The sequence below is a fragment of the Lissotriton helveticus genome, chromosome 11 (genome assembly GCF_964261635.1).
Source record: "Lissotriton helveticus chromosome 11, aLisHel1.1, whole genome shotgun sequence".
Classification (NCBI taxonomy): Eukaryota; Metazoa; Chordata; class Amphibia; order Caudata; family Salamandridae; genus Lissotriton; species Lissotriton helveticus.
In genome coordinates, this window is record NC_136072.1 from 259,151,436 (window position 1) to 259,295,614 (window position 144,179).

Sequence of the window (144,179 nt, forward strand, 5' to 3'; positions counted from 1 at the left end):
ATCCTCCTGGACCTCTCCGCGGCCTTCGACACTGTCTGCCACCGTACCCTAGTACAGCGCCTCAGCAACGTCGGAATCCAGGAGAAGGCACTTGAGTGGATCATCTCCTTCCTCGCCGGAAGGACACAGAGTCCGCCTCCCCCCGTTCAGATCGGAGGCCACCGAAGTCATCTGCGGCGTTCCTCAAGGATTCTCGCTCAGCCCAACACTCTTCAACGTATACATGAGTCCCCTCGCAGCCATCGCACGCCAGCACAACCTAATCTCCTACGCCGACGACACCCAGCTGATCCTCTCCCTCACCAACGACCCCGCCACCGCCAGAGCCAACCTGCACGAAGGGATGACAGACGTAGCCAAATGGATGTCGAACAGCCGCCTGAAACTGAATTCGGACAAGACTGAAGTCCTCATCCTGGGATCTTCACCCTCCGCCTGGGACGACTCCTGGTGGCCCCCCGCCCTGGGCAGCGCACCCAAACCAACAGACCACGCACGCAACCTGGGCTTCATCCTGGACTCCTCCCTCTCCATGACCAGACAAGTCAACGCCGTCTCCTCGTCATGCTTCAACATCCTGCGCATGCTTCGTAAGATCTTCCGATGGATCCCCACCGAGACCAGGAAGACGGTCACCCAGGCCCTCGTCACCAGCCGTCTGGACTACGGCAACTCCCTCTACGCCGGAACCACCGCCAAACTCCAGAAGAGACTCCAGCGGATCCAGAACACCTCAGCACGACTCATCCTGGACATCCCCCGCCGAAGCCACATCTCCGGACACCTAAGAGACCTGCACTGGCTCCCGGTCAACAAGAGAATCACCTTCCGGCTCCTCACCCACGCACACAAAGCCCTACACAACCAAGGCCCAGGATACCTTAACAGCCGCCTCAACTTCTACGCTCCCAAACGCCAGCTTCGATCGACCAGCCACGCCCTCGCCGCCGTCCCCCGCATCCGAAGAGCCACCACAGGAGGAAGGTCCTTCTCCTACCTGGCCGCCAAGACCTGGAACTCCCTTCCGACCCACCTCCGCCTGACCCAAGACCACCTCGCCTTCAGGAAGCTGCTCAAGACCTGGCTGTTCGAGCAGTAGCGCCCCCCCCCGTGCCTTGAGACCCTCCGGGTGAGTAGTGCGCTATATAAATACTTTGATTGATATACCAGGGTAATGTCCGATTTTGAACAACATAGCACCTAGTTTATATTAATTTGGAAATGGACTAACTGCTTTCCAATCGCCTATTGGCAGCACTGCGCTTGCTCACACATTGAAGCCAGAGAATAATCTGATTTCATCGAATGTAGATGACATTGTTTTAAGGGCATAATCGTTTCAGGACAGTTCACTGCATGCACCAGTTTCAGGGAAGGGAGACCAAGCAATAGAATTCACATTTGCATGAGCTTTGGCTAGAATGTCACGTGTGATCACTAACCAAATGGAAGCAACCACACTACCTCACCTGTCCTCGGATGGCCCAGAGTATCTGACACCCTTGATGACAAAGCCAATTGTGCAACTCACAAACTGAATCTGTAGGCCATCCAACCCCTCACTTCATTATGACGAAGGAATACAGAGCAGCGTAGGACACTGCATGGTTGATATTTTTGTGGGAGGCCAAAATGGCCTCCGCTCACCAGACATTCTGGGACATTTATTCCCCACAGTCTTCCTTTTTGCTGAATACTCATATATGTCACATCACTACAACCACCAAGGTTCTACCTCATTATAAAGGTCACAAAATCACACTGCTCACAGATGGCAGCAGCCAGCACTGGGGCTGCCTGATGATGGCACTGCAGGTGGCATGTGTTGCAGCTGACATCACAACTTCAAGACTTTGCATGTGGGGAACATTCAGTTTCAATCAGTGTAAAAATACTTCTCACCTGGTATATCTTGGCCATAGCAATACAGCAAATACTGAGCAAATGTGCATGATTTTGTGCAGAATATCCCAACTAACAGTACAATATAAAAACCTTAATTTCCACAAGACATTTTACATGCAAAGTTCAATAACCAATATATAATGCAAAAACTAGGAAAACTGTATCGACGGGTATTAGGAAAGCAAACTGTGCCTATTGAGATCGGTGGTATAAGCATGAGACTAAAAGTCAATGAAAGCTAGAAGAATAATTACACTTCTAAGAGAACGCTTAAAGTTGGCCATTGCACCCCCCCTCTACCTGATCTGAGTTCAGTCAGTGAACTATAAAGAGAAGGTTTATCCCATTGAAAATTGTTGTCTTCACTTTTAAAACAAATTGCAGAGTTAAATTGACTAGTGTTGTAGTTTTATACAGCCATGGTTCCTTGATGATAGAATGCTTCTTGTGGGACCCCGAAGTTCTTCGCTGCGATCTAGTCTGAAAAGCTCCAAGAGTCTCAAGGTTCTGTACCAACTTGCATGGTTGACTTGAAAATGCAAGTTTACCCCAGGCAGAAGTTTCCACTTTAGATATTAGAAGTTATTTTTAGCTCAGTTACTTGAGTCACAAGATGATACCTAATGACTTGGCACTGAAACACGACACCTTCACCTTGACAAATACCTAAACATCTGAAGGGTTTTAAGAACCTCAGACCTGTCCAAGGCCCTTTAAACAACCATGATTTTAAAGCAGCTTGAAAGCTACGAAGTTGTCACCTCCCAGGTGGAAATAGTGGTTTCTGATTCGAAACTCAACAACGGATTGTCAGTGCCAATAGGTCTGGCTTTAAAGGACGGTTATATGGTAATGTATAACCTTACAAGTCAATAGCATGGGAATGAATATGTATTTGTGTGAAAGCAAAGAACTGTATAATTCAATTTGCGTAGGTTAAAAGGTTAGGTGACGGTTGCACTGTCAAGCCAAACCTAAAAATCCATGGAGGTTAATGACGGCTCTCCTCCCATCTGTGCTGCTGCCAAACACTGACAAACCCAGTCCGTTATCTAGCTATCTAAGACCCACTTACAGCATTACATTGTCATGTGTGTGCCTCTGAAAGTTCAACCTCAGCCTGCTTCGAATAAATAAAACGATTACAGCTGCAGTGGATGGCAGGATAGTAGGGTATAGAATGCGCAATGTAACTGTAAATTGTAAGAGGCGACAATTATATAATCTCAAATGTGAAGGTGTTCCAAGGAAATTAAAACGACCACCCCGTTAAATGTGTGTGAATACTTGTCTACACACAATTAGTACAAGAGAAACCTATGTCCTGAGTGACCCTCATATAGTAACACAAAAAGTAAGTTTACATGGTAGTCTTTTCGACTGTTCTTCTTTGATGCTTTAGTTCCAGTCTTGTAAAATATGCTTCAGTTCTTCATCTCAAGAAACTGAGAGCCACAGCGCCAACATGTGTTTTGTTTTACAGAAATAACCCAAGACTTCATCAGGGCGCAATCAACAATATCTGTAGAAAAGGTATAGATGGAATCCTCTTTCAGTGGAAAAGACTGTATGGACTTACTTTTTGCATTACTATGTGAAGGTGACTCAGGACATTGGTTTTCCTCATCCCCAGGAACATGTGTGGGCATATAAATACAGTTTTCCAAAATGGCTTAATTTAAGTTGAAGGCGGAATGCGAAACGCGTCCAGAGAGACCGTTGTAGTGAGCTCACCCGAGCAATAACATCTTTGTGGAAAGCATTTGAGTGCCCTACCTTTGTTATTCTTCAGAAGGATTTGTATGCATGTATGTATGTATGTATGTATGTATGTATACATGTATATATGTATATATGTATATATGTGTATATATATATATATATATATATATATATATATATATATATGTATATGTGTGTGTATATATATATATATATATATATATATATATTATGCTCCAAGATCGCCCAGCTGGCGAAGGTGCACTCCGGGCTCAACAATTCCTCAAGATCCCTTCTCCGCACGCAGACAGCAGCCTGACGCGTTTCGCCATGATGGCTTTATCAAAGGCTGTATCCCTCAGTGTCACGGCAGCGTTCGCAGTACTTCATTAGTCAATATGCCGCCTTTTGATAGGTTAAGCTCGGAGGAGCCTCCCCCAGCATATTTATTTATACGTGGCAAGCCCTGCCACGGAAGGTGCACCGCTGCAAGGAAGTAGCAGAAAAGGACCAGCGCCGGCATTTCATTCCTCTCAGCGCGCTGAGCCCATCCAGGGCGTGCATCAGTAAACCTTGGTTTAACGACACCCATCCAGGGTAGATATGCTGTACTTCATTGACCACAATCCTGTAGGAGTATGCTGGGGGAGGCTCCTCCGAGCTTAACCTATCAAAAGGCGGCATATTGACTAATGAAGTACTGCGAACGCTGCCGTGACACTGAGGGATACAGCCTTTGATAAAGCCATCACGGCGAAACGCGTCAGGCTGCTGTCTGCGTGCGGAGAAGGGATCTTGAGGAATTGTTGAGCCCGGAGTGCACCTTCGCCAGCTGGGCGATCTTGGAGTATATATATATATATATATATATATATATATATATATATATATATTTACCTACTGGCGATAGCCAGTAGGTATGTATAGTTAGGATTGTTTTCCATAGGAAATCCGCAACATTCTATTGAGAATAACTTTGGCGTCGAATGAGGGATCTGCCTGTAATTTTCCTTAACTTTGCCTCGCTGCCCTCCGCTCCTTCCCTGAAAGTTTCTGGGGGAACCGTCAAGCGAGGGCCGAGATTAAAGGGGGGTCCCAAAACGTGTTTTCCCCATGTTAATTTCCATAGGGCGGTTGGACTCACTTTTTAGCCCGAACGGCTGAATGGATTTCCACCAAACTTGGCAAAATTGTAGGAACTCGTACCCCGATGTGCCTTTGCTATGTCTCAAGATATATGCTCCAGTGGTTTTTACGAAAATTAACTTTGAAAAAATATATATTGGGCTATATATATGTTAGAGCCCAAATGTAGCCCAATGTAGCCCAATGTAGCCCAAAGATGGCCACCAGAGACAAAAAAAAACAAATGTAGCCCAAATATCAGGCAGATGTAGCCCAACTATAGCCCAATGACAGAATGTCCCAGAGTGTTCTAAAGAACAACTAGAACGCTAACAGTCTTACTTATGACAAAAGTATGGCACACCTGAAGTCATCTTGATTGGAATAAAGTGGTAACACTTAATACATTTAATTTGAAAAGGAACAAAATGAGGGGTTTCATTTTGCCATAGAAATTTTTTATATATATTCACTGAAAAATCCATAGGTTACACACCAGTTATTGTTAGGAATTAGCATTTAAAAAACCTTTGAAATTCACTGAAAAAACCATAGGTTTCACACCAGTTATAGTTAGCTGGAAATTTTACTCGCATAAAACCATTGAAATTCCCACGTTATAGTTAGTTTGACTCACTATAACTTGCACGTCAGCAATGCACTGCTGATGACGTCACATATTACATCACTCATACATATATTTAAATATTTAAATATTACTCGCTAATATATGTATTCACTAAGATACACTTAATAAGCCAGTTAACCAATCAATTTTTTTTTTATAAATACTGTCATGAGTGATGTAATATGTGACGCCATCAGCAGTGCATTGCAGACGTGCACGTTCTAATGAGTCCAACTAACTAAAACGTGAGAATTTCAATGGTTTTATGCGAGTAAAATTTCCAGCTAACTATAACTGGTGTGAAACCTATGTTTTTTTTCAGTGAATATATATATATATATATATATATATATATATATATATATATATATATATATATATATATATATATATATATATATATATTCACTGAAAAAACCACTTTTGTTTTTCTGCTTTCTTGTGCCGAATTCCTAACTATATATGGCCTGAAACCTATGGTTTTTTTCAGTGAATTTGCAAGGTTTTTTAAATGCTAATTCCTAACTATATAAGGCCTGAAACGTATGGTTTTTTCAGTGAATTTGCAAGGTTTTTTAAATGCTAATTCTATTAGCGGATAACGTTTAAATATATTAATATCCTAGTGGGACCACCTGAGCACCCTAAGGGGTCAGGGTGTTTCTACCCTGCCCCCTTTTTGTGTTCTACACGTTTGTTTTTCTGCTTTTTTGTGCCTCAGTCTATTAAGACCCAAGATGGATGCCAACACTTCCTGGTTAGAAGTGTTGACAGCCAATGACCATGCAGCTTTCTCGGGAAGGTATGCTGATTGGCTGCCACTGTCTGTCAACACTCAAAACCTGGAAGTGTTGGCAGCCATCTTGTGCCTTGTTAGAACCAAGGCACAAGAAAGCAGTGAAACAAAGGTGTGAAACTCGCAAAGGGGCCAGAGTAGAATCACCCTGACCCCCTAGTCCTGCTCAGGGGGTCCCATAAAGACCCCAAAGGCAAAAAAAAAAAAAATTTTTTTGTAAATGTCGGGGTACGCGTACCGTGCGCATACGGTACGCGTACGGTACGCGTACCCCGCGATTTAAAAAAAATAAATAAAATACATTTTTTTGCCTTGGGGGTCCTTGTGGGACCCCCTGAGCAGGTCTAGGGGTCGGGGTGCTTCTACCCTGCCCCTTTTTTGAGTTCTACACATTTGTTTTTCTGCTTTCCTGTGCCTGTCTACCGAGGCACAAGATGGCTGCCAACAGTTTCTGTTTTGGAGTGTTGACGGACATTGGCAGCCAATCAGAATGCAGCTCGCGCTCTAGAGGTACGCGTACCGTACGCACGTGTACCGGTAAGCTCACGGGTAAGCTGCTATAGATATATAAATTTTTTTGAACCTAAATTACTCAAAATCCACTGGAGCACATATCTTGAGACATAGCAAAGGCACATCGGGATACCAGTCCCTACAATTTTGCCAAGTTTGGTGAAAATCCATTCAGCCGTTCGAGCTAAAAGTGCGACAGACCGCCCTATGGAAATTAACATGGGGAAAACACGTTTTGGGATCCCCCTTTTATCTCTGCCCCCGCTAGACGGATCACCCCAAACTTTCAGGGAAGGACGGGAGCGCCGCGAGGCAAAGTTGCTGAAATATTCAGGCTGATTCCTCAACCGGCGCCAAAGTTATTCCCAATAGAATGTTGCGATTTCCCTATGGAAAACAATCCTAACTGTACATACCTACTGGCTATCGCCAGTAGGTAATATAAATAAATATATATATATATATATATATATATATATATATATATATATATTCACAGAAAAACCATAGGTTAGAGACCATATATAGTTGGGAATTAGCATTTAAGAAACCTTTTTTTACTCACACAAAACCATTGAAATTCCATATACAGTTAGTTGTACTAACTATATATCACGCACCCGCAATCCACTGCTGATCATGTCACATATTACATCATTCATGACATGGTCAGTGACATCACTGATGACATCACTGATGACATCTCAAATGACATCACTGATGACATCACTGATGACATCACTGATGACATCTCTGATGACATCACTGATGACATCTCATTTGACATTACTGATCACATCACTGATGATATCATTCATGTGATAATACGATGAACCTCTTCAGACTCGAATATAACCTTAGATACACTCAGTGTAAACAGACACTCACAGACTGTCACTCATCCATGGAGTTACTCACACACCTAGTCACTCATGCAAAGAATCAATCACACCTCCATTTCCTCAACTATACAGTTATACACACCTTACTTATTCAAACATATACTTACATATATTTACTCTCTTATACAATCCGTGATACAAGTTCACAATGATCCATACAGCCACTCACACATTCACTGGCTGTTATGCACAGTTATTTATATATGTCAACTCTCACATGTACTGTGTTTTACATATGTACTTACTTTGACATGTAGCACTGATATATCCATTCACTCACCAATACACTCATGCACACAGTCAACCGCCCATACAGCTGTTTCCATATGCACTTGTGAACCCATACATCTAGTGAATCAACTGCTCTGCACAGAGTCATACACCTCCCAGCCACCCACCCACACACACACTCAGTCTCCCATACAAATACTTGGGCAAACAATCAATAATCCATATAGTTACTCATATAGCTAATGATCAACACATGCAGCAGATTACAGAACAACAGACACAATGATGCACAAATTAAGACAGTTTAGTCACTAACCCATGCACTCAGTAAGACACATTTAATCACTCACACAGTCAGTCATGCACCTACTAAATCCTTCATCCAGACACTTATAAATCCACTCATTATTCAATTTGTAAGACATATTTTAACTTTACAGAATTATACAGTCACTGGATGTTGTCATCAGTGATGTCATTTGAGATGTCATTTGAGATGTCATTTGAGATGTCATTTGAGATGTCATCAGTGATATCACTGACCATGTCATGAATGATGTAATATGTGAGATGATCAGCAGTGGATTGCGGGTGCGCGATATATAGTTAGTACAACTAACTATATATGGAATTTCAATGGTTTTGTGTGAGTAAAAAAAGGTTTCTTAAATGCTAATTCCTAACTATATATGGTCTCTAACCTATGGTTTTTTTCTGTGAATTTTCAAGGTTTTGTAAATGCTAATTCCTAACTATATATGGTGTATAACCTATGGTTTTTTCAGTGAATTTCAATGGTTTTTTAATAGCAAATATCAAAAGGTTTAAAATGTATTCTTCTTTAAATCAAAAAATATATTTTATATGTTTTTAATACAATTTTTTTATGTATATATATTTTTTTGTTATTTTTTTTTGTTTCGCTACCGGTCCGCGCACCGGGTAGCTTCCCGTTAGCTCAATTTGGTGCTGCGACCCGGTCCGCGAACCGTTGCGCAACTGCCGCGTTACAAAACAACATCGTGAGGAGTCGCATAAGCGTGACGTATCGCGTTGTCGCGTTAGCGTTCCCGGAAGTGAACCGGTACGCGAAGCGAGGCGCGAAGCGCAGCTTCCCGGAAGCGATCCGGACGCGGCGCGAAGCGCGTAACGTAAGCATAACCGGTCATGTGACTTGTTAATAACACTTTTCATTGGTTCATTTCACTTTTGGTTTCCTAATGATGTAAGGCTAGGTCATGTGACCTAAAAATAACACTTTTCATTGGTTTAGAACTATTGTTTTTCCCAAATGATGAAAACCCCTCCTTCTTTCCTCACTCTGACTTTCATCTTTGTGAGAGGAAGACCTTTTTTCTTCACTTAGCAATGGCAAGTGTTGTAGCTTCAGCTGGTGCATCCCCACCACCACCACCACCACCACCTCCTAGGAAGAGAGAACCACCTGCTGAAGTTATCATTCAGCAAGAGGAGGAAGAAGAGGAAGAAGAGGAAGAGCAGCAACAGGGAGTTTTTGCCTGAGGAGCCCAGGAGGTCTCATGTCAAAGAGAATTTTATTTGGCAATTTTTTAAATATCCCCGGGGCCAAAAAAAAGTGAATGCCCAGTATGTAACTTGCCTTATCTGTAAGAAAGATTTTTCCAGAGGGACAGATAAAAAATATAGTTATGGCAATTATACAATGCATCGCCATATGGAGAGGTGGCACCCTATCAACTACAGTGCTGCGCAGTTACGTGACCAGCAAGATAATCCCCCTTCTGTGGCCAGAAGATCAGTTGTAGAGGAAGTGACGGGACCAGAGGCGAGGGAGACGGTCCCAAATATACAGATGAGGTCCGGGGAAGTCAAACAAGTGTGCGTGCGTTGCGGTCAGTTGATTTGCTACAGAGAAAGTAGCATCAATTTAATCAACAGAGCTATCGACAATCATGATTGTCCAAAACGCCCCAGAAAATAAATTATCTTTTTTTTTTTTATGTTGCTCCTGTTGAGCCCTTTACAATGAATCGTTTTCATTTCCCCCCCCCAAAAAACCAAAAAAAATATAAAACCGTTCCAAAAATACAAAAAAAGTAAAAAATGTTCAGAAAAATAATTTTAAAAAAAGTTCTTTTCAGAACTATCTCCCCTTTATAAAAAAATTGCTAGAATGTTTGGCACTCTGGCAACCTCTATTTCTTTTGGTTCGCTTCCCGGTTCGCTCGCCGGTACGCGAACCGGGAGCGAACCAAAAAAAAAAAAAAGAAGAGTAAGTATAAGGGAAGGAAACAGAGTAATGTTAAAAGAAAGACAGCTATAGGGACTAAACCAAAGATACTGTTTAATAGATCTATTTACCGAAGAAAAGATGGAAGAGGGTATAATTGTGAAAAACAAAATAGATAAGGAAGTGAAAGAAAAAAAGGAGAGTAGAAGAATAACAAAGAAGAGTTTCTTAGAGAATGTGACTGAATGATCAAATTAAGATTAAAACATTAGAATAACAGAGAAAAAACAGAATGCAGGAAAGAAGAAGTAACAGAAAAGGAATGATTGAAACAGCAAAGAAATGTAAATAACATAGGGGCATATTATCAACATAGGCGATAAAAGTTTCGCTGCTTTTATCGGCAGAAAACTGCTGCTAAAGCCACTTTTGCGGCAGTTTTCTGCCGATAAAAGCAGCGATAATTTTATTGCCTGTGTTGATAATATGCCCCTTAGTGTGCTTGAACTACAGAGAGAAAGCATAATGAACAAGTAGTGAAAGAGTGAACAGTCAGAGACAGTGAGAGTAATCGAGACGGAGTGAGTGAACAAGAGTGAGGAAGTATGAGAAGAGAGGGACTGAGAAAAAGAGTGGAAGGAGTAGAGTAAGTAAGTAATAGAGAAAGGAATGAGGGAAGTAGCAAAGGCAGGAAAGTGAGGGTTAAAGAAATGAAGTAGTGGAACTAATAGAAGTTAAATGTGATAGAAATGTAACGAAAAGAGTACAAAACATTTACCTTATAATTGTCGTTAACTTAGTCACTTGTTATTTTTATACTTTCAATCTGTGAAAGAGAGAACAAACATTTGAAAAATATTAAAACATGTATTTAAAAATTAGAAAAGACAAGGGAAAAGATTGAAGAACAAACAGTTTTTCAACAACTTTGACACTTACAGAAGCCTCTGCTTCTCCATGCCCCCTACACAGTCCTAAAAATATACATTTTAAACTAACAGTATCTTGATGCAGATGAAGTGAGGCCTATCTTGCAACATGGTGCATCTTTTGCACTGCTGCTGTCTCACAAAAGTGACGCAACGGCAGCGCAAAAGAGGTGCACAGCCATCATAAAACTGTCCCTAACATTTTAAATGATTGTTTCAGGATGCCAATAAGGTGTGTCCTATCCAGAGGTTTGTTTGAGGCGAGGCCTACTCAGGGTTACAGATGAAATTTAGGCTTGTTGAAGAGTACAGAGGAGATAATACATGTGCAGGCCTACCAATGAAGTGAGTCATGTCCACTGCACTCTTGAACAAAGGCCAGACCTCCTCTGTTTCCCTGGACAGGCCTAAACTTGATCTGCACAATGTGATTCATAATATTAGGAAACACAGGTGATGTAATTGAAAAACGTGCAATTTCTTTTGCTCATTTCACAATCACATCACTTGTGTTTCCTTTGCTTAGGTATCTCATTGTGCAGATGTAGTCCAGCATATGAAAGAGTATGCAGAAGTGCAGCACTGCATGCAACAACTTTGACACTTACTGAAGCCTCAGCTTCTGCATGCCCCCTACACAGTCCTAATTATATACATTTTAAACTGATGGTATCTTGCTGGAGATGAACTGAGGCCTATCTTGCAACATGGTGCTTCTTTTACACTGTTGCTGCGTCACAAAAGTGACGGAACAGCGGCGCAAAAGAGGCGCACGGCCATCATAAATCTGCCCTTAACATTTTAAATGATTGTTTCTAGATGCTGATAAGGTGTGGCCTATCCACAGATTTGTTTCAGGTGAGTCCTACTCAGGGTTGCAGATGAAATTTAGGCTTGTTGAAGAGTACAGAGGAGAGAATACATGTGCAGGCCTACCAACGAAGTGAGTCATGTCCACTGCACTCTTGAACAAATGTCAGACCTCCTCTGTCTCCTGGAACAGGCCTAAACCTCATCTACACAATGTGATGTGTAATGTAAGGAAACACAGGTAATGTAATTGAAAAACTTGCAATTTTTTTTGCTCATTCCACAATCACATCACCTGTGTTTCCTTTGCTTAGGTATCTCATTGTGCAGATGTAGTCTATCATATGAAAGACTACGTAGAATGTGAGCACTGTATGCAACAACTTTGACACTTACAGAAGCCTCAGCTTCTCCATGCCTATTACACAGTTCTAAATGTATATCATAAGTACAAAAAGTACAGAATTAATTATACATGTTAAATGGTTTATTTTTGCTGTTCTCAGAATTTATCAAATTTCACTAAAAACAGTGACTTGAAGGTATTCATCATATAACAGCGGGGAAAAAAACACAATCAAAATGATTGTGTTTAAAAAAACCCATATAACATAACCAATCAGAACTCCTGAAAAGTATATTACTTTCCATGACGTCGAAGGATATCCTATGAACAGCTTATACTCTGTTGTGCTGTTATTATTTTCAGCCCGCCACTTTCTGAAAGAAAAGCTCCATCGTTTTGACAAATATGTTACATACAATAAATGACTTCTCGCTCTCTACCGCACTTTTCCACAAGGCCAAATCGTGTAAGAGCCATTTATAACTCTTGGAATTCTTCTAAGCAAATCCCGTCATTTTGTATTTCCGCAACTTTCAGAAAGAAAACGTTCAAGATCACTTTCACAATCCTGTACTAGTAATATCTCACCCTTCTTGCTCACTCATGTTCCACATTTCCTATGACACTGATACTGCTTACTATGAAGCAGACTTACACTACCTCTATGACTACTAAAATTATTTAATTCTCTACATCACTTTTAATCACAAAGCAATTTAAAACAGATAAAATTATATCAACCCCTAGAATCATTATAGGCCAGTTACCTACCCTAAATTCTCTTTTCTGAAAACAGAAAGTAAGAATATTTTTAAGTAAAAAGGCAACATTGTATCGTAGTCAAATGGGAATCATTTCCGAAACAGCAGCTTTTTTTACATTTTCAATAAGCTGTGTAATAAGCGGATCTTGTCAAAGGACCATCATGTCATATAATAGCTGCAGTTACAAATGTTCTTCCTAAAATCAACGACTGTGTAGCCACAACATTTGTAATTAAAGTTGAAGACTTACTTTCATCAGGTTTATATAGTTGGAATTTTAAAATGACATTATAACCAAAAGTTTGGTCAAATAATCTAGACAGCATTGCAGACTTACATTACCTCTACTCCATGTTTTGATTGGCTGCTTGAATTAGCTTATAAAAAGAAACAGTTTTTCTAAACTCATTCAAAGTGCAGTTATTTTTCCATGACGTCAAGTGTTATGGTAAGAACACCGTTTGCTTTGGGAAATACTCTGTTGTCCTTTAACTAATCCGTGCCCACCACTTTCTGTAAGAAAACCTTCTTTTTTTCCAGGAACTATTTAAAACTCAAAAATAACTTTTGACTCTGTACTACACTTATCCTCAAGGCCAAATAGTGTAGGAGCCATTAGAACCTCTTGAAATTCCTCAGAGCAAATCCCGAGATTCCTCCCCTAAAATTTTGGTTTTAAAAACACCAGGTAGGAATTTTTAAGGTCAAAAGGCAATTTTTTTTTTAAAGTTAAAACCGAATCATTGCAGAATGACCAGCCGTTTCTAGACTTTAAATAAGCTGTGTTATGTCCTGATGTTGTTGAAGGACCGTCATGATATATAATTGCTGCAGTTACAAAAGTCCTTCCTGATATTGACAACTGCGAAGCCACAACATTTTTAATTAAAGTTGTCAATTTTGTTCCATCAGGCCTACATCGTTGGAACATTAAAATGACATACTGGCCATATGTTCGTATAAATAATGTTGACAACATTTCAGACTTAGATTGGCTACACTCCATGTTGTGATCAGCTGCTTTTACTAGCTTATTAAAGGACACTGATTTACTGTCTGGCAAAGTTAAATATATAAATTTTTCTGAGTCTACACTAGTAGTACTTGATACCCTACAGTTCTCGCAGTCATGCTGCCATTGATAAGAAAGCCCAAACAGGTGATCTACATCTACACCTTCATCATGCAATACATCAAGCATATACATTAAAAACTCCTGACAATCTTGCTGAATATTTTGAGAGAATTGTGTTTGACCTGAACATCTGTCTAACAGATTTCGAATTTCAGACCCACTTTCTATTTTTGTTCTATCAGTGCTACATTTCTCTAACACAGAATTCAACAAACTGCAAAATCTTTGATCCGAATTGACCACAATCTCTTCTTTTACATTTTCTAGAGAAAACAAAACATTAACCACTACATTAGCATAGCAGTTGACACCAGAACTGTTTTCAAATTGAAAACCAACAACATCTTCAACAAAATCCTTTTTCTTTCTGCTTATAATTTCTGGTTCATCGACTTTTTGTCTTTTTGCTACAACCTCCCTACTATTGGTCACATTTCTTCGTTTCCGGCCTACCACACGTTTCTCAAACAAAGGATATTGAGGCAAATGTGGCGCATACTCTATTCTTAACCTATTGTATTCCTTAACACAATCTAGATCCGCACAAATGTTTGTGACATCACACTCAATCAAGTACAATCCCGATAAAGTTCTGACTCGTGACAATGCCACATATGACATACCCTCCTTGAACACATAACTGCCAATATTCACCAATGCACTGTCTACACTTAAACCTTGCGATTTATGGATTGTCACCGCATATGCCAAGCAAACAGGAAACTGCTTACGGCGAACATATAAGTCTTTCACAAGCAAAAACCTAGCAGAGCAACGACCAATTAGCTGTACTTCCTCAATGCCATCAAATTTAATTTTTAAAAATTCAATTCCATCTCTATTTCTGTATTTCACAAAATCAACAACATTACCCATTGATCCATTTACCAGACATCTTTCAACATGTAAATTCCTTCTTAAAATTATACGGCAATTTAAGCACACATTCAGAGTCTTTTCAAAACCTGCAGTTTTAGATATAGTCTTCTCTAATGAATCCAATTTTGATTTCAAATTCTCAGACAAAATAATTGTTGATCCCATATGCTCTACTCTGTCAATAGCTTCCAGTTTCACAATCTCTTGGTTTTCTAAATGCAACATTTTGTTGTTGAAGATGGCACATTCTGCAAGAGTTGGCATCAAACATATTCCAGATTTCTTCTCAGTAATTTTCTGAAAATTATTCTCAGGCACAACGTCTTGTTCTGGATACAAATTTGACAGTAATCGTGCATGTAAAGCTTCTTTGCCATGCTCGGTCACTTTTCCGATTCTAACATCTTGTAGAATATTCTTGTAATCTTCATCCTTCGCCTGACACATATTTTCACGCAGTTCAGCATAATTGAAGTTTAACCATATATTAACGTTGCCAATGCTCCCTAGGCACTTCCTGGTATCTTCATGCGTGAGCATTTTGAACACAGGTTGTCCTTTCACTGGTGTCAGCTGCAGAAGATCACCGAAAACAATGATGTGTTTGCCACCAAATAACACATCATACTCTGTTTTGAGAACTTCTTGCATTCTCAAATGCACAAAGGCAAGCAAGATATTGGAAACCATGCTTACTTCGTCAATGATAAGAAGTTTCATTTTCTTCAAGACTCTTGAAACTTCACAACAAGCATCTCCAGATAACTTGTGGTATTGTAATTTGTTATCATGCTCCACTGGCAGCATCAGTAGACGATGCAAAGTAATACCTTTAATGTTATGTGCTGCCAGTCCAGTTGGAGCGGTGACAACACAAGACAGCGATGACTCAGTCCTTTTCTGCAAATAACATGAAATTACTTTAATGAGGAAACTTTTTCCAGTTCCTGCTTCTCCACTCACGTACAGTCGGACAGGCTTCAACGACGTACATGAGCACTCTTTCTTCTCATGACTTAATCCACGATCAATTTGGTTGGTAACTTCGTCATATATTTTCCTCTGCTCAACGTTGAGTTGTCTTTCCAAGTCTTCTAAGTTAACCGCATCCTCCTGAGCATGTGCCATGGCTCTTTCCACTTCAATCATGGCAGTGGCAGCTTCATTTTCGATAACTGGTCCTCCTAGTGGATCCTGACTCAATGAAACAGAACTCTGACTGTCCTGAGAACTGTCTCTAGCAATCTCGGCTGCAATCGTTGCTTCCTGCTCGATTTCCGCATTCAACATTTCTAGATATTTGGGAAAAACAGGACATTCTATGGTCTCCTTGGCGGCATTGAAAGAGTTTTCGTAACAGAGGAAATCTCCAAGCAGTTCCTCTTCTGCACGCCAAGGCTTGAAAAGTTGCAAAAGTGCTAAATAGAAAAACTCTTTTTTTCTTCAGGAGATTCGCCACTCAATTTTCGATGGTTTACCAAGTGGCATTTTCTTTGCTTGACCAGACATCCCTCACTTCCAATTACAGCATACACCCCTTTATCAATATCTTCTTTGATGTTCCTCTTGAATATGTAATTTTGTAGAACCTCATACAGCCAAACATTCTCGAGGTGACTGCTTCTATTTGGATAATATGTATCCAACATGGTTGGTCTTCAAAATATCGGTACTGTTTGGCTCCTTTTCCGCCAAATACTCAATTTCCCGCACAGGTTTCAGAACTCGATTACGCGTTGCAGCAAGACCAAGACTCGCCCAAACGATACTCCTGGATTTGGCATAGAGACTTGCTGAAGACAACCGGTCAGAACATTCGTAAGCTCCGATTTCTCGATGTGTCAACATCTTCAGACTGAAACTGTACAACTTCTTACTGAGGCTCTTTTCATGGGAAATGTCCTCCCACATATCCTTCAATTCTGTCTTTTCTTTTTTGGTGATGTAAGATGTCACATACCGAGCCACAGCCATACAGTTATCAGCCACAAACTGTATATCCATGTTAGCATTCCACATGGACAAAATCACTGGGTTGTAGTCGTTGATGTACTTGGACTCTTCGTTCCTTTTCAAATTGTATGTATTTTTAGGTGATTTCTTCATCACATTATTTCGCAGTGAAGATATCAAACTGTTCACTCTTCCTTTAGAAATCACCGGTCGTGGAAAGGCGAAACGACATTTGGTGTAGAACTTGTCCTTGTTTCTGAATTTACGACGACAGTACTTTCCACAACGATGGCTTTGGAAGTGTAAAACTTGTTCTCTTAGGCTTTTGTCTTCCTTTGCGTTTGGAACAGCACATGTAGAATACTGTTCTATGAAACTCATCACTAAGTCTTCTGGATCTGTTCCAAATTTAGGTGCATCCTTGATCCACAGCAGCATATGTATCTGAGGAGCACCTCTTGCTTGGTACTCCTTTCTCCAGAAGAAATCCAACACCTCTCCAAGAGGTGGATTTTTCTTGTTCATGATGAAAGACATCATAGCTTCAAATCTATGATTGAAGTACCTGCATACATTCACTGGATCCAAAGAGCACAGTTCTCCGGGTGTCTTGAATTCGATATTTTCAATGTTTCCATTTGCCTCTCGTAGAAATTCAAGTAAGTCTTCCCAGCCATACTCTGCACAGCTGAGAGTGAGGAAACATGTGGGAGTACCTAAGTTTCTCAGCATACATTTTAAATCACCATGACGACGGTACCAGTACTCATTAGTACCACGCTGACACGCCATGAGATTAATCAGGTGAGAATCCAAAATACTGTCTTGCACATTGACTTTATCCATAAAGTCACTTGCCGAGATGTTTTGCATCTGTATACCACTTTTCAAGATGTGGTTCACTGCATATGACAGTCCAGACAGATCGCTTTCAAACAGGAGATGAAACAAATACGGAATGCATTGTCTAAACCTAGGATCTTCTGCATACAATCGTAAAGTCTGGTATTCAGAAGCAGGAATTTGATGAGGTCGCTCATCATATCTTCCTCTTTGACCTGTTGGAAATAGCTGTGGGAAACACCGAGCTTCCAAACTTTCCTTCCAAACACTAATGGGACTCCCTTTGGCTTGTTTCATTTGAAACAACTCAATAGCATTCCCCATGACCTCCTTGGAATGCAAAGGATGAACACTATAATGTTCATATATTTCTTCACTTTTAGAGGGTTCTACTTTCTCAATTTGACCAGCACACAAATCGCTATCCTCTTCTTCACTTACTTCCTCTTCTGCAACATATACATTCTTATAGTACTTATTGCTTTTTTTCAAATACAATGTTGCCTTTTTGACTTTCCTAACATCCACTAAATCTTGCCATATTTTCTTACTCTTTGTCGGAACCCCATTAACTAAGATAACCAGAGGTTACTCTTCCACTTTTTCTACTCCAATTGTATTAATGTTTTTCTTCAAATCTAGAGGCAAATAAACAACTCTTCCCTTTAATCCTCTCTGTAAATCTGATGGAGGCAATTTCCCTGTCTTTGGCTCCATTCTTACAATAGCCTGAAAGGGATGGATACTTTGAATCAAAATAGATTCATAAGTATTTAAATCCTTCAATTCAGAAGGAATCTCAACCAATTCCAGATTATTATGAACCGCTCTAGCAGGCATCCGGTTTTGATTTAATTTGTTACAACAATAAGTACACACACGTTGATCCAATCCCAAATCAAAACAATTTTCTACCATCAAGTATGTTGCGAAATCCTTCCATTCACTATTATTTTCCCTTTCACTTTTCGCATATAAATCCACTAACTTAGTCTGATTCTTAAAATAAGTGCGTCGACAACACACACAAGTGAAATTAGGCCTCTCACCTGATTTCACCTGAAACGTGGAAATTTCCTTCTGAAAATTATCTGTACTGGAAATCTGTACACTATCTTCCACATTACCCTCTTCTTCTGGGTCAATTTCAACATTCTCCTCTTTACTTCCAAAGTAACAAAACTCAATTTCTTCACAAATATTCTTCACATCTATTTCAGAACCATGCAAAAGACCAGTGCATAATTGTTTAAGCATAATTGCTGGACTCTTAGCATAATACAACATTCTAACTAATTTCCTCACTTTATTATGATGCACTGCTAGCATCCTGAAATGATGAAAAACACTCTGGCATACTCTCCTGGAAAGACAAGCCAGTGAATGACCATGCAAACCTGTCACTTCTCTCACTCTGCAAGGATCTAATTCTTGCAACATCATTTTCTGCTTCAAACTTTTCTTATTAAATGTCCGTACAAAATCACAAAGCAAATTGATGGAATCCTGTCGCACACTGCAAATACTACTACACTTCCAGGTGTACACAGGTCCCTTAGGACGTCTCCCTAAAACCTCATTACCTAACACCTCTTCTGCCTCTGTTGTCACAAGTTTTTCTTTTTCAACTGGACAACCATCTTTCACCTCATAACCTCGACCACTGGTGTCAACTGCATGCACCAAATCATTATCCTGGAAATAACTCTCATTAAAAAATGCCTCACAACTTGAACTATGCATCCATTCTCCTGAAAAAACTTCACAAAAATGACTACGATTAACTGTTCTCTTCCATCTACTATTTCTTTTGAAATCATAAATTGCCTTGTTTAGCTTCCTAATTCTATTGATTATCAAAATAAATAACTTTCGCTTAATTGCAAATGCCTGATCAATAACTTTCTCAATTTTTTTTTCTCTTATAAAAAACCACTTTCTGTTGACCTTTCTTAATATTTTTTAACAAATTCCCAATTATCCTGTTGCGGAACATTCGTCTACGAATGTCCCTAAACTGAATTTTCCTTCTACTACCATGCACAGTTATCTCCTGCTCTAGCAGTAACATTTTTGATTGGCCTTTCCTTTCCGTTTAAATTGCTTCTCTTTTTCTGGACTAAAACATTTTCTGTAGTACTACTTTTTTTTCTACAAATGTTTCTTATGAATGATTTCGTTGTCTTACCCGGAGCTTTCTTGGTGACTTGACGAGTTTTTATTGTAGAGGACTGCTGCAAGAATTTATTAAGCTGCTGTCTTTGACGTTTTGTAGCCTTTCGGTTTCGTTCTTTAGACGTCATTCTCTAATTTTGAAATGATCTGCAGTTGAATCTGTGGTAAAATATAATAAAAAATGTTATTAACCACTATTAGCAAACAGTAAATCAATAACAGTCATCAAAAATTTAACACACTACTTGTCATTTTTACATAGAATAATTTTTAGTGCATTGGCAAATTTAGTATTCACAAATAGTAGCAAAGAAATGGAATGCTTCTACATTGACCTGTGCTGTTTTATATGTGAATCTGAACTAATTTTATGAGCATATTTGACTATTTTATTAAAGACACTACACACAACTTGTTTTTGAAGTTGTGTTTAATTTTAAATGAAACGGTTTACATTTTTACTTTTCATTTCCAGTAACTTTTAAAAATAAATGTTTATAGTTCCATAGGCTCAAGCAGGTCAGCTTCCCACCCTATGTCATACAATTCTGACAAATCGGCATCCTCATCATATTCTTCATCATCCTCAGGATTTAAATCATCCAAGGGATCTACTTCCACTGACGTTTCAATGACAAGATCAATGATAAGATCGAGATCAACAGATTGCTCATTATCACTCATGCTTGATGTTGTCGTTATCTTTAAAGAAAGAGAACAACAATGAGATGTTGCAGAGTAAGAGACAAATCTCAGAGACTATAATTGTACAATTTTTTAACAAGAGTAACATTTTGCAGATATTATTTAACCATGTCCAGCGATGCTGCGGAGGTGAGGCCTATGTCCAATTTTTCAGTGAACAGGACTCATTTCTTCTTAACCTTGGATAAGCCTCACCAACTCTGTGTCCCCTGCTCATACTTAAATGTAAAGGGGCAGATTTATGTTAACAGGCGCATCCCCAAGGATGCACCAGTTAACGTGCGTTGTTGTTCTGCCACCCATGATGTGCCGCATTTACAATGTGGAGCACCATTGAGCAAAAACAGCACAGATGCGTCACACATCTGTGTCGCAAAAGCATCACATTGCAGGAATCACGTCGTAAGAGCAACATGTCTACTGCAATGCACAGGGGCAAGCCACACATTGCATGGTGCATCACTCCTTATGCCTGTTTCAAACAGGCATAAGGATTTGATTCAGCAATGCCATAAAGCTGACTCAGTGAAATCTTCTAAATTTAACTGTTAGTTTTACAGGGCTTTCATGCAAATGAATGCCCACCCTGCAACAAAACGCCTATATGAAACCTGACGCAGGTTTCATATGGCACAGGACTTTACACCATGACACATCTGCCTAGATGCATCAAGTTGTAAATATGTCGCAACATAGCACATCTTTTGCACCGCCGCTGCGTCACAAAAGTGACGCACAGCGGCGCAAAAGAGGCACACGGCTATCATAAATCTGTCCCTAACACTTTAAATGATTGATTCTTGATGACGATAAGGTGTGGCCTATCCAGAGGTTTGTTTGAGGTGAGGCCTACTCAGGGTTGCAGATGAAATTTAGGCTTGTTGAAGAGTACAGAGGAGATAACGATTTCATGTGTCTTAGGGCATTTTAAGTCACTTCCCGATGAATGTAGGTATATAATTGCTTTACATGATGTGTTTAAAAACGTTTTTTGAAATCAATTAGATTTCTGGATATGTACTGCTAGAGTTTCATAGGTTGCTTGGGGCATATTTATAAGGCCTTTGAGTCTCTCTGATGTTATTTTTCCCATTTTAATTTAAGACCTTTCCCCGTGGTGCAAGGTCCTTGTAAATACGCCCCCATCTGTGCTTGGCAAATTTAGATTTTGATTCTTTGAGTTACATAGCCATGTTAAAAGTGACCCAAAAATGGTGCAAGGGTCTTAAAAAAACGCTTTCATGTGTCTTAGGGCATTTTAAGTCACTTCCCGATGAATGTAGGTATATAATTGATTTACATGATGTGTTTAAAAATGTTTTTTTAAATCAATTGGGTTTCTTGATATGTAGTGCTAGAGTTTCATAGGTTGCTTGGGGTATATTTAAAAGGCATTTGAGTCCCTTTGATGTTATTTTTCCCATTTTAATTAAAGACATTTCCCCGTGGTGCAAGGTCCTTGTAAATACACCCCCATGTGTGCATGGCAAATTTAGATTTTGATTCTTTGAGTTACATGGCCATGTTCCATACAGTGCTCACCTTCTGCGTAGTCTTTGATATGCTAGACTCCATCTGCACAATGAGATATCTAAGCAAAGGAAACAGGTGATGTGATTGTAAAATGAGCAAAAGAAATTCCCCATTTTTCAATTACATCACCTGTGTTTCCTAACTTTACGAATCACATTGTGCAGATGAGGTTTAGGCCTGTTCACGGACACAGAAGAGATCTGACCTTTGTTCAAGAGTGCAGTGGACATGACTCACTTCATTGGTAGGCCTGCACATGTATTATCTCCTCTGTAGTCTTCAACAAGCCTAAATTTCATCTGCAACCCTGAGTAGGCCTCACCTCAAACAAACCTCTGGATAGGCCATACCTTATTGTCATCCTGAATAAATCATTTAAAATGTTAGGGACAAATTTATAATAGCCGTGTGCCTCTTTTGCGCCGCTGTGCGTCAACATTTAGGACTGTATGTTGCGACATATTTACAACATGATGCATCTAGGCAGATGTGTCATGCTGTAAAATCCTGTGCCACATGAAACCAATGCAGCAGTGATGCAAAAGATGCACCATGTTGCAAGACAGGCCTCACTTCATCTCCAACAAGATATCGTCCGTTTAAACTGTAAACATTTAGGACTGTGTAGGGGGCATGTAGAAGCTGAATCTTCGGTAAATGTCAAAATTGTTGTATACAGTGCTGAACTTCTGTGTACTCTTTGATATGCTAGACTCCATCTGCACAATGAGAACTCCATGCCCCCTACACAGTCCTAAATGTTTACAGTTTAAACGGACGGTATCTTGTTGGAGATGAAGTGAGGCCTGTCTTGCAACATGGTGCATCTTTTGCATCACTGCTGCATTGCTTTCATGTGGCACAGGATTTTACAGCATGACACATCTGCCTAGATGCATCAAGTTGTAAATATGTCGCAACATAACGCATCTTTTGCGGCGCCGCTGCGCCACAAAAGTGACGCACAGCGGCGCAAAACAGGCACACGGCTATTATAAGTCTGTCCCTAACATTTTAAATGATTGATTCAGGATGACAATAAGGTGTGGCCTATCCAGAGGTTTGTTTGAGGTGAGGCCTACTCAGGGTTGCAGATGAAATTTAGGCTTGTTGAAGAGTACAGAGGAGATAATACATGTGCAGGCCTACCAATGAAGTGAGTCATGTCTACTGCACTCTTGAACAAAGGTCAAATCTCTTCTGTGTCCGTGAACAGGCATAAACCTCATCTGCACAATGTGATTCGTAAAGTTAGGAAACACAGGTGATGTAATTAAAAAATGTGGAATTTCTTTTGCTCATTTCACAATCACATCACCTGTGTTTCCTTTGCTTAGATATCTCATTGTGCAGATGGAGTCTAGCATATCAAAGACTACGCAGAAGGTGAGCACTGTATGGAACATGGCTATGTTACTCAAAGAATCAAAATCTAAATTTGCCAAGCACACATGGGGGTGTATTTACAAGGACCTTCCACCACGGGGAAATGTCTTTAATTAAAATGGGAAAAATATCATCAAAGGGACTCAAATGCCTTTTTAATATACCCCAAGCAACCTATGAAACTCTAGCACTACATATCAAGAAACCTAATTGATTTCAAAAAACGTTTTTAAACACATCATGTAAATCCCATTATATACCTACATTCAAGGGGAAATGACTTAAAATGCCCTAAGACACATGAAAGCGTTTTTTTAAGGCCCTTGCACCATTTTTGGGTCACTTTTAACATGGCTATGTAACTCAAAGAATTAAAATCTAAATTTGCCAAGCACACATGGGGGCGTATTTACAAGGACCTTGCACCACAAGGAAATGTCTTAAAATAAAATGGGAAAAATTACATCAAAGGAACTCAAAAGCCTTGTAAATATGCCCCAAGCAACCTATGAAACTCTAGCAGTACATATCAAGAAACCTAATTGATTTCAAAAAACTTTTAACACATCTTGTAAAGCAATTATATTCATACATTCATGGGGAAGTGAGTTAAAATGCCCTAAGACACATGAAAGCATTTTTGTAAGACCCTTGCACTATTTTTGCGCCACTTTTAACATGGCTATGTAACTCAAAGAAACAAAATCTATTTGTAAAACACTTGACACAAAGCAACATTTTAAATAGAAGGTTTGGGAAAAAGTGAGCAAAAAGGAAATAAATAAATGGTGGGAGTTAATCACCATAAAAAATATTTGGAAGTAAAGAGAGTGCCAAGGGGGTTGAGGCTATCGCTGATGCCTAGTCAACAGGATGTCACGGATGAACTGCTGAATGAATGGGGACAGCACCTGTTGGAATCCTCATTAGGACTGATGGTGATACTGGTAAAGCATCTAGAAAATTCGTTGGCTAAAATAAAGGATGAATTACAAGAATTAGAAAAGGAATTGTCAAAAATAGAAATGAATGATGAGATGACGAAACTGAGAGCAGACCTGGAGAAATACGTGGAAAAACATGAGGACACAGTAAGGATTCGTAAAGAAATGAAATATCAAAGAGATAAAGAGGACTACATCCATGGTCGCATTTTTACATATGCAAAAAAATTCGACATTTTTCAGAGCCATAAACAAAGTCACAGGAATTCAGAAAGCCGTTCAAGTGCAACCTCACTTACATCAGTGGGCACGAATGAGGAAGGAACAGAAGAAAATATGGATCAAGCCACGAGGGATTTTTTAGGGGATATGAGGCTCGTTCTCAGCCAAAGATTGTGGGAACAGAATCAAAGCCAAGGTCAAGGAGGGAGAGCCAGAGGAAGAGGGCGCAAATGGGTACCAAGATCAGGTCCATCAACATCAACAATAAAAAAACCAGGAGAGGGAATAGGAGGAAGTGGCTCCTCCGAGGAAATCGGGACAAAAACCAGGAGTATGCGCCAAAAAACCTTGAAATAAACTGGCAGGAACAAAATGCAACAGATGACCTTGTGATCATGAACTTATCATCTCGTCCCCTAAATCAAAATGAAGAAACATTGCTCAAACATGGCATTAATTTCTGTCCCACCGAAACAATGGATATGGCACAGACACGCATAGATATATATAAATATATCAGGAAAATTAAACTGGCGAAGATCTTTGAGGAAAATCAAGAAATGTCGAACTATGTAAAAAAGAAAAAGGAAAAGCAACCGGGACTAAACACGGAAGCGCAAGGACTGACAACAAGCAATTTGCCAGCGCTGATGACACTTGTAAATCTGGACAACATGGATAGTAGTGATGAAATTCCTGAAGAAGTTGTTTGCCCTCAAAAAGGAGCCGGCCTCAGTGGAAAGAAACCGCGGTCCAAATTCTATCCGCAATTACCGCAAGGCAACAAGATTGACCTCTTTCAGGAGGCAGTGATCCAGGACATCTATAAAATCAAAGGCAAGAGTTTTCAAGACAATCTAAAAATGGAAGAAAGGGCTGCCCTAAAAAACCTCATGGAGGATCAAAAAATTACAATAAAAATGGCCGATAAGGGCGGAAATATTGTTATCTTAGATACAAAAGATTATATCATCGAAGCCCATTCCCAATTGAGAAATAGACAATATTATAGGAAACTGGAGCAAAACCCCACTCTAATCTTCAAATCAAATTTGGATAAAAAAATAATGGATTGGTCCAGAGACAATCTGATCGACGTGGATGAAAGTAAATTTCTAACAACGAAACACCCGGTCACAGCGACCATTTACTTCCTTCCTAAAGTTCACAAGAACCCACTAAAACCACCAGGGAGGCCGATTGTTTCGGCAAAAGGCTCACTAATGGAACCGGTGGCGAATTACATCGACCATTTCCTTATGCCATTCGTTCTGAATCTAAGCTCATATGTAAGAGACACTGGGGACCTCTTGAAAAATCTACAAGACTTATCATGGCAACCCACCTACATGTTGATAACAATGGATGTGGTCGCCCTGTATTCCAACATTGAGCACAGCATTGGAATAAGGGCATGTGCTTTCTTTCTTCAAGAAAGAAATATACAATTCAATAGCCACAACCAGATGCTTTTGGACATGATTGAGCTCTGTCTCACTCAAAATATTTTTCTCTTTGGGGAAGAAGTGTACCAGCAAGTTAAGGGGTGCGCGATGGGGTTTTCTTTCAGCCCAGCGTTTGCGTGTCGAACAATGGGATGGTGGGAACAACAGGTGGCCTGGCATCCGGACAACGATCATCATGTATCAAAGATAGCGAAATGGCTAAGATACATCGATGACCTGTTGATAGTATGGGACGGAACAGTAGAGGAATTTGAGATCTACTTCCAAATACTGAATTCCACGGATACCAACTTAAGATTCACTTATGCAATCAGCCAGGAGGAAGTAACTTTCTTGGACACCAAAATCCACATTCATGATAACAAAGTAGAAACCACACTGTACCGGAAAGAAACCTCAACAAACGCCACCCTACATGCGGATAGCTTTCATCAAGCCTCAGTAAAAAATAATATCCCCTACGGGGAATTTTTGAGACTCCGCCGGATCTGCTCGGAGGAAAAGGAATGGACCACAAACAGTGGTGAGATGGCGAGAAGATTCGCGAGACGGGGTTACAAGAAAGGTGTCATCAAAAAATGCTGGGCAAAAGCAAATGAGACCAAAAGGGAGGATACTCTGCAGGTGAAACCAAAGCAACCTGAAAATCAGAAAGTGAGACTCATCATGGACCACTCAAGGGAATCGAAACAAATCGTGAGTATCCTGAGGAGAAATTGGAGAATATTGCATCTGGATGAGACTGTAGGAAAAATTGTGGGAAGTCATCCGGAAATAACATACAGGAGAGCAACTAGTCTGAAGGATAAGCTAGTGCATAGTCACCATCAAAACCCTGAAATCAAGAAAAAGGGAATTCAATGGTTAAAAACAAAAGGATTCCAAAAATGTCAACAATGCAAGGCGTGCCAAATCGCTGTAAATAAGAAAGAAGTGCTCTTACCAAACAAGAGAACTTGGGTGATCAAACAATTAATCAATTGTAAGACAGAATTCGTGGTGTACGTGATCGAGTGCCCATGTGCACTAAAATATATTGGCAGCACAAAGAAGGAGCTGAAGCTGCGAATTCTGGAGCACATAAGGGCAACAGCGAATAAAGACAGAGCAAACGCCGTTGCGAAGCATATGGAAGCTGTGCATAACGGTGACTGGAAGCTTCTCAAATTCTATGCACTAGAAACTATTGTTCCTCATGTGAGAGGTGGGGACAGAGAACACAAATTGAGATGTAGGGAATCTCGACAAATACTTAACTTCAGAACTCTGCATCCGGAAGGCCTTAACCAGAGTGAAGAGCTTTATGTGCACCTTTGAATAATCTTGTAAATAGGAATCTGTGTCTTTGCATTATCATGAGGGGAGACTTCATTTGTATATTTGTACATATGTAAAATAATTACCTAATGGATAGGTAACATTGTGAACTGACCTATAGGATGAAGGGGAATGGGTTAGGAATGGGGGTTGTAACTGTTGGTAAGCCTTTCTAAATGGATGAGACATGCATCACAGGGATGGAGCTTCGCTTAAGCCCACTGGAGGGCATAAAATGGTCTGATTGAGGAAATGCCAGCCCACTGGAGGGCGAGGGATACTCGAACAATGCATGTGCTTTCGGCAAATGAATAGAATGACACGACAATATATGCAGTTTATAAATTTGTTTGGTTAATGGAATCAAAAAAGAAAAAAACTACATCACCCAGAATTCCCCTTTAGAGAAAAAGAAAAACGTTAATCACATGACTTTGCACATGAGCACCTTATAGGTGGATGAGAGGGAAGGAGGATTGACCGTGATCAAGCCGTCTGTGGGCGGTGAAACGCGTTGGTTTCTGCTGAGAGCAATGGTGCAATAAATCATCTGTGAAAGAAATATTCTCGAGTGCGTTTTCAAATTCCTGTGAAGGGAGTGTTTGGATATATATATATATATATATATATATATATATATATATATATATATATATATATATATATATATATATATATATATATATATATTACCTACTGGCGGTCGCCAGTAGGTATATATAGTTAGGATTTTTTCTCTATGGGTTTTTTGAAAATTCTATGTCTAATAACTTTGGCGTTTGTGGACGGAATTGGCTGAAATTTTCAGGAAAATGGCACATTTTGTTTCTGAGCAGCCCTTGAAAATTTGGGGGGGGTTCGTCAAGGGGGGGCCGAGAAAAAAGGGGGGTCCCAAAACGTGTTTTTAACATTGAGTTTTCCATAGGGCGGTTGGCCTCACTTTTAGCCCGAACGGCTGAATGGATTTGCACGAAACTTGGCAAAATTGTAGGGACTGGTAGCCCGATGTGCCTTTTGTAGGTCTCAATATATGTGCTCCAGTGGATTTTGAGAAATTAACGTTTAAAAAAAGATATATATCTGTAACAGCGGACCAGGCAGCGCTCCGGTTCGCGTACTTTACGCGCAACGGAGCTTTGTGAAGCGAAGCTGATTGGTTCTCCGGCGTCTGTCAACATTCCAAAAAGTCCGTAGCGGCCGCCATCTTGTCTCTCGGTAGGATCGAGAGACAAGAGGAGGTCAAAACAAAGGGGGAAATAACTATAAGGGGGCATAGTAGATCCTCGCTGACCCCCTAGGTTTGATGTGGAGGTTTTAAAAGGGCCCCGCGGGGCAAAAAAAAATAATAATAATAATAATCGAACGGCTGAATGGATTTGCACGAAACTTGGCAAAATATTAGGGACTGGTAGCCCGATGTGCCTTTGCTAGGTCTCAATATATGTGCTCCAGTGGATTTTGAGAAATTAACGTTCAAAAAAAGATATATATCTGTAACAGCGCTCCGCTTCGCGTAACGGAGGTCACTGGGCTATAGTTGGGCTACATCTGGCTGATATTTGGGCTACATTTGTTTTTTTGTGTGTCTGGCGGCCATCTTTGGGCTACATTGGGCTACATTGGGCTTCATTGGGCTACATTGGGCTACATTTGGGCTCCAACATATATATAGGCCAATGTAGCCCAATATATATTTTTCAAAGTTAATTTTCGTAAAAACCACTGGAGCATATATCTTGAGACATAGCAAAGGCACATCGGGCTACCAGTCCCTACAATTTTGCCAAGTTTCGTGGAAATCCATTCAGCCGTTCGAGCTAAAAGTGAGTCCAACCGCCCTATGGAAATGAAGGAAATGAATGGGTAATTTGTAATTAGCAAATAGCTAATCGCAAACTAGGAATGGTAAAGAATCGCTATTTATTCCTTAAAGTTCGCTATTTAGGAAATGCAAAAAACTTTGATGATACATATGGCGGTTCATCTCTAACAAGATAAGAAGCATAGGGATACATTTATGATGACTGGCGCATCACCAGGGATGTGTTAGTCATTCTGTGCCGCTGTTCCGTCACCTATGGTGTGCTGCATTTACAATGCGGCGCATCATGGGGCAAAAACAGCACAGATGAGTGATGTATCTGTGCCGTAAAGGTGGCGCATTGCTGGAGTTGTATCGCAAGTGTGATGAAGCTCCAGCAAGGGTCGGGGGTGCCCCTGTCGCAGGGTTTCTGTTCTCACACAGAACTGTGGACAGAGGATTGGAACCTCGGCGAATTAGGGTTTCCCAAAACTCACGTTAGTAATCAAAAACTCCTTAGCAAGCTAGGTACAGTGTCACATTGGATATAACAAACTCTCAATGTTTAGACAATCCAGAATATGAACTTATAGTACCTCAGGATACGTGGAACTCATGAACAGTCGGTCGTTATATATTTCTTAGAAACCAGAACATGGAGTTAAGAAGAACACATGTGTATTTGAAATGTTTATTTACTAATGCCGTCTTCTCAGGCGTAGTATCTTAGATAATAGAAGTACACATATTATCAGTAGCAAAATTACCAGCATAGTTACTAGTACATAAAAAGCGAATGGTGACAGTATGTTAACATGCAGTAAATGAATAAGAGTTAGCAACACTTATAAGCAGCCGCGGGCCGTGGAGGGAGTTACGGTGGGGCAGGGAGGCGGGGAGGGGGAGGGGCAAGGTAGAGAGGGCTCCACCCTGCTTCTCCCCCTCCCCGCCCCACCGTAACTCCCTCCACGGCCCGCGTTTGCTTATAGCTCACCCTCCCTAATACACATATTATATTATTTGCTAAGAAGGTCTCTTTGTGTTGGTTTAGGGCGTGCCCATACTTTAGTGTCTTAGATTTGAAGGAATCACATCAGCATACACCAGCTCTCTCTTCATGTGAACCGCATCAACTGTTGTGTATGTGTGTTCGGCAAAGCAATATAAAACTCGCCTCATGCCCAGAATTGGCAGAAGTTGCACTTATGTTATGAGTATGAAGTCGTGGAGATCAGACCTCATAACAATTCTGTATCGTGTTGTTCTTGAAACTTTAGCACTCGCTGTACAGATATAGTTTAACAAGCAAAGCAGATAGTAGAGCAATAACATATTATTCTCATGTAAACCACGATGAACTACTAGGTGGAAAGCTAAAGCAAAAACTAAGTGTCATGTGCAGAAGTTGCAAAAAAGGAAAAATGGCGTTTAAACCGGTAATGAGCCCATGCTAACTTAACACGGTGTAAAGATATCCAGGACCTAGATGACACCTCCCCATGATCCGGAAACGAACTGAATAAGATAATAGAAGTGCCATCTCATGAGAGCAGATTGCAAGTTTATATGTGGACGGTCCGCAAGGTAAAGCATTAAAAACTAGGAAAATTTAATGCTAAAGAAAAATAAAACAGCCAAGTACTTTATCGAGTCTTAAGCCAATAGGCAAGGTAAATAATAAAAACTTGACAAATAAGTCAATGAATTGTCAATGAAATGCTAGTACTCAGCATATCAAACATGAAAAAGGTCTATGACATAACTTTGTATGCAAAATAAGCTGCAACAGCCTCCAATAGGAAGTCACCGTCTTCATCCGAAAACAGTTCAGCCATCCAATTTAAAAGCGGAAAAGAACATACGTGCTCTCCCAGCACCGGATCCTCTATCACCATCAGAGGACAGCTCGGTGGGTTTTCAAGAAAGCTCTGTTCCAAGAAAGACTGTGCTGCCGCCAGTAAATTCCAGGGACCAAGTAGTCCATGCATCAATGCCACAGCCATAATCCTTTCGCCAGGACAAACCAACTCGTGAGTAATGATAGGAGTCATCAGCTGATTAAAGTCGACGTCAGGAGAAACCGGTACGCAGAGACACAAATCAATGGCCCAATCGAAATCACAGGTCAGGCAGTGAAATACAGGCTGGACACAGGTGAAGTAGGAGAATCGAAAAGATAATCCATATGCCGTGCTTAATATCGCCAACGGCATTGTGCCATAATATTCTAGCATGCGATTGCGGAACAGTGTCAGCAGCTGCAGGGTGGGAGGTTGCATAGGAGGGACATCCATATTTAAAAATGTAAAAAAGCACAAGAGCGTCCGCTGGTAATGCAAGTAAAAATGCCAATCCACGAACCGGAGTGGAGAAAATGGAATGAAAGGAAGCAGGGATGACTCCAAAGATTTTCTCAAATGAAGTCACGAGACCACTGGTAACAACTTTAAAAAAGTGCGCCAGGGTCTTTGTGGAGGATGCGTTAAAGATAGTCGGAACCATCTTGCTGAAATTGAAAGGCAAATCTGAATTAAAAGTATTCCTTTTATCGTAACAGTAAGTGAACGGGTTATTTGCTGCAGAAATGTTCTATTTCCTCCCACACATGAACATAGGGAGTTTTCAATCTGGCCACAAATACCAACCTTGGGACAGATTTCAACGGCATGGCAAGAATAAGAGCTCTTTTGTCTCAGAGAGAGGTGGCCTTGAGTTCGGCCCGTGAAACTTTCGTGCTTCACATAGCGAACACCCGTACAGAGGTGCAGACCCTTTTCAATTAACTCAGAACAATCTTCATTATTGAGCATCAAATAACTACCATTTTCCAACAACTTGAACGTGGGGATGATAGCAGGAACTGGCGTGCCTTGCAACACGCAAGCCATATTTGGTCGGTGTTTGTTGCATGAACCGTGTAACTGTATGTGCCTACACATTAGTGAATGATCTGGCGTCTCAGTGCATTCCTCTCCATTCAGATAAACTTCTTGATCATCTTTGAAACATCTGTATGTGTATGGAAGCGACCAGACCTCATGAAGAAAAGCACTACCTAAAGGTTCATAACGACCTATTGGTATATATTTCATACAATTTGAAAACTTATATAAAGCAAAAGGCAGCGTTATTAAACCGTGGATAAGGCACGTTGCCAAAAAACCCGCAATCCTCTGCTGATGATGTCACTGAGCATGTCATGAATGATGTAATATGTGACATCATCAGCAGTGGATTACGGGTAATAGTATCTCTAGTTTACTCCCCTATAGCTGTCTTTCTTTTAACATAAGTGTCTGTTTCCTTCCCTTATACTTACTGTGTTTGGTTCGCTTCTAGTTCGCGTACCGGCGAGCGAACTGGGAAGCGAACTAAGAGAAATAGAGGTTGGCACAGTTCCAAATATTGTACCAATTTTTTAATAACGGGGAGGTAGTTCTGAAAAGAACTTTTTTTTTTATTGTTTTTGTTGTTTTATATTTTTTTTATTATTTTACGGAACATTTTTTTACTTTTTTTGAATTTTTCTGAAGTTTTATATTTTTTTGGGTTTTTCTTGGAGGGGGCAATGAAAACGATTCATTGTAAAGGGCTCAACAGGAGCAACAAAACAAAAAAAGAAGTATTTATTATTTTGGGCGTTTCGTACAAACTTGCATATGATAGTCGATAGCTCTGTTGATCAGAGTGATGCTTTTTTCTCCGTAGGAAATGAATCCATCGCAAAATACGCAGGTGTGTTTTACTTCACCAAATTTCATTTGTATATTTGGCACCATCTCCCTGCCCTCTGGTCCCGTTACTTCCGGTACAACAGATCTTCTGGCCATAATAGGGAGATTATCTAGGTCGTTCCGAAACTGTGCAGCACTGTAGTTGTTAGGATGCCACCTAGTCATATGGCGATGCATTGTGTAGTTTCCGAAACTGTATTTTTTCTCGGTTCCTCTGGACAGTCTATCTTGACATATAAGGCAAGTTACGTATCTTGCATTTACTTTTTTCTGACCTTTGGGAATTTTAAAAAATTGCCAAATGAAATTTTCTTTCCGGTGAGACGTCCTGGGCTGCTCAGGCAAAAACTGCCTCTCTTCGTGCTCGTCGTCCTGTTCCTCTTCTTCTTCTTCTTGTTGAATTATAACTTGAGCAGGTGGTCCACTCTTCCTTGGATGTGGTGGAGGTGGTGGGGAAGCACCAGCTGAAGCTACTAAAGAAGCCATTGCTCAGTGATCACAAAGGGTCTTTCTCTCACAATGATGAAAGTCAGAGTGAGGAAAGAAGGAGGGATTTTCATCATTTGGGAAAAACAAGAGTTCTCAACCAATCAAAAGTGTTCATTTTAGATTATATGACCTAGTCTTACATCATTAGGAAACCAAAAGTGAAATGAACCAATGAAAAGTGTTATTACCAAGTCACATGACTTGCTGTGTTTACGTTAAGCGCTTTGCAGGGCCTCCCGGTTTGCTTCCAGAAACCTGCGCTTTGCGACTCGCTTCGCGTACCAGTTCGCTAACGTAGCACGTCATATGACGTATCACGCGACAACGTGAAACGTCATGCGGACGGGAGGCGTCACGGTGTTGTTTTCTAACGCGCCACTTGCGGTAAAGAAACGTTTACCGGCTCGCGGTCTATTTCGCGGCATCAAGGTCAGCTAACGGGAAGCTTCCCGATTCGCGAAGCGGGAACGAAGAAAAAAAAATATTTAAAAAAAAAATTATTCATAAACATATAAAATATATTTTTGGATTTAAAGAAGAATACATTTTACAGCTACAGATATTAGCTGTTAAAAAACCAATGAAATTCACAGAACAAACCATAGGTTATAGACCATATATAGTTAGGAATTAGCATTTACAAAACCTTGAAAATTCACTGAAAAAACCACAGGTTATAGACCATATATAGTTAGGAATTAGCATTTAGAAAACCTTATTTTACTCACACAAAACCATTGAAATTCCATATATAGTTAGTTGCACTAACTATATATCGTGCACCCGCAATCCACTGCTGATGATGTCACATATTACATCATTCATGACATGGTCAGTGACATCACTGATGACATCACTGATGACATCTCAAATGACATCACTGATGACATCACTGATGACATCTCATTTGACATCAATGACCACATCACTGATGATATCATTCATGTGACAATACAATGCATCTCCTCACATTTTAATATAACCTCTGTTTCACCCAGTGTTAAAAAGAGAGTATAATTTTTGAAACCATTGACACACCAATACTAGTTACTACATACGCACTCACTGATTGCTACGTCTACACACACCTTCACTCATTCACCCATACAATCATTCATACATACAATCACTCATCTTTACAACACTATCATATGCACTCATACACCTATACAGACACTCACAGTCTGCCACTCATCCATGGAGTTACTCACACACCTAGTCAGTCCTGTAAAGAATCAATGACACTTCCATTTTCTTGTCTATACAGTTAAACATAGAGCACCTTACATTTTCAAACATATACTAACACATACTTACCTTCTTATACAATCATTGATACAAGTACAGATTGATCTGCACAGTCACACACCTCCCAGCTAGCCACACACACACTCAGTCTCCCATACAAATACTTGGGCAATCAATCAATAACCCATATAGTTACTCATATAGCTACTGATCAACACATGCAGCAGTTTACAGAACAACAGACATAATGATGCACAAATTAAGACAGTTTAGTCACTAACCCATGCAGTCAGTGAGACACATTTAATCACTCACACAGTCAGTCATGCACCTACTAAATCCTTCGTCCAGACACTTACACATCCACTCATTCTTCAATATGTAAGACATATTTAAACTTTATAGAAACACACAGTCACTGGATGATCTCATCAGTGATCTCATCAGTGATGTCATTTGAGATGTCATCAGTGATGTCATCAGTGATGTCACTGACCATGTCATGAATGATGTAATATGTGACATCATCAGCAGTGGATTGCGGGTGCACGATATATAGTTAGTGCAACTAACTATTTATGGAATTTCAATGGTTTTGTGTGAGTAAAATAAGGTTTTCTAAATGCTAATTCCTAACTATATATGGTCTATAACCTGTGGTTTTTTCAGTGAATATATATATATATATATATATATATCGTTTGAAAACCAAAGCAGACTTAGGAAGCACGCTCTCAGGACGTGATCAAGCCGTTTTACGGTGAAACGCGTTGTGGAATAAACAGCACTTCTTGAATTCCGGTGTTTACCTCTTCATTGTCCTGAGAGCGTGCTTCCTAAGTCTGCTTTGGTTTTCAAACGATTCAAATTGGTCGGCTTCACTCCGCCGACGTGCACGCCACCTTTCACAGGTCGCGGAGATCCAGAAGGAGTTGCGCTGGTTGTATGGATATATATATATATATATATATTACCTACTGGCGGTCGCCAGTAGGTATATATAGTTAGGATTTTTTCTCTATGGGATTTTTGAAAATTCTATGTCTAATAACTTTGGCGTTTGTGGACGGAATTGGCTGAAATTTTCAGGAAAATGGAACAGTTTGTTTCTGAGCAGCCCCTGAAAATTTGGGGGGGGGGGGTTCGTCAAGGGGGGGCCGAGAAAAAAGGGGGGTCCCAAAACGTGTTTTTAACATTGAGTTTTCCATAGGGCGGTTGGCCTCACTTTTAGCCCGAACGGCTCAATGGATTTGCACGAAACTTGGCAAAATTGTAGGGACTGGTAGCCCGATGTGCCTTTGCTAGGTCTCAATATATGTGCTCCAGTGGATTTTGAGAAATTAACGTTCAAAAAAATATATATATCTGTAACAGCGGACCAGGCAGCGCTCCGGTTCGCGGACTTTACGCGTTACGGAGCTTTGTGAAGCGAAGCTGATTGGTTCTCCGGCGTCTGTAAACATTCCAAACAGTCCGTAGCGGCCGCCATCTTGTCTCTCGGTAGGATCGAGAGACAAGAGGAGGCCAAAGCGAAGGGGCAAATGACCATAAGGGGGCATAGTAGATCCTCCCTGACCCTCTAGGTTTGATGTGGAGGTTTTAAAAGGGCCCCGCGGGGCAAAAAAAAAAATAATAATAATAATCGAACGGCTGAATGGATTTGCACGAAACTTGGCAAAATTGTAGGGACTGGTAGCCCGATGTGCCTTTGCTAGGTCTCAATATATGTGCTCCAGTGGATTTTGAGAAATTAACGTTCAAAAAAAGATATATATCTGTAACAGCGCTCCGCTTCGCATACTTTTCGCGTAACGGAGCTTTGCGAAGCTGATTGGTTCTCCGGCGTCTGTAAACATTCCAAACAGTCCGTAGCGGCCGCCATCTTGTCTCTCGGTAGGATCGAGAGACAAGAGGAGGCCAAAGCGAAGGGGCAAATGACCATAAGGGGGCATAGTAGATCCTCCCTGACCCCCTAGGTTTGATGTGGAGGTTTTAAAAGGGCCCCGCGGGGCAAAAAAAATAAATAATAATAATAATCGAACGGCTGAATGGATTTGCACGAAACTTGGCAAAATTGTAGGGACTGGTAGCTCCATGTGCCTTTGCTAGGTCTCAATATATGTGCTTCAGTGGATTTTGAGAAATTAACGTTCAAAAAAAGATATATATCTGTAACAGCGCTCCGCTTCGCGGAGATAAAATTATCTCTATATTACCTAGCTGTTGCTAACACCAGTTAGCGACCGCTAGTAGGAGATAGTGACCATCTTGGGCCCCACTTTGCATGTCAGTGATATTTATCACTAATGACATGCAAAGTGGGCGTGCCAAGATGTTAGCGACTGGAAACAGTCGCTAACATCGCTATCTCCTATTACCAACTTTTGGAGATATTCGCGCTAAGCGCGAATATCTCCAAAAGCTACCACCTGCCCTGAGCAGTTCTTAGCCATGTTATCCAATGGGAGGTGGATGACATGGCTAAGAGCATTAGCTCGGTAATGCATGAATATCGGTGAGTTTTCAGCGATATTAATGCATTGCGGTCGTTTTTTATGGCATTTGCGATAAACCTTGATAATAGCAAGGTTTATCTGCGATAATTTCTGACGATGCTTAGCGGTAAAAAATTCGTTGCTAAGCATCGTTAGGGATAAATATCGCTTAACTTTGGTAATATGCCCCAACGTCCGTTAACGTTCGATTCGAAGGAAATCAGGAAGTGTTGAAAAACATTGTCTGCGCCATCTTGCCTTTTTTCAAATGCCACACTTTTGTTGTGCACGGCAGCCATTTTAGATGACTTGACCAGACCCACTCTCTGCACGCTGTCGATCCTTAGCATGGCTCCCCACCCTCGCAAGCATCTCCCCCAGGCACTGGTCACCCTCGTTCTCTGTCTTATGCATGGGTAATAAACCTCCCCCCATCTGCGCTGCTCTTCCCTGAGAATCACACCCTGTGCCCGCCCGACACCTCCCTTTCGCCCTATTCACTACCGCACCCTCTGACTCTCCCTTTCCTCTGTGTCCAATTGTCCAGGCCGGTCCTAGGCTATCAGCTAGCCCTGCAGATGTAGTTTATGGCCCCAGCTGTAAAGAATCACCCCTCTTCAAAGGAGTTATAGTAGATCAAGGCCCACACTCGATGAGATCCGTCACAGCACACGCGTTCCTACTATCTGAAAACCATCCTGTATTGTGATTGGGGAGGGGACCGAGCCTGAAGCGGAAGATTCCAGGGATGACTCTTTGTACATCAAAGTTTTTACAATTATGTGTCACATTAAAAATATATAGCACTCCAACACAGTAGTAAGATTATAATACTTTAATAACTTATAAATATATACAACAAAACAAAAACAGTAAAAACATATAAACATTTTTAGGGAAAAACAACGAAGTAGCGGTCGGCTGTGCGAATAGTCCCAACGCAGCACAACGTCCAGATTTCTGGACGGCACCCAGGTGATGTTGCCTGGGTGCCGCACTGATTTCGGCATCCGGCGTGGGGCGTCGCGGGGGGTGGGTCATCAGTAGCAAACTGTTGTGCGAATAGTTCCAAGGCAGCAGAACGATGGCACCAAGGTGATGTCCAGTAAGTTGCCGCACTGGTTTTGGTATCCTACAATGCTGCTCCGAAGAACGGCGTGGGGCGCCCCGGGGGGGGGGGGAGGCGGCGTGAACGGGCCTGTCCAGGTGGAGTCTCGTCTGTTGTAGTGGGGCGCCCCTTTACCGTTTCAGTTGCCATTCCGTCCGCTTTTGGTCCACTGTGTCAAAAGCCGCAATTCAGCTGAGTTGCGCCCACTCTTGCGGTGCAGCGATAGGCGGCTGCCACAGGACTCTCAAAATGGCGGCAGGCTCTTTTCTTTTTGGGCCTGGTCCACTGAAATGGCCCTGGGACACTTTGCAAATCGGACGCTTGTCTGCTAGGTCTTGGACCCCATTCTCGAAAGCGTCCCCTCCGCCTTGAGGATTCAACAAAAGTTTTGGGGGCCCCCGACTCCTGCAGGCTTCTGGTGGGGAGCGGCTGCCATGATTGCTCGCGGAATGACCACGACGGAGCCACGAGATTGTGGTGCTTTCATGGTGACGCCAGCTTCAGTGTGAAACATCCAGAAACAAGGTGGGGCTTTCATCGTTTGGGAAAAAAAGTTTTCATCCAATGAAAAGTGTTATTTTTAGGTCATATGATCAAGCCTTCCATCATTAGGAAACCAAAAGTAAAATGAACCAATGAAAAGTTTTATAAACAAGTCACATGACCTGTTATGCGGCATAGGGTATAAAAAGCGTAGAAAATCCGTTGGCACGTGAGGCGGCGTCAGTAGCGGACCAATGTGCGAATAGGCCGAAGGCAACACAACGTGCCAAGATCCGGATGGCACCGAGGTGGTGTCCAGCAAGTTGCAGCACTGGTGTGGCCATCCTACAATGCTGAAAGTCGGCGTGGGGCGCCCCGTTGGCCTGTGAGTTCGCGTCAGTAGCGGACCGATGTGCGAATAGGCCGAAGGCAGCACAACGCGCCAAGATCCGGATGGCACCGAGGTGGTGTCTAGTAAGTTGCCGCACTGGTGTGGCCATCCTACAATGTTGAAAGTCGGCGTGGGGCGCCCTGTTGGCCTGTGAGATGGTGTCAGTAGCGAACCGATGTGCGAATGGGGCCAAAGGCAGCGCAACAATATTTTCTGACTAGAAGACACCACAAGGCGCTGAGATGCCAAGATCCGGATGGCACCGAGGTGATGTCTAGCAAGTTGCTGTACTGGTGTGGCCATCCTACAATGCTGAAACTCGGCGTGGGGCGCCCCATTAGCCTGTGAGATGGCGTCAGTAGCGGACCGATGTGCGAATGGGGCCAAAGGCAGCGCAACAATATTTTCTGAATAGAAGACACCACAAGGCGCTGAGATTCCAAGATCCGGATGGCACCGAGGTGGTGTCTAGTAAGGTGCACTGGTGTGGCTATCCTACAATGCTGAAAGTCGGCGTGGGGCGCCCCGTTGGCCTGTGAGATGGCGGCAGTAGCGGACCGATGTGCGAATGGGGCCAAAGGCAGCGCAACAATATTTTTGGAATAGAAGACACCACAAGGCGCTGAGATTCGGTTAGCACCGAGGTGGTGTCTAGCAAGCTATGCAGCTGAGTAGCGTGCGCACTTGCGGCGAATAGGTCGAAGGCAGCACAACAATGTTTTCTGAATAGAAGACACCACAAGGCGCTGAGATTCGGTTACCACCGAGGTGGTGTCTAGCAAGTTGCTGCACTGGTGTGGCCATCCTACAATACTGCTCCGAATAACGGCGTGGGGTGCCCGAAGGGGAGGGGGGGGGAGGCGGCGTGAACGGGCCTTCCTAGGTGGAGGCTCGTCTGCTGTAGTGGGGCGCCCCTTTACCGTTTCAGTTGCCATTCAGCTGAGTTTTTGCCGCTCTTGATGCTACAGCGACAGGCGGCTGCAACAGGACTCTCAAAATGGCGGCCTGTTCTTTGGATTTGGGCCTGGTGCACTAAAATGGCCCTGGGACACCTTAGAACTCGGACGCTCGATTTTTTTTTTTCCTTTCCTCTACATGCAAAAAAAGGTAAATGCCCGGTACGTTATACGCTTCATCTGCCACGATGTACTCTCCAGAGGAACCGAAAAAAAATATAGTTATGGTAACTATACCATGCATCGTCATATGGAGAGGTGGCACCAATTAATTATAGTGCTGTATAAAAGAGAGATTTGGGGGAGAACCCCCGACCTGCCAGTACATTCATCAAAGAAGTGGCACTGACAGCATCAGAGGCAAGGGAAACGGTCCCAAATATTTAGAAGAACTTTGGAAAGATTAAAATGACATGTTTAGATTGTGGCAAATTAATTTCATGTGGACAGATGAGTGTTACTCTATAAATACAGCATATGAACATCATCCTAGTCGATGGTTGGTACAGACATTTTGACTATATCCTGGACCTGCCCGTCCTCGCCCAAAATGGCGCCGGAATAAATGGGACTCGTAACTCCTTGTTGTGTACTGGTTGCAGAACCTTGAAATCACGAGATACGTATGCAGTTTTGAAGCACATGGCGGGCGGGGACGAGAATTGATTGAGTATTTCGACATCCCTATTGATATTAAGTTCTGATGTGTTATTGATTACTGTACTATTGAAAGTTCGAATTAACGTCGCGCATGGTACTTGCCCGCAAATGTATATCTAGATAATTTTATTGTAACTGGCCCTGTCGTATTTTAATTATAAAATGTACGTCCACCGATTCCGTAACTGTTAGACACCTTCGTTCTTGCAACCTAATGGCCCGCCCATTACGTTCCTCTACAGTGTAAATGTCTACTCATCATATACGATTACAGTTTGCTCCGTGGCCGGCCCACGTGGTTATAGGCTCGTATTTGTATAATGAAATTTTCACAATAAAGGTTTTTAAAAGAAAACATGGTAGTAGTATATACATTGGTAAAGTTTTTAATAATAGTCACTGTTTTAGAATCATTAAAAGGCAAGTGAAATAAAGCAGACCAATTACATGAAGGGTAAAAGGTATAATACGCAGGAACGCAGTAAAGATAAATGGTCATGGGCTGTTGTGTTTTCTACTCCTGCAACATAAAGTGATCGATAAGAATCTCATATTCAGGCGTATCGGCGACTAAGACAGCAGGTCGACCCTCTTTTGCTCAACGGCTCCGTCATGGGACGAAGAAACGCCCTTTTTCTCGAAAAAAGAATATATTTTACTTGCAGGACAGTTGTAAATTTTCCGGGAAAGTACATTAGCCTGGAACATTATAACATATATTTAAGAAAAAATAATGTTCGGAAGTAATAAAAAGCGTAATTTTTAGGTCATATGACCAAGCCTTTCATCATTAGAATAAGAAAAGTAAAATGAACCAATGAAAAGTTTTATTAACAAGTCACATGACCTCTTATGCTTACGTTACGCGCTGCGCGTCGCGCCCCGGATGACTTCCGGATGCGCTAACGCGGCGCGTCATATGACGCATTACGCGACAACGCAGGTCCAGAATATAGTCAAAATGTCTCCACCAACCAGCGGTCGGAACACAACCCCTTTCAGCAGGCTAAATAGTTCTGTTAAATGACAACAGAAGGGACAGGCAACAAGAACCATCAGTCAAAGAGGGGAGGGCTAGTTCTTCTCTACCGGGTTACATTGGGGCGCTACCGGAACTGATCGAATTGGTAGTCTACAGTGTTTCTGGATGTTTCAGACTGAAGCTGGCGTTAGCATGAGAGCACCACCATTTCGTAGCTCCGTCGTGGCCATTCCGCGAGCAATCATGGCAGCCGCTCTTTATCGTTATTTTGGGCGGGGTGGGTGGCGGAGCCGAGCTGTATTGCAGCCATCATGGTGTGGAGTTCAGTTCATCTCATTAGTTTCGTATTTGTCATGAGGGGTTGTTCTTAATGTTTCTATTTTAGCGAGGTCAAAAAGAGATCCCATTAGTGGCCTACTGATTTTGCTCGATTCCTTTTGTTTTTTTACACGATTTTTCGCTATCTGCAAACACTAAACAGAGTATTGCGACTCTGTGCTTGTTTGTAAATAGAGAATGAACCAAAGAGAACAATCAATCAAATGGAGAGAGAAGCAGGCACGACGGATTACAACGGGGGCAAAGGCCTGCGTTAACTACCCTTCACTATCTGCAAAGAGAGAGTACTCCTAATAGAAATGAGGGGGGGGGGGCAGCATTCAAAGCAGATCAGTGTGCATAAACACGAAAATGTTTTTACTTACCACGTACTTGACATTCGACAGCTTATGATATTTGCTATTAAAAAACCATTGAAATTCACTGAAAAAACCATAGGTTATAGACCATATATAGTTAGGAATTAGCATTTACAAAACCTTGAAAATTCACTGAAAAAACCATAGGTTATAGACCATATATCGTTAGGAATTAGCATTTAAAAAACCTTATTTTACTCACACAAAACCATTGAAATTCCATATATAGTTAGTTGCACTAACTATATATCGCGCACCCGCAATCCACTGCTGATGATGTCACATATTACATCATTCATGACATGGTCAGTGACATCACTGATGACATCACTGATGACATCTCATTTGACATCAATGACCACATCACTGATGATATCATTCATGTGACAATACAATGCATCTCCTCACACTTTAATATAACCTCTGTTACACCCAGTGTTAAATACAGAGTATAATTTTTGAAACCATTGACACACCAATACTAGTTACTACATACGCACTCACTGATTCCTACGTCTATACACACATTCACTCATTCACCCATACAATCATTCATACATACAATCACTCATCTTTACAACACTATCATATGCACTCATACACCTATACAGACACTCACACTCTGCCACTCATCCATGGAGTTACTCACACACCTAGTCAGTCCTGTAAAGAATCAATCACACTTCCATTTTCTATTTTTTCCATTTTCCAATTAAACATAGAGTACCTTACATTTTCAAACATATACTAACACATACTTACTCTCTTATACAATCATTGATACAAGTACACATTGATCTGCACAGAGTCGCACATCTCCCAGCCAGCCACACACACACTCAGTCTCCCATACAAATACTTGGACAATCAATCAATAACCCATATAGTTACTCATATAGCTACTGATCAACACATGCAGCAGTTTACAGAACAACAGACATAATGATGCACAAATTAAGACAGTTTAGTCACTAACCCATGCACTCAGTGAGACACATTTAATCACTCACTCATACAGTCAGTCACGCACCTAAATCCTTCATCCAGACACTTATACATCTACTCATTCTTCAATATGTAAAACATATTTAAACTTTACAGAAACTCAGTCAATGGATGATGTAATCAGTGATGTCATCAGTGATGTCACTGACCATGTCATGAATGATGTAATATGTGACATCATCAGCAGTGGATTGCGGGTGCGCGATATATAGTTAGTGCAACTAACTATATATGGAATTTCAATGGTTTTGTGTGAGTAAAATAAGGTTTTTTAAATGCTAATTCCTAACGATATATGGTCTATAACCTATGGTTTTTTCAGTGAATTTTCAAGGTTTTGTAAATGCTAATTCCTAACTATATATGGTCTATAACCTATGGTTTTTTCAGTGAATATATATATATATATATATATATATATATATATATGTATATGTGTTTCATACCAAGTCGAGGCTGGACACTGAAGGCTTTTGCAGATTTAGTTAGGATTTTATTCATGTCAGCTTGCAACCCAAACCTGACAGCGTGTCCTTGACGGAGGCCGAAACACGTTCTGGATTAAAAAGAAGAGAAAATACTTCTCATGACTATTCATCGTCATTTCACTGTATATATGTAATATTGTGGTTCCATGTTTGCGACTAGATTTGATACAGTGAATTGATCTGTAGATACTGTTTAAGTATGCACAGGCTCGTTGTTAAAGAAAATCTGCTAGTGAAGGAATAGGTTCTTCCTACCTTGAAGCAGTTTAAGCTTAAACCACACTATATTATGGTACACATTTATTGTGATGTTTGCTTTTAGGCTGTTAAATTCAGAAGCTCTATAATAGATGTCTCTTGGGTCTGAACCCATCTTTGTCAGTCTAAGGAAATGAATGAATACAACAAAATTAGAAAATCTCCTCATCTTTCTGTAAAGGCGGCAGGCATGCTTCCACCCGGGATTTGAAGTTGGGAAGTTCAGCAGATATTCCTGAAGTGATAAGCCTTTTGAGAGGCCCATTATCTTAGGGAAAAGCCCAGTTTTAATATAAAATACAAGGACTTCTCTTCAAGTCCTCCTGTCTTCTTCTTCCTATCAAACTAATTAGCAGTTTTCCAACTATACTCTTTTGGCAACAATGATTACTTACACAGTAGTTCCTGTACTCCTTATCATAACCTTCCTTAGTTAACCTGTTGAATGCATCGAAACCAGTGGCAACACCACCAAGGAACCTTTTAACATCGTTAAGGAATTCTTCAATCTGGCTGCTAGCAAAACATCACACCCTCACAGGAGCTGTGTGTCACCCTCGTCCACTTCTTCCACAGCAAGATCACAGCCTTATACAGAAACTTCAAACCCCAAACCACACCTACAGACTTCCTCGACAAATACGCCAACACTCTAACCAACACAAGCGACACAACTAGCACCTGGAACATCCTCTCCATCCAGGACACCATCTCCACCTTGAAATCCATACATTCAGGAGCTCCCACACTCATTTAGGAGCTCCCACACTCCTGTGTGGAATCACATCTTCAATCTTAGTAAGCAAAGGATTGGCCAGGAACTCACGACACCTCTCAACACTTCTATCACCACTGCATCATTTCCCGATGCCTGGAAAATGGCAAAATGAGACCACTACTCAAAAAGCCCTCTGCTGACCCCAGCAAACTTAAAAACTACCGGCCAATCTCTCTGATTCCATTCCCAGGAAAAGATCAACAATTAACTCATGACATACTTTGAGCAGAACCAGCTACACAATGCATCCCAATCCTGCTTCTGCAGCAATAACAACCCTGAAACTGCCATGATCGTAGCCACCAACCACATCGAATCCTCCTCCGCCAAGAAGAAACAGCAGCTTTTATCCTCCTCGACCATCTCTTCAGCCTTCGACACCATATCACACATGCACTGATCGAAATACTCCACCATATTGGCTTCCAAGGGAACACGCTCAGATGGATCACCTCCACCCTCACCAGAAGAACCCAGAGGATCGACCATCCAGCTTTCACCTCTGAACCCAAGGAGATCACCTGCAGTGTCCCCCAGGGCTAATTGCTCCGCTCCACACTCTTTAATGCATATATGACACCACTGGCCAACAATGTCAGATCCCAGGACTCAACATATTTTCCTACGCAGATGACACCCAACTCATCCTCACTCACCAATGACCCCACCACCAATAGAACCAAATTCTACAAATGCATGGTAAACTTTGCTGACTGGATGAAGAATCGCTGCCTGCAGCTGAACACAGACACGATAGAAGTACTGATCTTTGGCAACAGCAGCAACACATGGAACAACTCCTGGTGGCCATCAGACCTAGGACCTGCACCCACCCACTCCCTCCAATTGCGCCAGAAACCTCAGAGTTATCATTGACGACAAGCTCACTATGAAATTGCAGATCAATTTGTCTCCTCTGTCTGCTTCCTCACTCTGCGCATGCTATGTAAGAACTTTAAGTGGCTAGTCCTACACAGGAGACTAACTGTCACAAGCCGTCCTCACCAGCCGTCTGGACTATGGCAACACTCTTTACATAGGAATGGCCTCACACCTTCTACAGGGACTTCTGACCATACAGAACGCCGCAGCCATACTCTTACTCAGCCTTCCCTGATGAACCCACATCAAACCCCACTTCTGGAAACTACTGGTTCCCCATACAGAAGAGATAAAAATTCAAGCTGCTGACCTACATTAACCACCGCCTGAACTTCCACCTACCATCAAGACTACGCTCCACCTCCCTCTCACTTGCCCATACTCACTGCAACTGCCGAGCAGAAGCTCCTTCAGAACAGCCTCACCGCACACCTCCGGACCATCACCTCACTTTTAAAATTCCGAACGGCCCTTAAGACCTTGCTGTTTTAATACGCCTCCGGGTCCGTCAAGCGCCTGGATACCCTATCTGGTGATTAGCCGCGCTTTATACATCCTGATTGATTGACCCAGTCCAATAACTCTGAGATTATCAATTAGTTGTCCACATTCAGAAAGGATACATGTTAGAAGTGAGGCTTTGGCATACAGGATATGTGCTCATAATGTCTCAGAATGTGATCAGTTTTGCACATTTTATAGGGAGTAACACTATAGTATTTTCACACAATTATGAAGGGATAAGTTCATGAAATATCTTATTAATTACAAAAAAAACAACTCATGTTTCTTCTTTTGTAGGTAATAATGCATCTGGTGTTCCCAATTGTGAGCCAGGAGGACAATATTATCCAGTTGGCCAAGTTCCCCAAGGATATCAACCATTCCCTCCTGGAACGTATCAAGGTATAAAAGTTGATCCAAGAGGTGCCATGAAAAATTTCTGCTGGAGTGTTTATTTACATTTGCTAAGCTGGCAATGACAGTGATGCTATGTTGATTTTATATTGCATGTCTTTTTTGTATTTCTTTAAATCGTTTTCATTAATCTTCTTGACATTTGGTACAAACGTAGTCAATTCCACTATTTAATTGATTTTGTTGATACGTCCGGTGACGCAAAGTTAATGGGCTGTTGTCAAAAAGAGAGGCGTTTTAATTTCCCACATTGATTAATGGAGCAATAACTGCTTATCTTTGCAGACTACCCTAAACATTGGATGATGAAAAAAACTTGTCCAGCAATAGATGTTTTTGTGCGGGTCTGTTCAGTGATGTTTGAGTACTTTGAAATGTAAAATGTCCTAATTCCTTGAGCCCATGGTATCAATGAAGATATAGCTGTTTTTAAACCAGCTCCTGAAATACATTTCTGAAGACAAAATCAATCTCGTCCGTTGGCCTTCTTTGAGGCCTATGGTCCAGTTTTGATGGCAAGAAACGTGAATGCTTCTTATTACGTGGTTAAGGAAGATATTTTCCCTTTTAATGTAGCCCTGTGAGGTTCGCATACCACTGAACATAGTTCATGAAATTAGTTCTGGGGCAATGTGTAGAGAATGCGAGAAGACCTATCGCCTTACGGGAATAGCAGCACAACCTAGAAGGATAGAAAAAAATTCACTCCTGGGAAAATGTTTTGGTAATCATGGTAAGACTCAGGATCCTGTAGCTTTGTGTTTGTGAAACACGTGATCACATATGGACAGTGAAAACACATTAACAAGCGGTTTTTAGCCATATGCATAGCTTGCAATTTAGAAAAAAAGGATTAAAAAAATGCAACACTCAGGATCCCAAAAGAAACTCTCACGTGTAGGCGTGAGATGTTGATACAATTATACCACTGCACGACTCAAGAAAAACGTAATATTGAGACTTTATGGGTATGTTATACGAAAACATCAGAATGTTACTGGTTAGAATTAGGGATTCATTTCTGAAGGTATGTCTGCAGGAGTGAGGTTTTTGAAATTGCAGCTTGCAAGGTGCAGCTAAAAGTGAGCTGTGGTGCAATTGTAATGTTCAGGGTTTATTCCCATACAACAAATGGTATATTCATAAAATAAAGCGCAGTGGCGAAGACCGTCATAAGCAAAGTGGGTTTGGTGTGGTCAGTGTCTGGATTCACTGCTCTGCTTGAAGGCTAGCCAGCCTAAAGGACGGAAATTCAATCGGAGACATATCTTGTATTAAAATAAATCCACCATAATTGAGTGTTGCCATGTGGCATATTTAGGTCCTCCACATCTGAAAAATAGAGTGGCCTTATGATGAAAAGAAAGGGTGGCCTTCCCTTTGTTCGTTCTACACCTATGTTGTTTCCATACATTAATATTCTGCTACTTACTTTCAATTTAATGCCGCCCACAGAACGTCTCAAAGAGGTAAAGCTATCATACAAATCAATTGAATTGTTCTTCATGTGGTCAAATTGGAGAAGGTGAAATGTAATATCTACTGTAAGTGTTACTATAAATTTTGTTAGAGATATTCAGATTATTCCAGTTTTTCACCAATGCTAGTTTCCTTTTTCTAAAAAAAGAAAGGCCTCTGCTCCACATCATGCGTTTGTGGGCATTATACACCGGTTTTCCTCACCAAAAGAGAAGATGATTTCACCACCTGCATTGTAAAATGGATGTTATGGTTTAACCTTTGAAAAAGCCTTTTAATGTCAACAATCCATTTTTATTCATGAAAACAGAGGCGCTTGTTATGTGTTAAAAATAACCATTCTTCAGTCACACAATATGCACTTCTGCCTCTTAAACTATTAATGATTTAAATAGTGATCCAGCACCCCTAGTGAAAAACTCTCACAAACGCTACCCAACACCATAATACTCACAATTAATCATGAATCATTTATAAAGGCCCATAAACCAACGAGACAATTTTGAGCAACTGAATCATGTGACCTAATTAATCAGAACTATTCAAATTTTTATATACAACTGCAGTTTATCTTTTCTCACCATGGTTTTAAACATATATCATTTTAATTAAGTCACTAAGGCAAATGGATCAACTGATGGTAACTAGACCATGAATAAACAAGACCAGCTTGTCTTTCCAAATCTAATTTTATTTCTTTATTATTCAAAGAGAGCATTTTCAGTTATAAATCTTTATTTTATTAGCAAAATGAAAGCAGCATTTATTAAGGTAATGACTTATTAGACCAACATTTTCAAAGCAAATCAGTTGCATGAATTAAAGACAAATAACAGTTTCCATATCCTAAATTCTATTGCCCTAAACTCGCAAACTAAAAAAAATAATCATTAAAGACTGCTGTCCTTACGTGCACCAAAGAGTCCAACAGCACGTCACGCCCTTCAGGAATCTGAAAGCGAGAAGCGCCCTCCTGCCCATGGGGTCAGGTTTTATACCTTTCTAACTAGCTAATCTTCTAAACATTTGTATATTTTCTTTGCCATCCAGGATTCCCATTGGCTGTCTTATGTCTGTCCACATTAGGTCATCACCGTTTCCAAACCAAAATCAGGCTTTTCGTTAGCCCCATTGTCCTTTGCTTTCGTGTCATTTTGCTTTCTCGAATGTGTTACTTTTCACTCGAGTTACAGTTCATAACTTCCTTTCCTTGGCAATCTTGCCGTTTCCTGTCCTTGAGCCTTTCTCCAAGAGCACCTTTAGCACAACTTATTTGACTGTATTTTCTGACAAAAAGAATGTCAACGTGGTAAAAGTTTTCCACTTCTGAATACGTGCAAGATTTGAAACGCCATCTTTTGCAGCCCTAGGCCTCATTCGGAAACTATTATTCAAACAAACACAAGACATTAATTAATTAGAGAATTGAGACCCTTTCTGCTTCCCACCCCCTTTACTAATTATTAACCCAATAATTTATATTACCTAGCTGAGCACACAAAGCAGCATTTATATCTACTTTCTTCTTTGTAGGCCACAAGGATTTTCCGCGAGCTTTTGCCACAGAAAAGACTTAACATAAGCACACAAATAAGCACATGCCGTTAATTAAACAGCCGCATTTAATACTGACAAAGACAATAGACAAGGTTAGTTTATTATTTTCTTCGCATTTGCAACAACGCGCACAGAAGTTAGTCCCTCGTGTTTCTGTGTATATGCAATTTAAAAGTAAGTTGATTAATACATTTCATCACATGCTTGTTAATACAGTTATATTTATTATGGAAGTTTAACTTTGCGAGTTTGAACAAAATGTTATCCAACACCTCGCTCCATCAATAATAAACAAGCATTGGCAAACCCAATAGGTCTGGCTGTGTTTGTGCAATATAATCATTGCAGACTATTTGTGCCGCATCTCTTTGCAGTCTGTCTCTCTTGTTCCATTTTCTGTGCTTTTTTTCCCCAACCGCATAGTGCTGTTTTTGATTCCAAGCGAGCAGTGATTCTGGTTCTCATTAACACAAATTTCTGAATAAAAATAGGGTTCAGACACAAGATGTACACTAAGCACCAGGTTGTAGAGAGACACGTCACACATAGTATGTGCACAGAGGTATATGTCAGTGTTTGCATGTGTTAGCACAATCATGCCAGACCTGCTGGATTTGCAAGTACTTCTTTTGAATTGTCCCAGTTTTTTCAATTTTTTCAAGCATGATAATGTTGGGAAGTTTTAGGAACACAAAGGTTTAATGGTTCTAGATTGACATCTATTGTGGCATTGACTCCTGTTGCACTGGGATTTATGTGTTGTAAAACTGAGTTTTGTTGTTGCATGTGGTTGTGAATTTATGGCATCTGTAGTATTCTCAGTAGGAGAACTGTTTGGCTTCAACTATAGCTGGGATTGCCACGCTGATACATTTGTTTGTCGTGTAGTTTGTTACCGGTCATTCACGAAGGTCCTTAAATGAATTAGAACACGAGTAGCCTTGTTGCCTCAAAACTGAATCCTCTTTCCACGGTCTCAACTAGTAGGTTTACACGTCCAGCAGCAGTGTTCTCTTGTCAGTATCCTTGAAGGTTTGTAGCCTACAGCACTGAAAATCATGGCTGTAATAAACAATCTATTATGGTAGACTTAGTGATCTGGTACACATTTTAATGGCTCTTGTTTGGATCTTGACCTTGGTACATCTCTATACCTCGGCAAATGCTGCTAGGTGAATATCTTGGAATAGATTTTATTGGATTTCTTGAGGGATGTCTTGCCAGAAGGTAGCTGGATCTAGCACTTAAACCTGAACACTTGTGTGCACGGACCCACATTATCTATTGCTGTAGCAGGGCAGCTCGACACAACAGCAAACAAATGAGTCTCTGTAGAAATAAAGCATAAAAGTCATAAATGATGGATTAAGGTTGAACATCCGTTTACATCTTTTGCTTTGGTAAGGGTATGCTTTTTGTTTTGAATCAATGCAGTTGGGTTAGTTATCAGTGTGGTGGTGGCCCAGGATGTCAGGAATACTCTGCCCATCAGAAAGCAGGCCATGGGGTTGAAGTTACTGTGCTATTTGCTGCATACATTCTGAAATGTGTAACACAGAATGTCTGTTGGTAATCCACCTTCTGTAAGCGAAATCGGCTACCACAGGGTTGAACATAGTTTCTGCACCGATCAATGAATTGCGCCTGGTGACATTTACAGATACTCATTGGAAAGTGTTTGCTTTAGCGGTTTTCAATAAATAGCGCACTAAGGACACTGCGAGAATGTGGCTGCTGGGAGGCACTAATTGAAAGGTAGTGGTAGCCAATCTTGTTGGAAGCTGTTTGTAAACCTCTTTTCTGAACTGTTGTGGACCTATCGTCCTAGAAAAAACAAAATGAGTATTGGAGATGAGAAGAGTGGAATAAAGGTAATGGGATGTAGACTGGAAAGGAAAACATGAAGCGAAGGTGATCAAGTGAGGAGAGCATGTCAGAGGTGAGAGCACAGTCGAGAGGATGCACAGGTTGGTGCAGAGTGGAAATGAGCACAAGACGTGCGAAAGAAAGATGAGGAGATCTGTAGTAGAGTACCTCATCAGAGAGGGACACATTGATGTGAAGGAGTTTTGCAAGTGCATCAAGTACAATTTAGTATGGATGATGAGTGGCCTCAATTGAATTCAGAAAATCTAAAACCGTCCCATTTAAAAAAAGATTATTTTTTTAATTTGCTTGTGAATTAAGTAGAATATAAAAACATTTGTTTTTTGTTAGTTGAAGTTTGTGTCTGTATTTGTTTTGTGTATAGTTTTGCGGTTCAACTATTCAAAAATGCTTAGAATGGGGTCCTCTGCTTCCAGTAATGACTCAGTGGCAGGGCCGGACTAGGAACACAAAGGATCCCTGTTGAATTTTGTCAGACCAGCCTTTGTATGTTGCGTAGCGAGGGAGCGGAGTGTGCAATCTGCCAACTTTAACAGGGGGCGGTTTCGGTTCTCCCCCCAAGAAAATATGGAGACAAATGGCAAAAATGGTGCATTCTACAACACATTTTTCATTGTATATTTAATTGTATTGACTATAAAAGCATACCATATAATCACCTTAGTGTGCACCAGGATGTGACCATCTTTGTTGGGGCCCTTCAATAATACCATTACTATCACTATTGAACAGTGACTTTGATCTCATCATAGCCCCTCTCTCAAATGTATTTCATTTTTTTTACAGCGCCTCTCATACTAGTAGGGTGACTGAGCACTTAACATCACCCACAAAAAATGTTACATAAGACAAAAAGTAAATACAAGATGTAGGCATTTGTAAGAGAGCCTGATCGGGAGAAGCACAAACTCTGGATTCAAAACATAACACACTTTTAGGGTTGGTTATATTAAGAATGTATTACTCCCCATACAAACCTTTTTAAAAGATATTTATAATAATGAAAGACTGGGGGGAAAAAAACATACATTTCTAACTTGTACCATACAGTTTGCAGGCATCTCGTTGACAGCCGTTCAAAGCTCCCTCCACTAGATTATGATTGCAACTCATGAACTTCACAATAATAGGATCTCTGTGAAAAAAAGCAGTAACCCTCTTAGCTATGCACATACCATCATCTACGTGATGCACGGGTTTTACAGCTGGCACGTTAACCCTCTGTGCTACCTCAGATGAGTCAAACTGCAACTAGACAAAACTCCGATCCCTCTCCAGCGATATTGTGACACTTTTATTGTTGCTGGAAACCGCTGGATATACAAGGAAGTCTGCGCTTTTAAAACCATAACATATTTCAAAACACAGGGAGGCTAGAAACAAAAATGAGTGCTGAGCGGATTATGCTGACCTGCTAATTTTGTTATTGGAACTGGTATACCAGCAGTGCTGCAAAGCGCCCCCCTCCCCCAGTATTCAAACGGGACACCCACATTTGCAGTCTCCTGGGGAAACGCCCAGTACAGCCAGTCCAGCCCTGCTCTCTTGGAGTCTCCAGAGTCCAATAATGATTGCTTGGGGTCGCCTGGTTCCAGCAATGATTAAGTGAGGGTCCCCAGAAGTCAAAAACTTAAGAACCACCATTCTAAAGCCGGGATGTATGAAGGATAAGTGCAGAGTGACAAGTAACAGAGGTGAAGCATGTACAGGAGCTGACCAAGGAGACGTTTGGAGCAGAGGAGTATTTCCAGAGTGTAGAGCAGGATGGGTACATATTAGACAGGTAGACAGCACGGATGTGTGCAGCAGAGATGCAAAGTATAGAGGTCCACAAGAGAGGTCTAGCATGTAGAGATGCACATAAGAATTTCAGTCTAATGAGGAGGATGCGCCCATCCATAGGGATTCTCAAGTGCCTTTTAGAAGGCATCTAGTTTGGTCGATGGGAAGCTGAGGGGGCAGGACACGTTCATAGAAACCAGCCCATGCTATTCCACGGACACAGGGCGGCGATGGAAACCAGAGGTTTGTAGACTTTATCTGGTGGCCTTATAAGGGCTGCTGAAAATAACACTTATCAGGGGCAAACATTCCAGTGGACTGTCACGAAAAGCAGCGGTTTACACACCGCCCAAAACACGAAGTGTCACTTAAAATATGAAGCTTAAACAGCATTCAAAGATTAGCTTGTACTTTACTAATCTCACTTAAAACATACAAAGCGTTAAACTAAAAATCCCAGTTGCCTTTATTAGCAGGAGGCTTCTTCCCAAAGAGCAGAGGTGGAGTCATTTTGAGAGGCTTTTGCTGTTGTGTGGTCTCTGAAAAAGTTGAGACCATATTTGGTAGGGACTCACTTTCGTGTTCAAACTGACCCCAGACCACTCAGATGGCTCATGCAGATGAGAGGGGAGAATCCCAAGCTGTTAAGGTGGCCCATTTCACTACAGGGAATAGACTTTACAGTGGATCACAGACCTGGCTATGCCCATGAAAACGCAGATGGACTTGCCAGGTTTTTCCACTTAGCTGATGAAGACTACCAGGGTGTAGGTTAGTAACTCATTACCTTTCGTTTGGGGGGGGGGCTATGTTTCAAAGTCATCCTGTGCCCTGGGCACCCCCAACTTTTTGCTGACTGATACTGGTGGTAACTGATTTTGACTGGCTCTGGGCTCTGCATAACCAGGTCCAGGGCTATGCTGAAATAGACACATTAGAATACAGTTAAAACACTTAAATACTCTAGGGTACACAATGGTATGGTCGGTGGGGTACCCCTATGATTGGCATGACCTCCCCTATAGGCCTCTAGTATAAAATAGGGCATGGGGATTGAAACTACCTAGAAGTCCCCAGTACCCTGGGGCATGGCAGTTGAGGCCAGCAGCCTTTTTCTGCACTTGCATGTGTGCACTGCCGAAGCCTGAAGTCAGTTTAAAAGCAGCACTGGGTGCCAGACCTGCTTTAAAAAGTAATTTGTGCCTAAACTCTACTTTGGGATTTGGGGCATTTAAAAATGGATAACTACAATGTTTCAGCATATTAGGGACCCCCAGGGTCTCACGTAGGTATCCCAGGGCTGGGGAGTCAGTTATCTATCAGGTACACCCTTATAAAAGGAGTTTTTATATGCCTTGGTAAAGTGAAATTGCATATTCAGTCCCCATATTGTGGTAAAGTGCTGCTCAAATTTGACTTTGATGCTAGGGGCACTGTAGAGGGAGAATCTGCAATATTTCTACAGATTCAGAACGCCTAAAATCTGGGCATGGGCTTTATTCTACAGCTTCTTCAACCTACTGCTCTGGAAACCCACTTGCACCACTCTTAGCTAGTTTAAATGGACTGACCTCACCTGCCCTGCATTTAGTTTTTCGCTATCATCTAAGGCAGGCCATCTTGATGCAGTAGGACTTTCCGTAAGCAAACCTTGATTGTAGGGCAGATCTGCGGACTCGTATCACCTCGCACCCACTGGGGCTGCAGCTTTTCTTTACCTTCCCCAGCATGGTTGAGCCTGGCCTAACTTCCTCGGGAGCCAACTATTACACAGTTATCTACCCTCCTAATCTCTTCAAATCTGCCTCCAAAACCGTTAAACACTCCATCCTGAAAAGTCATCCTGAAACGTTGATATCTGACCATCGTCTCTGCATAAACCAGGGCACTGTCATCAACATCCTCATCTTTCATTCCAGGAAAACATCCCTCTGGCGCAATGCATTCACAAGCCTCCTCACAGTCCAAGAAACCAGGGACATCCCTCACAGGAAAAAACTTACAATCACTCCTTCTGCAAATCTTCGTGCAGACCATACCATCACTTTATACAACAGCGGCACTATCCTGATTCAAGGGCCTCCCAAAAACCTAATCAAATTTGCAGACCTCTTCACCCTCCTTAAACATGTTCACAACCCATCTCCGTCCACTCTCCCGCCGCTTCTCCTCCCGCCCACTCCGCCAAGTATACCTGGCCTCTCCCCAACCACTCCTGCCAGTGACCTCGCCTTTGGGTGACCTGGCCCTGTCACCCACACATGCCATCCACTGTGCCCCCCTACCACTGCACCTAGACCTCCCAGGAATCCCAGCTCCATCGAACTCCGAAACTCCCCCTAGGACCCACCTCTCATGTCAACCCAGCCCCGCCATCACGCTTCCAGCACACACCAGTAGCGTCCCTAAACCCTTAACTGCCTGCTACCGGCCTACTGTACCCCCGCTAGGGTTCACAACACTGATATGGAAACTGCTAATACCGCCCAGAACTCTGGTCGAGTTAGCCCCTCCACTAGGTTGCAATTTCTATCAGACGAAATCGCTCCCACCCTCGTGGCCCACTGCCCACAAGACCTCCCCTCACATAGGGACGTGGATCGACCTAGCCCCCCTCACTCCATCCCAATAGCTTGCCTGCTACCAGCCCTCAGCCCGTGTGAACATACCATCAGAATCGCTGCCTGGCAACTGGCCTCGGCCTACCAGAACATACCTCTCTTAGAGATATTTGCCATTGTAGATCCTGAGTTAACATGTAGCATCCAAAAATCGATTCTGGACCTAAAGCACCTCTTTCACATCACTGAACTCTCCTGCTCTAAATTATGGCTCTCACAGAATGCGACTCACATCCACTTCATGAAGCCCCTCCTTCACCCTATTCCACTATCCCAGAGACACTTGCGCCCATGCAAGCAACCCTGCAACCTCTCCGAGGAGGAAATTCTTACTCTCCTTCATACCTACAAACCCTCCCCTGGCACGATTATTCCTTCAGAACTCACAGTGGAAGAAGTGGCTGACCTCAGTAGCTACGACTCTGCCTTCACAACCCCATGCCCCTTAGACCTGATGGGAGAACACCCTATCTGGACGGTTGCAACCAACCCTTACAGATCTGCTACCCGCGCATCAGAGGGGTGGTGATAGCAACCTAGCTAAAGTGCTCACCTCTGCGTCTACTTTTGACACCCACTCCTACCCCTCCCTAGCCGGCCTCCTAATAAACTGCCGGTCAGCTGTAAAGCATGCATCTGATGTCTGACCTCATCCTTCGTCATAAATCGGACCTTGCGATCTTGACTGAATCTTGGCTCAAGGATTCCTCATCACCCTACCTTGACCTTAGTCCTTCCCAACTATAGCATCGTAAGGATGGACAGGCATCCAAAGAAAAAAGGGGGTGGCATTGCCTGTAGCTACCGCTCCAACCTCCTTGTTACGGAACTGCCGGTGGACCCCACAGACTCCTGCGAATACCTCGCCATCTCCAACAGCACCTCACAGCTGTGCAAATTCACATCTTTTACCCCCCCTAACAGTGCACATCGGTCACCAACCTAGCGGACCATTACTCCTGCACCATATCTGACATTCTTGATCACATGGCACCGCTAAAACTGAAAAGAACCCAGATCAAAGACAGAAATCCCTGGTTCAGTGTAGCCCTCAACAAGGAGAGGAGATCCTTGCGACATGCTGAACGAATCTGGAAACACCCATCTGCAGCACATCTAAAACTCCTTCGACAGGCCAAAAATGCCTACAATAAGAATCTTCAATTCTAAAAAAGAATTCTTCAAAACTGAACTGGAGAATGCCAAAAATCGACTTTGCAAGTTCTTCAACTTGGTCAAACACCAATCCAACAAACTAGTGAAAACTGCCAAAGAAACTCCTAAATCCTTAATTTCAAGCGAGGAATTCTCTTCCTTCTGTGACAAAATCTCTGCCCTAGGAAAGGAACTTAAATCCACAACCCACCATCAAAATCAACAAGCTCCACCTCTTCTCTCTGCGTTGTCCTCCCAAACCTCACCCAAAAACCTAGCGCACTGGTCCAAATTTAAAATCTATGACGATCACTCTATCTCGAGAATTCTTGCCTCCTTAAAACCAAACAATCACTTTAATGATCCTCTCCTCTTTAACTGCCTACCTGCCGCCTCCAAGGCTATCATCCCTTCCTAGTCCTCAATAATCAACGCCTCCCTTCTACAGGGCTCCATTCCTGATTCGCTCAAGGCTGGCCAAGTTGTCCCCCTCCTAAAAAAAAAAAAACACGCTGGACCCTGCCTCCCCTGAGAACTATAGACCCATATCCAACATCCCACTGCTTGCCAAAGTTTTGGAAAAATGTGTGCAACAGCAGCTTAGCCTACACCAACAACTTTCACCAGCTAGATGACTTCCAGTCAGGTTTCAGACCTGGACACAGCACGGAAACCACTCTCTTTCACATTGTGGACGACACCCTCCAAGCCCTAGACCTTGGCAAAACCTGTCTCCTAATCCTTCTAGACCTTTCCTCCGCCTTTGATACGGTTAACCACACAATTCTCCTAGAATGCCTCAAACTCAGGATGGGGATGGATGGCACCATCCTTGAATGGTTTAGATCCTTTAACCAAAACCACCTTTGAGAGTCCTCCTCAACGGTGATCTATTCGCCCCCTCTCCGGTTTCTGTCTGAGTCCCCCAGGATCAACCCTCTCCCCTACCCTCTTCAACCTTTACCTTGAACCTCTCACCGAGGTGCTTCACGCCGCCAACATCTCCTACCTTATGTACGCTGATGGTACACAGGTCGACATAAAAATCCTCTCCTCTGAGGACATTTTCTCCCTAAACGAAGCCCTGAAGCTGATAGTCCATAAACTCAACGCAAACAAAACTGAATTCCTTCTGATCTCCCCACCCAAACCCAATCCAGACATCCAGGAATGGATCAAGACCATCACTGCACTAAACTGTCCTCCTACCATTGTTGACTCTGCGAAATCCCTGGGAATAACCCTTTACAGCTGCCTGAATATGCATAGCCATATAAACTCGATGCCCAAAATGGCTAGATTCCACCTGAGCTACCTAAGAAACCTAAAACCCTTCCTCGATGTTTATGACCTTAAAACGGCAACCCAGGCCCTAGTCATTTCCAGACTTTAATATGGATGCTCTACTCTAGCAGGGCTACCCAAGAACTCTCTGGGCCCCATTGAAAGACTGCCTCAACACCGCCGCCAGACTCATAACTGGTTCAAAAAAATTTGACCACATCTCTCCATACCTCAAAGCTCTGAACTGGCTTCCCCTGGAGTCCAGAATACAATTTAAACTGGCCTGCATTACTCACAAAGCTCTGTACTCGAATTCACCAACATTTCTCGCACAAAAACTTCTGATATCAGGACTGCCAGAAACTCCCAATCTGCCAAAAACCTTCGGCAAGCACGCTTCCGGAAGAAAAAAAACTACAATCGAGCCTTCTCTGGGGCTGCTACAAGAATCTGGAACTCTCTCCCGCCCTCCGTCAGAACACTTCCGTCCTTGGCACACTTTAAGAAGGAGACCAAAGCTTTCTTAATGGTAAAATACCACATCTAATGATTACTTTACAATCTCCTCATAGACTTGTTCCACCCTCCACCTCGGCATTATTCACGGCCTACTCCGGATAAATATTTTGTGCTCTCCTGGGCATCCCCCCAAGAGCTGAGACTGCGTGCCTTCTTCTATATTATAACTACCTGTTTTAATTTTCTCCCACATGTAGCTTGGACTTTAGACTACGTGCTCCTCCCGTATAAGGTATCCCTATCCCTCCCAATCTGATCCCTCCCATCCTTATGTTTTGTATTCCGTCCCCAAAAATCCTGTAAAGCGCTCTGATCGACTCACAGGTCTGGTTTGCACTCTATAAACTATAAAATAATTAAATAAATCCCCTTGTTGCACATGGGGTGGGGTTCCTGTAGATATAAGGCAAATACTTATAAAATATGTTTTCGTAAATCTTGGTGCTGGACAAATGGCCCAAGTAAGTTTTCCCATTGCAAATCCCCTGTTACATAGGTTAACATGGTAGAAAGTTATTGAATAATAACTGATAGGAGAGGGATAGAAATGCTATTCCAAGTCTTCCCTGACAGTTATTAATAAATCCAACAATTCTTATATTGTTGAATTTCTCCTAAAATGTACATACAAGAAGTTATAAGACTTTCTTGTTTGTAGGTCCAAATACAGCCTTCCAGTGGTCCGCCCTGATTGATCAGAGTTAAGTGGATTAGCCAGGCTGCCTTGAAGAGGTGAAAGAGCCGCTGGGGTTAACCAGCTCTGCTGGCAGGGCAGTGTGCTGTTCCATATGACTTCCAGGCCTTGGGGAGGGGTCATAAACTATGCTCTTCAAAGGGGAGAGCAGACACCATTCTTAGTTACAGCTATGAACTTCCCACCTTAGGCAGATGGTAGGATTAAGGAAGGTATGAGCAGATGCAGGGGAGGATACTTTAAGAAAATTAGCCATCCTAGGGATGTGTTTAGCCAGCACTTACCTCCTTGCTTGAAAATCAGGCATTATGGATTTGGAAGATTTGATGCACTCTGGGACAAAATATTGCCACTCTACAGGATGTGGTCATGTATTCGAGGAGTTACCCTGCTCCCATTGGTCAGAAGTGACCTCCTGCTTGACCCAGAGAACTTGGAATAAGTATATGAGAGGGGCAGAGCCCTCCAGATCTGCTGCTTGAAACGTACTGACGCAAGAAGTGCCCTGTTGAGAAGGTTTTTCTGTGCAACAATTTCTAAGGCCTGACCTCTGAAGACTGCACCACCTGAAACTGCAGCCTGTGGATTATCTTGCTGGAAAACAACTAAAGAGTGGACTCCCTGAAAGCTTCAGAGCTCATCTGGAACATCATCAACCAAATCTACACCTTGAATCATCAGTGAATTTGTAAGGGTTTTGTAGCAGTGGATTGTGGGAACAGAAGTCCTCAACTTTAAAGGACCATCTTGGAGCTTACAGACCCTTGGAGTGAGATTGAGACATTATGGGACCCATTGAGGAACTTCAGGAAGAATTTCAAGAAGTTTGCAGAACTTTGGACCAACTTTGCAAAAAAGCTCCACAGAGGGACCGACTCAACCTGGCCAGCCAGGCCGCCTGCCTTCAACCGCGAGGCGGGCAAGCCAACCAGGTTAGTCCTGCTAAAAGCTCCCTCGCTCCAACTTCCAGAGATTGACCGGTACCAGAGAAAATGTGAAGCTGGTGAACCCTCACCAGATCTGGCTACATGAGGAGCATCGAGACACCACGAGAAAAAGCTCCAGAAAAGTTTCAAAGTCCGTTAGTGGAAAAGGTGACGGAGCAACTGCGAGAGCCAAGCCGCCTTCCTTCCATCGCGTGCCGGCCTGGATTCCTGGGTTGCCCCACTGAAGCGATCTTGAGAAAATGTTCAAGTCTTCTCCGGGAAGTTGACTGGGACCTCATCACAAGTCAAGCCGGCGAACCCTCACCTATTCCGGACTGGCTGGGAGCTTCGAGGGGTGTCGAGGAGAAAAGCTCAAAAAAGTTTCTAAGTGTGAACGTAGAAACTGAGACTGGGACCTGCTGCGAGCTGTGGGCACTTGGGGCTCCATTGCACCCAGCCTGAAACTTTGACTTTGCCCTGGTCTATTGCGAGCAGGTATCATAATATGGTGCTACAATCTTCTAAGTACTATATTTTATTAAATCTTTGGAAATTCATATCTCTGGTTCCTTACATTGGATTTTTGAAGTTTTGGTGTCATTTTAAAGATAAAAATATGTCCTATGTTTATAACTGAAAGTTGGATTTTTATTATGTTGTGTCTTAATTTAGTGAAATAGTGTTTTTAAATGCTTTACCTACCTGTCTTTCAACTTAAGCCTGTCTGCTTGCAGCCACATTACCGAGGGTTGAGCATAGGAATAATTTTCTAAGACCTATGCTGAGTCCTATCATGTGTTAGTGGCCTTATTACCAGTGGGAGACCTACACTTCCCCCTACCAATAACCCACTTTCCAACAATGCTGAACAAAGTTCTAAAGCTTGTAAAATAGTCTGTGCCCAAATGATTAGACTGAATCTAGGCCTTTACTCCCAGGCTACCCTGGCAGGAGCTAACAGCATTCACTTTATATTTGGTTTATCTCTACCGTCTTTGAGGTTATGAAATTGAACCTTGGGAGGATTGTAAAAGTCTATTTTAGCTGTCATTGAGAATGTGTACCGAGGGACTTCAATCAAGTGGGCATAAAAAGAAGTGTGTTAGATAAGCTTAGATGAAGACTTACTTTATTTTGACACCAAAAAATCCTGCTCCTTGACTCTGAAGTACCTGGGCCAGTTTAATGAAATTCGATACTTACTGGAATTCCTGGATAATGGATTGTGGAATGTAGAAGAGGAATAAATCCTGCATGGAATGTCAAGGTGTTAATGGAAATTATTAATGCATGTAAAGGTTACCGTCTTTTTACACGGCAGAATAATAATTAAAGGCTACCTGATTTTATAGGATTGCCCACTATTTAGTGATGAATGGGAAGTGATTTCACAGCCTCTGTTTTAAAGTACCTTGTACGTATGGAGAAGAATGGCCTGGAATGTTTTAGCACAAGAGGTTACCTTGAATTTGCAGTTCATTAGATGCATTTTTTTTGTTACTACATTAGTTTCTTTATGTATTTCATGTTATCACAATACTTCACTTTGAATGCATATTTTATAAAGTTACTCGTAAGAAATGTAATAAATGTGATTAACATTCGGATTTAAATTGGGAAATAGATACCATGGCCCAGGATCTTGACCAAGCACTTCCTTGCCCCAGATCTGTTATACCATAAAGCAGAAAAATGACAGTGCTTAACCAACACATTCTGCCAACTGGGGCATTTCTGTTGATGGGGCAGTCTCTTTTGATTATTAAATTAAAAAATCTTCCACATACCTTGCCTCAAATCTCTGCTCCACAGTCTCCACACTGAGCACAAAAAATAAGAATTGGAGAACGTTCCCAATATCCCTGACTTGACCAGATACTTTTAGTTTCCAAAGCTTTCCACTAAGTCTGTAAACAATCCTTAGGAGCAGATAGTGTATGTAACCTTATTGACTGGGAATAAAGGTCCGGTCATCCAGCACAATCTGAAATCTTTGAATTTCCTAATATATCTTTTGAGAACATAGAGGATGGAATTCTAAATAGTTCCATGGCTATAAATGCTTTTTCTGTCTCAGAGTACCTTCTACCGGTGAAGCCATCAAGCTGCTGTTTGTTTTGTTGTCCATGGAAACTCTTAGTCCTGTTAACCGTATAATATTGTGGTATATTGCCTGCATCTGGACAAATCATGCCTTAGAAAGATCCTCTGTTAAATTAAGCTGCTGTTCCATTTTGTCCTTTTCTCTGGGTTTTAAACGAGCCCTCTTTTGTGATTTGAATGTGGTGCATTTGAAGTTGGACTATCCGTCTAAAATGGATTCTACAGCAGGAGCACTTGTTCAAATGCTCAAATTTCAGCACATCCTCATATTGCTAGTGGCACAGAGCATGGATGTGGCCAAACTAGGGAGTTGAGGTATGGTGCTAAATTGAGGGAGACATGAAAGGCAAAAGCAACACTCTGGATGTCTAGACTCAAAGCTAGATAAGATGCTGCTGTTGCTTTATTCCTACCTTTGGGAGTGTCTTGGTTAATAATTTTTTTTGTTCGGAGGGGGGATGGGGATTAACATGTTATGCCACTAGCCAACAGACCATTTAAAAGAGAAGTACGTCCATGATCACACTTAATCAATACCATTCCTCCTCCACTGAGGAGCAAGAACATTCTGTGAGACGGTATACCAGGGTAATGTCAATTTTTAAACAACATAGCACCTAGTTTATATTAATCAGAATTTGGAAATAGACTAACTGCTTTCCAATCGGCTATTGGCAGCACTGCGCTTGCTCACACATTGAAGCCAGAGAATAATCTGAGTTTGTCGAATGTAGATGACATTGTTTTAAGGGCATAATCGTTTCAGGACAGTTCACTGCATGCACCAGTTTCAGGGAAGGGAGACCAAGCATTACAATTCACATTTGCATGAGCTTTGGCTAGAATGTCCCGTGTGATCACTAACCAAATGGAAGCAACCACACTGCCTCACCTGTCCTCGGATGGCCCAGAGTATCTGACACCCTTGATGACAAAGCCAATTGTGCAACTCACAAACTGAATCTGTAGGCCAGCCAACCCCTAACTTCATCATGACAGGAAGGAATACAGAGCAGTGTAGGACACTGCATGGTTGATATTTTTGTGGAAGACCAAAATGGCCTCCGCTCACCAGATAGTCTGGGACATTTATTCCCCACTGTCTTCCTTTTTACTGAATACTCATGTCACAGCACTACAACCACCAAGGTTCTACCTCATTATAAAGGTCACAAAATCACACTGCTCACAGATGGCAGCAGCCAGCACTGGGGCTGCCTTATGATGGCACTGCAGGTGGCATGTGTTGCAGCTGACATCACAACTTCAAGACTTTGCATTTGGGGAGCATGCAGTTTCTATCAGTGTAAAAATACTTCTCACCTAGTATATCTTGGCCATAGCAATACAGCAACTACTGAGCAAATGTGCATGATTTTGTGCATAATATCCCAACTAACAGTACAATATAAAAACCTTAATTTCCACACCACATTTTACATGCAAAGGTCAAAGTTCAATAACCAAAATATAATGCAAAAACTAGGAAAACTGTATTAAGTATTGAGGGGTATTAGGAAAGCAAACTGTGCCAATTGAGATCAGTGGTATAAGCATGAGACTAAAAGTCAATGAAAGCTAGAAGAATAATTATACTTCTAAGAGAGCGCTTAAAGTTGGCCATTGCAACGCCCTCTACCTGATCTGAGTTCAGTCAGTGAACTATAAAGAGAAGGTTTATCCCATTGAAAAGTGTTGTCTTCACTTTTAAAACAAATTGCAGAGTTAAATTGACTAGTGTTGTGGTTTTATACAGCCATGGTTCCTTGATGATAGAATGCTTCTTGTGGGATCTAGTCTGAAAAGCTCCAAGAGTCTCAAGGTTCTGTACCAACTTGCATGGTTGACTTGAAAATGCAAGGTTCCCCCAGGCAGAAGTTTCCACTTTAGATACTAGAAGTTAATTTTAGCTCAGTTACTTGAGTCACAAGATGATACCTAATGACTTGGCACTGAAACACGACACCTTCACCTTGACAAATACCTAAACATCTGAAGGGTTTTAAGAACCTCAGACCAGTCCAAGGCCCTTTAAACAACCATGATTTTAAAGCAGCTTGAAAGCTGCAGGTGGAAATAGTGGTTTCTGATTCGAAACTGAACAACGGATAGTCAGTGCCAATAGGTCTGGCTTTAACCCCTTCCATGCTGATGACGGCCCCCAGCCGTCATGCACTACGGGCCTCGCATGCTGATGACGGCTGAGGGCCGTCATAACCCCGCCCGTTCGTGATTCTGCCGCACAGGCGCAGAATCGCGGCCGCATGGAAGAGGTTAAAGGACTGTTATATGGTAATGTGTAACCTTACAAGTAAATAGCATAGGAATGAATATGTATTTGTGTGAAAGCAAAGAACTGTATAATTAAATGTGCGTAGGTTAAAAGGTTAGGTGACGGTTGCACCGTCAAGCCAAACCAAAAAATCTGTGGAGTTTAATGACTGCCCTCCTCCCATCTGTGCTTCTGCCAAACACCGACAAACCCAGTCCATTATCTAGCTATCTAAGACCCACTTGCAGCATTACATTGTCATGTGTGTGCTCCTGAAAGTTCAACCTCAGCCTGCTTCGAATAAATAAAATGATTACAGCTGCAGTGGATGGCAAATGAGATATATATGCAACAAACTTCATCAAAAGCTCCCAAAGTCCTCCAGGAAAGAAGATATATTTATATTTGTACATGTCTACAAATCATAGCATGGGTATAGTAATACTTAAAATTAAATTAAACGTATCCAACCCATAGAGTTGATTGTATATGAATTGTGGTGAAGATGTTATCACCCAATCTTATATGTCTCAATAGAATCTGCTTAATTCTCATTTGTTTTGAAAAAAACAATAGTTTTATTTGTATTCTGAATCCTGCTTGGAAATTATGCCATGTGTCACCCCCAGACCACTGGCGCATCACATGTATAACTTTTCCCTTTCTATGATGTAGTCATCCCCAGGAACATGGAGACTGGGTAGTAGGGTATAGAATGCGCAATGTAACTGTAAATTCTAAGAGGCGCCAATTATATAATCTCAAATATGAAGGTGTTCCAAGGAAATTAAAACTACCACCCCCGTTAAGTGGGTGAACATTTGTCTACACACAATTAGTACAAGAGAAACCAATGTCCTGAGTGACCCTCATATAGTAATGCAAAAAGTAAGTTTACATTGTAGTCTTTTCCACTGTTCTTCTTTGACGCTTTAGTCCTAGTCTTGTAAAAATATGCTTCAGTTCTTCATCTCAAGAAACTGATAGCCACAGCGCCAACATGTGTTTCGTTTTACAGAATTAACCCAAGACTTCATCAGGGCGCAATCCACAACATCTGTAGAAAAGGTGTGAATGGAATCCTCTTTCAGTGGAAAAGACTACTGTGTGAACTTACTTTTTGCGTTACTATGTGAGGGTGACTCAGGACATTGGTTTTTCTCATCCCCAGGAACATGTGTGGGGATATAAATACCGTTTTCCAAAATGGCTTAATTTAAGTTGAAGAAGGCGGAATGCGAAACTCATCTAGAGAGACCGTTGCAGTGAGCTCACCCGAGCAATAACATCTTTGTGGAAAGCATTTGAGTGCCCTACCTTTGTTATTCTTCCGAAGGATTTGTAGATATATACATATATATGGATGGACACTGGTTCTATGATTTTGATTAAATAAAATCTTACATTCTGCTATCCATTTGAGGATTTGTACCTTCTTTTGAACCGCTACGAGCTGCAGAGACGGAGTTGGCTTGGAGGTCTGCACCTGGTTTTGTTTCCGCCGTGCAGTGGCGGAACAGGAATAATTTTTATATAAATGTATATATATTCCGAGTTCAAACAAAGCAGGGTCCTTCCTGAATCACTCCCGAGTCAGGTGGTGCAACGAACCGGCAGAGCCCCAATGCCGGTAATCATTAATTGCATAAACCAGGAAAGGATCCAATGCGCACTCAGAGAGGGAAAGGTTTCACCAATTTATTTCAAGAATTATCGCTACGCGTTTCGACACCCGGCGTGTGATCAAGACACCGCCGGGTGTCGAAACGCGTAGCGATAATTCTTGAAATAAATTGGTGAAACCTTTCCCTCTCTGAGTGCGCATTGGATCCTTTTCTGGTTTATGCAAATATATGTGTGTGTGTATATTACCTACTGGCGGTCGCCAGTAGGTATATATAGTTAGGATTTTTTCTCTATGGGATTTTTGAAAATTCTATGTCTAATAACTTTGGCGTTTGTGGACGGAATTGGCTGAAATTTTCAGGAAAATGGCACATTTTGTTTCTGAGCAGCCCTTGAAAATTTGGGGGGGGTTCGTCAAGGGAATGCCGAGAAAAAAGGGGGGTCCCAAAACGTGTTTTTAACATTGAGTTTTCCATAGGGCGGTTGGCCTCACTTTTAGCCCGAACGGCTGAATGGATTTGCACGAAACTTGGCAAAATTGTAGGGACTGGTAGCCCGATGTGCCTTTTGTAGGTCTCAATATATGTGCTCCAGTGGATTTTGAGAAATTAACGTTCAAAAAAAGATATATATCTGTAACAGCGGACCGGGCAGCGCTCCGGTTCGCGGACTTTTCGCGTTACGGAGCTTTGTGAAGCGAAGCTGATTGGTTCTCCGGCGTCTGTAAACATTCCAAACAGTCCGTAGCGGCCGCCATCTTGTCTCTCGGTAGGATCGAGAGACCAGAGGAGGCCAAAGCGAAGGGGCAAATGACCATAAGGGGGCATAGTAGATCCTCCCTGACCCCCTAGGTTTGATGTGGAGGCTTTAAAAGGGCCTTGCAGGGCAAAAAAAAAATATATCGTTTTTTTAGTTCTTTTGCGTGGGGAGCGCCCGGTTCGCGAACCGGGAAGCGTTCTGGGGAGCGTACTTTCTTGAAAATTAGTGAAAAAAGTTAGAGTAAAATAATAATTGTGAGTGATCAGATGTAGGGTAGCTCTGAGAAGAGCTTTTGGGTTTATGGTACATTTAGGTACTTATAAGTAGGTACCAATGCACAGTCTTAAATTCAGAATGAAAATTCTGTTGCCCTCATCTGAGAAGTGAACTCCATCTCCTCTGTAGATATCTTGCATGTAGTAACGCAAGTTATTGTTGTACAAGGAGCCCATTCCATGGTCTCTCATGTAAGCTGAAACAGATTTGTTTACATGCTTCCTCGACTTCTCAATTTGTGGACAAAATTGGTTCGACCACCTCCATTTCTGTCTTTGGCATATATTTGAATATACCAAGGCAGTCTGAGGAAAAAGTGCCATCAATTGCTCAAAGGTGTCCTTTAAAAGCATTTCCAGACCTACCCCAGTCAAAGTGCCCAAGTCATTACCTCCACAGTGCACAATTAACAGGTCAGGTTTTGGCAAATGCATAAAGGTTTTCACCAATGGTATCAATTGGTGACATTTTAATCCTCTGTGGCCAAACCACTTAATTTCCACATCTTGTAAATTGAGGTTAGGTAAATTCCTGTTTTCAGCGTACCTCTGAGCCCAATAGATGTAACTATGTCCAACAATCCAGACAGAAAACATGGCGAGAGAAGGTTCTGCTGCAGTCAGATGAAGTGTGGCAATGAAATGGCAGTTGAAAAAATAAGAGTTTAAAGTGAAAAAAACTGTGGAGTTTCTGTGTTAATGAAGCAGTAACAGTGATTGGTGGATTTTGATTGCTGAAAACAGAGTTAGGGTGCATGGATGAGTTCGTTGAAAGATGTATTTTGAGTGGCGAAGAAAAAATCATTAAATGGAAGAATGCACTGGATATGCAGATGCACTGAGAGTTCAGAGTTCAATTGCAACATTGTTGTGTGAACTTGCAAACACCAGAGGTCTTGCAAGCGGTGGTTGCTATGCAAAAAAGCAGAGAGGGCAGAGGGGGGGAAGGGTTTTGATTTGAAAAAAAGTGAGGGAAGAGTTTTGATTGGGTGACATGAGAGATATGTGTGAAGAATTACAGCATTTCTGTGCTTTTGATAGCTGCAGACTCTGGAGTGCATACCTTTTTGCTCTGCTGAAGTCAAATTGGTGTGTTTCTGAGACTGTTTTGAAACTCAAAGTATTTGCTAAGGTGAGAAAAGATTTCTTTAATTTAGATAGAAAATAGTGTGCTTTAAGGAGAAAATTATGAAGAAAGTTGTTTTTCAAATGTTGCTTTGTCTCAAGTGTTTTACAAATAGATTTTGTTTCTTTGAGAAATTGTAATTGGAGAAAATGTGAAGTATTAGTACTGACAGGGTTTTTATGTGCATAGGAGCTGTGGAGTGTTTTCAAATTATGATTTGTAAATCGTTTTTGAGGAAAAGGAATGGTTTTAATACTTATGACAAGGACATAATGGTGTATGCTTCTTTATAAGGCAATTGAGTGTCTCTGATGTTATTTTTCCCATTTTAATGTAAGACGTTTCCCTGTGGAGCAAATTGCTTGTAAATATGCTCCCACCTGTGCATGGCAAATTTAGATTTTGAATGTTTGCGTTACATAGGCATGTTAAAGGTGACCGAAACATGCTGCAAAGGCAATCAAAAAACGCTTTCATGTGTCTTAAGGACATTTTAAGTCATTTCCCCATGTGGAGTGTTTTCAAATTATGAGTTGAAAATCGTTTTTGAGGTAAAGGAATGTTTTCAAAATTTATGTGCGCTATATGCCCCCAAATTTCTTTTTCAGGGGTGCAGCAGGGTGTTCTTGAGACACCCCTGCACCCTCGGAAAAATTCGTAATTTGCGATGAGGTAATTGCTAATCGCAAATTGCACCTTCATTCGTATGGGCCTCCTGCTCCATGGAAATGAATGGGTAATTTGTAATTAGCAAATAGCTCATCGCAAACTAGGAATGGTAAAGAATCGCTATTTATTCCTTAAAGTTCGCTATTTAGGAAATGTAAAAAACTTTGATGATACATATGGCGGTTCATCTCTAACAAGATAAGAAGCTTAGGGATAGATTTATGATGACTGGCGCATCACCAGGGATGTGCCAGTCATCCTGCGCTGCTGTTCCGACACCCATGATGTGCTGCATTTACAATGCGGCGCATCATGGGGCAAAAACAGCACAGATGCGTGACGTATCTGTGCCGTAAAGGTGGCGCATTGCTGGAGTTGTATCGCAAGTGTGATGAAGCTCCAGCAAGGCTCAGGGGTGCCCCTGTCGCAGGGTTTCTGTTCTCACACAGAACTGTGCACAGAGGATTGGAACCTCGGCGAATTAGGGTGTTCCAAAACTCACCTTAGTAATCAAAAACCCCTTAGCAAGCTAGGTACAGTGTCACATTGGGTATAACAAACTCTCAATGTTTAGACAATCCAGAATATGAACTTATAGTACCTCAGGATACGTGGAACTCATGAACACTCGGTCGTTATATATTTCTTAGAAACCAGAACATGGAGTTAAGAAGAACACATGTGTATTTGAAATGTTTATTTACTAATGCCGTCTTCTCAGGCGTAGTATCTTAGATAATACAAGAACACATATTATCAGTAGCAAAATTACCAGCATAGTTACTAGTACATAAAAAGCGAATGGTGACAGTATGTTAACATGCTGTAAATGAATAAGAGTTAGCAACACTTATAAGCAGCCGCCGGCCGTGGAGGGAGTTACGGTGGGGCAGGGAGGCGGGGAGGGGGAGGGGCAGGGTGGAGAGGGCTCCACCCTGCCCCTCCCCCTCCCCGCCTCCCTGCCCCACCGTAACTCCCTCCACGGCCCGCGGCTGCTTATATCTCACCCTCCCTAATACACATATTATATTATTTGCTAAGAAGGTCTCTTTGTGTTGCTTTAGGGCGTGCCCATACTTTAGTGTCTTAGATTTGAAGGAATCACATCAGCATACACCAGCTCTCTCTTCATGTGAACCGCATCAAGTGTTGTGTATGTGTGTTCGGCAAAGCAATATAAAACCCGCCTCATGCCCAGAATTGGCAGAAGCTGCACTTATGTTATGAGTATGAAGTCGTGGAGATCAGACCTCATAACAATTCTGTATCGTGTTGTTCTTGAAACTTCAGCACTCACTGTACAGATATAGTTTAACAAGCAAAGCAGATAGTAGAGCAATAACATATTATTCTCATGTAAACCACGATGAACTACTAGGTTGAAAGCTAAAGCAACAACTAAGTGTCGTGTGCAGAAGTTGCAAAAAAGGAAAAATGGTGTTTAAACCGGTAATGAGCCCATGCTAACTTAACACGGTGTAAAGATATCCAGGATCTAGATGACACCTCCCCATGATCCGGAAACAAACTGAATAAGATAATAGAAGTGCCATCTCATGAGAGCAGATTGCAACTTTATATGTGGACGGTCCGCAAGGTAAAACATTAAAAACTAGGAAAATTTAATGCTAAAGAAAAATAAAACAGCCAACTACTTTATCGAGGCTTAAGCCAATAGGCAAGCTAAATAATAAAAACTTGACAAATAAGTCAATGAATTGTCAATGAAATGCTAGTACTCAGCATATCAAACATGAAAAAGGTCTATGACATAACTGTGTATGCAAAATAAGCTGCAACAGCCTCCAATAGGAAGTCACCGTCTTCATCCGAAAAGAGTTCAGCCATCCAATTTAAAAGCGGAAAAGAACATACGTGCTCTCCCAGCACCGGATCCTCTATCACCATCAGAGGACAGCTCGGTGGGTTTTCAAGAAAGCTCTGTTCCAAGAAAGACTGTGTTGCCGCCAGTAAATTCCAGGGACCAATTAGTCCATGCATCAATGCCACAGCCATAATCCTTTCGCCAGGACAAACCAACTCGTGAGTAATGATAGGACTCATCAGCTGATTAAAGTCGACGTCAGGAGAAACCGGTCCGCAGAGACACAAATCAATGGCCCAATCGAAATCACAGGTCAGGCAGTGAAATACAGGCTGGACACAGGTGAAGTAGGAGAACCGAAAAGATAATCCATATGCCGTGCTTAATATCGCCAACGGCATTGTGCCATAATATTCAAGCATGCGATTGCGGAACAGCGTCAGCAGCTGCAGGGCGGGAGCTTGCACAGGAGGGACATCCATATTTAAAAATGTAAAAAAGCACAAGAGCGTCCGCTGCTAATGCAAGTAAAAATGGGAATCCACCAAGCACAGTGGAAAAAATAGAATGAAAGAAAGAAGGGATGACTCCAAAGATTTTCTCAAATGAAGTCACGAGACCACTGGTAACAACTTTAAAAAAGTGCGCCAGGCCCTTTGTGGAGGACGCGTTAAAGATAGTCCGAACCATGTCGCTGAAATGCAAAGGCGAATCAGTATTTAAAAGGGTCTGCACCTCTGTACGGGTGTTCGCTATGTGAAGCACGAAAGTTTCACGGGCCGAACTCAAGGCCACCTCTCTCTGAGACAAAAGAGCTCTTATTCTTGCCATGCCGTTGAAATCTGCTCCCAAGGTTGGTATTTGTGGCCAGATTGAAAACTCCCTATGTTCATGTGTGGGAGGAAATAGAACATTTCTGCAGCAAATAACCCGTTCACTTACTGTTACGATAAAAGGAATACTTTTAATTAACCCAGAACAATCTTCATTATTGAGCATCAAATAACTACCATTTTCCAACAACTTGAACGTGGGGATGATAGCAGGAACTGGCATGCCTTGCAACACGCAAGCCATATTTGGTCGGTGTTTGTTGCATGAACCGTGTAACTGTATGTGCCTACACATTAGTGAATGATCTGGCGTCTCAGTGCATTCCTCTCCATTCAGATAAACTTCTTGATCATCTTTGAAACATCTGTATGTGTATGGAAGCGACCAGACCTCATGAAGAAAACCACTACCTCAAGGTTCATAACGACCTATTGGTATATATTTCATACAATTTGAAAACTTATATAAAGCAAAAGGCAGCGTTATTAAACCGTGGATAAGGCACGTTGCCAAAGCAGCCAACCTTTTGGATTTATACTGGAAATGTTAAAGGAAGAATTATGGAGTAGGGCCTGTAAATCTTTAATGGACAACCGAGTAAAATTACTCCAACCATCATATTCCTCTAACTCCGGGATAGTAGGGGTGTTTAATTTTTTAGAAGTAGCCAATCCAAAGCATTTGGTCTGGGAAATTGTTTCATTCACAAACAACATATGATTTGGGATGAGACATGCACGGTGCAAAGCCTCAGTGCCTTGTACCTGCCAGGTTCGTGAACCCCAAACTGATGTAGATCCTGGATATCTTTACACTGTGTTAAGTTAGCATGGGCTCATTACTGGTTTAAACGCCATTTTTCCTTTTTTGCAACTTCTGCACACGACACTTAGTTGTTGCTTTAGCTTTCAGCCTACCTGCGTCAAGATCTATGCCTGCTTCAAGCAGGCGCAGGGTTTTGATGCAGCTTTGTCCTATCTGATTGTAAATGCGGCACACCGTGGGTGGCAGAGCAGCGGTGCACGTTAACTGGTGCATCCCTGGGGATGTGCTAGTTAATATAAATCTGCCCCTTTACATTTAATTATGTGCAGGGGACACAGAGTCGGTGAGGTTTATCCAAGGTTAAGAAGAGTCCTGTTCAGTGAAAAATTGGAGATAGGCTTCACCTCCTCACAGCCGCGGGCCGTGGAGGGAGTTACGGTGGGGCAGGGAGGCGGGGAGGGGGAGGGGCAGGGTGGAGGGACCTAAAAACTGGCATATGGATAATTGCAGGTAAGTACATAATTTAATTATTTAAACGAAATTCGTAGCGCGCACAGCATCGCATTTTGCGATGCTGTGTGCGCTACGAAATTCGTTTGAATAATTAAATTGTGTACTTACCTGCAATTATTCATATGCCAGTTTTTAGGTCCCTCCACCCTGCCCCTCCCCCTACCCGCCTCCCTGCTCCACCGTAACTCCCTCCACGGCCCGCGGCTGCCTCCTCAGCATCGTTGGACATGGTTAAATAATAGCTGCAAAATGTTACTCTTGTTAAACAATTTTACTATTATAATCTCTGAGATTTGTTTCTTACTCTGCAACATCTCATTGTTGTTATCTTTCTTTAAAGATAAAGACAACATCAACATGAGCGACAATCAGCAATCAGTTGATTTCGACCTCATCATTGAACTCGTAATTGAAACATCAGTGGATGTTGATCCCTTGGATGATTTCAATCCTGAGGATGAAGAAGAACGTGATGAGGATGCAGATTTGTCAGAATTGTATGACATAGGATGGGAAGCTGATGTGCTTGAGCCTATGGAACTATAAACATTTATTTTATAAATTTATAATAATTAAAAAGTAAATATTTAAACCGTTTAATTTAAAAATAAAGACACCTTCAAAAACAGGTTGTGTAGTGTCTTCAATAAAATATTAAAATATGGTCATAAAATTAGATCAGATTCATATATAAAACAGCACAGGTAAAATGAATATAAATTCCATTTCTTTTCTGCTATTTCTGTATTCTAAATTTGCCATGTACAAAAAAATGTTCTATGTAAAAATGTTAAGTAATGTGTTAAGTTTTTGATGACTGTTATTAATTTACTGTTGGGTAATAGTGGTTAATAACATTTTTTATTATATTTTACCACAGATTCAACTGCAGATCATTTCAAGATTTCAGCATGCCAACCAAAGAAAGAGTGAGAAAGGCTGCAAAACGTCAAAGACAGCAGGTGAATGAAAAAAAGCAGCAGTCCTCTAACAAAAAGATTTGTCAAGTCACCAAGAAAGCACCGGGTAAGAGTACAAAAACATTCATAACAAAATATCTGTAGTAAAAAAAATATTACTACAGAAAATGTTTCAGTCCAGAAAAGGAGAAGCAATTCAAACGGTAAGGAAAGGCCAATGAAAAATGTTACTGCTTGAGTAAGAGATAACTCTATGCATGAAAGTAGAAGGAAACAACAGTTTAGGGACATTCGTAAACGAATGTTCTGCAACAGGATAATTGGCAATTTGTTAAAAAATATTAAGAAAGGTCAACAGAAAGTGGTTTTTTATAAGAGAAAAAAAATAGTTGAGAAAGTTATTGATCAGGCATTTGAAATTAAACGTAAGTTATTTATTTTGACAATCAATAGAATTAGGAAGCTAAACAAGGCAATTTATGATTTCAAAATAAATAGTAGATGGAAGAGAATAGTTAATCGTAGTGTTTTTTCTGGAGATTGGATGCATAGTTCAAGCTCTGAGGCATTTTTTAATGAGGAGAGTTATTTCCAGGATAATGATTTGGTGCATGCAGTTGACACCAGTGGTCGAGCTTATGAAGTGAAACATGGTTGTCCAGTTGAAAAAGAAAAACTTGTGACAACAGAGATAGAAGAGGTGTTAGGTAATGAGGTTTTAGGGAGACGTCCTAAGGGTCCTGTGTACACCTGGAAGTGTAGTAGTATTTGCAGTGTACGACAGGATTCCATCAATTTGCTTTGTGATTTTATACGGTCATTTAATAAGAAAAGTTTGAAGCAGAAAATGAAGTTGTTGCAAGAATTAGATCCTTGCAGAGTGAGAGAAGTGATAGGTTTGCATGGTCATTCACTGGCTTGTCTTTCCAGGAGAGTATGCCAGAGTGTTTTTCATCATTTCAGGATGCTAGCAGTGCATAATAATAAAGTGAGGAAATTAGTTAGAATGTTGTATTATGCTAAGAGTCCAGCAATTATGCTTAAACAATTATGCGCTGCTCTTTTGCATGGTTCTGAAATAGATGTGAAGAATATATGTGAAGAAATTGAGTTTTGTTACTTTGGAAGTAAAGAGGAGAATGTTGAAATTGACCAAGAAGAAGAGAGTAATGTGGAAGATAGTGTACAGGTTTCCAGTACAGATAATTTCCAGAGGGAAATTGCGACGTTTGAGGTGAAATCAAGTGAGAGGCCAAATTTCACTTGTGTGTGTTGTCGACGCACTTATTATAAGAATCAGACTAAGTTAGTGGATTTATATGGAAAAAGTGAAAGGGAAAATAATAGTGAATGGAAGGATTTTACAACCTACTTGATGGTAGAAAATTGTTTTGATTTGGGATTGGATCAACGTGTGTGTACTTATTGTTGTAACAAATTAAATCAAAACCAGATGCCTGCTAGAGCAGTTCATAATAATCTGGAATTGGTTGAGATTCCTTCTGAATTGAAGGATTTAACTACTTATGAATCTATTTTGATTCAAAGTATCCATCCCTTTCAGGCTATTGTAAGAATGGAGCCAAAGACAGGGAAATTGCCTCCAGATTTACAGAGAGGATTAAAGGGAAGAGTTGTTTATTTGCCTCTAGATTTGAAGAAAAATATTAACACAATTGGAGTAGAAAAAGTGGAAGAGGAACCTCTTGTTATCTTAGTTAATGGGGTTCCGACAAAGAATAAGAAAATATGGCAAGATTTAGTAGATGTTAGGAAAGTCAAAAGGGCAACATTGTATTTGAAAAAATATAATAAATACTATAAAAATGTATATGTTGCAGAAGAGGAAGTAAGTGAGGAAGAGGATAGCGATTTGTGTGCTGGTCAAATTGAGAAAGTAGAACCCTGTACTAGTGAAGAAATATATGAACATTATAGTGTTCATCCTTTGCATTCCAAGGAAGTCATGGGGAATGCTATTGAGTTGTTTCAAATGAAACAAGCGAAAGGGAGTCCCATTAGTGTTTGGGAGGAAAGTTTGGAAGCTCGGTGTTTCCCACAGCTTTTTCCAACAGGTCAGGGAGGAAGATATGATGAGCGACCTCATCAAATTCCTGCTTCTGAATACCAGACTTTGCGATTGTATGCAGGAGATCCTAGGTTTCGACAATGCATTCCTTATTTGTTTCATCTCCTGTTTGAAAGCGATCTGTCTGGACTGTCATATGCAGTGAACCACATCTTGAAAAGTGGTATACACATGCAAAACATCTCGGCAAGTGACTTTATGGATAAAGTCAATGTCCAAGACAGTATTTTGGATTCTCACCTGATTAATCTCATGGCGTGTCAGCGTGGTACTAATGAGTACTGGTACCGTCGTCATGGTGATTTAAAATGTATGCTGAGAAACTTAGGAACTCCCACATGGTTCCTCACTTTGAGCTGTGCTGAGTATGGCTGGGAAGACTTACTTGAATTTCTACGAGAGGCAAATGCTAACGTAGAAAACATCGAATTCAAGACACCCGGAGAACTGTGCTCTTTGGATCCAGTCAATGTATGTAGGTACTTCAATCATAGATTTGAAGGTATGATGTCTTTCATCATGAATAAGAAGAATCCACCTCTTGGAGAGGTGTTGGATTTCTTCTGGAGGAAGGAGTACCAAGCAAGAGGTGCTCCTCATATACATATGTTGCTGTGGATCAAGGATGCACCTAAATTTGGAACGGATGCAGAAGACTCAGTGATGAGTTTCATAGAACAGTATTCTACGTGTGCTGTTCCAAACGCAAAGGAGAAAAAAAGCCTACGAGAAAAAGTTCTACGTTTCCAAAGCCATCGATGTGGAAAGTACTGTCGTCGTAAATTCCGGAACAAAGACAAGTTCTACACCAAATGTCGTTTCGGCTTTCCACGACCGGTGATTTCTAAAGGAAGAGTGAACAGTTTGATGTCTTCGCTGCGACATAATGTGATGAAGAAATCACCTAAAAACACATACAATTTGAAGAGGAACGAAGAGTCTAAGTACATCAACGACTACAACCCGGTGATTTTGTCCATGTGGAATGCTAACATGGATATACAGTTTGTGGCTGATAACTGTATGGCTGTGGCTCGGTATGTGACATCTTACATCACCAAAAAAGAGAAGACAGAATTGAAGGATATGTGGGAGGACATTTCCCATGAAAAGAGCCTCAGCAAGAAGTTGTACAGTTTCAGTCTGAAGATGTTGTCGCATCGAGAAATCGGAGCTTACGAATGTTCTGACCGGTTGTCTTCAGCAAGTCTCTATGCCAAGTCCAGGAGTATCGTTTGGGCGAGTGTTGGTCTTGCTGCAACGCGTAATCGAGTTCTCAAACCTGTGCGGGAAATTGAGTATTTGGCGGAAAAGGAGCCAAACAGTACCGACATTTTGAAGACCAACATGTTGGATACATATTATCCAAATCGAAGCAGTCACCTCGAGAATGTTTGGCTGTATGAGGTTCTACAAAATTACATATTCAAGAGGAACATCAAAGAAGATACTGAGAAAGGAGTGTATGCTGTAATAGGAAGTGAGGGATGTCTGGTCAAGCAAAGAAAATGCCACTTGATAAACCATCGAAAATTGAGTGGCGAATCTCCTGAAAAAAAGGAGTTTTTCTATTTAGCACTTTTGCAACTTTTTAAGCCTTGGCGTGCAGAAGAGGAACTGCTTGGAGATTTCCTTTGTTACGAAGACTCTTTCAATGCTGCCAAGGAGACCATAGAATGTCCTGCTTTTGCCAAATATGTAGAAATGTTGAATGTGGAAATTGAGCAGGAAGGAACGATTGCAGCCGAGATTGCCAGAGACAGTTCTCAGGACAGTCAGAGTTCTGCTTCATTGAGTCAGGATCCACTAGGAGGACCTCTTATCGAAAATGAAGCTGCCACTGCTATGAATGAAGTGGAAAGAGCCATGGCACATGCTCAGGAGGATGCGGTTAACTTAGAAGAGTTGGAAAGACAACTCAACGTTGAGCAGAGGAAAATATGACGAACTTACCATGCAAATTGATCATGGATTAAGTCATGACAAGAAAGAGTGCTCATGTACGTCGTTGAAGCCTGTCCGACTGTACGTGAGTGGAGAAGCGGGAACTGGAAAAAGTTTCCTTATTAAAGCAATTTCATGTTATTTGCAGGAAAGGACAGAGTCATCGCTGTCTTGTGTTGTCACCGCTCCAACTGGACTGGCAGCACATAACATTAAAGGGATTACTTTACATCGTTTACTGATGCTGCCAGTGGAGCATGACGACAAATTAGAATATCACAAGCTATCTGGAGATGCTTGTTTTGAAGTTTCAAGAGTCTTGAGGAAAATGAAACTTCTTATCATTGACGAAGTAAGCATGGTTTCCAATGTCATGCTTGCCTTTGTGCATTTGAGAATGCAAGAAGTTCTCAAAACAGAGTATGATGTGTTATTTGGTGGCAAACACATCATTGTTTTCGGAGATATTCTGCAGCTGACACCAGTGAAAGGGCAACCTGTGTTCAAAATGCTCACGCATGAAGATACCAGTGAGTGCTTAGGGAGCATTGGCAACGTCAATATATGGTTAAACTTCAATTATGCTGAACTGCATGAAAATATGCGTCAGGCAAAGGATGAAGTTTACAAGACTATTCTACAAGATGTTAGAATTGGAAAAGTGACCGAGCATGGGAAAGAAGCTTTACATGCACGATTACTGACAAATTTATATCCAGACGAAGATGTTGTGCCTGAGAATATTTTTCAGAAAATTACTGAGAAAAAATCTGGAATATGTTTGATGCCAACTCTTGCAGAATGTGTGCCAAATTCAACAACAAAATGTTGCATTTAGAAAAGCAAGAGATTGTGAAACTGGAAGCTATTGACAGAGTAGAGCATATGGGATCAACAATTATTTTGTCTGAGAATCTGAAAACAAAATTGGATTCATTAGAGAAGAGTATATCTAAAACTGCAGGTTTTGAAAAGACTCTGAATGTGTGCTTGAACTGCCGTATAATTTTAAGAAGGAATTTACATGTTGAAAGAGGTCTGGTAAATGGATCAATGGGTATTGTTGTTGATTTTGTGAAATACAGAAATAGAGATGGAATTGAATTTTTAAAAATTAAATTTGATGGCATTGAGGAAGTACAGCTAATTGGTCGTTGTTCTGCTAGATTTTTGCTTGTAAAAGACTTATATGTTCGTCGTAAGCAGTTTCCTGTTTGCTTGGCATATGCGGTGACAATCCATAAATCGCAAGGTTTAAGTGTAGACTGTGCATTGGTGAATATTGGCACTTCTGTGTTCAAGGAGGGTATGGCATATGTGGCATTGTCACGAGTTAGAACTTTATCGGGATTGTACTTGATTGAGTGTGATGTCACAAACATTTGTGCGGATCTAGATTGTGTTAAGGAATACAATAGGTTAAGAAGAGAGTATGCGCCACATTTGCCTCAGTATCCTTTGTTTGAGAAACGTGTGGTAGGCCGGAAACGAATAAATGTGACCAATACTGGGGAGGTTGTAGCAAAAAGATGAAAAGTCGATGAACCTGAAATTATAAGCAGAAACAAAAAGGATTCTGTTGAAGATGTTGTTGGTTTTCAATTTGAAAACAGTTCTGGTGTCAACTGCTATGCTAATGTAGTGGTTAATGTTTTGTTTTCTCTAGAAAATGTAAAAGAAGAGATTGTGGTCAATTCTGATCAAAGATTTAGCAGTTTGTTAAATTCTGTGTTAGAGAAATGTAGCACTGATAGAACAAACATAGAAAGTGTGTCTGAAATTCGAAATCTGTTAGACAGATGTTCAGGCCAAACACAATTCTCTCAAAATAGTCAGCAAGATTGTCAGGAGTTTTTAATGTATATGCTTGATGTATTGCATGATGAAGGTGTAGATGTAGATCACCTGTTTGGGCTTTCTTATAAATGGCAGCATGACTGCGAGAACTGTAGGGTATCAAGTACTACTAGTGTAGACTCAGAAAGATTTATATATTTAACTTTGCCAGACAGTAAATCAGTCTCTTTTAATAAGCTAGTAAAAGCAGCTGATCACAACATGGAGTGTAGCCAATGTAAATCTGAAATGATGTCCACATTATTTATACGAACATATGGCCAGTATGTCATTTTAATGTTCCAACGATGCAGGCCTGATGGAACAAAATTGACAACTTTAATTAAAAATTTTGTGGCTTCACAGTTGTCAATATCAGGAAGGACTTTTGTAACTGTAGCAATTATATATCATGATGGTCCTTCAATAACATCAGGACATTACACAGCTTATTTAAAGTGTAGAAATGGCTGGTCATTCTGCAATGAATCTGTTTTAATTTTCAAAAAAAAATTGCCGTATGACCTTAAAAACTCTTACCTGGTGTTTTTAAAACCAAAATTTTAGGGAAAGAATCTCGGGATGTGCTCTGAGGAATTTCAAGTAGTTCTAATGGCTCCTACACGATTTGGCCTTGAGGATAAGTGTAGTACAGAGACATAACTTCTTACCATAACACTGGACGTCATGGAGAAATACGTGCACTTTGAATGAGTTCAGAAAAACTGTTTCTTTTTATAAGCTAATTGAAGCAGCCAATCAAAACGTGGAGTAGAGGGAATGTAAGTCTGCAATACTGTCTACTGTTTTACATTGCTTTGTGATTAAAAGTGATGTAGAGAATTAAATATTTGTACTAGTCATAAAGGTAGTGTAAGTCTGCTTCATAGTAAGCAGTATCAGTGTGATAGGAAATGTAGAACATGATTGAGCAAGAAGGGGAAGATATTACTAGTCCAGGATTGTGAAAATGATCTTCAACATTTTAATTGTGAAAGTTGCGGAAATAGAACATGACGGGATTGGCTTAAAAGAATTCTAAAAGTTATAAATGGCTCAGACACGATTTGGCCTTGTGGAAACGTGTGGTAGAGAGCGAGAAGTCATTTATTGTATGTAACATGTTTTTGAAAACGATGTAGGTTTTCTTTCAGAAAGTGGCGGGTTGAAAGTAATAACAGCACAACAGAGTGTAAGCTGTTTATAGGACATCCTTGGCCGTCATGGAAAGTAAGTTAACTTTAAGGAGTTCTGAATTCTGATTTGTTATGTTGTATGGGTTTTTTAAACACAATCATTTTGATTGTGTGTTTTTTTCCCCGCTGTTATATGATGAATACCTTCAAGTCACTGTTTTAGTGAAATTTGATACATTCTGAGAACAGCAAAAATAAACCATTTAACATGTATGATTAATTCTGTTCTGTTTGCATTTATGATGTACATGTAGAACTGTGTAGGAGGCATGGAGAAGGTGAGGCTTCTGTAAGTGTCAAAGTTGTTGCATACAGTGCTCATATTCTACGTAGTCTTTTATATTTCATTACTTTCACTGTTTCTGACTGATCTAAAAAATTTTTTTTTAAAAGAACAGTAAGTATAAGGGAAGGAAACAGACAGTTATGTTAAAAGAAAGACAGCTATAGGGAATAAACTAGGGATACTGTTACCCGCAATCCTCTGCTGATGATGTCACTGAGCATGTCATGAATGATGTAATATGTGACATCATCAGCAGTGGATTACGGGTAATAGTATCTCTAGTTTACTCCCCTATAGCTGTCTTTCTTTTAACATAACTGTCTGTTTCCTTCCCTTATACTTACTGTTCTTTTTTAAAAAAAAAAGAATTTTGGTTCGCTTCCGGTTCGCGTACCGGCGAGCGAACTGGGAAGCGAACTAAGAGAAATAGAGGTTGGCACAGTTCCAAATATTGTACCAATTTTTTAATAACGGGGAGGTAGTTCTGAAAAGAACTTTTTTTTTTATTGTTTTTGTTGTTTTATATTTTTTTTAATTATTTTTCTGAACATTTTTTTACTTTTTTGAATTTTTCTGAACAGTTTTATATTTTTGGGGTTTTTTTTTCGGAGGGGGCAACGAAAACGATTCATTGTAAAGGGCTCAACAGGAGCAACAAAAAAAAAAAGAATTTATTATTTGGGGCGTTTCGTACAAACTTGCATATGATAGTCAATAGCTCTGTTGATCAGAGTGATGCTACTTTCCCTGTAGCAAATGAATCCACCGCAATGTACGCAGACTTGTTTTACTTCACGAAATCTTGTTTGTATATTTGGCGCCATCTCCCTGCCCTCTGGTCCAGTTACTTCCGGTACAACAGATCTTCTGGCCATAATAGGGAGATTATCTAGGTCGTTACGAAACTGTGCAGCACTGTAGTTGTTAGGATGCCACCTAGTCATATGGCGATGCATTGTGTAGTTTCCGAAACTGTATTTTTTGTCGGTCCCTCTGGACAGTCTATCTTGACATATAAGGCAAGTTACGTATCTTGCATTTACTTTTTTCTGACCTTTGGGAATTTAAAAAAATTGCCAAATGAAGTTTTCTTTCCGGTGAGACGTCCTGGGCTCCTCAGGCAAAAACTGCCTCTCTTCGTGCTCTTCCTCCTCTTCCTCTTCTTCCTCTTCTTGCTGAATTATAACTTCAGCAGGTGGTCCTCTCTTCCTTGGATGTGGTGGAGGTGGTGGGGAAGCACCAGCTGAAGCTACTAAAGAAGCCATTGCTCACTGGTAACAAAGGGTCTTTCTCTCACAATGATGAAAGTCAGAGTGAGGAAAGAAGGAGGGATTTTCATCATTTGGGAAAAACAATAGTTCTCAACCAATGAAAAGTGTTCATTTTAGATTATATGACCTAGTCTTACATCATTAGGAAACCAAAAGTGAAATGAACCAATGAAAAGTGTTATTACCAAGTCACATGACCTGCTGTGTTTACGTTACGCGCTTTGCACCGCCTCCCGGTTTGCTTCCAGAAACCTGCGCTTTGCGCCTCGGTAAGCGTACCAGTTCGCTAACGTAGCACGTCATATGACGTATCACGCGACAACGCGAAACGTCATGCGGACGGGAGGCGTCACGATGTTGTTTTCTAACGCGGCAGTTGCGGTAAAGGAACGTTTACCGGCTCGCGGTCTATTTCGCGGCATCAAGGTCAGCTAACGGGAAGCTTCCCGATTCGCGAAGCGGGAACGAAGAAAAAAATATATAACATTTTTTTTTATTAATAAACATATAAAATATATTTTTGGATTTAAAGAAGAATACATTTTACAGCTACAGATATTAGCTGTTAAAAAACCAATGAAATTCACTGAAAAAACCATAGGTTATAGACCATATATAGTTAGGAATTAGCATTTACAAAACCTTGAAAATTCACTGAAAAAAACATAGGTTATAGACCATATATAGTTAGGAATTAGCATTTACAAAACCTTGAAAATTCACTGAAAAAACCATAGGTTATAGACCATATATAGTTAGGAATTAGCATTTAAAAAACCTTATTTTACTCACACAAAACCATTGAAATTCCATATATAGTTAGTTGCACTAACTATATATCGCGCACCCGCAATCCACTGCTGATGATGTCACATATTACATCATTCATGACATGGTCAGTGACATCACTTAAGTGGATTAGTTCTTTCTTGAAACACTGGACGTTCCAAATTTATCATCCTCAGCATGCTCAGGAATTTTCAGTTCACCGCACCTCAATCTTGAGCCCGCTGTTCTTTAATCTGTATGTCAAACCTCTGGCTGACCTAGCTGACAAAGTAGGACTTACCCTTATGACCTAAGCGGATGACTCACAAATCATCTTCTCTTTCTCTCAGAATCTAGCCCACTATCTCCCTCTCATCTCAAACAAGGTCTCAGTGAAATATTCAACTGGATGACTAGCAACCAGTTGAAATTGAATGGAGACAAGACGGAGGTCCTCATACTGGGAAAACAAAGACCTGTGGAATCCCTCCCACTGCCCTACCCAAATGGGAAATCTCCTTGTACCGACCACCCAGGTTCGCAACCTAGGGGTCATTGTGGATAGTACTCTCTCCATGAAGCAACAGTCAGGCAAGGTGGTGGCTTTGTTTCACCATTTTGAAATGGCTTAGAAAAATTCTCTGGATGTTGCCCACTACCACCCAAAAGACCGTAGTCCATGCCCTCATCACATCTCGGCTTGACTACGGTAACATATTGTACCTGTGTTCAAATAAAGCTGTAGTGCGGAGACTGCAACTAGTCCAGAACTCCGCTGCCAGGTTGCTGTGTAGAATCCCAAAAACCGCCAGTATCTCTGCTCATCTGCGTGACCTACATTGGCTCAGGGTGGAGAACCGTATCAAGTTCAAAGCCCTGAGCTATATGTTCAGGATCAAAGCGGGCACAGCGCCTAAATATCTACACGCTTCAGTCCAGCCATACATACCTAAACGCAACCTACGGTCGCAATCCGCAGCCAACTTCTGCGTGCCTAGGTTCAAACTATCAAGAATGGGAGGCAGATCCTTTTCACACTTGGGTCCATCTCCCTGGAATGAGCCACCTCCCCACAAGAAAACTACTCAAGGTTCCGAAAAAACATCAAAACCTGGTTGTTTGATCAATAACAGTTCTGCTGGTTCCTTGCCATAGTACTGTGCCATGTCATGGCGCTGGGAAACCCTTGTTGGGTAGCTGTGCGCCTTATAAGCTTAACAAATAAAATAAATAAAATCTGGCTGCTAGCAAAACACCACACCCTCACAGGAGCTGTGTGGCACCCTCGTCCACTTCTTCCACAGCAAGATCACAACCATATACAGAAACTTCAAACCCCAAACCACACCTACAGACTTCCTCGACAAATACGCCACCACTGTAACCAACACAAGTGACACAATTTGCACCTGGAACATCCTCTCCATCCAGGACACCATCTCCACCATGAAATCCATACATTCAGGAGCTCCCACAGTCATGCTCACATCTCCTCTTCAATCTTAGTAAGCAAAGGATTGGCCAGGAACTCACCACACCTCTCAACACTTCTATCACCTCTGCAACATTTCCCGATGCCTGGAAAAATAGCAAAATGAGACCACTACTCAAAAAGCCCTTTGCTGACCCCAGCTAACTTAAAAACTACCGGCCAATCTCCCTGATCCCATTCCCAGGAAAAGATCATCAATCAACTCATGATGTACTTGGAGCAGAACCAGCTACACAATGCTTCCCAATCCTGCTTCTTGAGCAATAATACTGAAACTGCCCTGATCGTAGCCACCAAAATCGAATCCTCCTCAACCAAGAAGAAAAAGCAGCTTTTATCCTCCTCGACCAGCTCTTCAGCCTTCGACACCATATCCCACCATGCACTGATCGAAACACTCACCATATTGGCTTCCAAGGGAACACGCTCAGATTAATCACCTACACTCTCACCAGAAGAACCCAGAGGATCGACCATCCAGATTTCACCTCTGAACCCAAGGAGATCACCTGCAGTGTCCCCCAGGGCTAATCGCTCCGCTCCACACTTTAATGCATATGACACCACTGGCCAACAATGTCAGATCCCAGGTCTCAACATATTTTCCTACGCAGACACCCAACTCATCCTCTCACTCACCAATGACCCCACCAATAATAGAACCAAATTCTACAAATGCATGGCAAACTTTGCCGACTGGATAAAGAACCACTGCCTGCAGCTGAACACAGACACGATAGAAGTACTGATCTTTGGCAACAGCAGCAACACATGGAACAACTCCTGGTGGCCATCAGACCTAGGACCTGCACCCACTCCCTCCAATTGTGCCAGAAGCCTCAGTTATCATTGACAACAAGCTCACCATGAAATTGCAGATCAATTTGTATCCTCGGTCTGATTCCTCACTCTGCGCATGCTATGTAAGATCTTTGAGTGGCTAGTCCTACACAGGAGACTAACTGACACAAGCCGTCCTCACCAGCTGACTGGACTATGGCAACACTCTTTACATAGGAATGGCCTCACACCTTCTACAGGGACTTTAGACCATACAGAACGCCGCAGCCAGACTCCTACTCAGCCTTCCCTGATGAACCCACATCAAACCCCACTTCTGGAAACTCTACTGGTTCCCCATACAGAAGAGATGAAAATTCAAGCTGCTGACCTACATTAACCACCGCCTGAACTTCCACCTACCATTAAGACTACGCTCCACCTCCCTCACTTGCCCATACTCACTGCAACTGCCGAGCAGAAGCTCCTTCAGAACAGCCTCCCCGCACAACTCCGGACCATCACCTCACATCTGAAATTCCGAACGGCCCTTAAGATCTTGCTGTTTTAATACGCCCCCGGGTCCGTCGAGCACCTAGATACCCTATCTGGTGATTAGCCGTGCTTTATACATCCTGATTGATTGACCCAGTCCAATAACTTTGAGATTATCACATAGTTGTCCACATTCAGAAAGGATACATGTTAGAAGTAAGGCTTTGGCATACAGGATATGTGCTCATAATGTCTCAGAATGTAATCAGTTTTGCACATTTTATAGGGAATAACACTATAGTATTTTCACACAATTATGAAGGATAAGTTCATGAAATATCTTATTAATTACAAAAAATTAAAACTCATGTTTCCTCTTTTGTAGGTAATCAAGCATCTGGTGTTCCCAATTGTGGGCCTGGAGGACAATATTATCCAGTTGGCCAAGTTCCCCAAGGATATCAACCATTTCCTCCTGGAACGTATCAAGGTATAAAAGTTGATCCAAGAGGTGCCATGAAAAATTTCTGCTGGAGTATTTATTTACATTTGCTAAGCTGGCAATGACAGTGATGCTATGTTGATTTTATATTAAATGTCTTTTTTGCATTGCTTTAAATCGTTTTCATTAACCTTCATGACATTTGGTACAAACTTAGTCGATTCCACTAGTTAATTGATTTTGTTGATTCATCCGGTGATGCAAAGTTAATGGGGTGTTGTCAAAAAGAGGTGTTTTAATTTCCCACATTGATTAATAGAGCAATAACTGCTTATCTTTGCAGACTACACTAAACATGGGATGATGAAAACTTGTCCAGCAATAGATTTGTGCGAGTCTGTTCAGTGATGTTTGATGTTTGAGTCCTTTGAAATGCAAAATGTCATAATTCCTGGAGTACATGGTATCAATGAAGATATAGCTCTTTTTAAACCAGCTCCTGAAATGGGGATCTTTTGTGCTGTGCTGCCGACCGTTATCTTGGGCTGTCCTGTCTCCTGCTACAACTCGCGGGTCCCGCTTCATGTGGTGAACTTTGGTGGAGGACCTTGGTGATTGCAGCGGACTTAGCTGGGGCATCTACGGGCTAGGCAGGGCTGCGAGCTACAGCGCAGGGACTCCATCACCCAGGAGTCCCTGCTCGGCCAATTGGAGTCACCTGGCCAGCTCTCCCTGCTAGCCCCGCCCCCGGGTGTACCAATCCCAAATAAGACTAAGCCCAACCACCGCTGCGCGGGAGCGTCCCGGGAGAAGCCCGGGACAAGGGCGGGTCAGAGGCCGAAGGAGGCTGGGCTGGGCTGGGCCTGGTCTCTAACATCTATAGTTTGTATATCTTCGCTAAAGGTTTGTTGCTTTTTTGGGGCACCCTAAGTGTAAAAGATGTCTTCAGACTTGCTCAGTTCTTTGCCCTCCAGTGTTGGGGTTTCTATTCTTGGGCCCCTGGATAAATATTTTGTGAGGGCAAATAAAGATATTGACAAAGAACTCCTGTTAGAGGAGAAACGTGCAGAGCGTCGTCGCTCTATAGAATCGCTAAAAAAGAAACCACTGATTACTCTCAAAAACTTAACTCTCACTCAAGATCTAGCTAGTACTGGTAGGTTGGAGGCAGACGCTGAGTTACTCAGCACTGACCCTATACCTATACCTAGTATCTTTCAAGATCATAGTATAATTCCTGTTCTTTTTGATAACACCAGTCATAATAATATAATTAGCCCTCCTATTGTTTCCAATAGTTTAATTAATCTAAACTCCTCTGTTTCCCCGATTTTTGTTACACAATTGCATTCAACTCCTTCTAATCACTCAATTGATACTGTCGAACCTATTGAGATTACCCCATCACATATTGCTAGCAAGGCTATAACTAATCCTAAGAAGCCGCAGAGGTTTCCTCATTCCCCGCCAAGGTAAAAGAGGAAAAAAGGTGGGGTAAAAATGAAAAGGGGAAAACTTACTGACTTATGCACCTCCCTCACTAGGTCCCAAAACTAAATTAGCTAGTCCATTAGTGAGTGATGTATTATCAGGTACTCATCTATTACCACCTTTCCCTGGGGAACTGCCATCTATGTCTAAGAAAGAGCCAATAGAAATATTTGAACAGCTTTTTAAAGCTTATATGCTCCCTCTAATGGAGAGAGTTAGAATTCTGGGGGAAAAAATGAATTGCCTCTTGTCAGCCGCCCACTCGAGTACAACTTCTGATCCCGAGAAACCCAGAGATCAATCTCGAATAAATTGCCAGATAAGTTCTTCTACAACAAAATCAAGTAGCTTAATTAAATCTAAAGGAATTCCAACAGCTAATATCAAAATTGCCCCTACCATTCCTAGCAAGCCGACGGTTGTACACAAGCCACCCAAAGATAAGAAACTGTTGGTTCTAAATAAACCTCCAGCTTTGACGATTAAGCCTACTATGCCCTCGGGGGTAACTAATATCAAAAGACCCACTTTAAAACGTAGGAATATAGTAGACTTACCTCCTTTGTGATCCTTTTAACAGGCGCCCCCCCTATCCTTAATGGAAACTTTGAACAAAACGATAATTTGAAAAATAAAATCATTTTCTGGTTGAGATCCAACAGGCCTCTTCCCGCTCATTTAAACGGAGATATAATCTCTGTAAGAAGATGCAACTGGGTGGGTCCCCGACCGAAAGACATTGAAGGTGACGTTGTGATCGTTAATTTCAAGGATCACAGAGTCGTTACATTTTTAAGCGACTGGTATCCAGGTAAAAATGAGGGTGGAATATCAACAAGAAATTTGAGCTACTTTTACCCAGAGGCCTTATTTAGACCCCCTACTCACTCTAGGACTAATGGATATCCTAATCCCCAGATTTTAGCTCACTGCTCATTTCCTTTTCCTCGCCCCATTAATAATCCAAACATTCCTTCCCCTTTTCCTGTATGTCAATATCCCCCCAGACGCTTACCCCTACCGAATAATCACACCAAATACACCAACTATAATGAGTACTGGAATATCCCGTTGTATAATCTTTATGAACCCATTTCAGGGTTGGACCTAAACCAATGACTGGATTTACCACCCATTGAAATGGAGCTCATTCGAGATTGTACGGGTATCTTTGACACCTCAGATTCAGTACCACTTCTAGAAGAAGATAAGAATGTAATATTTTATAATATTGGGAATGAGAAGCTTGATTCTTGTGGAGGGGAATGGGGTGAGTGTTTGGTATTAGATGAGGCTGAGAGCCAGGATGTGCTGGTATTAGAGGTTGGAAAGAAGGAGCTTAGCACACACAGAGGGATTCAAGATAGAACAAAGAAAGCTGATGTGTTAGTTGCTGGTGGAATAGATAAAAACAATAAGATCTGTTTCCATTCCATGACAGATGATGTACCGTCACAGATGTTTTTAAGCCCTAGGGGGGGAAACCCTTTATCATCGGGTATTATTGGTTCCGCAGGGTCGGGTTTTGCCAACCATCCATCCTCACTGAGACTTATTTCATGGAACATAGCCGGTCTGCGAAGTAGGCTTCAAATTGAGGAGTGGGTGGAGTTGGTGAATAATCAGGATATTCTGAAATTTCAAGAGACCTGGGCAGTTGATCCCATCTTACTACCCGGGTTCCTAAACTTTTACAAGCCTGCCTGTAGGGGTGGAGTGGGCAGACCCTCAGGGGGGACTATGTGTCTGGATAAGACAGTCTCTGGTCTATCAAACCACCGAGATACTCGCTTCTAATCTTGATATTCTTGTGCTTAAGCTCACAAATCCAGGCTCCTTGACGATAGTTATTATAAATGTTTACGCGAGGGGCATTTCAGGAGGTCGTAGTCCAATTGGTATATTCAATGACCTGGAGTTAATATTTAATCAATTTGAAAGGGAATCCTTTGTTATCTTGGCAGGTGACTTTAACTGCACCTTTGAGCCTTTTTCGGCTAGAGAGATGGACTTCCAGGTAGAAGAGGACAAACGATGGAAGATCCCGCCCTTAGAATTATCTCCTATTAAGAAAGGGACAGAAGCAGCCCTTCGTTGGCTGGGTTTCTGCCTAGAACGGGGATTGAGAGCCATAAACTGGCGAACTGCGTCTGATAAACAAGGGAAGCACACCTTTGATAATGGACGCAGGACGAGTAGGATTGACTACCTTCTTATCAAGGTGGAATATTGGTCCTCTCTGGTCGATAGTGGAGGATCGCCCAGAGAGTGACCATAATCCCCTAGTACTCAGGCTAGCTCTAGACCGTAACTGCCGCTTGGGAGCCCCCAACAATTGTACCACAGCAGATGTGTTTCTGGAGAATAACAGCAGAAGGGTACAGTGGAGTAGACTTGTTGAGGAACCCGTAACTTTAGGCTTGATCTCACGGAAAGTAGTGGAGGTATTGAACGCCATGGAGTCAACTGAGACAGCCGAAATTTGCGGGCTACACGACAACTTTTTTCTCTTTTTGAAATCATTCTTCACAAAAACAAATAACAACTCTGGGGAAAAAAAAAAACAATCATGGGAGGGGGTAAGTGGTACAACCAATCCTGTCACAAAGCCCATAATGATCTACTTACCGCACTTAAATTACGAGATAGTGCTGGCATACGAAAATTAAGGCAAGAATATAAAAGTTGCCTGAAAGAGGCCAAGTCGGCCTGGGATGACAAACACTGGCAGGACCTCTATGAGGCGAGCCTGTCTTCCAATCAATCAAGGTTCTGGTATGTCCTTAAGTGGGGGAATTCTTATGAACCCCAGCTTCCCTCAAACCATGTAGCTGAAGACGGATGGGTTGCACATTTTGGGGCGCAATTTAGCAATCCTGGCCCTCTAGTAGACCCTGTTGTAAGCTTACGGGAGGCCTACCTCAGAATCCCGAGTCATGACCCCCTCTTTGACCGTTCAGATGTGGAGCTGGCCTTAAACCAGACTAAAGGTGGGAAAGCTCCCGGCATAGATTGCATTCCCTCTGATCTTTTTAAATCAGATCAGGCAGCCTGAGTCCCATATATACTGAAGATTGCCAATGCGGTGGCAGGTGGAGCTCCGATACCAGACTCTTGGCAGGGGTCAGAAATTATTCAAATTTTTAAAAAGGGGGACCGCTCCCTACCCACAAATTATCGCCCAATCAGTCTTATAGACGCCATCCAAAAAATCATCTCTCGGATGGTGTTATTTAAGATCATAGCGTGGATGGACGAAAAGTCTATTCTATCACCACTGCAGGCCGGCTTTAGGCCTTGCGTAAGCACAATAGACCAGATCCTAAGATTCTTATTAATCTATTGGAAGGTGGTGGTCTTAAACGAAGGTGTGATTTATGCGGCCTTTGTGGACCTTAAGTCCGCCTTCGATTTGGTACCAAGAACCAAATTGTGGGAGGCTTTGGCACAAATGGGTCTGCCTATGGGTCTGTTGGTTTTAATTGTTAGACTCCATGAGAGGAATTATGCACAGGTCCGCTGGGGCATGCAGGGCCAAGTCACCAAAAAGTTTCCAGTGACCCGAGGAGTCCGTCAAGGATGTGTCCTTGCCCCCACCCTTTTTCTCCTTTTTATTAATAGTTGTTGATTATTTTTCGCATACCCCTACAGATGCACTTAGTTTGGGAGGTATGAAGGTCCCGCTCCTGATTTTTGCGGATGATACGCTTCTTCTCTCAAAAACCCAAAAGGGGTTACAATTGGCACTTAGTAAATTCGTGGAATTTTGTGACGCTAACGACCTACAAGTAAATACAAGCAAAACTAAGTTCATGATTTTTACAAAAAATAGACCAAGATTGGGACAAGTTAGTCTTGATGGCGTAAATTTAGAACAGGTGTATGAGATGACATATCTGGGGGTGGTTTTGGACCACAGATTAAGATGGTCTGCTCAGCTAGACGTGTTGTCACTAAAATTCTCACAGCTGAGTGGGACACTGGTTAAGGAGCAAAGATCCTCGTTGACTAAAAGAGTGAGCCCAGCACTCAAAATTTACAACATCAAGATTAGATTGGCTATTACATATGGAGCGGACCTATGGGGTTACGCTAATTTGTCCCAACTTGAGAAAATACAAAATACATTTTTACGTAACTTGGTCGGTCTGCCCCAATCGACCCCCATGCTTCCACTTATGTTGGACTTGGATTGTTATCCAATAAAGGAAATAGCCAAATTGAGAATAATCCTATTATGGAGGAGAATTTGGGTAACCCCTGAATTGGCTTCCTTTGCTGAGGGTATAGAAGACCTCAGACGAATAGTAGGTAGTGGCAATCTCCCTTGGTTCAGAGTGGTCAGAACCACTTTGGCAGATATGGGTCTTGCTCAGCTGTGGTCCGATCCCAGGATCAGCGTGTTTCCTGGAAAGAAGGATCTCAAAGACCAGTTTTGGGCCGCTTATAGATACAGGCTGATCATGGAACATAGCTCAACAACCCTCTCTGGCAGATTTTTGAGCCATAAAGTGGATACAAGCTTGGAGAATTATTGGGATGCCATATCAAAGAGTAGAGACAGGAAACTCTTCCATCAATTTAGAGCAGGAACGTTACCCTTGAGGTCGTTTACACAGAAATGGAGGGGGGTACAGGGGACTCATGTCCATGGTGTCAAGCACAGAGGGAAAATTGTGAGCCATTTCTTCTTTGTTTGCCCTGCATATGTTAGCCCACGGAAAAAATGGTTAAAACCGATTTGTCAGAAGCTAAAGACGAGAAGGGCAGGGGAAGCTCTAAGGTTGCTGGGGACGGTAACAACTCTCCCAGTGGCCATATCTGTAGCCACATTTTTAGAATGATCCTGGTTAATCAGAGTGAAATATTTGCACAGCACTAGTTAGTTTGACAGTCTACTGATATTATTATCTATATCACTTTTATCATTGAATAGTCAGTGAAGCATTATGTAAATCATGTAGTATATTGGTTTTAATGCTCTACTGTGTGTTTTAAACTGTGTGTTTTATTTTGTGATGTCTTTTATGGTTAATTTTACCGAAATAAAGACTTATGAAACTGAAACTGATCCAGCTCCTGAAATACATTTATGAAGACAAAATCAATCTCGTCCTTTGACCTTCTTTGAGGCCTATGGTCCAGTTTTGATGGCAAGAAATGTGAATGGTTCTTATTGCGTGGTTAAGGAAGATATTTTCCCTTTTAATGTATCCCTGTGAGGTTCGCAAACCACTGAACATGGTTCATGAAATTAGTCATGGGGCAATGTGTAGAGAATGCGAGAGGACCTCTCGCCTTACGGGAATAGCAGCACAACCTAGGATAGAAAATAATTCACTCCTCTGGGAAAATTTTTTGGGAATCATGGTAAGACTCAGGATCCTGTAGCTTTGTGTTTGTGAAACACGTGATCACATATGGACAGTGAAAACACATTAACAAGCGGTTTTAAGCCATATGCATAGCTTGCAATTTAGAAAAAAAGGATAAAAATGCAACACTCAGGATCCCAAAAGAAACTCACGAGTAGGCGTGACATGTTGATACAATTATACCACTGCACGACTCAAGAAAAACGTAATATTGAGAAACTTTATGGGTATGTTATACGAAAACATCAGAACGTTATTGGTTAGAATTAGGGATTCATTTCTGAAGGTAGGTCCTCCACTTCTGCAAAATCGACTGGCTTTATGATAAAAAGAAAGGGTGGCCTTCCCTTTGTTTCATTCTACACCTATGTTTCCATACATTAACATTTTGCTACTTACTTTCAATTTAATGCCGCCCACATAACGTCTGAAGGAGGTAAAGCTATCAGATACAAATCAATTGAATTGTTCTCCATGTGGTCAAATTGGAGAAGGTGAAATGTAATATCTACTGTAAGTGTTACTATAAATTTTGTTAGAGATATTCAGATTATTCCAGTTTTCCACCAATGTTTGTTTTCTTTTTCTAAAAAAAAAAGACCTCTGCTCCACAGCATGCGTTTGAGGGCATTATACACCGATTTTCCGCACCAAAAGAGAAGATGATTTCACCACCTGCATTGTAAAACGGATGCTATGGTTTAACCTTTGAAAAAGCCTTTTAATGTCAACAATCAATTTTCATTCTTGAAAACAGAGGCGCTTGTTATGTTTTAAAAATAACCATTCTTCAGTCCCACAATATGCACTTCTGCCTCTTAAACTATTTAATGATTTAAATAGTAAACCAGCATTGGCAAACTCAATAGGTCTGGCTATGTGTTTGTGCAATATTATCATTGCAGACTATTTGTGCCGCATCTCTTTGCAGTCTGTCTCTCTTGTTCCATTTTCTGTGCTTTTTTTCCCCCCACCGCATAGTGCTGTTTTTGAATCCAAGCTAGCAGTGATTCTGGTGTGCATTAACACAAATTTGTGAATACAAATAGGGCACAGACACAAGATGTACACTAAGCACCAGGTTGTAGAGACACGTCACACATAGTATGTGCACAGAGGTATATGTCGGTGTTTGCATGTGTTAGCAGATTGTATGTATGTATGTATGTATGTATGTATGTATGCCATGCCAGACCTGCTGGATTTGCAAGTATTTATTTTGAATTGTTCTAGTTTTTTCAATTTTTACAAGCATGATAATGTTGGGAGTTTTAGTAACAAAGGTTTAATGGTTCTAGATTGACATCTATTGTGGCATTGACGTCTGTTGCACTGGGATGTATGTGTTGTAAAACTGAGTTTTGTTGCATGTGGTTTTAAATTTATGGCATCTGTAGTATTCTCAGTAGGAGAACTGTTTGGCTTCAACTATATCTGGGATTGCCGCACTGATACACTTGTTTGTCGTGTAGTTTGTACCGGTCATTCACGTAGGTCCTTAAATGAATTAATAGAACACGAGTAGCCTTGTTGCCTCAGAAAACTGAATCCTCTCTTTCCACTGTGTCAACTAGTAGGTTTACACGTCCAGCAGCAGTGTTATTTTCTTGTCTGTATTTTTCATGAACATCCTTGAAGGGTTTGTAGCCTACAGCACTGAAAATCACGGCAGTAATAAACAATCTATTATGGTAGACTTAGTGATCTGGTACACATTTTAATGGCTCTGTAGTGTTGTGGTGTGAGCGCAACCACTGTAGCCAGAAACCGGGGTAGCCCTGATGCCCCCCACCAGCGTGGGACAATTGGTTCTGCCCGACGTTAGCACGGAGGGCACGTTAAGGAGTTAATAAAAAGCCCAGGACCTCTGGTGTGGCAGGCAGAGTACTGACCACTAATGCAACCAACGTGTGGTCTCTCTTTGATTCAGTACTAGGCCACACCAGTACTTTACACTGGCGACGAGGGTGGTCTCGCCACCCCCATCGCGTGCCTCCCTCCACTGCTCGGCCACTCCCGAGCCCACAACGGCAGCCCCTGCAGTTTGCCACCCCGCAGCGCACCCTGCGCGCCCCTGCTGGCAGTGCAGGCCCTTCACCCGGCGGGCAACCTTACCGGGCGGCGTCCCCGTCCATCGGGACCAGCTATCTGCCCCGCAGCGCTCCTTCGTGTGGGTGTGACCTGCTCAAGTGACCCGACGCCCGGCAGCCCTGCCTCTTCGCCCTGGAGTGTGGCCTCGCTGGCCTCAGGTGTGTGCTGTGCCCCCCGGCGCCTCCGCCGCCTCCTCTGTGCACCCGCTCCCTCCAGCCGAGCGCCAGCCAGCCTCCAGCCTCCTACGCAGTTTGGGCCTAATGCGTGCGCCGGCGTGCGCTTCCTCACGCTTCCCGCGTGCAACGCTGCGGTACCTATCAAGTCCCACGCATCTCGCACGTGGCAGGCCTGCCGTTTCTCACGCATTTCGCGTGCAACACTGTTTTGGGACATTCCTGGACCCCGGAAGCCACCCCATCGTACTCCTGTGCTCCTGGCCCCCCCTGGTGGCCCAGCAGAAACCGGCTGACGTCCCCCTCCACATCACCCGATGGCCATGGCCGCTGTGCCCCCGCTGGAGCCCTTCGCAGTCACGGGCACGCCGCCGTCGCAAGCAGCTCGGTGGAGAAAATGGGTGGAACGCCTGGAGAACTACTTTGTGGCGGCTGACATCGCGGTGGAACGACGGCGTGCGATGCTTCTGCATCTGGGTGGTGAAGCGATCCACGACATTTCCAAAGACGTGGTTGAAGGAGGCCCGCCCCGGAACTACACCACGCTACGCGACGCCATAACGGAATATTTTGAACCATTCGCCAGCGCGGATTATGAGAGATTCCTACTCCGCCAAGCCCGCCAGCTCCCTGAAGAATCGGTGGACGTTTTCTATGCAAGACTAAAGAAACTGGCCAGCACGTGCACCCTCCCGGATGCCGACGATGAGATCCGCGCCCAGTTTATTCAAGGCTGCGCTTCCTCAAAACTACGCGAAAGAGTCTTAGACTGACAACATGCCCATGCGCGACATCCTGGCGCTAGGGTGATCCAAAGAACTGTCGAAGACCAGAGCTGCGCACATGGAGCCAAAACCCACCGTTGCAGTCAAAGTGGAACCAGTGTGCGCCATCAATACCAGTGCCACCGAGACACACACAAGACAACCCCGGCGAGGGAGGCCAGGCCCGACCCCTTCCTCCCGCGACTGCCCCTGTGCATGGTGCGGAGGAGCAACGCCCCACAACGGAGCATGTCCGGCCCAAGGAAAGATCTGCAGCGCCTGCGGAAAAGCCAACCATTTTGCAAGCGTGTGCCTATCGACACAGAGAAAAAAGCAGAGTGGCCCACCCCGGAGAGTGAGACAACTAGAGCCACTACCAAGCACCTCTACCAATAGCGACATGGACGATGACGACGCCGACGCAGCCTCCGTCCACGTGGTGCGAATGCTCAACACCCTGGCAGCCACGCCATCCGCAGAACCCATGTGTACAGTCAACGTGCAAGATCAGGCTGTGGCGGCCCTGATTGACACCGGAGCGACGATTAACCTAATGGCGGCCAGCGTATACCGGACTTTAGACGCCCCACTAGTACTCCATCCCACGAGAGTACAGATATAGGCCTACGGCACCAGTCGCCCACTACGTCTGTGTGGGGTCTTCCGGACAGCATTGTCGCACGACTCCGCTCACCTGCACACCAAAATCTATGTGTCGCAAGAAGGTTCCGGATACCTACTTGGGTGCAGAACAGTCCAAGACCTAGGACTGATACACTTTGAACTCACAGTCCAAGCCCACAGCCTCGACCATCTCGTGCTGGAACACACCTCACTATTTGAAGGGATTGGCTGTTTGAAAGGACCCGCCATCCATCTCCACATAGACCGATCGGTCGCCCCGGTAGCCCTCAGGCACCGACGTATCGCGTTCCACCTACGACCCAAAGTGGAGGCAGAACTACGGGTAATCGAGAGAACTGGAGTCATCGAAAGGGTAAGCGGACCCACCCCATGGGTGTCGCCCATCATGGTAGCCAAGAAGCCGAAGCAACCCGATGCTGTGCGGATCTGCGTGGATATGCATATCCCCAACCTCGCCATCAAGCGAGAGCGCCATCTGACACCAACCATAGACGACATCATCGGAGAGCTCTCAGGCTCCAAATGGTTCTCGAAGATGGACCTGAGGTCAGGGTATCACCAGATCCCACTACACCCTGACTCACGCCAGATCACGACATTCTCCACACACGCAGGCCTGTGGAGGTATACCCGGCTCAACTTCAGGATATCAAGCGCAGCAGAGTTGTTTCAGAACATCATGCAGAATGTCCTGCAAGGGCTGGACGGCGTGCTAAATGTAAGCGATGACATTTTAGTCCATGCCCCAACCCTGGATGGACACATCCGGCGTCTCCAAGCCATCTTTGCCAGGCTACAAGAGCGAGGTCTAACCCTCCACAGGGAGAAGTGCGAGTTCCTCCGAAAAGACATCAGTTTCTTTGGCTACAAATTCTCTGACCAGGGTGTAGGACCGGACCCTGACAAGGTCAAGGACATCCACGAAGCTCCCGCCCCGACATCTGTGACAGCTGTCCGCAGTTTTCTTGGAATGGTCACATACTGCGGGCGGTTCATCAAAGATCTGTCAGACCTCACTGGCCCTCTCCGCGACCTCACGAAATCTAGAGCCACTTGGGGAGTGGGGGCTACCACAGCAAGAATTTTTCCAAAAGACCAAGGCGGCGCTCTCAGCAGACACGACCCTGGCCTATTTCGAACCTCGCAACGAGTCACAGCTCGTGGTGGACGCAAGCCCGACAGGTTTGGGAGCCGTTCTGACTAAACAACAAGCATGCGGGGAATGGGCCCCCGTGGCGTACGCAAGTAGAACCCTCACGGCAACGGAGCAACGATACTGACAGATCGAGAGGGAGGCCATCGCCATCTTGTGGGGATGCCGGCATTTCCACATCTATTTGTACGGGCATCCGTTTGTGGTAATTACTGACCACAAGCCCCTCGGACCCCTCTCTTCCAAGGGTCATCTTCACGGCCTCCCCCTCGCATTGAGAAGTGGGTACTCCAACTCCAGGAATTCCAGTTCACCGGGGAGTATCGGCCCGGCACCCGGAATCATGCCGACTACCTGTCGAGACACGCCCGCCCGGCCACTGAAGTGGAAACGGCTGAAGCAGATGCCACTGAGGAATACGTCAGGATGATTGTGTAAAGATCCAGACCCCTGCCGATCTCCCTAGAAGATGTGACGCAAGCCACCAAGGACGACGACTGTTTGCAGATCGCTATCCAGGCCATCAAGTCGGGAAATTGGAAGCCACTCCAGAGTCCCGCGTCCTTCCGCACCCTAGATGCCCAAGCGACACTGAGAGCACTACACCAAGTCCGAGGCGAACTGTCTATCTCTACGGAAGGATGCCTCCTGAGAGGCCCTCGCCTGGTGCTGCCGGACAGTCTCACACAGCAAGCAGCCCTCCTGGCCCATGGCGCACACCAGGGCATTGTAAAATCGAAGAACCGACTTCGGAGCAAACTCTGGTTCCCAGGACTTGACAAAGTTGTAGAAGAAGTTGTCCAACGATGCCCCGTATGCCTAGCGACCAACCTGCCCAACCCCCCAGCGCCTGTGATCACAGAGGAAGGACCGACATCTCCATGGGTGCGCGCCAGCGCAGATTTTGGCAGCCTTCCCGGTGGAAAGTACATGTTTGTAGTGGTAGATGATTTCTCAAGAAACCCTGAAATCGAGATCCTGCCCTCTACCGCAGCCTCCAAGGTGATTCCCAAGCTGGAGAAGATAATCGCCACTCATGGCCTCATGGAGGAACTACGCACAGATAATGGGCCCCCCTTCAACAGCTGCGAACTAGCAGAATACCTACAGTCACACCGCATCAAACACTGTAAAATTACCCCTATGTGGCCTCAAGCCAACGGGGAGGTCGAGAGGCTAATGAGAACTCTGAACAAGACTATTCAAATTGCAATGACCGACGGCCAAAGCCTAGAACTGGCCCTTTACCAGTTCCTACGGGAATACAGACTGACACCTCACTGCACCACAGGGGTTCCTCCAAGCCGTTTATGTTTCAATAGAGCAGTTGTGGACACTATCCCACACCACCCAATGTGGGCATCTTCTCCGACCCCTTGCAACCGATCCACAGAACAGCGAACAAAGTCTAACAGAGAAGCATCCCGGAGAAGAAGAGCTGCCGACAGCCCCATCCAAGTAGGCGACCGGGTGCTAGTGAAAGACCGCCATCCAGGCGGGAAATTCCGCCTCCCATTCGAGCTAGACCCATGGACTGTTACCAACGTCAATGGCACCATGATCACGGCGGAAAGAGGTAGAGAGAGAGTCACAAGAAACGTGTCATTTTTCAAGAAAGTCACGAGGGGAGACAGTGATGAGTTCCCCGACCCCGCAGAGCCCTATCCAAGGCCGACACAAGACCCAAGAGGAGCAGCGGAAGTGGACATCCCTAGTGAGTAGGAACACCCAAGAACAGACTCGGCCACACCGGCTCTAAGCGGACTCGAGTCACAGGTGACCCAAAGCCACCCAGGTACCCCAGAGGCAAATGACTCTGAAGAACCAGTTCCAACCCCCTCTGGTGAGCGCAGCCAAAGCAGATACAATCTGCGCCCTTGCCCGAAGCCGTCCCAGAAGTACCGAGAGTTTGTGGCCAGATGCAGACCGTGAAGGAGTGTCGAATGCACCAATGTCTACGCAAAAGTAAGACTGTTCCTTTTTGCATCATTGCAGTTTTCCAGAGACTACGTTTCAAAGTTTAAGATCGTGTAATGTTTATTTGATGTTTTTCATTTTGGGGTAAAGGAGGAATGTAGTGTTGTGGTGTGAGCGCAACCACTGTAGCCAGAAACCGGGGTAGCCCTGATGCCCCGCCCCCCCCACCAGCGTGGGACAATTGGTTCTGCCCGACGTTAGCACGGAGGGCACGTTAAGGAGTTAATAAAAAGCCCAGGACCCTGGGCGTGGCAGGCAAAGTACTGACCACTAATGCAACCAACGTGTGGTCTCTCTTTGATTCAGTACTAGGCCACACCAGTACTTTACAGGCTCGTGTTTGGATCTTGACCTTGTTACATCTCTATACCTCGGCAAATGCTGCTAGGTGAATATCTTGGAATTGATTTGAGTTGGATTTCTTGAGGGATGTCTTGCCAGAAGGTAGCTGGATCTAGCACTTAAACCTGAACACTTGTGTGCACGCACCCACATTATCTATTGCTGTAGCAGGGCAGCTCGACACAACAGCAAACAAATGTGACTCTCTGTAGAAATAAAGCATAAAAGTCATAATGAGGGATTAAGGTTGAACATCTGTTACCATCTTTTGCTTTGGTATGGGTAAGCTTTTTGTTTTGAATCAATGCAGTTGGGTTAGTTATTGTCAGTGTGGTGGTGGCCCAGGATGTCATGAATACTCTGCCCATCACAAAGCAGGCCATAGGGTTGAGGTTACTGTGCTATTTGCTACATACATTATTCAGAAATGTGTAACAAAGAATATGTTTGTTGGTGATCCACCTTCTGTAAGCTAAATCGGCTACCACAGGGTTGAACATAGTTTCTGCACAGATCAATGAATTGTGCCTGGTGACATTTACAGAAACTCATTGGAAAGTGTTTGCTTTAGCGGTTTTCAATAAATAGAGTACTAAGGACACTGCGAGAATGTGGCTGCTGGGAGGCACTAAATGAAAGGAAGTGGTAGCCAATCTAGTTGGAGAAGCTGTTTGTAGAGCTCTTTTCTGAACTGTTGTGGACCTATCATCCTAGAAAAAATAAATGAGTATTGGAAATGAGAAGAGTGGAATAAAGGTAATGGGATGTAGACTGGAAAGGAAAACATGGAGCGAAGGTGATCAAGTGAGGAGAGCATGTCAGAGAACTGAGAGCAAAGTCGAGAGGAGAAGTGGAGAAATCACAGTAAAGTAATGCAAAGGTTGGTGCAGAGTGGAAATGAGCACAAGACATGCGAAAGAAAGATGAGGAGAGCTGTAGTAGAGTACCTCAGCAGAGAGGGACACATTGATTTGAAGGAATTTGAAATTGGAGGTTAACAATTGGAATCAGATTGATATGTGGGAGGGTTGCAAGTGCATCAAGTACAATTTAGTATGGATGATGAGTGGCCTCAATTGAATTCAGAAAATCTAGAACCTTCCCATTTAAAAAAAAAAAAAAAGTTTTTTTTTATTTGCTTGTGAATTAAGTAGAATATTTAAACATTTGTTTTTTTGTTAGTTGAAGTTTGTGTCTGTATTTTTTTTTGTGTATAGTTTTGCGGTTCAACTATTCGAAAATGCTTAGAATGGGGTCCTCTGCTTCCAGTAATGACTCAGTGGCAGGGACTAACGAGAAACACAAAGGAGCCATGTCGAATTTTGTCAGACCAGCCTTTGTATGTTGCGTAGCGAGTGAGCGGAGTGTGTAATCTGCCGACTTTAACAGGGGGGTTTCGGTTCTCCCCCCCAAAAAATATAGAGACAAATGGCAAAAATGGTGCATTCGACAACACATTTTTCATTGTATATTTAATTGTATGGACTATAAAAGCATACCATATAATCACCTTAGTGTGCACCAGGATGCGACAATCTTTGTTGGGGCGCTTCAATAATACCATTACTATCACTCTTGAACAGTGACTTTCATCTCATCATAGCCCCTCTCTCAAATGTATTTCATTTTATTTACAGCGCCTCTCATACTAGTGTAGGGTGACTGAGCACTTAACATCACACACAAAAAATGTTACATGAGACAAAGTAAATACAAGGTGTAGGCATTTGTAAGAGCCTGATCAGGAGAAGCACAAACTCTGGATTCAAAACATAACACAGTTGTTAGGGTTGGTTATATTAAGAATGTATTTCTCCCCATACAAACCTTTTTAAAAGGTATTTAGAATAATGAAAGACTGGGAAAAAACATACATTTCTAACTTGTACCATACAGTTTGCAGGCATTTCATAGCTCACTCTGCTAGATTATGATTGCAACTCATGAACTGCACAATAATAGGATCTCTGTGGGGAAAAAAGCAGTAACACTCTTAGGTATGCACATACATCTTCTACGTGATGCACGGGTTTTGCAGCTGGCACGTTAATTAGACAAAACTTCGATCCCTCTCCAGAAATATTGTGACGCTTTTATTGTTGCTGAAAACCGCTGGAAATACAAGGAAGTCTGCGCTTTTTTAAAACCATAACATATTTCAAAACACAGGGAGGCTAGAAACAAAAATGAGTGCTGAGCGGATTATGCTGACCTGCTGATTTTGTTATTGGAACGGTTATAGCAGCAGTGCTGCAAAGCACCCCTCTCCCCCAGTATTCAAACCGGCCACCCACATTTACAGTCTCCTGGGGAAACGCCCAGTACAGCCAGTCCGGCCCTGCTCTCTTGGAGTCTCCAGAGTCCAATAATGATTCCTTGGGGTCGCCTGGTTCCAGTAATGATTAAGTGAGGGTCCCCAAAAGTCAAAAACTTAAGAACCACCAGTCTAAAGCCGGGATGTATGAAGTATAAGTGCAGAGTGACAAGTAAGAGGTGAAGCATGTACAGGAGCTGACCAAGGAGACGTTTGGAGCAGCGGAGTATTTCCGAGTGTAGAGCAGGATGGGTACATATTAGACAGGTAGACAGCACGGATGTGTGCAGCAGAGATGCAAAGTATAGAGGTCCGCAAGAGAGGTCCAGCGTTCAGAGGTGCACAGAAGAATTTCAGTCTAATGAGGAGGATACGCCCATCCATAGGGATTCTCAAGTGCCTTCAGAAGACATCTAGCTTTGTTGCTGGGAAGCTGAGGGGGCAGGACACGTTCATAGAAACCAGCCCATGCTATTCCACGGACACAGGGTGGCGATGGAAACCAGAGGTTTGTAGACTTCATCTGGAGGCCTTATAAGGGCTGCTGAAGATAAAACTCATCAGGGGCAAACATTCCAGTGGACTGTCACGATAAGCAGCGGTTTACACACCGCCCAAAATACGAAGTGTCACTTAAAAGATAAAGCTGAAACAGCATTCAAAGATTAGCTTGTACTTTACTAATCTCACTTAAAACATACAAAGCGTTTCACTAAAAATCCCTATCGTAGGTTAAGCAAAGCTCCAGAGGCAAAGATAGTGCAGATAGAAATAGGAATTCTAAGGATGAAAAAGCACTACAAAAGGCGAAGCACTTGTGTTTTGGCCAATATGCCTCAGATTTTTTTTTAATCACATCTATGGTGTATTTTCTATCATTGCCTTTTTAAACTGAACGGAAACTTCTCTCCAGTGAAAATGCGTACCATGGTGCAAGGATATCTGTCGTGGGGAGATTGTTTTTGTGCAGGACGGGACTACTTCCTGCACAAAAACAATCACTAAAGGCCTATTCCTCCTTCAATGTGTGCTGTGGAATGCAGCATAGATTAAAAGAGGAAAAAAGGAGACATTAAAATATGGCTCTCTAGCTCTAATGCAGCTCTGCTGAACTGGTTCTCTCCCTCTAGAGCAGCTCTGCTGACCTGGTTCTCTGGCTCTAGAGCAGCTCTGCTGACCTGGTTCTCTGGCTCTAGAGCAGCTCTGCTGACCTGGTTCTCTGGCTCGAGAGCAACTCTGCTGATCTGGTTCTTCGGCTCGAGAGCAGCTCTGCTGACCTGGGTATTAGGCTCTTAAGCAGCTCTGCTGACCTGGTTCTATGGCTCTAAAGCAGCTCTGCTCACCCGCTTCTGTCTCTAGAGAAGCTCTTCTGACCTGGTTTCTGGCTCTAAAGCAGCTCTGCTGACCTGGTTCTCTGGCTCTAGAGCAGCTCTACTGACCTGGTTCTCCGACGCTAAATCAGCTCGGCTGAACTGGTTCTCTCCCTCTAAAGCAGCTCTGCTGACCTGGTTTCTCTGGCTCTAGAGCAGCTATGCAGACCTGGTTCTCTCTCTAAAGCAGCTCTGCTGACCTGGTTTCTCTGGCTCTAGAGCAGCTCTGCTGACCTGGTTCTTAGGCTCTAAAGCAGCTCCGCTCACCTGCTTCTCTGGCTCTAGAGAAGCTCTTCTGACCTGGTTCTCTGGCTCTAAAGCAGCTCTGCTGACCTGGTTCTCTGGCTCTAAAGCAGCTCTGCTGACCTGGTTCTATGGCTCTAGAGCAGCTCTGCTGACCTGGTCTATCCCTCTAAAGAGCTCTGCTGACCTGGATCTCTGGCACTAAAGCAGTTCTGCTGACCTGGTACTCTCCCTCTAAAGCAGCTCTGCTGACCTGGTTTCTCTGGCTCTACAGCAGTTCTGCTGACCTGGCTCATAGGCTCTAAAGCAGCTCTGCTGACCTGCTTCTTAGGCTCTAGAGCAGCTCTGCTGACCAGGTTCTCTGGCTCTACAATGGCTTTGCTGGCCTGGTTCTCTGGCTCTAAAACAGCTCTGCTGACCCGGTTCTATGGCTCTACAGCAGCTTTGCTGACACGGTTCTATGGCTCTACAGCAGCTCTGCTGACCTGTTCTGTGGCTCTAAAGCTGCTCTGTCCACTCCTACAATCACCCTGACAGAAGCATACCCTTATCTAATCACTCTGCTGAAACATAAGTCATTATAAACATATCCTGCTGTCAACTATTAGCACTCTAGGAACCTATTCACGGTCTAGGCACTTGCAGAAAGAATCCGGCATTGAGACAAGCAGTGTTATAGTCAAATGTGCACAATGTATGCAGTCCCTTAAACCCTTGCAGTCTACCAAGTCAGTCCTGCAAAAGTCCAGGTAATAGTCATACTACTCTGGAATCACACTGTGAGTCTGTGTCCACTCCTACAATCATACTGATGGAAGCATGTCCTTATCTAATCACTCTGCTGAAACATAAGCGCTTATAAACTTATCCTGCTGTCAACTACTAGCACTCTAGGAAACCAGTCACTGTCTATGCACTTGCAGAATGCCTCTGGCATTAAGACAATGTCTAAGCACTTAAAAATTAACCGAGCACTGTGTTTGCAGCACTGTCATCATTCTAGTGACTAGTGATGTTCTTATAGAATGACCTAGGCACCAACACAATTACACGTACAATATTCTGTGCACAATCCCTACAAACCTCTAAGCAGATGCATACTATTGGTACACTCCACTAAATACTGAAGTAGTACTCATGCAGCCTAGAATACCTCCTGTCAGTCTCATGCAGTTTGTCAATCAGCCATCCAGCACTGTGTTCTTATTGTATCACTCTGCCAATACCTAAGCACTTATGGGGCAGATTTACAAGCCCCCTGCGCCGCCAGTACATCACTTTGTGTAACGTAGTGATGGTGCTGGGACTCCTCCATATTTACAAGGAGAGGAAAAGCCACCCTGCGTGGCTTTTCCTCTCCTTGAAAATATGACCCATTAAAACACAGCACTTTGCATTGAAGGGGCATTCCATGGGTGTTGCTGTGCTTGTTCCCACACAACACCCATGGAATAACACATCTCTATACTTACGAGAAAGTGTAAATCTGTAGATACGTCTGAATGGTGCGCCACCCTAGAGGTGGTGTAGCGAGGCACAACAAGGATAAATGTTTTCATTTCTCCTTGTTTTTTCCTCTTTCAATCCATGCTGCATTCCACAGCACACATTGAAGGAGGAATATGCCTTTAGTGATTGTTTTTGTGCAGAAAGGGACTACTTCCTGCACAAAAGCAATCTCCCCTCGACACAGATATCCTTGCACCATGGTGCAAGGGTGCCTGCCTCACTGCATGGCTGCAGTTTGTGTGCTAGTGCAGAGGGCGCACAGAATTGCGACATATTCATTTAATATGTCACATCCCTGTGCTTCAGAAGTGCCGCAGCACGGTGTAGATAAAGGGCGTTCAGTGTTACGCTGCAGCACTTCCTCATAGATCTGCCCCTATAAATTCACCATACAGTACTAATGCATTCTTTCAGTCAATCATACTCTACACATACATTCAACCAAACTTTCAGACATTACCATGCAATTATAGTTCTTTTTTTAAACCAGATAAGGTAGTTCTGAACTTTTTTTTTCTTCTGTTTTTTGTTTTCTATTTTTATTGTACTTTTTTAACACTTTTTTTGTACTTCTTTTGGTGTTTTTAAAAAAAATTTGAACAAAAAAGGAACTAAGTAAACAGCTTTTGAAATTCAACATCATTCCAAAAACAAAAAAATTAAAAGAATATGCATTTGTGGTTCCCTTGAGCTGCACAAATAGCGTCCACTGACTGTTCACCCTAACATATGATGGTTTTGCAATTAATGCAGTGCTGCTGCAGAAAAACAAATTCTGGGCGATTGTGTCTACTGGTGGTGCTGAAGTGGACGCTCCGGAGGTGCTAGCAATGCCTGGTGGTGAATTTTTTTGCTTCACGCCTCATTTCTTCTCGTGCCAGATTCTTCGGGTGAATTGTCCGTTTTTTAAACTGGTAATTTCATGTCAAATCACTTGCTCCAAAAAAGAGAAATATCACCCCAACTGCTTGAAATCCTATTTAATTGTAATCAAGTACCGTTTTTAAAGACTGGACACCAATGAATGTATCGCTTTTAATGTATAAATGTACAGAATACTTGTTTTGCTTTGTCTGGTGTACATCCCTATGCGCCACTGTCCGATGTAGCTATGATGGTGGTTGGAAATTACAACTCATGCCTTTACCACACATGTAATACCACCCATAGTGTTACAATGTGTGACATTACATTGTGGAGCTTTACCACAAATATTTGTGGGTATGTATATTAATTGTGTATGTGCTAACACACACTTTTATAGATCTATAAACCCAAATATGTATGCATACTTTTTATTTTATTTTTGAGAAACCGCCAACCCCTCCTATCCCTCTTTTTGGTTTCAGCTGTAGACAGCGCATGTTGTATCTACTTTGTGGGCTTCAACCTGCCCCTAGGTTTCTCCTTTGCTGGCTCCATCGTCGCTCCATTCTTCATTCTCCACATTTATCCATGGCATGCATGCATCAAGCCTCTTCCAGTGCTTGATAATTTTCCCTGAAATGTGCTTTTGTCACTATAAGGGCACAAGCTTTCCCGAACATCTCTCAGAATGTCTCTGCAATTCGGCACTCCCATTGCCAAGACCAATTGGCTATGCCAGGGCTTGTTTTTTTAATGCTAACCTGCCTTTACCTTTTCCCTCCTCTGAATACTAAAATCCCTCCTACCCCCCTTTAAGTCTACCCATCCCTAAACCCTAAATTTACCATTAGCACCCTTTTGCAGCACCTTTTACCCTGGTGGTCTAAGTTTATGGATTCCTGCTCCACAATTATTTTCCCAACGGTGTTCATGGACCAGGAATCCGTTCCGAACACACAGGGGGAAAGGAAAAACTCTTTCCTTTCCTCATGCATCAGCAATCTAAAACTCTTGCCACCCACCCTGGGAGAGGGACGTACCTGTAAACACATCCTGCCCTTGGATGCGCAGGAAGCAAATGCTTTCCAGCGCATCCCTGCTGCAAATGAGGTCAGTGAGCATGCCACCATCATCAGATTGTGGAGGGCGGATTTGGGGTGGATCCCCGGTGGGGGCCTGTAGATAGGCAGGTCACGGACATGGTGTCAGCGCCCCCTCTCCGTGGGTGGGTGCTAGGATGAAACTGTTCTGTACTCCGAATACGAACACCATGGCTGAGGATGGAACTGTTCTCTCCATAGCAAGCAAAGGGTTACAATTATCTACTCTAACATTTCTGAAGCAAAACAATGAATTCTTGTGCTAGCTAGTGAAGGTCTCCTTCCTACAATGAAAAGGAAAACTGGAAAGCACATTTTGAAATCAACATTGAAAGCAGTAAAAAGCTCCTAAACTACGTGACGCCAACTTGCAGCTAGGACAAAATTTAGGAATGCAGATTTGGTTAATATGAATATACTGTAAGCTAATGAACATACTGCAGTTACATAAAGTGGTGTTTCTTTTTAGGTATTGTTAGTATTCAGGTGCTCTGCTGGATTTACAGAACTCTTATAGGCCTTTGTTTCTATTTTTAAAGAGGAGTTTATTGGTAATATCTGCAGTTTTTAAATTTATATTGTCGAGGTAGCTCAGGTGGTAGAAAGCTCGTTCTGGCAGATTAGTCGTCATCAGTAGGACTAGATCCACTTGCAATCCCTTGACAGAATGAAAAATATTGCCGGTGAGTAATACTATTAATACTAGGAATTTCCCAACACCATACACCACAGTGTGTTTGGTGAATCGAAATAAGTTGGATGTCCTGGGTGGTCCCGGACCGTCCGATTGTGCTCTGAAACAGTCAGGAGAAAATTAAAGAAAGAAGTAGGCACTATATGTGGCCTGCTTTCCCAGAGGTCTCTCCCCCTGTAATCCACCATTACCCGCACGGTCGCTCCAGTCACGCAAGTAGGTACTCATCTGAGGAAGCCACTCTCCTCCTAGAATATGGCTGGCATTAACGCCCCAAAGGTGGCATCCCAAATTCTCTACGGCGCTTCACTCATCCTTACCGTTCTCCGCTGGAACAGTCATGTCGTTAGCCGACATGCTATATTGTTTCAAACCATTCCCGAAGTTCTCCTTTTCTTAAATAGCGTTCCTCAAAGCTTGCTCGGAAATGCTGCTAGCTCCTTTTTCTGGGGTCTCAAAGAAACACAATACTTTTCCATATCCCGCTTAAACGTCCAAAGTGTTTCCCACTCCTCACCCTGCCCAAAGGAGAAGGGATTTTTAAAGGACCCCGTACAATAACATGTTGCCTCTTTCCTTTACTCTCATGGAAACTTGTCTCATGCTTAAAAAGCAAAAAGTGTGGAACACCCATCTGGTAACTCCCCAGCTTCCTGACAGTATATATCTACAGATTAGAATACTGATTAACATATGATTAGTAAAAACTATGTAACATTACATTTTGCTGTTCCAAAGGCTATGGTATGCCATATATATCCAACCATAACTAACCTTTTAATGTGACTCAAAATTTACGTGGAGACGGAATGCACATTATAGGTAACGGGAATAACCGGTTTTGTCAAGTATCCAGCATGCAATGCAGGAGCACTGGTTAAAATATTGTTTATTATGCACACAAAGGCTCCTTAGAAGCCCTTCAATGGGGACTATGGCTTAAAATAATAGATTACAAATTTACAATGAAAAGACCTGATGCATGTTGTGTGCTATGCTTCTCTTTGTATAGTGCAAACACAGATGTTCCAAGAACCTTGCTACTTGAATTCTATTCTTATGACAATCTGCTTTTTATAGTGTAATGAGCCAGGTGGCCCCCCATTATCACACCCTGGCCCCTTGTAACCTGACAGCTGGGTGCGGCCACAGTAGGTGTGAATGAAAGGGACTTTGACTGTTTGTCACGTGTCAGTCCCGTAATGTATACTGGAGTGCGTATGTGTTTATTTCTGTAGACCTCTGCCTGCCCCCACTGCAACCTAGGGCCCAGCCCAAGAACTAACTGAAGGGTACGGGCATATGCAAAAATGTGAATCTCACTTGTTGTAGTTCTTGTACAGTCTGCATAACTCATAATGGACAGAGCTCTGAGTTCCATCTGGTTTTTCGCTATACAGAGACACAAACAAACATACATTCCTAAAACCACTTGCATGTAGCTTTGTGTCACGGACTATAGTACCAGTGCCCATCCTGTGTCCAGTCTTTGTTTTCTGGTTGCTTAGCTATGCGGAAAATTTAATCAGGAGAAAGGACAGCGATGGCTGTGTTGTGCAACTTAACATCATTCCAAGATGCGCGCCACACTAACCCAGAGTAGAAGGTGTTCAAGCCTATGAGAAGTTGCATACTTGACCCTGTATTTAAGCCCCAGGAAACGCGATTGGACATCTGCTATTGAGGATTCCAGGACTAGTTCTACTTCTGTAGTTTTAAGTTGTTCCTTTAGTCTGTCTCTGCGTTTCTTCGGGAGGAGTTCTTGGTGGCTTTTAAGCTAAGTCAGTGGTCGGGTTGTCTATGGGCTGCAGCATTGTAGTTTCTGGGTGCCGGACTGCTCATTTTGCAAACGTTTTTCAAACTTGATGCTTATTTGGCAGCTGTCCTCACTGAGGCATACATAGTGCATAACTAGATACTTTAACCCATAATATATTTTCTCGATCTTTAGTGACATTCGGTTTGTGAACGGCTATCACAGGCTCTGTGTAGGAAAGGAAAGTAGGATCTGCTTGCATGGTCACCCCCACTTTTTGCTGGTGGTATTGTTTCACTGACTAGTCTGACTGCTAATCATGACCCCTGTATCTGTCCTTCTTCCCTAAATTGGACATAGTGAGTACTTATGTACACTCCAGACTGGTTACTGATGTAACCTTGTAAGTCCCTAGTATATGGTACTAAGGTACCAAGGGCATAGGTACACCAGAGGTCTCCCATGGGCTGAAGCATGTATTATACCATCCATGAGAGACCACTCACATTGTGACTACAGTACTGCCATTGCAGCCTGTGTAAGCTGGTGCTAGCACCACTAACAGCAGGTATGTTCCCTCATATCTGAGGTCACAGTACTTAAAACCAATAAGACACCCCTAAGGCAGGCCTTTTAATTCTGAAGGCAGGGTGCTCGGTTCCAAGTGTGAGGGTGCCCCTGCATGAGCAGGACACCCTTACAACCCTTCGAGTCCATTCTCCCTGCTTGTAAGTGCATCAGCCATTATGATCCATAAAGTGGCCATGTGTCATTATGCGCTGGCTATCTCAAAACTGGCTGTAACGAACCCTGTTTGGTATAAAAAATGTTGGAATCATACCACGACAATGTAAATGGTGTGGGATGATGCACTGGAAATCTCCTCTAAGAGGCTCTTGGTGCTCCCAGTACCAGTCTTCTAGAGAAGGACAGAAAGTTATGGCTGGTGCCAACCAGACACCGGATACTGCCCTCCTGCTACTGAGCCAAGCTCAAGCAGGGAAAGGTAGGACAATAGGTTTCATGTCACAGAGTTGTGACCACCACCAGACAGGGCTTTGGTTATTTGGACAGAGGGGGGTGCCTGCCAGCGCCACTAGACTGCTTTGAAGGGCACATTTGGTGCACTTCTTGCATACTCCATTTGAAACCAGTTTAGGAAGCTGTTGCTCCGGCATGAAACTGGACAAAGGACATGGAAGTATCCTCTCCACTGTACAGCCCCTCTGGGAGTGTACCCTGAATCTTCCCAACCCTTTCCTTAGGGTACTTAAGGGCTTACCAGTGGGTGGGTCCCTAGATTCGTTGTGGGACAAGATTCAGATCCAAAACCACTTCAACTTTAACCGTCTGGGCACTTTGGACTTTGCTGGACTTTGCTTAATGAACTGAGACTGCAACTGGGAAGACTCGTGCTGCTCCTGGTCTCGTTGTCCTGCCAGTCTTCTGCAGCATCTGTGCCTGTGCTTCATTCAGGTTCTCCTCAAGGCCAGTGGACATCCAATACCACAGAGGGAATTTCCTTGAAGTGAAGGGGTCATTCCCCTGCATCTGAGGGCACCACAATGAAGCTGACTGGTCTGCTGTTACTGAGCTCCCACGGACTTCGAAAGGTGCAGCAACACAGGTGGTGTTTCTGCAACCCCCTTGAGGTCTGCACTGTCTTCACAGCAAGTTTGACACCAGTATCCCTCATCAGAACTGCTGGAGCAGTACCCCTGTGCACTGTCGACTTGCAGTTGCCAAGGCTTGACTCCCTGTTCCAGAGATCTAGGGCTCCAAGAAGCTCCAGCCTGAAGCATCTCCGGCAGCCAAGATCTTCACCTGCACCTCATTCTTTGCACCATGGGCCTTCATTCTTTAATGAGCTGCTCTAGGCCCTCTTGTGACTCATGTGTCTTCAGCCCATGGTCTTCTTGAGGGTCTTCTCTGGCTCCTCTGGGTTCCCCTGCTTGCTCGGGCCAGCTCTAAATCACATGCTCGTGGTGAGCCACTTGGACCTTGCTAGTCCCGACACTTACCAAGGCTTGTTGGTGCCGCTGCCGGACACTGATCCACCTGGCTCTTGACATTAGACATTAGACTACTCCTGAATGGCTCCTGGGCTTCTACGGAGTCGCCTGGTCTGCACAGCTGCAACTTCAAGGGCACCACCAACTCTCCTGCAACTCCGACATTGATGGGAATTTGTCTTCCGTGTCTCTTGGTCACTGCTGAGTGGCATAGACTCTGTCCCCTCTGCTTGCAGGTACTTCTCATCTTGAATCCACAATTGGGTTCCACCATATTTTTTAACCTTCTTCGACAGCGGCATCTTTTCTGAAGCCCTTCATCGTGGTTCACGACTTAACTTTGCACCCAGCTTCCCTGGTATAGGTACCTGGTTCCTGGGGTATCCACAAGTAGGGTGACTCTCCAATCTTCCATCTTCCACAGGGTTTGTTCAGGGACCACTGGGAAGGGTACTTATTTAAAATTGCACAGCGACTTACCCATTGACGTTCATAGAGTACGCGGTCTTATTCCCATACTGCACACTGCCTCCGTGGGGTTCCTAGATAGTCAAAAAAAGGATCTTACAAAGTGTAAGATGAATCTTGAATCCTCCCGGTGCACAAGAGCGCGCTTGGTAATATGAATCAAAAAGTAATCTCAAATGTTTTCCATTAGTAGATGGTTTATTTTGAACCAGTCTTCAAAAAGTTAAATTAACTGCTGAATAAATTCAAAACAAATCACTGCATTGCTGCAGTTTCAAAGAAGCTATGTCTGTACAAGTCATTCATAAATGCATCATGCATGATGCACATCCGCGTTCGTGACTCGTCAGAGTGCACGTTTTTCTGACTTTGCGACACTCCCCCTGATGAAGAGCATCGCTCAAAATGCATTGGGGATGCATTTATCCAACGGTCAACGGGAGCACGGAAGGGGTTAAGACCACAAGGGCTGAGTGCGCCATGAAACCTACGCAATGTGAGAGGGGAGGTAATGAACCAGAAGGAGGTTGTGGTGGAAAGTGAATTACATGTACTGTCCACACGAGCACCTTCCACCGAGGCTGCCCATCATCATACTCTTAGAATTTGAAGAGCAACAGGAGAAAGTGGATATTATAAGTGATAAACTTCACACATTTCATGTAGGATAACCTAAAACAGTGGGAAATGCAAGCAGGTGCTGTAGTGAAACTGGCTAGACAAATTGTCCCGTGACTGGAGTCCATATTCGTGGAGGTCCACACTGTGAGGAATTCTTTTTCCATTCCTTTGCAGCCATGGTTAATTTTTTCACTTGTTTCAATTAATCTACTGCTGTTTATGCGTCTGAAAGTCCACCTTTGTCTTGTTTCTCTTCATACCACAAACCTCGTATGCTTAGTTTGCGATCACTAGTTGGAGAGTTGCAAACAAATAAAATAATTTGCACCTGTTCGCCACAGGCTTGTGGCATCAACTTACTGTGCTAATACAGTACAGAATTAATGCCTTGTCATATTGCTGGAAAACGTAGGCTAGTTCTTCTGCCTCCTCTTCAATTAAGGCTTGCCTCTGCAACTGCTCTAGATTATAATATGGGAGGTCGATGGCAGTTTGAGGGCCATTCCGATCTGATGGGGACACGAGGGCTGTGTGCAGGGCATGAAGGCCAATGGTACTGTTTTGCACCACAGCAGAAGTATGAAGCTGGATGTAACAGTACTGTCCACATCGTATGACCCAGCGTTGGGTTGGTAAGGGGGGGTACTCTGGCAATGCCTGAGGGGCCGGTATCCGACTTCCAGCTGTGGGCTGCTTTTTTTTTTTTTTAGAAGGCTGGGTCCGATTTGGGCTGCTTTTGCGCTGTTCAATGCCGCCAGCGGCCCAGTAGGTGCCGGGGTATTCTTTCTGAAGGCAGATGGGCGTCCATTACCTCCCTCTTATCAACTTCGGAGGTGTCACCCCCCTTTCTCTCACTGGGCCGGCCCATTTATGTATGCACATTGAGCGGGAGCAGGAGCCTGAGCAGTAGTGGCCTCACTGGTTTTCAGGTGTGTTTCACCAGTGTAAACTAATCCGTGGATTTTCTTCAACCCCCCTTTTTTTTAAAATTTCGCCAAAGCAGTGTTTTGCCGAAATGTGGGCCACTTTTTTTTTACTGTGCCCGGTCTGATTTTTCTTTATCCAAATTCAACCCTGGTATGACCATGAGTTCTTGCATAAAGTCTTACTGTGATCATATGGCACAACTGCAGGGCCTAATGAGAAAATGACAAGGAGGGCTTAGGATGGATGTAGGTGAAGTCTGACATTGAACGAAGGGAGACCTAATTCTGGACTAGCCTTTGAGAACAATAAGTGTGTAACTAGATAAAAGCATTTGCAAACAAACATGGTGAGAGTCTTTTGTTGCTGTGGAGGCTGCAGAGTATGCAGGTGCTGACAACAAGGTGTAGCAACGCCTGGGTTGTGTTTCACATCCCCTTTTCTGATGTGTCTGCCTGGAGCCACTGCCAGTCCCTATGCTTACATTTCCCAGTTTCATAGTGCCAGTATCGGCCCACTCACAAGCCCTCTTCCAGCAACATACATGAAGCATAAATAATCAGACAAGACAACTTTTTTGTTGGAGAAAGTCGCTGCAGGTTTATTAGCATACACATATGCCAACATGGTGGGTTATCTTACAGGCGATACAAAGGTAAGCCGCCCCTCGCGTCCTACCACCTGAAGGACCAACTTGCATTGTGGCCTTAGCCAATCGTTGCTTAGCGGTTGTGGTGAGGGATAGCCACTCCCACTTCCGGTGAACCATTGGTCCACCCTCTTGCTCACCCCCCCCTACGAGGGGAAGAGCGTTCAAGCGACCCCCTGTTGTACAGGTTTCCAACCGCCTGCAGGATAGCGAGGCGCCGTCGCACCCCAGGGTCCACCGCACAAACTTCCTGGGGATATTAGGCCTCAGCACTCTTTGTGCTCCTGAAGAGGGTACCCCTGAGTCCCTTTCCACCTCTGGATCGCCCTGTAACTCCGCCACAGCCCTGGGTGTGGCGACCGTCACAGCCAGGGCCCCCCACCAAGGCCGGCATTCCTACTTGCATCCTGCTATTTCTAGGGCCTCTCCCCTAACTAGCACGAATCAGTCCATGCTTATACTGGGCAGTTGTACCCCTCGTACTTCACACACCCTGTGAAATTGGCGTGTATCACCCAGGTCTAATGAGGCCAGGTCTCCTCTGCCCAGGGAATTTACGCATAGCTCAGAACTTCCTGTGCGCAGGCTCCACGCCTCCCCTGCCAAGCTGCCTGACACAGGAGCCAGGGGTGATTTCCGCCCACTGATGTTTACCAGTCTCCCACTGGTTGCTAATTTGCCCCATGTGGTCATCATCCCTGGTTCATCCTTTGCCACATAGACCAGTCAACTTCATAGTTATTTTCAATTCATCCCTGGTGCCCATACATGGTGTCAAACAGGTATGAGGAAATTAGTGTGTGGTGTCCAACATAAGACACTGCACCATATCGTGAAGTGCCCACCTACAGGTGCCCAGACCCAGTTGTCCACATGCGACCCTTGTTACTTAGACCAGATATGGTGTCGCACTACCAGCTTGTGTCATAAGATTTCTCTTGTTGGTCTTGAATGGTGGATCCGCATGTACCCTTCTGCGATGGTGAAAATTCTGTGACACGCACTTCAGCCCTAAAATACCTTAGCCTGTCCCTCGATGACACCTACAGCCCGCTGCCCTCTGTAGCTCAAGCGAGGTGTTTATGGCCCAGTACACTCCAGTCTGTTTCTAACAATGGCACCTCTACAAGCTCCAGCTATTGAAATTGGCTACCCCTGTCCTGGCAAGGCCTGACAGAGGCCACTGCCCCCCCCCCCCCTGTGGTGACTGTCTAGCCATGGGGTATGTACCCTAAATTCCGGTGTCCTCGCATCTTGCCGTGAAACAAGAGGGGAAACCCACGAACGGATACTTGCCCATTTGTGAGCAGTGGGAACACCCAACAATCCTTCTTCAATCATTTTGCCAAATAAGCTCTGCCCCCATGCTCCTCTCAGGCTAATACACCTAACCCATCCAATAGCTGACCGCTTAAGCCAAAGCCTGGCTCTAGGAAGGGACTATATCTGTCTAGGAAGATCTGGCGGTCCATCTCATGGTGCATGCTTGCAACCTTAACATATAAGTAGTTGGACTGCCCACTGTCTGGCTGCTAACTTCCCCGTCGTGAGTAAGGCCAGTTTGAGATCTGCTTCGGCAACGTCCCTTCTAAAACTGTGTTGAATGTCTCCTATGTATATCCATTGTACTATTCGACCCCCTTTGCTTGGCGCTCGTAGGACCCCATGAAACCATTAGAAGGACCCTATACAACTGTAAATACAAGATGTGCAAGTAGGGGAACTGTTACTTCATCACTCGTACATCCTGGCATGTGAAAACTGCAGGATGAAACCTTACTTTAGTACTAGAATAGCCATGAAATAATATACTGTCTAGGTGGAAGCTTACCAGTGGACTTAGCTAATGGCCCTCCACTGCGTGTCAACCCAATTTGCTGAAATTTTTGACTGTTAGAAATTGCTTACCCACCTGGACCAATTACCTACATGGCCAAAACGCACCACCTGTGACCAGAGAAATAGACAAGTTAGAGTCTTTATCGTATCAGCCTTCCCCGGGGCGGGGCCATACTAGAAGGCCCTAGTGGGATAATACTGGAGGATGTAAGTGTGGCTAAAAGGCTCAAAATTATGTGCCAATAATCCCCCATCACCATAGTGCCAATGGGCCTGGGTACACTTAAACTGCTTCTACTTCTTCCCTACAAGAAGTCTGAACCGAGTAGCTACCTTGCCCCCCCAAGGGCACTAGCTGGAACAGCATAAGGCTCCTGGCCCGGAGCACGCCCTGGCAATTCCAGCTTCCATTCCCACCTGTCCTTCTCAGAGTGGTGCCTGTGTACTTGATCAGATTGTCCTGCAATCATGAAAAAGGTTACACCAGTCCTGGACATGCTGACCCAGAACCACACACACTGGCCCCAGTGTGTTCTTCCCCTGTACCTGCTCCAAGCCCTGGCAGGCAGGTCTGCTAGGCGTGGTTTGACCATTACAAAACGAAACCGTGCGTTTCTGGAAGAGAAAACAAATGTATGAAAACAGCCCCTAACCAGCATTGACCGGTAAACCTAATGCTAACTCGATTGCCAGGATCAGAGCCCCTTACTTCCGAACCAGATGCTGCATAAAAGAACACAACCCTTTAAAGCACATGGGATGCATGATATGCCCAGACACACCAGTTGTTTAAAGAAATGCAATTTAATGATGTCACAGGGGATGCAACCTTTGCCCACACTCTGCCACCGCTTCCTGAGAGAAACCCCAATTGTTGCCCAGTAAATCGACAAATTGCCCAGACTCATCAGTTGCTTAACAGGGAAAACATCCCATTATTGCACAGGAGCTACCTGTTCTGCTCATACTCACCAGTTGACTACCAATGTATTACTTCTAAGGCGTGTACCTTGCGCGCCCCACAGCAGGGACAGTAATGACTTCTGGGGAGAACCTGGGTGACCCAGACCCTAGCTCGCTGCTCCCAGTGTGCTATGACCCTTCTACCTGTTTGATAGGTCAGGTGGCCCCCCCATATGAGTAGGGCGAATCTCCAGCGCGGTTGCTGCATTTGAGACATAAAACATCCATTAAAAGCCCTGCCCCCCCTCATTCACAAATATATATTCTTTAGAATGAGACGGGGCTGCCAATGCCCCCCACGCTACGAAGGCCAAGCCTGTTTGTCAGTTACGAGAACTAATTAGTCTATTAATACTCGTAAGGAGTTGGGAGGGGCAGGCTGACCACAACGTTCTCCTCCTTTAAAGACACTTACAAATTCAAAATATGCCCTCTCTTCTAAAAAGGAAGACCTCATTATAGCAAGTTCTAGTCTCCTGGACTATGAAAGTGTCCTCCCAGTGTGTTCCTGTGGTTTGCGAGTCTGCCATTTAGAGCAGTAATCTCCTTCTACCGGAGTATGGTACTCCTATGTAACATGCACACGTCACTTTTCTCTTGTAGCACACTGTTTGCTACCTCTTAACATTGTTTTTGCTTCCGGTACTTGCACACGTGCCACCATTGCCTACAGAATCTTATGTCCTTGTCTTTGACTGCCTGCCATGTGTTCCAGTATTTTAACTCTATTTGTACATTGTACGCTTTTGTAACCTGCATTTGTCACAATTTCCTCCTATAATGCACGTTATGCTACTTCTTGTATAGTTTGCTCACGTTTGTCGCATTTCTTCATGAAACGTAGCCTTTTCCTTTATAAGGAGAACACAAACAGAGCTCTCATGTATCAATTCTGTGCCTCTAGGGAAGTGCTCTGACACCTTCGGGGAAGGTCCGCGCTTTATAACGGCAGAAAGAGGAAGTCCGGATTATGGACTGCGGCGGGATGCAGAGCGTCCAGAAAAGATTCGAACCCAGTTCCCCTGCATCACTGGAAATCGTGCACAACGAGGAACACAAGCAATACACTACTGCTCTGCCGCCAAAAATGCCGGAGCGGCCAGCTTGCTACACTCGACCGCCACCCTACGAGCCCCAGCCCCCAAGAGTGCTTAAAAACCACCACCGCTGCTAACTGCGAGATGCCGGCTCAGAGACCAGAGCGGCTCCCTGAACCCGAGCAACGCCGTCTGCACGAGAGTGGCCGGAGGGAGGGCGAGATGTCCATAACAGGGACAACGGGCAAGGCAGCAGCCACGCCAGGCTGCGCGACCACCACCGAGCTTCGCTCCAAGGAATAAGAGCCCCCACCATACGCGCTGCGCCCCCCACGCATCGGATATCAAGGAGGCATCCGGCGCAGCCATGAACGAGGTCACGGCATTCCAGAAGGCTGCGGCGAGCATACTCGCTGCGAGCACAGTGTGCTACTCTCCTCCCGGACATTGCATTTCCGTGGCGCCAATGGGGGGTTGAGCACCCCGGGGATGCTGGCCTGCCCCATGCTGCTTACAGTTCCCCACTGCAAAACGCACTAAATAGATCTGCCGCACAGGGGGCCTGAGCAGCTGGCTTGGCTCAGACCGCCAACCCCGCGAACCCCGGCAGGAAACTAACCATGGGCCCCCCAATGTCCGCTAACTCATGGCCGAACAAACCTGAACGTGGGCCCATCCCTATGCCCAGGGTCTCCCGTGCTAGGCTCGTAAGCCCCCCGTCGCACCGGGCAGTGACCTGTGGCCGCACTCGACCGTTGTCCCCCAATGGCACAAAGACAAAAGAGTGGAGCCTCCCGAACGTAACTTGTGGCCTATAAAAACCTGGAAATACCTGCCTCCCTTGCAACCAAGCAAGACTAGCGTGAGACAATGGCTATCCCCGAAAGCCTATTGGAGTGCTCTTTCTGACCTTAATCTAAAATAGTCATCTGACTGCCTAGGAACCATACCATTGTGTTCCTCAACTCTGAAAACAATGCGCGGAATACAAAAAGGAAATGTTTCACAAAGAAACAGTGGAGCCGCGCCGTCCACTGCTGAAAATACCCACGGCGGACAGTGCATATCCGGTGTGTTTTTGTGCTTTGAGCGTTGGCCAATCAAAGCCGACTTACCCTATCACCTGAGATAGGCACTCTTTTGTAAAACACGCACAACACTTTTACTTGAAACAGTTTGCAACCTCTAACAATGTTGTTCCTATAGATGCTTGCCCAAGCATCAGCATGCCTACTTAACAATAGTTCTCGTTTGTAAAGTGTCTGCCCAGTATTGCAGTGCGTAACCTCTACTTGTACTTTATCCGCAGTCGCGGATAGCGCGCTACGTGTGGACCAAGCACAGTAAAAGAAAGTAATCTGTGAAAACGCAACATTGCGTGCTCCATCCTGAGCTGCTCCCCCATGTGTCCTCCAAGCACTGTCCTCGCCGCACGAGCACAGGACAGTAAAGGTGCGCCAGTGTGCACCACCATTAAAACCATAGGAGTGCGGGAGAAAGAATTAGTTTATAACACTTATGACCAAAGGGGAACTGTTAGGCAAGTGTTAGCGAGAGAAAGAATGTGCGAGAACTGTTAGGCAAGTGTTAGCGAGAGAGAGAATGTGCGAGAGAAGACGGAGGCTCTGTGCCTAAACTGGGCCATGGGTTGGATCACGTTCATGATGTCTTGTACTTAGGTCTACGCACCTGAAGACCCTAGGTGCTGACTTGGCATCGAATAGTCACCGCAAAACACCAGTTGTACTGAAATACTCGCTCGCCCGCGCTGGTATAAAAACACCCTGTTGCGCAGCTCCATGACCTGGAGAAGAACCCTCCGAGCTATCTTGCCAGCAAGTCAAACCATAGGAGGAGTAAAAACGGGCACATGAGATCCTCCATATTTGCGCACCTGATCTAATAGGGGAGGGATTCGAAAATTGTACAGCAATGCGTAGGCGGAAAATTTTGTAAAACGCAAACTGAGAATCAGCCAGATCGAGCTCGACCTATCCCTTGCCATCAGCAGAAGAATGCTGATTGTATAAATAAACAGGAATACAGTATATAATAGCGCTCCTCTGAACACAAGGCCAACTACTGCACTCTAGTTAAAGTTACTCGAGTTGCAATATCAACACGCTGCCCCGAACACACCCCGGGTCCCCTGCGGGCATTATTTAAAATTGGGCGCCATTTTGTAAAACTCGTGTGGCCCCGCAGGTGGAGGCGGTGCCTTGTTCATGTGGGCGCCATATTCAAAATTGCTCGTGACCCCCTGAGTTGGGGACCCGGCAAGTCAGGCAACATCCTAAATGGCCTGCCAACTGTTCGCGATGATCTAGAGCTAACAGACGATTCTGAGGCACATAGTGGTGGGGCCAAGATTGGAGGAACCTGTGTCGCAGTGCCCAGCCCGTGGCTGGCCAAAAGGCCCCCACCACAGTAACCTCACGATTCCGAACCTGGTTTCCACAACCCAAGAAGGGAGCTTAGGGTGAGGCCTGCTATGAGCCCAGCCAAGCGCAACTGAGCTGTTATCACAAACCCAAGAACACGCGCCAAAAAGAGGCCGTTTTCTAATACAACCGTGATTCCTGTCTGGCCTATGCGTAGACTTAGCTGGACATCGCGACGTTCCGCATGGGTGCCCAGAGTAACCTGACACGGTGTCTGAACTGTAGCACCACTCCCCGTCCAGCCCCTAAATAAAGGCGTGACACGGCGAATGTACTACACTCAATGCCAGGAGTGATGAAATGCTTAAAACCCCCTACGCTCTTAACATACCGAACTCTGGCGTGTAGGAAGACCAAAACTGAGTTACAGTGCCACCCCGTTGGGTAAATGCCCTACTGCACCCCCAGTAATGCACATGCACGAGCAATCCGTAACAAATTGAACACCCACTTAGTGTTCCCTTAGTTCTGTTGCTGTAGCCTCCTTGTCTGTTGTCCCACTTCAAAGAAGCGTTGGTGCTCCCTTATTCTATACTTAATAATAATTATAACATCGCCCCATTCCACAGTGCTCCGTTCGCTGAAAAGTAGTTTGCCCGGCACCAATACACATTCAATGCTGAGAACACAAAGCGTCAGGAATAATTCACTCCGCAAACCGCAGTCCCACGATCGCCCCCTCACCGGGCTATCCGGAGCAAAATAGATTAACAACCCCGATGTCCCACATGCCTCCGCTCATACTCGAGACCGCTGGAGTGGGGACCTCAATGTGGGGGCTGCCGTGAAGTGCACGCGACCCCAAAGCCTGCTCTCTTCTGAAAAAACCGCAAGAGGTGTGCCACATCCCTCCGTACACATACCTCTCCGAGGAGCCAAGACCAACCGGAACAATAAACTAAAACCATTTCCCGAGAGGGGACGACTCACCCAACTGCCGGAAACAGCGCACCGACGCCAGACCAGGCCTCTGGACTAGCGACCAGAGAACACCCAAACGGCGTAAGGGTGAGGGGACAAAGAGGCCGCGAGGTGGGCGGGGGAGGAATATGTACCTCTCCCCACCTCCCCCCCGCGGCCGGAAGTGACATCCAGGACCCAGTAAGGTCGTGGAACACTGGGCTGCCCCGTGTGCCATCTTGTGGCACTAGGGGGCCGCCCTCTTATGTGTGTCCCCTGCGGGGACGTGTCGGTCTGCCCGCAAAGATCATAAAAGGTAGCATTTTCCAAATTTTAAAACGGCTAATTTGCAAATTGACGATATGGATAGAAACTGCATCTCAAGATCTTTGACCTGATGATGCAGTCACAGGTAATCCTATGCAAGTGGAACCGTATGAGAGATCAACAATGTAACATTTGACCCAGGTGGCGTATGAGAAAATAAACATTTGTGCACTGTGCACAGTATTGCCACATTTATTCAAAGCAAACCTGCATGTGATTAACGAGGAATGCAGCACTTCCCCCATCAGCAGAAGTCACACAGGGGTTGCAGCCAAGGACATTAGAAAAAACATGGGAAGTCAGAAACTTCCTCATCTATAAATAAGTTCTCAGGGCAATTACGTTTATCGGCTTTTTGTGTCGGATGCCTCACAATCACTTGGATGCTTTGAAAATTGGCATGGCAGAATGTTGTGATGTAACTTACCTTGTTTCTCTGTCGATGTCTTTCTCGTATGCTTGTTTCTTACCTGGGTTGGAGTTTTCATGTTAACCGTGTTCCTAGAATGTAAGGTTGGCGGCACTCCACGACTGACAGTAGCAGCTGGGTCGTTAAGGTGGTCAGATGCCAGGTTGTGCTTAAAAGTAAACCTCTTCATTCGACGCTCTGTCTGTTGGTTTTCTTTTGAAGGACGCTTCTCAACACAGAACACCAGACTTCCTTCAATTGTGGCACCAGAAGGCAGCGATGACGCGCAGCTTCCATTTTGAGAAGGGCAGCTTCTGTGTTAACTGTAGGGTGACCAGATCATGTTACCCAAAAACCGGGACATTTTATAAAAATAGATAAACTACAAGTTTACATCAATAAAGTGGCAAAGAATGACACCAATCGTCCTCATAGTAACACAGAAGAGGCACTAAGAAAATAAATAAAATCTCATTTTTAAAACCAGCATCATACCTGTTATTTTTATTTTATTTAATGTGATTTTATATAGCGCGAACATTACCCGAAGGTGTCAGAGCGATTTACAAAAGAACCAGTTGTGTTACATAAGGACTTGTGGAGAAGTGTGGCTCACTGGTTAGAGGAGGCAGACCTGGAAGCAGAGGTCAGCCAGGTACCAGGGTTCAATTCCCGGCTCGGCGGGATCTTGAGTCCTAAAATGTCCATGGACTCGACAATTCTCGCTCCGGTGCCTACTCGATTCACGGGTTCACACTCTGCGACTCTGGGCAATAGCTTGCTTAATCTCCACAACGGCCCCTCGCGGCGGGATGCCTGGCTTTCACCTTGCGGATACCCAGCCGGGGTTATCTCCCAGGGGAATATCAGGATGGGTTCCCTAAGCAAGCGCTTAGAAACCGCTTGGTGATTTGCGCAATATAAATTCCTGTACATTTACATTTACATGAGTTACATAAGAGATATAAACAGGAAAAAAACGTACAAATGTACAAGTGGATTTACATTGCTTACTCATAGCAGCTTACTAGCCCTGCATTGGCACACCTAAAAAAGTCACTCACTGTTTTCAGTTTACCCTCTCAAAAAACCGGGACAGTAGCCACTTTTACTGAAATCTGCCTGAACAACTGTTGAAAAACCGGCAAATCTGGGACGCCTGGTCACCCTAGTTAACTGACCTTTACCTGCACAGGCCCTTAGTTGTCTCTGTGCTGAGTCAAGGGGTGGGCAAATAACCTGTTTATATATTCGACTGAACTGCGCACCCTGGTTACGCTGGTGTAAATTCCACTCCCGAGTAGAAAAAGTAGTTGATGGGATTGCGGTCTGCATGGCAATACTGGTAGAGGCACCGAACAGCTTCCATGACTGGCAGATCAGAATGATACACCCACTGCATGCTAAAACAGACCAAACAGACCTAGAGCAGAAGATTATGCAGAATCAGTGCATGGACCAATCATGCAAACAATGTCTCATGGCAGCAAGTTAAAGCACTGGCAGGATGAGCAATGCATATGCAGGAAATACATTTTTAGGTCTCGCTGGCGTTGCAGCGCGAAGCGCTGCCGCCAACGAGACTTATAGCTGCCGTGTTTGCCTCCAAGGGAGACAGACCTGGAGACAGACCTGTGCACGAGCAGACACCGGTCTGTGAAAGCGCGGGAACGCCAATGTGCACGTTCACGGCGTCACGCTCCTGTCCTCCTGCGTCTCTTCCGAGACCCAGCCGGAGGTAGACGGCATGTGGTAAGTGAGGGCCGGGGGGATTTGTTTGCTTGTTATTAGTTATTTACCTCATCCAGGTCTAATTGTATTCATCAGGTGTGATAATTACCCCCGCCCACACACAATCCTGTTCACTCATAATAGGGTCTTAATCTCCAAGCGAAACACACTATCTTGTTTATAGCTGCGGCGTTTAGGTGCTCGGTTAACTATTTTTAACTTGGTTATTCACGAAAATCTGTATGCTAGTTTCTATGAATCCAATTAGAACTTTCATTTTGTGTAACCTCCTCCGGGCAGCCACTGTCTCTACGCTCCTGCTTATATGCGGCATCGGGTGCTGACGCGCTGCTGCTTCCTCAGCCCAGACCGTCTGATGCAATATTGCTTCAACCAACAGAGGCTCATTCATACTGTCGAGCACAGGCCGCGCCATTCCTGCCCAACTAGTTTAACCAACAAGTTTCTTTTACCTGCCATGAAATAATTTTTTTCGTAGCTCTGCATTTATAATTTGCCTAATGTTGTGCCCCGCGCTGTACTACTACTCACCCCATCAATGTTCACATGCCCGAGTAGAATCAGCTGAAACAAGCATTGGCAAAGCCAGTGGATCTCTTGTGTGCATTTCGAGTCTTGACAAAACATTTAATAATGCAAGTGGCTGCGGAAAACACAACAAAATGTTTATTTCTAGTTAGAATACGTCTGTTAGGTAAAACAAAAAGTGTTATTATTCATTGTAGTTTTGTGGTATTAAAGTGTTTGCTCATGTATGGAAAAGCAATCTCTTCATAGGAGGTGCAATGATACATCAGATAGGTGATACTTCTGGGAGTGTAGTCAAAGCGCATACTATGTATATTTTCAAGAATTGTTCAAATATATTTTCCAGGCAACTGTGCAGGCAATCCAGCCCTAAGCGATCACTCCTACTTTTGACTGATTAGGAAATAGAAATTATATGAACTACGTATTTAACATTTTTGCAAATTAAATGAACCTACTGTAAATAATTCCTATTATTGAAAATTGCTCAGTCATGCTATTGCATAAAAACAAACTAGCATTTGTACTTTGTTAGTAGTATTTCAGAGACCCCTTTAATGTTTATAATTTTACTGTGCACATCAACTTGCTTAATGCTTTTATTTAACCTATTTTTTTAATAACTTAAGCTCACCATTGATTAAAAAATAAATTGTATAGACGGTTTGAAGGACCAGAGCATACACCACAGGTTCGAAGGAAGGAGAAATTCTTCCCCATGTGTTTACACAGTTGGAGATCAACCGAGGTTGATTTTATCACAAGGCTTGTGTAGGTTTGAGAGTCCCTCTTTGACATCCATGATACACAGGCGCTGAAGATGTTAGGGCTTGGTAACCTGTGGGTGTGGTTAAGTGATGACGGATGACTTTCCGTGGCCTTCATTAAAATGTCGGTCATGTATGTGTACCTATTGTAGAGGGTCACTGTCTCCTTTTCAGGTCTACCAATACAGAGTTGATGATGCTTCCTTGGACCCCTCCATCATTGTGCTATTACTGCTGTGGTCCATAAGGACTGAGCTTATGCACCAAACGCATTTAATTTGCAGCACACTTTATACAGAAAACTCAAATAAAATAGGTCTGTTGCTGCCTGTTCTACATGATATTTAATTTGATATGATCTAATTGATTGTGCTCATAGAAACTCCAGTCAAGAAAGTACATATTCACGTAAATGAGGGAATGGCATAGCATTGACAAAAAGAACACACCAGATAGTAAACTCCCTGTTCATGGGTGGGAGATAGATAAGTTTCAGTCTGGTGGCCTGGTTTTCTGCTGTAAAGCATTGCCTGATGATGGCCCTGACACTGTTCTTCCTGGCTCTGGATACTTCTCTTTTATTTACTGGCTACTTTTTCCTTGGTAACAAAAATGCAGCAGGACTAGTGGATTCATACTTTTGGTGCTCCTTTCTTATTGTGTAATCCACAATCCAAGTACCCTCCAAATCCACCCTCCAACTCCACCCTCCACCTCCACCCGCCAACTCCACCCTCCAAATTCAAACCAGTGTTTGTAATATCAATATATGTAAGTCACATAAATACAACACATTACATTACAAATGCTATAGGTGTCACATTTGCAAAAGTTACAGCTATTAGCGTTGTAAATGACAAAGCAATTATTTTCACTATTTTCCACAACAAAACATTAAAATAAAATTGGTCATTTACAATAGCAATAGCTCAAACGTTCCAAAAGAGAAACATATTGCGTTGCATTTTAACTCCCTGTTAACTTCTGCTGATCTGATGCTCACTCTCACCACACCTCCTTCTCTAACTCCCTATTCTATTCTCTTCTCCTGTGCTGATCTGCTGCTCTCTTCCACCCCGCCTCCTTCTCTAACTCCATGTTCTGTTCTCTACTCATGTGCTGATCTGCTGCTCTCTTCCATCCCGCCTCCTTCTTTAACTTCCTGTTTTCTTCTCCTATTCTAATCTGCTGTTCTCTTCCACTCGCCTCTTTCTCAAACTCCCTGTTCTCTTCTCCTGTGCTGATCTGCTGTTCTCTTTCACCCGCCTCCTTCTCTAACTCCCTGTTCTCTTCACCTAAGCTGATCTGCTGCTCTCAAACACACCGCTTCCTTATTTAACTGTTATTTTCTCCTGTGCTAATCTGCTGTTCTCTTCCACCCGCCTCCTTCTTTAATTCCCTGTTCTGTTCTCCCATCCTGATCTGCTGCTCTCTTCCACCCGCCCCCTTCTCCAAAACCCTGTTCTCTCCCGTGCTGATCTGCTGTTCCCTTCCACCGCCTACTTCTCTAACTCCCTGTTCTCTTCTCTTCTCCTGTGCTGATCAGCTGCTCTCTTCCACCGCCTCCTTCTTTAACTCCCTGTTCTGTTCTCCCATCCTGACCTGCTGCTCTCTTCCACCCTGTCCCCTTCTCCAAAACCCTGTTCTCTCCCGTGCTGACCTGCTGTTCCCTTCCACCGCCTACCTCTCTAACTCCCTGTTCTCTTCTCTTGTGCTGAACTGCTGATCTCTTCAACACGCATCCTTCTTCAACTCCCTGTTCTCTTATAATATGCTGATCTGCTGCTATACGGACTGGCCATACCGCACTTCCACTGAATTTGTATGGGAATGTGCCAAATTTACATTAAAAGAAAACTTTTTCGAATTTGAAAACAAACTGTACCTACAAACATATGGCACATCCATGGGGAGCGTTTTCGCTCCTAGCATGGCAGGGCTGTGTGTGCATCATTTTGAATCCCGGCACCTCTTCAACAACAACGTGGCCATACGTCCAGAAATCAAATTCTATAAGAGATACATCGATGACATCTTTTTGGTCTGGGAGGGCAATACAGAGTCACTAAACAACTTCTGCGAATGGCTGAACACCTGTGACCAGAACCTGAAATTCACCCACAGTCATGACAAACAGAAAACCACCTTCCTGGACCTAGATATTGAGGCAACAGCAGGTACGCTCAAGAGCAAAACACATTACAAACCCACAGCTCGGAATTCACTCTTACATTTTTCAAGCTTCCACCCAAGGCCTCTGAGAGAAAATTTCCCTTATGGACAATTCCTGAGATTACGACGCAATTGCAGTGAGATATCCGACTACAAAGTGCAGGCCAAAGAACTAACCACCAAACTAAGTCAGAGAGGTTATCCCAAACAAATCACAGAGAAAGCGTGTAAACGTGCTAAGAACCAAAATCGTGAGAGACTTATTGATGCATGCCCTTGTGAGACAAAACCAATACCATTGACGTGTGTGACCACTTTCAATACAGTTTGAACGCAAGTCTCCAAAATCATCAAGAAACACTGGAGCATAATCGGGACAGGTAACCTGCGATGGGACCCTCCACTCATCTCTCACAAAAAAGTCAGATCCATAAAAGATGCCATTGTCTCAACCAGACCCAAAATAACGCACAACCCCACCAACACCATCACCAACGCATGGGGTCTTCCAAAGATAATAGGCCATTATGCCTGTGGCAACAGCAGCGTCTGCCACCTGACAAGCACCACCAAAACTCTGGCACTAAAACCTGGGAAAGTGTGGGAACTACGCACCCACACGAATTGCAACAGTACCCATGTAATTAACCGAATTACATGCCCCTGCAATCTCTCATATATTGTCATGACCAGTAGAAAAGTCAAGACACGCATCTGTGAACACCGGAGCACCATCCGATGTAAAAAGAACACCACCAAGTTGACAAACCATTTTCTAGAAATGGGCCACACCACGAATGATATGCACTGGGTAGTAATAGAAAGTATAAACCCCAATGTGCCCAACAGCCAAGAAAAACTATTGAATAAAGAGCAGAGGTGGGTCTACAGACTGGCTACCCACAAGACAGGCCTCAATGACAATATACTGTGGAATACCCTTAGTCAACACTGATAATACGTATTGCCCGAATCGCAAACTCAGAACTACCAACTGACAAACCGATTTTTTGGATGCATGGAATTACAACTTTTTGAGACTTGAACCCATGCAATTTTACTGTATACACCCTCCATTACAAGCTCCCTATTGAATTTCCAACCTGAACACTGTTTTTCTCTCCCCTGTTTTCTCTCTCCCTTGTTTTCTCTCTCCCCTGCTTTGCAATAAGCAACCTGCTTAAATCTCCATAGCCTGTTATTTTTGTTATTTGTGCAATTTCTGCCATTTTTCATTTTTAAAGCTTTTTAATTTTTGACGTAAACCAAGTAAATAAGCCCTATAGGGAACATTCCCCGGAGCCACAAAATTCACTGGCTGTACCCCCACACGACCCCATCAAAGGTCTTATTCAATGCGCCCTTCAGCACATTTCACCATCGTAAGATGGCCGCCCCGGTAACACGCTCACCCGGCCTGCATTTCGCGCATGCGCGGACACACGCATCGCCTTTCAATCACGGCACTACCCAGAAAATCTCTGTACTTAACGCAGATGCCGCCGGCAGCAGCCCACCAGCCGGGACGCCGAGGGACCCGATCTAGGTTCCGGCGGAGGACTCGCACTGATCAAGTAAGGCCTTGGCCCCACAGCAGATCATTGGCCCCCACGAGCGCCAAGCTACTAGCATACCTAATTCTTCTCTCATGAAATCTCCACAGATTGATAACGAGAGACCCTCCCCCCCACGCCCCGATTCTCTGGAACCGAATATTATAGCGAAGTAACTACCGGTGCTTCCCAAATAATTTTTATATGTTTGTTTGTCTCACGCTGCATCTTTATTAGAGCAGGCACCACTGTTTCAATCTGATAACGTAATTTATAAATGTGTGTATTGTCTCACCATACTATTGACAAGCCTCATAACTTTTGAATGTATGTACTGTCTCACCATATATGAGCAACCCCGCATATTATTCACAACTGAGTCACTAACCCGCTCCTGAGCAGACCCACAGAGCGTACCGACATTTCTATAACCTAAGAGATGTCAATGTTCCAGACACTGGCATGCCAGATAATCACATGTCTGTCTAGATGCATGAAACGCTCCTCTAAGCAATGATCACTTACCTTGGCCACCAGGCAATGGCATGCATGACGCATGACACCTCACAACTTGCCAACCGCAGTATGTTTATAAAATGTATGTCATGTTCTGCTTTTTTCCACAGGTTTTTTCTTGCTAAACCAGTGAGTGTCTAAGTATACAGACCCCCTTTTTTATCTTCACTTTTCCACACACCTTAGCGCATGTGTAGGAGATTATCACCCGTGGCACACCCTTTTGCCACTCACTTCACATTCTGGTCCTGACGAAAGTCCCACACTAATCCTACAGGGACTGAAACATGTAGACCGCTAACACATAGACAACCCATAGCAAAATCTTGGCTATTAACTGTTGCATTACATATTTTATTAAAATACCCTGGGCCGCCAAGAATACATTTATAGGTAAGGATTCCCAGAGGTATATTTTAACACTCACCTTCATCTACATCACACAGTTGCACAACACCTGCTCCGCTGTAGTCAGGCGTTGAAGCACAACCAGGCGGCACTCGGCTGCCTGGTTGGACCCCGATGATGAAGCATGACACCAACCAGGTTGGTGTGTGAGGGGTTTATTAACAATACTAATTGAGTCCAGCCACCAGGCCATTAGCTATAAGTGACCAAGTGACCTAACACAGTGGGCCAGTCCACATTGATTCTATATATTACATTTGGGGACAGGACGCGCCCCTAAAAACACTAGCTCTCTCGTGTGATTAACCTTACCCTGCTGCTATCTTCCACATACATCCTTCTGTAACCACACACTCACATATATACAACCATGCAAACACACACATACAACACACATACAACCAGACACACACAACACACATCTATCTATCGCGCTCACTCTATATATCTCCCTCGCTCTATCTATCGCCCTCGCTCTATCTATCGCCCTCGCTCTATCTATCGCCCTCGCTCTATCTATCGCCCTCGCTCTATCTATCGCCCTCGCTCTATCTATCGCCCTCGCTCTATCTATCGCCCTTGCTCTATCTATCTATCGCCCTCACTCTATATATCGCCCTCACTATATCTATCGCCCTCTATCTATCGCCCTCGCTCTATCTATCTATCGCCCTCGCTCTATCTATCTATCGCCCTCGCTCTATCTATCTATCGCCCTCGCTCTATCTATCTATCGCCCTCGCTCTATCTATCGCCCTCGCTCTATCTATCTATCGCCCTCGCTCTATCTATCTATCGCCCTCACTCCATCCATCTATCTATCGCCCTCACTCCATCCATCCATCTATCGCCCTCACTCCATCCATCTATCGCCCTCACTCCATCTATCTATCGCACAACAACAGCATCACTCAGGGGCACCACAACATCACTATGCGCTACCACAGCATCACTGAACGCCACAGCATCACTTGTCGCCACCACAATATCACTCAGCGCCACCACAGTATCAATCTGTGCAAACATTCAACAACTGGTTCAAATATGTTCTCTCAATGTTTCAAGCTTTATTACAAATGTCACAAAAAAAGGTTGATATTTCACTTCTGTTCCTATATTTTAGTCACGATAAAATACACTGAACATAATCTTCACAAGTTATTTACAACAGTTTAAGCTATTGCCATTATAAATGACAATAACTTTTATTTAACTATGCATTATTAACAAAAACAAAAAGTATTGATTTTACAAACAACGTTAAGTCACGTAAATACAAAACATGTTGCATTAAAAATGCTATAGGCGTCACATTGTCAAAAAATAAAAGTATTATCATTGTAAATTACGAAGCTATTAATTTCACAATTTTCAAAAATTACACATAAATAACAAATTTGTCATGTACAGGACAAATAACTCAAACTTTCCTAATGCGAGACCTATTGAATTGCAAATGCTTTTTTTTTTAGCCATGCCATAAGTATGCGCTATATCCACATCCACCACCACCACGGTGCAAATGCAATGTTCTTGGATTTTCGTCACAATAAAATACACTGAACATAATCTTTACAAAAGTTATTTACAAACGTTTAAGCTATTGCCATTATAAATTACAATAACTTTTATTAAAGTATTAATTATTTACAAAATTAAAAGCCATTGTTATTTGTAATATCAATACATCTAAGTCACATAAATACAACACACATTGCATTACAAATGCTATAGGTCTCACATTTGCGAAAGTTAAAACTATTGACATTATAACTGACAAAGCAATTAATTTTGCTATTTTCAAAACCAACACATAAATAAAAAAATGTCATTTAAAATACCAATCGCTCAAACTTTCCTAATGCGAGACCTATTACATTTCCAATGATTGTTTATAGAAAGGGAGAGAAGATTGACGTGTGCAATACGTACTCTTGCTTGTAGACTTCAACTCGCTGATTACCACACTGTTGCACAGTTGTTTTGGGAAGTATATACCGTCATCTGTAATGCAACTGGAGCGTGAGTAAAGCGCTCAGATACCTTTGGGTGAAGTTTGCACTATGTAATATTTTAAAAAAAAATGCATGCAGCCACATGGAGTTTAGGTAATGTGCAGAAAACAAGCACAGGGAAGCGCTGTGCAGCAAAACTTTAAAAAATAAAAAGGTCAACAAAAGTGGATGGAAGACTGAGTAGCAAGCACACGAACAAATAAAAATAGGGCAGGATGTAAGCCTCTTAAGATTTATATTCAATACAATAGATCTCACAAGCAAGCGCTGTGCTGGCAAACCTAAAAGAGTGCAACCCAAGACAGGAATCAAGGAGTCCCGGCCCCATTAAATAAATGCTGGTGAGCCGTCCCTCCCACCCCTGGCTTAAATTAACCACTGGATATTCGAGGGAAGTTGATTTTTTTTTTTTTTTTGTGCAAAACGGCTGTAAGAATGTGAGTTGAAGACGTTGCTTGCTTATGACCGGCTATTGCAGAGTACAATATACTTCTGCTTGACTCCTTAATGAATTTGAAAAAGGGGGGCCCTCGGCCCCCCCGCCCGCATGGCGGTGTGGCAACCCCCCCCTCTCCCCTTGTCTCCCGGTGGTGGGGCGTGACCTCCCGGCGTCCAGTGATGACGCGGGGGGTGCGCGCCGCACCACCGGCTGGCTGGCACTCGACCCCTGACCCGGAAGGCGTTGTGTAGGCTTCCGGGTCGGGGGGCGGGAGGAGGGGGCGTGCCGCCCCCTCCCCACGATCCTAGTTTAAAGGAGGGGGGAGCGCTCAGGCGGCCCCTTGTCGCCTGGACGCTCCCCCACACTGGTCGTGCCCCGCGCTCGGGGCCTCCTAATTTTCAATTTTGTTTCCCCTTGCAGGTCTGGGGAGCCGAAAAAGGAAGCAGCGGCCGGGGCAGCTGGCTTCAGCGAACAGGAGGAGAGTGATCCCGTCGGCGGCGCCCACCCGGGATGTCTTGGCCCGAGTCGATGAAGGGGAACAAAGTCCTGTTTTGCGAGGACATCACGTCCCCCGGCGGCGCACACCCAGGATGTCTTGGCCCGAGTTGATGGTTCTCGCGCCCAGCACAGGAATGTTGAGTTTCACTGATGAAAGGGGGCAAGATTGTGAATGGCTGGCAGTGGTCTCTCCCGACGCAGGTAGCGAGGCCTGCATGTACTCTCCTAGCCAGCTACGCATCCGTTCACGGTGGTGATGCGAGTTTGTGTTTGAAACGGTTGGTGCATTCTCCATTCCTCCAATGTGTTACTTTTGGTGTATTACAATGATACAGCTGTTCGAGCGGAAAGCAGATGCCCTGGGATTTTCTAAGCCTACCAAGTTCTCCGTAATAGGCTCTGGTCTGCTGAGTCCTTGGTTTTGAAATGTTTGACACGAGGCAGTTTTCTTGATTATCACTCTGAGATTAGATATAATACTGTAGCTTATTTCATGGTACTCAAGCACGATTCTGGTGCTATCCATGCTGGGACATGGAAAAAAGTACCTGCAATGTCAATGGGTAAACCGGCGTGCTGGCAAAGGCCTGCCATGGATCTATATTTGGCATTGTTATTTCGGCCAGTCCCGGATTTTTGCAAGGATCATTTATTTTCAGGGGAGGCACATTTTATCAAATAGACTGTATTTCTCTAGGGAGCTGCCAGTGGTTTTTGTATTGGGCACACAGCTTTCGAACCGATACAATCACCATTTGATGTATTTATGTCATTATCTTCCCTTTCTGGAGGTTTCAATCTGTTTAATTCAGCAATAAAACAACGAAAGAAAACTCTTTAATAAACCCTGCATCTCGATTTCCAAATCATGCAAATATCACTTTGCAGCACGTTGTCGTCTCACTATGCAAGTAATGGATATATCGCCTGTTATGTCGGTGGCAGGGCCACATGTCATGCGCAGCTTTTGTAGATAGTGTGGACTTTTTGCCTGCTCCTAGGTTTCGGACATGTTTATTTAATTCTTTAATGATGTAGTACGGGACCCAGCCCATGGGCGGCAGCGCGTGGGTGTGTGTGCGTTGACTTGCTGGAAGCTCCCTCTCACGGCGAACATCTGCCGCCTCAGCCCTAATCCGCCTAATGTGGCCCTGGGTGCAGGCGAGGCCGCGAATGTGTGTACAAGCCTGCCGGAGATTAGCACGCTAAACCTGCCCGTCCCCTGCTCCCCCGCGCACAGCATCCTACTGTTCAGCAAAAGACAAGCGAAGTGCTACAGGCCGCATGCGTGCCTCTGCGAAAGCAGTCTAGCAGCGAAGAGGCTGGTTTACACCACCTTTTCATGGCTTAAAGATGGCAGATGCGTGAGAAAGGTATTTATGCACACTGCATACATGATTCAGCAACGATATAAGAGCATTCTGCGGTTGACTAGCGCTCGCTTGAAATTAAAATGACATCAGGGCGCTGCATATTTTTACCGGACTCAAGGGTGGCATTTTGTTTAATTTGGAGACCAGCTTTCAGTAGCCTGGCGGGGAATAAACACTCTCCGAGCATTTTCTTCCCCTTCGCATTGAATTTATTAGAATTTAGGCATATAGCCTTCAGGTTATACACTGAATTATGTGCTGCATCTATTGGTAGACTCCTATTGTTCATCAACGTTGGCACCAGGTCAGGAGTCGGGGGAACACGTGGTTGGACGGCACCCCCCCCACTCATTTTACATGGTGGACTCCATCCCCTCGGCTCAAAAGCTGGACCATCTAATCTAGGGCGCGAATGCGCTACCCATCAAAGTTCTGCTTTGCCCTCTGCAGTGCCCATGACTGGGAGGCCCGGACACAGCAGGAAAAATTACTATTGGTAGGCTAGGCGCGCAATGCCCATTGAGCTTGAGGGGCTTCAGCCCTCCTCCCCTGAGAAGGCTTCCCGGGCACACACACAGCCGCAGCGAGTACTTCACAGATCTTTTAAGGACCATTTGCATGTGAAGGAGTCTTTGTTGTTTTTCGCCCCCCTTCCACTATCTAAAAACAACACTGAGGGCTTGGAAGTACTCGTTGCTATGCCAGTCATCGTTACATTTTGTCACATGTACTGGGTGATAGTACAGTGCACTCACTGGGTGATAAGGCTACCTTTGCACAACTTTACAAATCCTTGAACTTGTAGTCTTGCCCCCACCCGGTGCTTCATATCTCACTTCTGCTGCTCATAAATATGTAAATAATAGGTGTTAGCGTCGCACATGATAACGAGCAACTTGTATAGGTGGCAGAGGATAGGAAGGCGGAATTGAATTTCCTGCAACGTGAATTGGTGACCTGCAGATCACGGCTATTCACACTACTCATTCATGATGGGACAAATCGGCACGCGAGGAAATATAAAGGATAAACTAAACGGGTCTCCATCGGGCTCGGTTTTGAGCCATGACAGGTGCTCTGTTCTCCGGACTACAGGGACAGTAGGCGCTTCGGTGCGGTGTACGTGTGCTCCCACTGCTCACTTTTCAATTGTGGAGATGTTATGGCATGACGTTATGCCCAGAGAGCATTGTAGGGGGAGGGAACCCCTCTAATGAGTCATTTTCTTTATGGATTTCCCTTCTCTTTTCGAAACATCGTCATGGGGTCACCAGGGTTTTAAATAGAATACAGTTGCAATATTAGATATGCGAGCCATAGTTGCTGCTCATATATCTTATACGCCTGAACGCTTGTAGGTATGATGTTACTCGTGTTGTATCGTATTTCTGGCGTACGTTGTTTTAAACCACGCCCTTAATTGCATTGGTCACGCCCCGTTGGGAGTCACATTCCCTGTTTTCATCCACAATTTATGTGGAAAGCTTGGCGCACTCCACGCTGTCTGTAAGATGTTACTTTCTCTATGTGAACAGACAGGGTTTTTTTAAGGAATAACGCTACCCGCCTTCTCCGCGCAGGGCCCCAGTGTCCAGGGCATGGAGGGAGCTGTGTATTTCAAAGTACTTACAAAATAAGACGAGGTACTAGGTAGAGTGTTACTTTCGTTTAGTTACTCTACACATATAGGTGGATGTATGTTGTAATACTGCAGTGTACTCGCTGGTATGATGCCACCCTGGCACAATTTTACTAGTACTAGTGATGTGTTGGTAGGGTCAAGCCCAGCGTTGGCGGGGGGCAATGGGTGGGGCTAAAGGTGGTGGCCGCCTGACTAGGACCCAGGACCAATGTTTTCCATTTGGCGAATTAAGCACTGTGGATCTAACTAGCTTTACCCAGTAGAAAGCCCTGGTACACTATTCGAATGTGTATGCTGCTGTATGCTATGCTCTCGTTGTAATATAAATTTATTCTGTACAGTGTCGCCACCCCTGGCGGCTAGGACTGCACTCTACCAACTAGCCAAATATAAGCATTTGATCATGGGAGAGGGAGCCAGGTTGGAAAGTGCGAGGATTTATGCAGCATGTTACCTCTTGATAGGTTTTTGTGCGGACCTGAACTGGGGGCTCATTCGGGCAGGGATGGAGCTACATTTCTCGGAGGGCACTAAACGAGTTGAACAAATGTAGTGTGCCTTTGATGTTGAGAGTACTCTATAAGGGGGCTGCTTTCCACCTAAACTGCAGAGCGAGCCAAAAAATGCACTGCTTCTTTATTGCGTGATCTCTGCAGCATTTTATTTCGGTATGATTTTGTTGACTTAAATGGGGGGCTCCCGTGGGTAAATATACCTCTGAGTGCCCTAATAAGGTGAGGGAATTTAGTGTGCCTCTGATGTTGAGTGACAGATTTCGAAGATGCATTAGCAGTGGCCTGGTAAGAGATGTGCTGGGCGGCAGCAGACCATGTACTAACTAAGAAAGCGCTATTTCGCGGCAGTTCACACTATGTACTGTCCTTAAGTAATGATGGATGGGTGATTGCATTTCACTGTTGACTACAGGTTTATTCTTTCATGTAGGTCGTACTACCAGGCACCCTCATTGTAGCACTAAGTTAAAAGCTCTGCATGTGACTCAAACTGATGCTATGTTAGACACTTGCTGTTGCAGGTTTGATGGTAATGTACCTAGTGCTGATCGTAGCTAAAGCCTAGCATGTGATTGCAACAAATACGGGCATGTGTACTGGATCTTTTGTCAGGAAACAAGAAACACTAATCGTTTGTGTTTGTTTTCATTTATGTATGACCGGACCCATGGTGGATACCCGGGAAGTGCCCCACACCACAACTGCAAGAAGGGGACCAGTACACCTGGATCAGGAGCTGCAACCAAAGGCCTCGGCTGCCCGAAGGCTTCAACTGTGATGGGCGGTCAATTCAACAGCTCAAACGGTGCCAGAGGGAAAAGGTGCTACCCATGCATTATGGTTGAATTTCTCAAACCTGTTACGCGGGGGAGGAACTTGCTGTGGGGTGTCAAGGTAATGTCAGCAGCTCAACTCAAGCGACAGTTGGAGCAACGGACATTGGTGACTTACATTGTAGGCCACTCTTATGTGAGGCGCGCTGACAGTGTTTTTCTTTCAGGTGACGGGAAGTAAAGGGCTGAGCAAAAGGGGTTGTCAGTCTCTTTCGTTGGGAGGGGGGGGTTTATGTCTCAGTTTAGGGATTAGTTTCAGAAACTCCTATCCCGGCAGCCCCCCCCCAGTCAGTGGTGATACTTCACCTGGGGGATAAGGAGCTGGCCAATCTAGGTCGGCGCATCCTTATATCATCTGCAGGGTGGGTGGCCAGGCCAGGTGGCACGATAGTTTGGTCGCAACTTATACCTCGGTGGCAGTGGCGAGGGAGGGGACTCGGCCGAGGCGTTGAATCACTCGGTAAAGAGGATCGACGCGCAATTGGACAAATTACTGCGAGCCCCCAGGTTGCAGACGATCTATCATGGGTGCATTTGGGGGTGAACATTCCTAGCTACGAGACTGGGTATACTTAACCGAGCAGGGAACGTCCTGTGATCTAATAACATAGTGCCATGGCTAGAGGGATTTGCGAGGCGATCACGACCTTTCTAGGAGTAGGAAGGGGGAGGCCAGATCGTCGGTCAACAATTCTGGCCTGTGGCGGTAAGGTCATGACCGGTGAGCAGCTATTTTAAGGTCTGAGGGGGCGGCATCATCCTTTGGAGGTGTTCGCACAGGGGGAGGGGTCACTGGCCCCTCCCAGAACTTCAGGGGCAGGTATAACTGGTGCTACAAAGGGGCGTGGGTAGGAGAGTCACACTGTCCTTATGGCTGGTAGCCACCCGGCGCGTACTCATGACGTCAGCGAATGGCGCGAGTAAGGGCCCTCCTTCAGTGGGTAAATGGAGTTCACGGCGTGGACCGAGTAATTAACGGGCTCGGCTGCACATGCGCACCTGCGGTAAGGGCGCAGCTAGTAGGACCTGACACCGGTTAGGACCTCGCCATATGGCCAGTAATGTTAGTATGCAATATTTTCAGAGGAGGATGTTAGATTCGGTTAGGAAACAAGCTGTATTAGAATCTTGTTAAGGTTAGAATATCATACTTGTTGATATGGTTGTATCTAATGTCCTTGAATAATTTTGCATAAAACGGTATCTTTTGTTTAATAAATTTTATTATTTTGTATCTTAATAAATACGGCCGGGGGGTCTTGCGATCCCCCGCCTTCCAAAGACAGTCATGTTTCATGTCAAGTGTGTCCTGGGTTAATGTGGGTCCACAGGGAGGGGGACGGTAGCCGCCGCTGACCATGTTGACCATGGCGCTCTGGGGCTCTTAAATTATGGTGAATGAAACCTCAGTGCTAAGACACATTGAATAGAAATTCTACTTTTATTTAAGTTCTGTACTCCTGGTACCAGAACCGTTGCACAAAGCTGTGCACAATGTGGTCTGGATGGAAGTAGTTGTAGAGGCGAGTTGTGCTTTATACCCTAGGTACCGGCAATAGCCTTTGGTCTTAATTTGCCCCCTCAGTACCCTTTCTGCCATAAACAATTGCGCACATGTTCTCAGCATGGTGGATTGGGTGCTGGGAGCAGGAATGTCCTTCCGACATACCATGTGCTCCGACATACCATGTGCTCCCAAACTATTGTGATTTACGTCCTCAATGGAAATTTAAATCTGGCTTGATTGGCACATAATGTATATGTCCCTATAACTTGTGTTGCCCATCTTAAAAGGTTCATGAGCCTGTAGTCCACTTTCACAAACCATGTCATGGAAAAATATAGTCAAATATACCTATTGCTCTCTTAGGATCACCACAATTGTTTTTTGTGACCCTGGAACCAAGGAGAGACAAATCCAAATGGCCAGAACCTATCTCCGCCTTATGTCTTCTGGGCCATGAAGCAGAAGCCTGGAAGGGAAGGGAAGGACAAAGGTACTGCATCTTCCCTTCCCATCTCTAACACTGTGAGATGTACCATTCGAGGAGATTTAAGAAGAAAATGCCCAGCAGGCAAATGAAAAACGTGAATGGATTCCTAAACCCCTTCCAACTTCCTGGCCTTACCCAAGTGTCAGTAAATGTGAACACACTCTGCCATCTCCATTGCTAGAGAACATGGCTGCTGCATTGCTCCCTGGTTGTCTCCTACCCATAGAAACAGCAGTAGTGGAAGTGGCTTGATGGAAGAGAGAAGGAAAACAACCTTCCCTGCAGATTTCTTTTTTTAACCACAAATTATTATTGTAATTTGACATATCTGTGTATTGACTGGATGACCATTTGTATATTGAATGTTTTATAGTGGTGTTCCAGCACTTTCACTAATAAACAAAAATGCAGACCTATTGGCTTTGCCAACACTTGTTCATGTTCGCAAAGAAAATCTCTTGGAAGCGCCTGCTTGCAGCATATATATTTTTTTAGTTTTTATTAGCTATGTTTGAGTCTCTTTGAGCTTGTTTGGTTTTGGAAGTGTTATGAAAGGTTCTCCTATATTTTTATTCTTATGATGCTATGACTTTTCGTACCAAATGTGCATTTACCTGCCTTCCCTGGCTTTCTTTACTCCTATTTGTATGCATCCCGACCACATATGCCTTTCAAATGCTCAGCGTAGTGGTGAAATGGCAAATTAATTTTAAAACTCTGCTTCTCAGGATCTGAATCGCTTTAGGCTTTTCACCCTCCGTTAGTTTGATGCAGTTCTGCATAACTGAGAAAAAGACCTCCTGCTCAAGGTAGTTGTTTATGGTGTCTGATATTTATGGGAACTAATTTAGAATTGATGGGCTGTATTTCAATACTTGCCACTCAATACATTGGTTTTATAGTTTACTTCCACCAGCATGAGTAGTTGCAATTGCAGCAATGCTACTTGTTTACAATTGTAAAATACTTAAAATTCCATTGCTTAAATCTGGCAGACATCAATGATATCACGGGCACCAGCATTTGACTGTAGTTTGAGGGAGTTTCATTTGTTGTTTTGTGGTTTGGTTGTCTCAGTCCTGTGGTTTCGTTATCAGATCTACCTTTGTCCAGTCCAGTTTTTACCGTGGTTTCGGTTTTCAAAGACTGTAACACTTGTAAGGCTGCTGTCAAATTCTCTGAGCTGACAAGTGTAATAGTTATGGAGCCTGACGTTTGCACAGGTCTATAAAAAAAATCTCAATGGTTAAAATTAGCCTGGACTATCTACCACCTCTAATCCCAGCTGCTCTGTCCACAGATGGAGGCAAATTGTTTCGGTTTTGTGAGGTAGGAGATTGAGATTCGCCGTATATTACCTCATCCAATACATTTATTGGAGAGGGACTAGTATCTTTACCATTCTTGTACAATGTTAGATCACATTTTGGTATCCACCTTGAACCTACTTGCACCCGATTGCCTCTTTTAGGGTTTTACTAACAAGACCATTGTGTTTCTTACACCCAGGGGCCGATTACAAACCGGACCACAAATTGGGTAAATGATATGAGGCGATTGCTTGCTTATAAACAAACAAAAGGTGATTGCAGGAATGCTTGCAGTAAGTTTAACCACTAGGCCTTTTTCCACTTGTTCACATTTGTTACTTATTGTAATCAATATGAATAATACAATAAAAAAACTATTACTATTCTTTTTGCTGTCAATTGTCTTACATGCTCCTCTCCCAGACATAATGACAATTGTGGAATATATATTTGCGAAACGTATAGTGTTGCGTGTTTAATTGAATGAACGAGTACTCAGGACTGTCACTAGGGATAACTATACTTGACAAAATAGTCTAAGGTTGTTTTTTTGTTTTTTTACCACTCTTTTCACAGATAATAAGCATGCAATGAGTGACAAAATTGTGCCTAGAAGGGGACCAGGGCATGAGAGAGTTTGAGTACAACACATTTTCTAAATGATGTCTAAATTAGATTAATTGTATGTGTTGGAGCCATCAGCCGTATGGTGGTATTCCCCAAACATTTTTCCTTCACTCCTTCTGTGTTGCTGAATTCGTTTTTGTTGGCTTTATTACCACCGCTAACCAGTGCTAAGACATTTGTGCTTTCTCCCTAAAACATGGTAAAAATTGCTTACACCTGATAGGCATATTTAATTTACCTAAAAGTCCCTAGTAAAGTGGTATACCATATACCCAGGGCCTGGAATTTAAATTCTTGTAGTGGGCCTGCAGCACTGATTGTGACACCCACTTACGAAGCCCCTGCCTTGGGGTAAGCATGTGAGCTGGTCTCAGGAGGAATACACAAAGCCCAACTGACAGCTAAAAAGTGGAATTTTTTAAAATTGTAATTTAAAATCATTCAACTCCACCATGATAGAGGATATTTTATTACAATTCCAAAGAGTAGGTGGGGTATCCACCAACAACTAGTGAACACTCAGTTTACCTAGCTCATGGTTCACCAGCCCCATTTAAAGTTGGGTGAGGTACAGGTTCCTGTGGCAGAGCATCACCTTACTATACCAGCAGAAACCTTTGTCTGCCATATACCATGAGGCTATCACTTTATGTACATCAGAAGGTATGCTCTATTTAGGATCATCCATCCTTGGTACAGTTTTCCTGTTCCGGGCTGCCAAGAAAAGTCTGGAAGTCCCAACTGGGAAACCAAAGTAAGGAACCCCTCTTCCACTGAGAGAAACCTCCCAGCATGTCCAGGCCATTCATTTTCTGTTCTGCAGACTTAAGCCTGTCTTTGGGGGTCTGATTGTTCAAAACAAAAGAAACCCTGACCATCCGTGCACCATGCATTTCAATTTTTCTGTTAGGGCCTTTACAGAACTATTTTAAGAACTTTTGGGAATAAATCATGCATTTTTGGTGGGGGTGTCCTAGCACGGTATGTGGCCTGTTGCTGGGAAGCTGAAAGCATGGACTATCCTCTAAATAACAAATAAAGTTCGCATTTTTAGACTGGAGACCTGGAGCAATGCTGGCTGGTAGGAAATTGTGCTGCCCGGTGATCCCACAACTTTCCCAAACAGAAATGTGAGGAAATTGTGACTGTAGCTAAATTTGAGGTTTGCAGAGATTCTGGTTAAGAAAATCTTGCAGGATCCTTGCAAGCCACACATGCCTGGACTCCCCTGGATGTCTAGTTTTCAGAAATGTCTATTTGGTATGTTTCCCCAGATGGCTGCCTAGCCCAAGAAAAAAAAAACGTAGGTGCCCCCCTTTGCACAAATAGAACTTTTGTGATAGATAATTTTGATGTGTCCACAATACATTATGGGCACGTCCCTGTCGCGGGGACTTGGCCAACCCTCACAAGTGAGATAGCACTTGTATCTGATCTGGAGACCCAGGGAAATGCTGGGTTGCAGGAAATTTGTGGTTTCCTTCTGATTTTGGAAGAATATGCCACAGAAATGCAAGGAAAATGTGAGATTTTAGTCACATTTTGTGGTTTGCAGGGGAATGCGGGTAAAGAATCTTGATGGGATCCATGAAAAGCACACCACCCTATACTCCCCTGGGTGTCTAGTTTTCGAAAATATCTTGAGTTGGTAGATTTTCCCAAAAGACAATGTACAGAGAGACAGAAAAGACAAATATCTATTCCTCAAGTGCGCACACATATTGGTTGGATTTGGCATGAAGGTGAGAGGTTCAAAATGTAAATTTAAACAAGAGGTTTAA